Raw genomic sequence first — 101,753 nt, 5'->3', positions numbered from 1 at the left:
GCCGTGGAAAGATGAGCTGATGACGAGGGCATAAAAATGAACGTGGGGATGGGAACACTCAGACTGCTTCACTGAACATAGTTGGACACGCAGTGGAAATCAAGCTGGAGAAGGAGAGAGAATTTTAGTTATCAGTGAGCAGGAGCGTGGTTGCTTTTGTTGTCAGGTGAAGTTGTGATAGAAGCCAGCCAGGGCACTGCCATCACTAATAAGATCAATCCATTCTCGGTCGCGATAAAGAAGCTTTCTTCTCTGCTCCAGCTGAGAGGCCCTGCTGTATAACCTACTCCTCTGTCCCTGAACCATCAAGCCCCAGGCTCAGTGCCTCTGCACCCTCTCAGGAACTGTCAAGCGCCAGCACAGCTTTGCCCTATGCTCTCCAGGCCAGCATATTTCTGAGACATTAGGGAACGGTTTTCTGGGCTGCAATTCAGAGCACTCGCTGCCGTTGCAGAGGATCTGAACTTGGTTTCCAGCTCATGTGTTGTGGCACTCACAAGTTCCTGTGACTTCTAGAGGAGCCAATGCCTCCTTCTGGACTCCGCAGGCACCTGTAACTTCCCCCTTCTGTCTGTCTGTCTGTCTGTCTGTCTGTCTGTCTCTCTCTCTCTCTCTCTCTCTCTTTTTCTCTCTCACACACACTAAATAAATAAACTCACAAATATTTTATAAAAATAAAGCCAAGGTCTTGACCTAGCTGCTCTCCCTAGGTCCTTCTCTATCCTTCCCCCTCACGTGTAAAACCCTTCAAGTGAGTGGTTTATATCTGCTCCTCTGTATTGGCTGGCCTTGCCAATCAGGCTTCTCTGTTCTCTTCAAAGAAGACTTGGCCCATTCCTCTCTTCCAGCTATTGTCACTGCCTAGTTAACTGTTCTCATTGGTCCCCTTACCCTTGGCTGTGTTCTTAGCCTGGCCACTAGTCCACAGTCCTTCTCTCCTGACTAGTGTCTTTATTTTAAGTGATGGCCTTCTGGCCATATATATTAATGTCACTGATCTTAGGACAGAATCATTTTCATCTATGGATACAGGAAATTGAACCCAGGACTTTGAGCTTGCTCAGCAAATCACCCACCCCTGAGCTATGCACCTAGCATGAGACAGAACTTATAATTCCTCAAGCTTGCTTTTGAATGGTTCTTGTCTTCTCATAGTTGTTTGCCACATCATCACTTGTTGTGGTTCGAGGGACTGAATGAATGAATGAGTGGATGAATGAATGGATGAACGAACAAATATTTTATGCCTACTCGATCATTGAGCTACATTGACAAACTGTAGGCATTTATGCTTGCTAGGTCACTAGGCCACTGTATATAATTAGATATATCAAGTTACTGGAATTTGAGTCAGAAATCTGGATTCGAAGTGTGAAGTGTATGGTTATTACTGATAGAATTGCAAGGAACACTGACTCATGGATTCTAATAAAGACTACGTGGGTACACGTTTCTGCTGTCTTTTCTTACTTTAATTTTCTTTATTGCTAATGCGCTGTGAATATGAAAAGCATTAATATAAGCCTATACATTAAGCAAAATCCAGAAGAAGCAAAATGCGCACTTAAATAAAGCTGACAGATTACAAAAATGCAGGTGTCAGGACTGGGTCTTCACTCCCCTCTAGCCCCACCTATGATAAATTCAGTGTGGTTTGCCCCTGGGTTGCCTGAAACATGAAGTGTTTCAGTGTTGAAGTTGTTGGGTTAACTAGCTTGTAGAACTCTGCTTCTTCCTAACACTGACATTGGCTGTATTCTTACTGTGACTGCTTGGCAACCAATGGTGGTGGAGATGAACTCCAGGTCACGAGCAAGGTGACCGTGTGGCGCGTGTGCTCTCCTGACACGCGGCTGACCTCCGGGGAGAGCTTGACCGGCCCGAGGGTCCCACTCTCCTCGCCACGCCACATCCCTAGGGTTTCATTTGCTGGTTTCCTACCAGGCAGAGGCAGATCAGCTTCCCTCTTTCCTCCTGCCGCCTGTTCTTGTGCTTTCCGTTTATTGAATGGGAAAACAACTGGCCAGTCTTCTCTTCAGGTTAAAGGCCCTAATCAGGCAGTTTGGGCAACGAGATCAATCATTTCACAATAGGGATTCGTCCATATAACAACAAAGTGAATCAGCATAATACACGACACAGCATTATCACATAATTACACAATATTTCATGTCGCCCACATTGTTCTTCACTTTCCAAACTCCCTTCTGTTCAGGAAAGCTGTCCCTAGTTATAATCCCAAACTCTTTTAATCCACCTTGCTTCTGAACCCTTCTAGAAGTTGACATTTTTCTTCTTAGTGACCTATGTAGTGCGTTTGCATTTTGTTATTGCTGCTTACCACGTTGTCTTCTCTGGACTAGGGAACGCATTCCTGAGTTTAGCTTTCTACCATCTTGCACATGGCAAATACTATGCATCTATTCACTAATTAATATCCAAGAAGTTGGAGTGAGCATGGAGTGTGTGTGACAAGAAGGACCAAAGAGTAACAGAATTTCCTGGGAATTTCCATATTCCAAATGGCCCAGATTGAAGCCATCCTTACTTTGTTTCTTCTTTTATTCATCGTCCATCTCTGAGCCCACTTGGTGTACAGACTTACCTCTTGAAAGAGTGCAAGACTACCATAGCTCAGGAGCTTGCACTAAAATGGCGTGAAATGGATAACACACGCATAATAAAAATATTCATTATAACATATAACCAAAAACTGTGATAGGGAAAAACAAAATAGAACAGGATAAGGTATTGGAGGGCTGCTGATGGGAGCTGTGAGGTCAGAGGACACCTTACTATTAAGGTGAGAGTTTTGTAAAGAGTTGAAATAGAAGAGAGGCAACCATGCTGAAGTGGCAAAGTTCGGGACTCAGAAATTCAGTTCAAAGCACCACAATATAAGCACTGTTGTAGAATATTATTTTAAGATGTGTTATATTTGTTTATGCTGTGGAACATTTGTTTAACGATAAAAAAATGTGTTACATTCTTTTATGTTACATTTATTTAACTCTGTGAAGCTGTGATTTTGCCTACCGAAAACACCTGGCTGGTCTAATAAAGAGCTGAACATCCAATCACAAGGTAGGAGAAAGGACAGGTGGGGCTGGCAGGCAGAGAGAATAGATAGGAGGAGAAAAGAAAAGGTTCAAGGAATTAGAAAAGGAGCAGTGGCCATCAGGGGCCAGCTATCCAACCACGCAATCAGACATTGGTGGAATAAGGAAAGAACAGATATACAGAAACAGAGAAAGGTAAAAGCCCAGAGGCAAAAGATAGAATAGTTGAAGTTAAGAAAAACTGTCTAGAAACACACCAAGCTAAGGCTGGGCATTCATACATTAATAACAAGCCTTCGTGTGCTTATCTGGGATCTGAGTGGTAGGCCCCCCAAAAGAGCAAAAGCATAAAGAGTAACAAAAATCAACAACAGATGACCATGACCGGACAACAAGTTCAGACAGAGTGAAAGAGAGGGAGAATAGTACGGGAAGGAGTGAGAGAGGTCACAAGGTGTATGTATCGGGGACAGAGGAATGGTATAGCTTTCATCTTAAAATATTTACTCTAGATTGATGCTATGACAATGTCGAGGAAGGAAGACTAATTAAGAGATGATTGTAGTAGCGTTGATGAGAGACAGGAGTAGCAGGAACCAGCGTAACATGATTTCGTTCTAGTGAGTGGTTTGTATTCAAGATAAGTTTGCAAAGTATGGACAAGAGAATTTCCTGGTCAGACATGGGTGTCTCGTGGAGCAAATTGTGCCCTTTCTTCAGATGTTGAAGCCCCAGCCTCTAATATGATGACGTATGGACACAGGGACTTTGAGAGGGAGTGTAAATGGGAGGAGCAAAGATGGCGACAGAATGCATTTGTCAGAAATTGCTGAATTGTGAACGACATTGATCCAAGCCACACTTAATCTATTGTTTCTTTCATTCACCAAATCCTGATTGAGCCTCTTTGGGAGAGAAATCAGATTGGATGAAGTGATGCCCTCGTAACAGAATGAGTACTCCGGAGAACAGACACCAGAGACATTTTCGTCTTTGCCTGGTGATCACACAGGTCATGTGACCATGACCACAGCCTGAGCATGGGGGCCCTCACCGGAAATGAACTAAACTGACACCCTTATCCTACACTTATAGGTCCCAGGACTGTAAGAAAACACAGTCCTTTATTGATGCTGTCTAAATCTGGCTGCTTTCATCCTCAGCTGAGCTGACTAACACAGGCTAAGAGAAAACAGAGGAGACAAAGATGCCAAGGACTTCAGCGACGCCAAGGCTGCCCTTGCATTCAGCTGAGATGGAAATGATAGTGAGAGAAAATCCCGGAAGGAAAACCCCGTAGCTCAGTTCTGCACGTGGTAACTCAAAAATTGTCATTGAAATTAGAGGAGACGTGGAGTAAATAACAAGATTAAAAAGTTTCCAGTGTAGGTACAAGGTCATCGCCGGAGCAGAGCTGTGGCTTTTAAAGGCACAGAGGCAGTCCATTGGCTCCTGCAAAGTAGTTATCTCTTTCTCAGAGCTTACCGAACAGACTAGGTTGAGCAGAGCATCTTGGCTACTCTGGTGGGACCTCCTCCTCCTCTGGTGGGTCCTCTGGTGGGACCACATACTCCTCGTGTGTATCAAACATCTACCACACAGGAATATCTGTTTCTTAACATTGACTTCCGATCCTTAACCTGGATTTTTTCCTGCAAGTCAGTGGCAATCAATGAAGCGTGATAGAAAGTCCCCTGAGGGTGAGAAGTTGACTTCCTTTGATTTTGATCACAGCTACCACCTCATCATTGTCGGTGTTTCTGAGTGATAGAACATTGGACGTGTTTGTATACTAATATCTTAAATCTACAGATATTTTAATTTTCTGTATATGATAAATGCTTTGGAGAAAAGGCTTTAGGGACTAAGTTATGATACCCAAAGCATCACTGTCACTCACAGTTTGGGGAATAAAACTCTATAATTTGGCCAACGGTGATTTCTCCAAAATGTACCTGTTCTAGATACTAACTCAAAGAGGGTGCGAAGACTTAGTCTAGTAGAATCTCATTAATGTTGGGTACCTAGAGCTTAACAGAATAAAACAAGTCAAGAGACACTGACTTGACGCTCTCGTTGTCGACTTCTTACGTTGTATTTCTACAGAACAGGAAATGTGGAATTGAATAATTAGAAATAAAAAGCTTATAAACAACATACAACAGAGCCATAAACATTTTCTGGGAAAGAAATGTTAGGGGGCGGGAATAGCACGTTATGATGACCTAATGCCAGAGGATGAATGCCGGATCTGGAGATATGCAGCTCACGAGCCTTGAAATAAAGCTTGGCCCTTAAGAGGGCACTTTGACACCACCAGGGTGTGTTCAGCTTGAGAGCCACACTTTTTTCTCCACCTTTTATTTCTTTTTCAGAAAAACAGAAATGCTAACAATACCTTGGAAGGTGAAAGAGTGAAGAAAAGAGATTATGCTAAGAATTGTATTAAAAAGAATTCTTCCTTCGCTTCACAGCTAATATCAACTTGTGAGTGAGTACATGCAATGTTTGTCTTTCTGGATCTGGGTTACCTCACTCAGGATGACTTTTCTGATGTCATTGTTTTTAAATGTACTACATTTCCTTTATCCATTCTTCAGGAGGGACATTTAAGTTGTTTCCAGGTTCTGGTTATTATGAAAAAAAACTGCTATGAACATAGGTGAGCAAGTGGTATGATTGAGCATTTTTTTGGGTATATGCCCAAGGTTAGTATAGCTTGGTTTTGAGGTAGATTGATTCCCAATTTTCTGAGAAACCACCATATTGATTTCCAAAGTAGCTGTACAATTTGTACTCCCACCAGCAATGGAGGAGTGTTCCCCAGGCTACAATCCACAGCCCCAGAGTTGTTAGGTAACAAGAAGGCCCAAAGAGGGACACATGGATTTCCCTGGGGAGGGGAAATAGAAGAGATATCCTATGTAAGCTGGGAGTGGGGGGGTGGAGAAATGGGGTTATGGGAACTTGAGAGGTTGGGTAGGGCTGGTTGGGGGTAGGACAGAGGGGAAGAGTAAGGAAAGAGATGTCTTAATGGCGGACATTTCAGGGTCAAGTAAAACCTGGTGCCAGGGAAATGTCCAAGAATCCACAAGCATGACCCTAGCTAAGACTCCTATCAATAGTGGAAAGAATGCCTGAACTGGCCATTTCCTGCAATCTGATTGGTGACTACTTTGTCATTAGGGAGTCTTTATCTAGTAACTGATGGAAACAGATGCAGAGATCCACAGCCAAGCTCCGGGAATCCTGTTGAAAAGATGGAGGAATGATTGGATTAGCCAAGGTGGTCAAGGTCATCTCAAAAGAACCCACAGAAGCAACTAAGCTGGGCTCATAGGAACTCACAGACTCTGGACTAGGGAGCCTGCATGGGACCAATCAAGATCCTCTACATATGTGTGACAGTTGTGTAGCTTTGTCTATTTGTTGGACTCCTAGCAATAGAATCAAGGCCAGTCCTTAGCGCTTGGGCTGGTTTTTGGAAACCTATCCTCCATACTGGGTTGCCTCATCCAGCCTTAATACAAAAGAAGGAGCTTAGTCCTATCTCAACTTGATATGTTGTGTTTTGTTGACAGCCATAGAGACCTTCCCCTTTCTGAACAGAAACAGAGGAGTGGATGGGGGGGAGGAGAGGTAGGAGGAAAGGAATGGGCGGATAAGAGGGAGGGGAAGCTGCAGGAGTGATGTAAAATAAATGAAAACAATTAATAAAAAGAGAAAAGAAACACTTTCTGGGACAGGAGTAATAACTTATTGCCTAGGAGTACCTGCTTTGTAAATACAAGCATGAAGGCCTGAGTTAAGAACCCTGGCATCCACATTAAAAGTCAGGCTTAGCCATAGTACCTGCAAGAAGTCTTTGCGGGTGGAGACAGGAGGTTCCTTGGGAGTTGCAGGGCACCAACCAAACTACAAGTTCACTAAGAGACCATGTCTGAAGAAAATGAGGCAGAGCACAACATCTGATGTCCTCTTCTGGCCTTTGTGTGCCCATGGCCACATGCACCACTACATACATGTGCACGTGCACTGCACACAGATGCTGCACTCATATGCATACAAAATAAAAATAAGATCAAATAAAAGCACATTTGCTAAAATGCTATGCAGCTGCAAGATAAGAATTATTTTATTTCTGATAAATAACTTATTTATTAGTTATTTATTGTCTTACAAATATGAATTATGACTTGCAATAGAAACTTTCAATTTCTGTATCAGGATACCTAACAAAGGCCTTCTCAGTAATTCTGCTGATAAAAACCTTGATACTTACACACAGGGGCATCATAGCTATTCATTTTGGTGGTGTGAAAGCTGCTCTATGCCCAGTTCACTGACCTTCAGGCACATAATTTTGCAAAACATGTATTTGTTAAGGCACAGAAGTCATTCAAAATATACACTTTACTTCACTCATGGATACTAACATGAAAACCTTTGATTACAATCATCACAGTGTTGACAAGAGTTGGCCCACTCCCTCCCCATATGAGGTCAAAAGCTGCTTCTAGACAGGCAAAAATGTCTCACTGAACACTAGGCGACACAGCTCATGAAAAATTCATCGTATTGCCTTTCTCTTCTTGTGATAAGACAGATGTAAAACCAGGCCCGTCCTCCCATGAGATCTTTCTCATGGTATTTAGGAAATGAACTTGGAAGTACCCGAGCACACACTCGCAAGCTCACAGTGTCCTGGGCTTGACTAGAGCGCTATAGGTGAAGCATGTCTCGCGCCTCAGATCAAAGGTGCCGCGCATTTTAGTGACAGTATCTTTAAATGCGGAAGACCACCTGGCAGTGTGTGTTAGGCGCTCACACTGCTGACGGGGTTGCGGGAGATGCCGGGGGAATGTCGACTGTGTAGAAACCAGGCTCGTAATTATTCGTGAAACTTCAGGAAATAAACATTCACTTTCGAGAAATTGTTTTCAGCTGCTTTGAAGGCAAGTGGCAGCTAAATTACAGTTCGGGGAAGGGGAAGTTTCCATTTTCTAATTTGATGCATTCTGATGCATTAGGCGACATTATCCAGACTCCGGGCTGCCACATGCGGTCCTGCTTCAGATCCCCAGGCTGAGCACAGCTCACAGGGCTGGGTGTCCAGCCCCACTGTGCGCCGAGTGCTCTGTGAAGATAGCGCCTCAGAACATGGGGCCATTCTTGGCTCTCATGCTTGGGGTTCCCACAAGTGCTTTTGGCTGTACATACTGTGGTTGCTTCCCCCATCCCCCGCCTTACATCTTCTTCATGCCAAGTAGTGATCTGTATGGAAAGTGCTGGCCCTGCTGAGGGACAACCTCAAACTCATTTTCCCATGGCTTTGCAGGGAAGTCAAGGCTAGCTGGAGGGGTGGAAGGAAGAAATGACGTGGGTTAAAAAAGCACGTCTTAGGTGCTTGCATGTTGGCAGAGGCTGTCAATACAATAAGGGACTGATCTCTGACGGTCTAAGAAAGAAGAAAGGAAATTAAGTTTTATTAAAAGAGATAACAGACCTGCTATCCGGCAGGCGGTTTCCTATTGCCTGCTGGGTCTCATAATGAGGATTCCCAGCCCGCAAATGATAAAATGTCAAAAAGTGGCGGCGAATGCTCAAGGAATGTCATAGAAGACTCATTTTAAATGACGTGTGTGTGTGTGTGTGTGTGTGTGTGTGTGTGTGTGTGTGTGTGTGCGCACTCGTGCATGTAGAGGACACAGGTCAGTATCAGGAGTCTTCCTCAATGACTTCTACATCCTTTTGAGACAAGGCCTTTCACTGAACTTGGAGCTTAACTGTTCATCCAGAGAGGCTGATCACCGGGCCCCAGGGATTGTCCTGTCTCTACTCTCTTTTGGCCCCAGTGCTGGGGTCAGCTGTGCAGCCCTCCTCCCAGCTGGAGATCCGAACTCGGGTCCTCATGCTTGAAGGACTAGCCCTTAACTGACTGAGCTATCGCCTCAGTGTCAGATATTGCATATTTGTGGAACATTTCTTTAAGACACTCCAAGAAATGCATCCGGTTTGACACAGAAATGGAAACTCTACGGTGGACCAGTGAGTAAGTAAAGGCACTTGCTACCAACCCCGAGGACCTGAGTTCAATCCCTGGAAGAGCAACCCCTGCAAATTGTTCTGTGATCTCCACAAATTCCTGGAGACACACACACACACACACACACACACACACACACACATACACACACACACACACATACACACACACACACACACATACACACACACACATGCACACATACACAGACACACACATACACACACACACATAAACACACCCACACACACACATACACACACACACATACACACATACACACACACACACACACACACACACACACTTCGTTTTCTTTTTGTTTTTTGGCCTTAACCCAGCCTGATTTGACTTACCATGAATAAGAGATATGCATTCAAAATGAAAAATGTTTCATACAGTAATTTTATACATAATTAAGTCAACATTTCTGGCTGAGGTTACTGTTCATTACAAGAAGTTTAAAATAATATTTTCTAATTCTTTCTCATTAGGAGCTTATATTACTATCTATTATGTTGCCAAGTAACTGAAAAAAATTAAAAAAAGATATTAAAAGTTATCCTGAAGGCAAATTTTTATTTTATTAAAACATTTATTTGTTTTTATCTTATGAGTGGTGTTTTTGCCTGCTATGCACCATATGCATTCCTGGTGCCCAAGGAGTCCAGAAGGGGGTGTTAGATTACCTAGAACTGGAGGTATAGGCGTGAGCTGCTGTATGGACGCTGGGTATCGACCCGGGTCCTCCAGCAGAGCAGCAGCCTGGGCTCCTAATACTGGGTCATCTCTCTAGCCTCACCCTTGAGAATGGACAAGGTCCCCTTCAGACAAATCTTCCTTTGCCTCCCAGAGTTTACAGTAAAACGAACTGACTGAATTAGACCCTCTTCAAAACTCTAAATGATTCTTTTGGCTTGAGTGATTTCATTTTTTTTTAAAGTATGAATGGTCCAAATAATTGAGAATGGAGCAAAATAGGAGATGGAGGGGAGGCCTGGCCAGAGTGGTCAGGCCTCCCCGTTCCTGCACGGATGGAAGATACAGATGCACCTGTGTGCTCCAGGACTCGGACTTGGGAACAGCCAGAAACTCCTGACGGAATCTCTATCTCTTTATATTTCTTAAGCTTAGTGTGAAATGTTCCTGGGTTGCATTGAAAATTGATTTTTTTTTCTAAGTAGATTTGCAAATTCAGATATTTTGAACCATGGTTGGCTGATTGCACGGTTCTCAGTGGCGAATCCCCGAATCCTGGGGAAGTGAGAGACTGGCAGGCATGGGAACAGCCAGGGTCTGTGCACACACACTCCAATTTCCAGTGTAATAGGTTATCTGGTGTGGAAAGGGCTGCGGCTCGGGTGAGAAATTGGAGAACATTATTATTTGAGGGGCGAGAGATGAGGACAGCTGCTTTGGAACGTGAAGTTATTTTTGTGGAACCAAAGACCACATTGCGTAGTCTGCCGAAAATTGTGACTGATTCTGAATTTATTTTGAAAGTTCTCAGCGAGGAAGGCAACAAGTATTATATTTACATTGTCTTTAAAACTGGTAGGGAATAATGGATATAAATTGACAAATTTGGTTACTACATCTATCTTTTACTGTGATAAAATGCTTTTTAAAAAAATCAAGATTGTCCCAGTGTATTGGCATAACATTTTACCTATTCAACAGGAAAGCTTTGACCAGAAGTTATCAACATCTCTAAGTTATAGAAATACAAGACATTTAAATGTCTCAAGTAGGATTCTGGCTCTCTGAATTTATATTTAACCACCCTAGCCTTTTGGCGTGAGGATTACGGATGGCGCCACCTGGCTTGCATGCACAGCTAGGCTGATTGAATGGTTTTAGGCAGCTGCTCAGCTGCTCCAGGGGACTATGGGAAGGTTAGACTTCAAGACAGCTTTGTACAGGAGAAGACTGAGTGGGGAACAGGAATATGGAATGGGCTGGGTTTTTGCTCTAAACTTTAGAGTCTAAAACAGTGGTTCTCCGCCTGTGGGTCATGATCCCTTTGGGACTGAACAACCCTGTCACGGGGGGCGCCTAAGACCATTGGAAAACACAGATATTTACATTACCATTCATAACAGTAGCAAAGTTACAGATATGAAGTAGCAAAGAATTTCATGGTTGGGAGTCACAACAGGATGAGGAACTGTATTAAAGGGCCGCAATGTGAGGAAGGTTGAGAATCGCTGCTCTAAAGCGAAGCAGTGTGTGTGGTGGGGGTTCTTGTCTGCATCCCAATTCGTACTCGAGGTCTGTAAGAACTCTCTAATAACAACTTCAGAAGACGGTGGGATTTGTGGGACTTTCTGAGCTTCCTGTTTCCACTTGCTCCACCCAGTGAAGAAGTCCTCAGCTCAGGGTAGATCCCAATTAGGGTGTTAGGATAATAGGAACTTCATGCCTGGTTCTGTTCTTTCTAAGGCCCTCGTAAGTCTCCGTATTCTTGAATGTCTCTGTTTAGCCTTGTAATGTCTCACCGCTCTGCTCCAAACACTCGGAGGGAACAGTTGTTGCTTTCCTTTGCTTTAGTCCTCTGTTTTGTTGAAGAAAGCACACTTGGTAGCTTTACTTAGTTGCTCACTGAATCATTCTTTCTATTTCTTGATACTTTCTTTTATAATATCCTTTCTCTGCCCCCTTTCACCATGCTTGCTAATGGATTAGCCCAAGACTTCATGAAAGCTAGTCAATAGTACTACCGCTGAACTGTGATCCTAGGTTAGCTATTCCTAACCTTTCAACAGGTCAAAGACTGGGACATAAAGCATTAGTTGGACTAGATTACAGGAAATGACCAGGGAATGAGCTTATAAACCCATGCCTAGTCTATCATTAAATAGGCCAAGTGCTCTGGGAAGGAAGAGGAAGGTGTTTGGGCACAATAGAGTCAAGGTAATAAAAACTTCTTCAAAATCCCAGAAGAAGGAATGTTGGTAAGTATATGCACTAGTCTCAGATTCAAACACCACAGAATGATAAAGTGACATCCTTGGTTTGACCTTCAGTGGCCCAGTTCTGTACTCTAGACAGTCAAATATTCATTGGGTAATTTTGGGACCCAGCATGCAAATTGAGATGAAAGTTGAAGCATCATATATTAAAGCTAGCTATGACATTGCCTTCCTTTTTCATATTTTTAGATGTCTCTGTTTGTTTTTCCTACTCAACTTCTGAAAACTTTTATTGGACAGATCATCCTTTTGGAAGTTTTTGTATTAACTGTTATGGTTTGAAACTAAAACATCCTCCACAGTTTTGTGTTCAGACTATTTGTGCCCTGGATAGTAGAACTGCTTTGGGATGGGGTAGAACCTTTAGAAAGGAGAGCTAACTGGTAGAAGTAGTTTACTAGATGTGTATTTTATCATGTATGTATGTAAATATGTATCATCTACCTGTCTATTTATGTATTATCCATATATGTATGTAGTATGTATGTATGTATGTATGTATGTGTCTATCTATCTATCTATCTATCTATCTACTTATCTCTTGTTTTGTTTTAGCTAAGAGTATGTGGGGGCAGAGATCAATGTTGGAGGTCCTCTTCAATTGCTGTCTGCTTTATTTTCTGAACCGGAAACTCATAAATATGACGAGACTGGTTTGCCTTCAAGCTTTGATGGTCTCCGTGTCTCTGCCTCCACGGCACTGAGATTATAGCTGTGCACTGCAGTCTTGGCTTCTAATTTTATACAGATGCTGGAGATTTCCACTCAGTTCTTAATGCTTGGAGGGCAAGCATTTTTCTGCCAGGAGCAGGTCTTCGACAATTGAAGCTCAGCCCCTTGTCTCAGCCTCTCTTTCTTCCTGATCCATCGCAATGTGAACAGCCTGTGCCATATAATACTTCTGTATTGGTGGACCAGATGGTTTTACCATCCTTTCTCCACCATGAGAGACTGAAATCTGCTGAACCAGCAATAAAATAGATCGTTCCTTCCTTAATTTGTTTCTGTCAGGGACTTTAGTTACCACGATGAAAGTAGCTACCACGATGGCATTTCTTTTTGACTCCCTCAGATAAAAAGTTATTACTATAAGTGCCTGGTGCCAAGTGACCTTGAAAAGAAGCTTGCATCGTGCATAAGATTAATAATAACTTCGGTGACCTCTTGTTTTTCTAAGCCAAATTGTCACCTTCATGAAATCAGCTGTGCCTGTTTTTAGAAGTCCAGTTACCTGGCTTGGGGACTGTTGATGTCCCAAGGAGGGGCCACAGTGGGTCATTAGACCTTCAACTGCATATTCAGCCGCATTTCATCCATTTGTATGGGATTTCACCCTAATTTGGCCTCCAGGTCTAGGGAAGGGGCTATAATATGTGGACTACAGAAAACTTTGAAAAATAGGCTCCACTTGTGTGGCTCCGGGGAAGCCATTATTCATTCTGGATGAAGATGCTTTGGGATCCCCTTGCTCCTGTCAGTAACCACATACCCATGCTCTGTAGGCAAGCCCAATAAACTCATTGGTGCTCCAGGGTGCATTTTGGTGGAATTGCCCTTTGCTTTTCTATTGGAGTCTTTGTCTTGAATTGTAGATATTCACATCTCCTGCAGGGAAGGGATTTCAGCAACAACTCTGTAGGGGCAAGGTTTAATACTTCCTTTATGAAAACCTAGGAGTAGAACAAATTAGCATGACTTCTAACTAGTACATTCATTTGTACTCTCAAGCAATTACATTTTAATTTAACTTTCTTATACTAGGACCTGTTAGTCTTTCAGAATGGCGTCATGAGAACACAGCCAGTCAGAGGCATGTAGTAAGTGCACACTCTACACAGAAGACAGAAATTGCTGTCTATCATGCATTAGCACATTCTTCTTTGTTCATCGAGCCGGAGTTGCATATCAAATCATTGACCTTAATTTTGTTTCAGGATGGCAATGGATGCGCTCTGTAGCTTATTGGTTAGAGAAATTGGCCTACAGATACTGGTTCCCTCTCAAAAATGGTTGAGAATATAAAGACAGACAAAAGTAGAGTGTACCAACAGCGATCCAGGAGACCAGCAGTTGTTCACTACTGCTGAAGAATAAAATAATAACCCGATGAAGTCAATTCTGCATTTATCCACCCAAGATTCATTTATAAGGCAATTTATTGTCTTCATTTATTTTCTGAGAACAAAACCAATAAGTAGTACACTTAAAATTGTCCGTATCCTAGAAGTTTTACCTATATCTCACTTGAGGGTAATAACTTTGATGGGGGGTAAGCTGGAGGGTCCTTTGTTCCTAGTGAAAAAGAACATTAGGACACAGGATGTCAGAGGACTGTGATCTGCCATCTGTCCAGGTGACCTCTGGGTTGCCTGCTCTCCGCCCCAGTTATGAAATCTCTTGCATGCCTGTTAAGGGGACGAACCGCACCATCTCAACTTTCTCCTCCGTGTGGTGTTCTTTACATTTCCACCACTTCATCATGTTATTGACTTGATTTCCTTAGCATGTATCAATGTGAGCACACATCTAGGCCTTGTGGCAATCTGTCAAGACCTTTTAACACAACACTGGAGAGAATCTCAAATTTCCATGTCCAAACATGTAGCTGGTCTCCACAGAAAAATTAGATGTAGGTCAATAGTTTTGGAAATAGACTGTATCAGAATCATTATACTACTTACCAGCCAAATACCATACGTTCCCAGTATCATTGTCTACTGCCTGCTTTGTGGGAATACTTAAGCAAATAATACTAAGATCAGTATAATATTCCTAGTGATTTTGGTTTTCATTCCTTTGCAGCTAAAATTAAAAAGAAAGTTGAAATTACAAAAGGATTTCATCTACAAAGATGAGTAGCCAGAAAAATTTGGCTCAAGAATAATCTTGTTCTTAGTTCAAAATACTTTGTTTAATGAATATTGCCCTCCCTGTTCAAAGGTATTATTAATTAACTGACTGAATGGATACCTAATGAGTCCTTGTTTTATTACAAGATTTCTGGATGCTCAAATGATAAGAACACCCTCAAGAAGTTCTAGAACATGTCCAGTGGGTAAAAGCTTTTGTCAGGCATGCATAAAGACCTGCATTGGGATCCCCACCAGTCAGGTGTCGGCTGGGTGTGACCATGTGTTCTTGTAATCCTAGTGCTGGGGAGAGGGAGATGGGCTGATCCAGGAATTTCAGTGACCAGCTGGTCTAGCCTAAACAGTGAGTTCCAGGTTTAGTGAGAGACCATATCTTAAGGGAATAATGTTTAGAGTGACCGTTATGGCCATCCATCAACCCTGTTTGCCTCTGTACATGTTACATCTCTGTACACACAAGTACATAAACACAGATAACACACACACAAATACACAAATAGACTTTTTATTTATAAAGAATTATAATGTAAATTTAGCCCTGTCTTCAGGACTTTTCCATTTGTCAAAAGTCAGTTTGATTTCCTGGTAATCAATCAAAAACCAAATCATAACATTAAAATTGGAACAGCATTCATGAGCAGCATCTGAAACAAACTGTGTCCATTTGAATCAGCCAAATGCTGCCCTCAGCTAAGGATAAAAATGAATACGTTTTCCCAAGATAGACAAATTAATTCATAGTTTATGACTGTAACCTTTCAGACAGATGAGTCACTATCCATCCTTGTTATATGTATTGTACCCATCTATTCTATTTCCCACTATAGTTTCTAGTAAAACAGAGAATTCATATAGCCGTGATAGGGTTAGTAACAGGTCATCATAGTTCAGGCCATAGAGTGAAGAGCCAACAGCATGGCCATTTCCTTTGGTCTTCAGTAGAAATGCTCTCTACAATTACTGCCAGATTCGTCCTCCCCCCTCCTCCTCCTCTCAGAAGAAAGAGATGTGTTGTCGGCATTCATTTGCTAAATGTGTTCTCATGGCACACCCATAGTAGACCTGCCGCTGGTAGCTAGCTATTCCTGAAGTTCCTATGATGTGCTGAGCACATGGTGTTGGTGAAAAACCCCCTGTGTGCTGGGTTCCCCATCAATACCAACAATGGGGGTCACATCCTAGAAACAAATTCAGATCTATAGCCTTCCCCACCCGTCGAGCTACCCAGAGTATCGTGATTTCTGCTTAGGAGAATCTGCACAAGCCTGCTCCAAGAGTTTCCCGAATTTCCAAAGTGGGAAACGCTTCCCATTGAGAAAATTAGTTTTCACAGAAACAAACTAGTTCCTTTGCTTCAGAAGCTGCTGTTAATGAAACACAGGAAGACCTAGGCCCTAGGCTCACCCCGAAAGTAAAGGTGTTCTAACAGGACACTTAGAAGACATCTCACAGCAACCATGTCTTTGATCACCCTTCCTTACTTGTGGTGTTGAAAACATGTAAAAACCAAAGATCTATTTAGAGGGAAAAGCTGTAAATGGGTTATTTCACCTAAATGAAATGCAATTTTATCTGAAAAGACCCTTTTTTCTTTCTGTGCGAGGCAACAGTAATTTAATTTAGGAGACTGTTAACCTCCAATGTAACAAATATATAAATCATATTAAGACCACCTTGAAGTTTGTAGTGTGTGATGCGATAGATCCCAAGACCATTTGCAAAGCCCAGCTAAGTGACTTATGCAAAATGTACACCAGATAGCAAAGAAGGGAATCAAGGTTAATTAAAAGCAAACACTGTCCATGATCCTCTTTCTTTCTTTCTGTAGTTGTCGCCTCATACAGAACGCTTCAGAGCAATTTTCTTGACCATTCTATCAAGATTTTAGTTTCTTCCTTGTGTCTCTCGTTGTCAGACACACTCTTCACGAGTTTAGAAGCCACCAAAGAGACCTTAAGTTTGTTTTAAAATTTCAGGCAACTCTGAAATATTTAATGAAAAATTTTGCCAATGTTAAGTTCATAAACTTCTAATTTGGTAAGATTATAACAAACCAATGATATCACCCCACATTAGAAAAATTGAAATGATTTGGATCAACCATTATCACATTTCATACATGAAACAAGCACTAGGTTTAGGCCTCAGAAAACTTCAGCAGTGTTTGAAACAATTCATATGAGGAATTCTTTTATTCTTTGTGGATTTTTTTAAAAAAATTAAAACAATTTAAACATTTGGGAATACTGTAAGAAGCACACATTTCATGTCTATGGAACAATGAGATATCCCATAACTCTTGTAACGCATCTCCTTATTGATTTCTTTCCTATTGAATACAGTAATGATCTCTGCCAATGATGACAACCTGCTTTTTTCAGTGGTATCTCTAAGTCAAAACAGCTGCTAGATGTGTGTTTCCCCAAAGCTTGGTGTCTTGCACCATTGAGTTATTGCGGCCTGCCACACATGAAAGCCGGAACTCCTGTCTGTGTGACTAAGAAGATTGTGGAGGCTGTAAACAGAGCATCTAACTGTTTCTGTTATCCGCATTCCAAGAGCCACAAGGTGCTTTGGGAGTCTGCTCCTTCAGATGTGTAGATATTTGGGCTCAGTATGCACTGACCCATGGGTCCCCTTCTTAATTTGGGTCTCTTCTATCTGCAGACATTGAAAATTGTAGAAAAGTAGCAAAGCCACTGTGATAAACAGCCATTGCATCTACACAGAAATCTTTGAACTTAAGTTTATTATTATTACTAGTATTATTATTTTAGTGTTTCAAGATAGAGTTTCTCTGTGTGGTCCTGGCTGTCCTGGAACTCACTCTGTAGACCAGGCTGGCCTCAAATTAACAGAGATCCTCCTACCTCTGCCTCCTGAGTGTTGGGATTAAAGATTCCACCACCTCCTGATTTATAAATCTTTAAGAAACTTCTTTATCTTGTCTTGATGTTTCTAGGGAATAGAGCACAACTTGCGAGTCACAGCTAGTCCCTGACCCCAGTGAAAGCAAAACGAATAACATACAAAAATAAACTTAAAAATGCATTCAGTCCAAAGTTTTAAAGGGCAATTTAGGGGGAAATAGGCACTAAGGGACACTTGAAGGTGAACAAAATTAGTTTGCTTTGGAAGAGAATAGAAGATAAGATTTGCATAACTAGATATAATAATGTGGTAGATAAGATATATATTGAGGACTACTATAATCCCAGAAAAGAAGAGCAGAAGAAAGAGAAGTGAGCCAGGAGAAAAGAAAAAACAGCGTGAAGAGAGAGCTATCTCCAACTGGCCACCTGGACAAGAGCTCGTCCTGTGAGCAGGGTTGAGCTGTTTGAAAACATAGCAACTCTCATGCCTCAAGACTGCCTTTAGGAAAGGAGAGTAAAGGACACATCTGCTGTCTCCTCACTTAGCTAGTGTCAATGTTCCAGGTCCTACCCAGAGAGTGTCACTATCCCTACACTGAGCTACGAGGAACCACTGGAGCATCTAAGGCACCACGGCTTTAGTTGGCAGATGGTGTGACTGAGCCTACATGGTCTATTCCTGGATCTGTATATGGGAAGTTACACAAGTCACTGTTTGGGCTGTGCCAGCAAGTCGAACGCGAGCAAAAACTGACCTTGTGTGAAGAGTAAATCCAGAAGGAAAGTTAGATTACCCAGACAAAATAATCAGTTGCTTCCTTCTTGGTGTTTCTATAGGTTTTTTACCTGCCAGTTTTATTTCCTAACTCATTGTACCCAAATTATTTATGTGTGTGTCTGACTCTTGTGAAAATATTTTGAAATCTTTAGGTAATGTAGCCTTTCTTCTATTTCTTGGGAGTAATTAATCGAGTTTAGACCAGTCCACACTGAATAAATAGTTTGATTCTCTTTGCTCTCAAAAAATCCTAATTTAGATAGGGAATTATAGAATCATGGTCAAGACAGAAAGTATGTTGGTACCTTATTTAATATCTGGGCCATGGTATGTAATTAATAAGAGGTTTACTGGTTGTTATAAAACAAAATCGTAAAAGTTAAAGAGGAAAGACATATTAGCAATACTTTCTAAATTAGAAAATAATTACTTCAGTAGTTCCACAGGAAGAAAATAACAACTGCACAATTTAAAGGTTTCTAATTCACGATTTCAAGTTTTGGTTACTGAGAGAATTGCAAGAAGGAGATAATATTAGTTGATAAATAAGCAATAAATACAACTTAACCAGTGGTCATTTGTGTCAGAGGCTGAGCCCTTTGCATGTGGAATCCCATTTCTAACATGTACCACTGGTGCCTACACACAACATGGCTTGTTCTTTTCTAACAAAGTAGTCATCTTGTTGGGGATAGAAATATGCCCAATCTCAAATCTCCACAGCAGCCTATCCTCTCCTGCAGCAAGGGGTGGCCATGAGACACAGAAATAGCCTTTGGGGTTTCTCTGGCTCTGCCAGCTGCCCATCAGGGTAAGTACGGCAGTAAAGGCACTTGCTTCCAAAGCAACAGATCCCCTTATTCCCTTATTCAAGATATTTGCATGCCTTTATCACCGTTCTCTGTTTGAAAGCTTCAATCAACTCGTTTTTGTTTTTGTTTTTGTTTTTTTTCACTCTGATCTTCTACCCAGTACACACTTGGAATTACAAGCTCGAATATCACACGACATTCTGGACAAGACTTTATGATTGGGTTTTCAAACTGCCTGGCGCAACTCCATTGGCAGATGCAGGACAGGCAGTAGGTGTGGCTGCAGCTGGAGAGAATGGCAAACCTCCCCCAGAAGCTGATGCCTTCTTCAAGATCACCTCCGTTCAGATGCTGCACACTGTGTCCTGGTTCTCCTGGAAGACACAAGCCTTTTCCATCTCGTGTTCAAATGTTGACATACACATCTCATGAGCTTTCTTTTGTTCTGGGTCAAAGGGGTGCAGAACTTGTAACCTGTAGAGCTCACACATGCAGGAAGACTCAGGCATCTCCAAACAGGCATTCCCCAGCCGCAGCACAGAGGCACAACTGCTGCTCACTGCTATAGGAGTTGCTGACATCCAAGCCATCCAAGCCACTTCTGATGGCATCTGGATAGGAATGGGGCTTTGTCTCTGGGCTGTTCTGAGGGTCACTGCAGTCACCTGGATTATTCCCTGTGCTCGGGTGAGTCTTATCCTCAGCCAGGCCAGTGAGATTGCATTCTCTGAGCACCAGAGTCTTTTCCTGCTTCTCTGGTTCATGCAAATATGTTCTCATTACAGTGGTGGCGTTGTCAGGAGGAGGGTGAGGATGGGGTAATTTCTCTGGCTGGCAGAGCCAGAGAAACGTCGGAAGCGGCTGTCAAGGCACTTTGAGGTTCTTTAACTCGGTGCAGCTTGGGGATTTTAGCGAGAACTGAGAAACTCCGCAGGTTCCCAGCACAGATTTCGTCTACGTGGCAGAGCTTGGAGACCTCTTCATGCACCTTTCTGGAGTAGAACCATCAGAACCCTAGACTTTGTGCTGACACTTTCATTTTGGACTCTGTGGTCACAGCTTCCCAAGGCAGGCTGAGAAAGCCTGTCACAGACCCAAGGTGGCTGGCGTGGTACTCGGATGTGAGTGTGGTCACGAATCCCCTTGGTCTCTTGATGCTCCACTTTCACAGCCCTGGTGAAGGGAAGGACGTAAGACAACCAGGTCCATGGATTCACTACGTTTAGAGTTAGCTCTTAGTTATGCCTCCAGCCCCTGTCCTGTGGACCAGCTATGTGGTCCAGTTGGTTTAACTGATTGCTTTGAAATGAAACCCAACTGCCGTCTCTCTTTTGTGACTTTCTTAAGCAACAGTAAACTCGGAGCTGCTCATAAAACAGCAGATCTGTTTTTCTTACCAAGACGTACAGCGAGCATCTCTAATGCAGTGTGTTGCGAGCTTGGGATTTGTGCAGCTCTGTAGAGCACACGGTCAACATGGTCATATTGGTGCTGCACCATAGCATAGACTGCTATTGTCTAAGGATGGTCAGGGTTGATTTAATCCCCTTCAGAGTCCCAAGTCAGCGGGAATGTGCAGTTGACAGTTAAAGAGTGGGTCTTGTAGTCCAAGGAGCCCTATCTGTAAAGATCTCCTGGGAAACTCCATCACCATCCTAACCTTGGAATGAGAGCGTAAGACCCTGAGGTGCCACACTCAAACCGCACATTTTCGCCTATAAAGTAGGCTCTACTCTATGCTGTTTTCGTGGTCCTGACCCAATAGTCACTTGTATCTGAGGAGACGTGAGACCAAGACAGTTTGGAAATGTAGTGTGTAGAATCTTGTAATTCAGACCAAGTTTGTTCTAAAACTGAATTTAGTCTTGTAAAAAGTTCTGTAGACAACAAATATTTTATAAATGTACTCCTTTTAGTGTGTGTGGGGGGTGTATGCTTTTTGCTTGGCTGTTCATATAAATGCAGAGAAGGTTCACACAGCACACACCCTCAAAACAAGAAACCAAACAAGTAGGGTGTTCGTGTTGCGAGCTCAGTATTACTTTTGAAGGAGTCAGTAATCATTAAACCTAAATTTAATTTATTTTATTAAAATAACATAATTGAGGAACCATCAGATAACTGTATCTTATCAGGCACAATAAAACCAAAATTAAAACCCCCAAAAGAATAGTCTTTGGATCACAGTAGAAGCTTACTAAAAGAATTTCTGAAAAAGAGGTGCCTTCTAGATGCGAGGGGATCAAGCTTACATCTTCTTTATCCTTCTTCAATGGGATGTCGATGCTACACTTTTAAAAGCAAAATCTCATAACCACAGCTATGAAAATCACACTTGTAGGCTCTGTCGGCATTGACTGCCAAATACCAGACCATGAGAGATAAATCCCTAACTCTCTAAATCACTGTTAATTTCTGCTGATAGCCTGATTTGCACCTTCACAACTTCCGTGGAACATTAGGTTCAATCTTACATCTTTTTGCCGGTGCAAACAGCAGTTTCATCCATCAGTTCACACTGGAGAATTCATTTGAGGATATTTATTGGTCAGCTACCTAGGTACCAAGAACTAGTCCATGATGACACACGAGGAAAACAATACCTTTCATTTTTCGATGCACTTCCAAAGTGTTACTGCTTGCTCACAAATTCATAGAGCTATGCAATTGTAGTTAATCAAACTAAACTAGAAGGATAATCATGTAAACATGAGTCAGACATAATCGGATGAAAATTCTCTAGATACATTAGTTGAGACTAAATGCATAATTTCCCTTTAATTCAATAAAGGAGCAATTTGAAATCCGTATCCTGTGCAGAGAATGTTACCAAAAAAAAAAAATGGGAAAATGTAAGCGCAACCCCTCTAACAGACTGTAGGTTATATTTTAATTAAAACTTTAATTAAAAAAAAAGATTAACAATTGTTGTGACCCAGCAATCCTACCACTGGGCGGATATCCAAAGGAAAAAAATAAATTGTTGGAGAGACATCGGCACTTCCATATCCACGGTAACTTTCTCCATCTTCACAACTATATAAAGTGAAAATGACCTAAGAATTCATTGACTGATGAGACGGTATGGGAAAAGGGGTGCATGTGTACAATGGGATGCTATTTGGTGATTAAAAGAGATTGAATCATGTCAGTTACAACAATGCAAGCCCAGAGAGACAGTTCCTTTACTTTCCTCTACAGTTTCTCTTTAGCATGTAGATCAGGGGCTTTGGACAGTACTGTCAATCTGAGTTCATATCCAAGTGACTTTTCTATCTTGCCAAGAACAGCAAGACTTGGCAAGAAGTGAGGATAAGAAGGCATTGCTTTTCTGGCAGCAGCAAGTGTGTCTTCTAAGAACTGTGGTCAGAGGCTGTAATGAGGCCTTTATACTGAAAAGAAGCTTCTGATTGAAGTCTGAAAAACAAAAGTCAAAACCAGTTACTTTTCTTGATTTTCACAGTTCTTTTTAGTTGGAGAAATTTTTTCTGTTTTCTTTGTTTTTTAAAAATGATAATGCTACCATGAAAAAATAAAGTACATTTTCCAACCATCTAAACAGGTGAACCTGGTGGTTCAAGTAGTCAAATAACGATTTTGAGAGTTAAAGACCACAATACTTACCTTGATCATTCGATAAAAAACACAGATTTGCTTTGCAAGATTTTATGAGGATTTCCTGATAAAGTATGTTATTTTGTCTTCAGATTGTGAATGGCTGAAACACTAATTTGTCAGTGAGAACATTGAAGACTTTTTGGCAAATAATATTAAAAGTAATTAAAATGATGGATTCACACCATGACTTGACTTATGATTCAGACACAACAGCTTGTTCCTTCCAGGAGTTGGCACACTGTAATGTCCATGGATACACAAAATAGGTGTTGAAATGCCTCCTGTCCTGAAGAATGCTGTGGGATAATGTTCTTGTGTACTGTAAAGATTTGTCACTTGTATTGGTTTAATAAAATGCTGATTGGCCAGTAGCCAGGCAGGAAATATAGGCGGGGTGACCAGAGTAGGAGAGTTCTGGGAAGAGGAAAGGCAGAGATGCTGCTGCAAGCCAGAAGTAAATGAAGCAAGATGAGAATGTTTTGCTGAGAAAAAAAATACAAAGTCAAGTGGCTAAACATAGATAAGAATTATGGTTTAATTTAAGTTGTAAGAGTTACTTAGATATAAGCCTGAGCTAATGCGCCAAACAGTTTATAATTAATATAGGTATTTATTTGGTACTGAATAGCTATAGGAACTGGTGGGACAGAAACTTCCATCTACAGAAGAATATGCCTATATGGATGTTGTATGGTTTTGTTGGAATTATTAACTCATCAAAAAACTAATGAGCTTTCCTGAAAGAAATTAAATGTGTTTTGGAGTTCTGAACTACCTGACACCATTTTGCCCCACAGCAGAACTTGTGTTCCACGTGAAAGGACCCAAGGAGCTTCTGATTCTGTCTTTTGTCAGACAGCCTGGCTGGTATAAGGTTGGAGCTTTCATGGGCTAAATAGGTAACCCTAACTGCAAACAGCTCTTCCTCTACATGTAGATATATGTGTATGTATCTTACTTCTCTGTGGATGTTTATAAATGTATCTGAAATTGTAACTGTGTCACAAGTTGAATGCCTTGGTAATGGTTTTAGTCAATTTGCAACATGAGTTTTAGTACTTACTCTACATATGACAGTTCTCTATAGAAATCATAATCTCACCAAGAAGTTCACTCTAAAAATCATAACCACAGAAAATGATAGTGCCTGTAATGACTGCTATTGATACATTTTGTATGAAATAAAACTTATAGGCAAATATGTAGACAATTAAGTATTCAAAGAGAAGAAATGTAAGCAACAAATCCCAGAAAGTAAAGGTTATGACAGTGGCTGATGTGGCTGTAGGCAAATAGTTAGCAGACTTTCCAAATACTCAGTGTTTGATCACTGAGGAAGATAGTGCTCTGTTTGGTAAAGCATGCTCTGCCTTTTGATTCTCCAAAGCATTAGTAACCTTCTGATCCAGTTTTCTAGAAAGAGTTCTCTTATAGCAGACATGAAAAATACAGGGTTCCATGAAACATACTCTCAAAACTGCAAGATGCAGCTGGCCAGGTTAAAGCTTTTCCAATAGAAGCAAGTCAGTGCCTAATCCTCTTAAATATTCTTTAATTTTAGCAGAGATCTAGCATTGTGTAACTTCTAGGTCAACATCCTTACCATTTTACATATTAAGGTTGCATTGTCAGAGCAATTACATCATCTACTTGTGCAACTACAAGTATGGGATACAACATTTATGGGAGAGCTTTTCTCTGAAGTTGTATTTCACCTGGACACATCAAATACTCGTTCTCCCTACAAAATGGAGTTTTTGCAAGGTCTATTATATGAGATAAGGAAAAGCATGAGACATCCAAGGGTGTGACTTGGGAGAGCCTATCCTTTTCACACAGTGGGAGAAAGGGGACTCAGGAATAATGTACAAGTGGGCTTGGCACATTGTACACAAACTGAATAAGTAGAAGGGACAGAAAGCAAGGCAGGAAGCAAAACTGGCTAAAAGAAGCCTCGTGGGGGAGTCAGACCCAGTCCTGAACCAAGAAAAGCAATTGTGTGGGTGGCTGGTGCACTCAGTCCAGGGCCTCATAATTATTCTGCCCCTGCTCCTTCGGTCCTTTATTCTTTAATAGTAAAACATTTCTTTCCCGTTGGCATATCTAGATAGGTATTGGGGAGATGGCTCAATTGATAATGTTGTCCCAGGTAAAACCTCACAGACATTATGGCCACCTGTAATCCTAATACTCAGGAGGCAACGATGAAGGATTTAATGGGGGCAAGTCAACTAGCAATACCTGTTGTAGTCAGAGAGCTCAGAATTCACCATGCAATCCTACCTTAGTAATGAAGTAGAGAACTTCAAGGAAGACACTCGATGTCTTGCATGTGCACCTGAACACACACACACACACACACACACACACACACACACACACACACACACCTACACATTCCCACACATGTGAACAGGCATACACACATACATACAAAAATTAAAAATTAATTGCCTATACTCTCATGTTGTATTAGTTACTTTTTGATTGTGATAAAATACCATGACCAAAGGCTATTCATGAAAGAATTAAAATTGGCTAACAATTCCAGAGGGCTAGATGTCCATAATGGCAGGAAAGGAATGGCTGTGGAGGCAGGAAGTTGAGAGATCACATCTCAACTGCACACAGGAAGCAAAGACAGTAAACTGGAAGTAAGGAAATACTATATATTCTGAAAGCCTCCCCAACAGCATCTGTGACATACTTTCTCCTGCAAGGCTTCTATCCCAAAAGTTCCTTAACCTCCCCAGGAAGAGCCACCCAGTGGGGATCAAGAATTTGATTATGTGAGCCTATGGGGGACGTTTCTTATCCAAATCACTACACTTGTCATGTATTCTAATTACAGACACTTGCATTTATTATAGATCAGCTATTCAAAAATGTCTATTCTTGGAGTGATAGGGTCTTTTCGTTTTGCCGTCTCTGAAGAGAGGTTTGTGCATCTTCAGCCTGTAGTGTCAGAGACAAAACAGCATTATACATTGTTCAGTTAGGAAAGTAAAGCCACCTGTCAATACTGCACAGAATGAGTGGTTGCTGATAGATAGACTCTGGTCAAGGACTTAGGGAATCCGTTTCGGTGACAGTGAAGAAACAGAGAGATATAGGCACAGGAGGCCTCTTCCTAAGTAGGACCCCAGTAGCACAGACAATAAGAGAAACAATGAAAAAATGGGATCTACTGAAACTGAGAACCTTCTGTAAAGCAAAGGACACTGTCAGTAAGACAAAAAGGCTGCCTTCTGACTGGGAGAAGATCTTCACGAACCCCTCATCAGACAAAGGTCTGATCTCCAAAATATACAAAGAACTCAAGAAACTAGACACTAAAACTCTAATTAACCCAATTAAAAAATGGGGGTACTGATGTGAACAGAGAATTCACAACAGATGAACTTCGAATGGCCAGAAGACACTTAAGGTCATGCTCAACCTCCTTAGCGATCAGGGAAATGCAAATCAAAACCACTTTCAGATACCATCTTACACCTGTCAGAATAGCTAAAGTCAAAAACACCAATGATAGCCTATGCTGGAGAGGATGTGGAATGAGGGGAACACTCATCCATTGTTGGTGGGAATGCAAACTTGTGCAGCCACTGTGGAAATCCGTGTGGTGGTTTCTCAGGAAACTGGGAGTCAACCTCCCTCAGGACCCAGCAATTCCACTCTTGGGAATATACCCTAGAGATTCCCTAACATACTACAAAAGCATTTGTTCTACTATGTTCATAGCAGCACTATTTGTAATAGCCAGAACCTGGAAACAGCCTAGGTGCCCCTCAATAGAAGAATGGTTAAAAAAGGTGTGGAACATATACACATTAGAGTTTTACTCAGCGGTAAAAAACAATGACATCTTGAATTTTGCATGCAAATGGATGGAAATAGAAAACGCTTTACTGAGTGAGGTAAGCCAGACCCAAAAAGAGGAACACGGTATGTATTCACTTGTAAGTGGATTCTAACCATAATTAAAGGTCTTTGAGCCTATTATTCGTGATCCTAGAGAAGCTAAATAAGAAGATGAACCTGATGAAGATTATTTAGCTATCCGCCAGGAGGTAGGAAATAGACAAGAGTCCCAGGTAACCTCGGGTGCATGGGGGGTGGGGTGGGTGGGAGGGTTGTTGAAAGGGGAGAGGGTTAGAGAGAAGGGAGTAGGGGAGGAATGGGGAAAGCTTGGTGGCCTGGGATGGGGGGGAGGGAGGAAGGATGAATATGGGATCAGGGCAGAATATATTTCAACTAAAGGAGTCATTTTAGGATTTACAGGAGACTTGATTATATATGGGATCCCAGGTCCAAGGAGAGATCCCCAGATTGTTCTCTGGACAGAGGAGAGGGTGCCTGAACTGTCCTTGGCCCATAACCATACTGATGAATATTTTGCTTATCACCATAGATCCTTCATCTGGCGAAGGACGGTGATACAGACGGAGACCCACATTGGAGCACCAGACTGAGCCCCCCAAGGTCCAAATGAGGAGCAGAAGCAGGAAGAACATGAAAAAGGAAATAAGGACTGCGAGGGATGCTATCACCCACTGATACAAGGGGACGGATCTAATGAGAGTTTACCAAGGCCAGTTGGACTGGGACTGAATGAGGACGTGATCTAACCAGATTCTCAGAATTTGGCCGGATTCTCTGAATGTGGCTGGCCCGAAGTCTTTCTGAAAAGCCATTGACTATGACACTGGGACTTGTTTCCTCTGCATATAATCCAGTCTGTTTGGATACTCACCTTCCTGGACCTGGAGGGAGGGAGGAGGAACTTGAACTTCCCACAGGGCAGGAAACCCTGACTGCCCTAAGAGACGAAGAGGGAGGAGGAGAGGGAGTGGGGGGAGTGGGAGGGTGTTGGGAAGAGGGGCGGAAAAGGAAACTTTTATAATTTAATAAAATTACTTTCAAAAAAAAAAAGAGGGGCATTATAAGAACTTGAAAAAAAAGTGATAAGAAACTGATTTATGTATATTGCCTAACATCTACAACATTAAAGTAAAAACAAATAAACAGGGCTGGAGAACACCATAATAATTTTCCTATACAGAAATTTCTACGTAGAATTACTATGTAGTAGAGGATCCCTGGCTTCTTGGATGTGTTACAGCATTTACCAGGGGCTCCTTAAGACCTATTTACTACTCAGCTCAGTTTAACAGTTCCTGTCCTACTGGATATTTTTATTATATATTTGTAATTTTTGGTACAAAATACCATCCTGAGAATTATGTTGTATCTGTGTTAGATGTGTTAGATGGGTTACCATGGATTTTAGGGAAAAAGTTAAGTTTCCTAACATTTTTTAAATAAACTGTAAGTGGCCCTTGGGTACCAAAAAAAAAAAAAAAAGTCTCAATGATACAAGCAGTTCAGTTATTTAGACTTTCCTGATTGCTTTGCCAAATTTAAATACATGGCAAACCTTTCTGTAGTAGTACTTTCTCGTTGGTACCACCAGTCTGCAAATCACTACATGGAGACCTACTATTAATTATGAAAGCTTGGCGTTAGCTTAGGCTTTTTGCTAACTAGTTCTTTTAACTTAAATGAATCTGTTTCTACTAATCTACGTTTTATCCTGTGGCTCAGGTTCCTTGCCTCTGTTCTGTATGCCCCACTTATTTTGTACCCCACTGGCATCACCCTGCCTCTCCCCTCCTCAGAGTTTTCTGTCTCCCTTCCTAGAAGTCCTGCCTACACTCTTCCTGCCTAGCTATTGGCCATTTAGCTCTTTATTAAACCAATCAGAAGACGCCTTGGTAAAGATCCATCTTCACAGTGTAAACAAATATTCCACCATACCTTTCTCAATCAGGCACAAGCCTGAGTTTTGCAAATTTGTAGAAAAATTCAGAAAGAAATTTGGCATTTAGATGTTTGGAGCCTCTGGCTAATTTAACTTTGAGTAAAAAAAAAAAAGAACAGTACATTAATTCTGCTGTCTGTTTGCCTGTTTGTTTTATAGAGGGCGAAAATCAATCCAAAACAATAGGTAAGTAGGTGGCTTAAATTAATTCAAGCCTTAAGTATTAAGATTCACATCCACACAAATGAAAAGCAAACTATTTTTAATTGGTATTAAAAATATAAAGAACAAGTAAAATTGCTGGGGAGATTTTGACAGAAATTCGAAGATATCTCTCAGCATCTACAAAAGTCTAAGACCTGTATTTAAGGAAATTCAGGAATATTCTATATGTCCTTTCAGATTCTATTTAAGAATATGAAAATTATAATGCATTATTTGAAAAATCAGGTCAAAGCCAACATTTTAAGAAGAATATTTTTTAGGGAAAAAAACAAGGATTTTGCTATATTTCTAGATTTTCTGCACTAGACATGAAAAACTAAGATTAAAACAAAAAGATATTTAAAGAAAATGGTCTCTTGTCCTTAAAACAGTTCTGTGCAGTAAGTAGGTGCTTGTCTTTCCATGTATCTTTGTAACATGGATCATGCACTGTACATGTTTCTACTTGAATTGCCACAGGTCCATCAGTTGGCAATAATCCCTTTATGGTCTCAGGTTAAAGATTTATTTTCTTCAAATGTATTGCTTTACATTTTTGGAATTCAAATTCTCATAAGGTGAGAATATACCTAAATTTCCTTAAATACAGGTCTTAGGCTTTTGTAGATGCTGAGATATTTTTGAATTTCCATCAAAATCCCCCCAGCAATTTCACTTGTTCTTTACGCTTTAAACCCAATTTAAAAAACTTTGCTTTTTATTTATGTGGCTGTGTAGACACGCCATGCATGAGTAGGTGCCTATGTGTCTATGACAGCCCGAAGAGGACATTAGTCCTGCAGCAGCCGGAGTTATAGGCAGTTGTGAGCCTCCGGGAACTGAACTTGGATTTTCTAGAAAAGCAGTGAGCATCATCAGTGCTGAGCCATCTGGCCAGGTCCCCAGTATCGTTTTTGTTTGCTGTCTATATTTTCTATATCAGATGATCTACCTTTGTATTTGGTTTTTAAGACTTAAAAAATATTTTGTTGGGTTAGAGGTTTGTTCACTTCTTTTGTAGTTACAAATGTATATGCTTATAAAAAACTTAAAATCCCAGTGTTCAGCTGTATTTCAATAGCATTTGATTAGCTCCCTTTCTCGATTCTCATGTGATAGCACATAGCTGAAATCCCCATACTTTTGAGGCAGAGGCAGGAGGATCACGAGTTCTAGGCCAGCTTAGGCTCTATAACAAGGTTCTATTTTAAGACAAAACAAAGGCAAGCATACAACTTTATTTCCCAAATTTGTTTTCTATTAAAATCAAGATTTCAGTTAATATTCTTATCTTTCTTCAGACTTCATCGGGAGACTTTACTCGATGTTAATAAAAATTAACAGCTCTATTTATTTTCCAGGTTTTTAATCCCATGTGATGTTTCATATTCTTTAATTTTTTTCATGTCTTTCAATCAGAGTGCTATCTTCTGGTCTCTTTCTCATAGACCATTATAGATACGTTGCCTTGCATCCCACCAGTCTTTTCTGTATGGGACAAGGCTTAAATGAAAGAATAATACATTTTTAAAACGGCAAAAATGTCATGTGGGTTTGTCCATCTGTAAACAATTGAGAAGCTCCTGAATCCTTACAGATGTTCTGCATTTACTGCCATTTGACTTCCATAACCTTGAGAGAGAGAGATGTGTCCTAGTTCCCACTTAGTGATGCGGTGACCTCTGACCTGTATCTTAATCGTGTAAGAGAAAAACACTCATCACAGAGGGGCAAAAGCACTTTAAAGCAGTAGTTTGATTAGCAGAATACTTTGAAATATTTGATAGGCGAAGTGAAGACTGTGCTTTATAGGCTCATAGACGTCAAGGCAAATTTATTTTTTAATTTATTCCCAAATTTATTTTTATCTGATAAATGAAAGGATGGAGATTTATACATTAATGGAGTGCCGTGTAAGGTTTCAACACCTTCACTGGATAGAAGGAAGACAGTTTTAGGGTGATAAAATAGTTTTCACTTAGTGAAAAAAAAAACACTGAGAAAAGGAAGTTCTACGTTCAGTGTGTTTTCTTGGGTCATAGTGACTTAAGATGGGGTTGAGCTTCATGATGAACAGAAGCTCATTTTCCGTGCACCTAAAGATTAGCTGTGGCTAAACATTGTGTTTGTGGACGTTCAGAACAAAAATAGTACTTGTAAACAGGCCTGAAATCTACTTGAGATAGCCATGGTTTAGGTCTTAAAGGGTCAAGAAGTCATGTAAAGGAGAGATGTCTCTGCGGGGCTCGTCTGTTTAGTATCGCTTGTTATTGTTGATAATTAAGAAGTGACCTAAAACACAGCTAAATTTAGCCCCATGACTCATATTCCTTTCTCAAATACTGTCCTCTCCTCCAAGGAGAGTCAATCCCCTAAAATATGTGTCCCATGAGGCAGATGTCTAGTAGGTGTTTCTGGACTGACATGAACAGTTTTAAGAACGATGTGTTGGAAATACTCTAAACTCTTGGGAGAGACAGAAACGCAGTGGAAATCATTAGAGGCCTAGATCAAGATGGCAGCCATTATCCCCACCCAATCTGCTTTAGAAGGAAAGAGTCTGATTGAGTTTTTAGTTCAGTGAGTGTGGGATGAAAACAGTATACACACACACTTCAGTGTATGAAGGGATGTGTAACAATCTGAGAGTCATTAATGGAGACAAGAGGACCTGATATCTCACCCCAGGGACAAGTGGTTAGTAAGATGTGGCTGAAACACACTACAATACTTCTCCTACAACAGAAGGTGAAAAAAATTCTTAAGAAAAATGTTTGAAAACCTTCATTTCTAGAATATTGTCATTGTAATCATGATGACCCTGTCCGATATAGAATAAAAAAATGAGTTGGAAGAGTGTGACATAACATTTTGGAAACATTAATCCCTGTCTTCAATGATGGAGAATTTATAGTGTCAGAAACTATAACTGGGCCTAGAGAATGGATTGTAGCAAATGTTGATTGACTTTGGCAAAGACAGTGGAGGCAGCTCACGGCCTCCTGTAGGAGGGATGGTTCCTTAGCAACTGAGGAGGCTCTGGAGGAAATGATTCCCTAACATAGGAGGGTCAGCATCCGTGGTTGTTTCCTGTGGCAAACAGTGAGCTCAAACCTTGATCAAGTCAGAGACGCCACAAGTGACAGGCTCCTACCTCCCACACAGAATCTGTTCCTCTGAGGGAGGACAGGAGGCTGCCCAGGAAGAGAGTCCACGCCCCATTAAGTACCTTCCACACCCACCAGATCCAGCCACTAAATCCACGGCCAAGGCTGAGCCTGTTGGGGGTGGGCATGAGCCAGGTGAGATGGGGAGGGGAAGGAGACAGATCTGTGTGTAATTGAGTTGGAAATGCATTTTATAGGATGAAAATGATGGCGCTGTCAAAAGCAGCTGAGAATACGTTAAACCCTAAATGACTAGAAGTTAAGACTAAGATTTCAATTTCCAAGAGGTTTGTCAATACAGCGTAAATGGAATGAGCTGTAATGGAAACACTCCATAAGCAGGTTGGCAGGGTATCAGGGTGAATTAGAAAAAGCCCTTCAGTTGCTGACGCCACGGCTTAGGAAAGGCGTGAAGTGGGTTCTTGTTTCAGCTCCACAACAGGGCCTAGCTGTGTCAATTTGCTTAAAAAATAAAATATTAGTCCAAATCTACACTTAAGTCCAGCACAAGTGGTTCAGAACCGCATTGGGATGACTTTCCATTGGCAGGCGGATCCCTTTTATCTACTGACACCTCTGTGCCCTCCTCCAGTAAAGTGGATATAGTTCTACTTTGTTCAGACATAAATAACAATCCGATTAATCTATTCTAAAGAACTATTGTAATCTTTAGCAAATACTACCAGTGTCGATATAGATGGAACATTCTTTGCCTTTCTATGGATTTGAGATGATAGTTTTGGTCACGGGAAAAATCAGTTCACACTTACGCCTCTGTTTTGCTCCAGTGAGAGGTTCCAGGACCAAGATGGCTTATGTTTAGTGTGATACCATGTAACTGTACCCATGGCCAAGATCCTGCTGAGACACCTAGAGAAATACACAATATTAGCGGGGGAGGGTCTTGGTCCTGCCGCAACATGGTCATGTGACAGAACTCCTTGACTCCCCATGGGAGGCCTCACCCTCTCTGAGGAGCAGATGAGGGGCAGGTGGAGTGAGGGAAAGGTGTGGGGAACCGGAGAAGAGGGAAAAAGGACTGGGATTAGTATGCCAAAAAATAAAATAAAGGTATATTTAAATTTTTTTTGCTAGCAAAGTGACATTTCTAAGGAGAGACCATTATTTAAATTAAGCATTGTTTGCTTATAATTCTAGATGAAGATGAGAAAGCCAAAGTGGCTCTTCATTTAAATAGCTTTTCTTACTTTCTCTCGTTTGACGCATGTTCCATTTTGTGTTAGTTGGTTTTCACTTTGTGCCTAGTTTTGTGTGTGGTGGGGAAGGTGCCAGTGGAAACCGGAAGAGAACTCTGTCTCTAGCACCTTCCACTTCATAGTTTGAAATAGGGTCTGCGGTTGCCTGAACGAAAATAGATTCACATATATGAATTCATGCTCCCTGGTCGGTGGTACAGCTTGGGAAGAATTAGGAGGTGTGACCCTGCTGGAGGAATTATGTAATGGGAGGGGGGCATGTTTGAGTTTGCACAAGTTATGTTCTGTGCCCATTGTACTCTCTGCTTCCTGCCTGCTGTCCGAGATGTGATTTCTCAGCTGCTGTCCCGGCTGTCTGCCATCTACTCCGTCTCCTTTTCTGTCACAGGCTCTAAACCCTCTGGAACCATAAGCTCCCAATAAATTCACCTCCTATCTTTAGTTACCTTGGTCATGGCGTTTTAAGCACAGCAATGGAAAAGTAAGGAATACATGATTTCACACTGAATCTGGGGTTTGTCAAGGGGGTCTGGCCAACAAGTTTCTGTGCTCTTCCTTCTTAGCCCCCGTGCTGGGTTATAGGCACACATGAGAATGCCCATCTTTCTTGAGATGCTGGGGATTTGAACTCAAACCCTCTGGCTTGTAGACAAGCCCTTTTCATTCTCAGCCATCTCCTGAGCCTAAAAGTCTATTTTAATCTAGTTCTGGGTACATGGAATTCTGCCAAGTCTGCGAAGACTGAAACTTATTTAAGCTCTAAATATTTCTTCCCAAAGCTCTTGTTTTCCTCCAAGTCAGTATTGCAGTGATTTTTTTTTTTTTTTGTCTCCTCTTCCGTTTGGATGAGCAACTCAGAAGCCAGGAGTCGCTCCAGCTCAGCTTCTTTATTCTCTCCTAAAGTCAACTGGATATAGTGTAAAAATGGGCATTCTCCATTTTCCATCAACAATAAAACAACCTCCCAAGGTTCCAGTCTAATCAGAGTCTAAGGTCTGACTAGGTGTACCACAGTGGGGCAGTGCAAAATAGTGAGAATTAGGAATATTCTTCACCGTGACATTCTCAAAAGATTTATGCTAATAGAGTAGCTTGTGTCCTGAATGTCTGACTCTATTGTCTCCAGGGTTCTCTCATCGCCGTCAACAATAATAACAACAATACATACACATGTACAGACATGCACATGCCTGCACACACATTATTATGCCTTGAAGAAAACTTCTTTAGTAAATATGTACAGGCATTGTATATAAAACAAAAAAATCATTGGGAATGAAATGTAAATAAATGTTCTGACAAAGAGTTCGAAGTAGGAGAAGGCAAAAGAATGAGTATTTTTTACTAAAAGCCTGAAACAAAGAGCTGAAGGAAGTGGGCGTTGAGTTGACGCTCACCCTAGAAGCCAATCTCTTCCATTAATTGCTTTTAATTCCTTTTTGTACCACATAAGCTGATTATGCAATCTCTCAGGATCCCCATTATGCTCATTTCTGCTTGGAAGTCTCTTCATTTCAATTTCAAGCAAAAACTGTACTTTGCTATAACTCTAAAAGGCTGAAATTTCGTTTCCAATCAGTTCTATTCATTTCCTTTATGGAAGGTTGATTCCACAAAATTGATATACTAAGAGGATGTTGGTCATCTTTGGACAAGCCTATCCATAGCCAACTTGTATGTGAAATAGCCCAAAGTCCGCAATACTCTTTCCTGTCTAATACAGTGAGCTCCAATGGCTGAGAAAACCAATCACCTACCTTCGAAGATCAGAGTGGGACCAGCAAGTAGACTCAGTGGGCGAAAGTGCCTGCCATGCATCTCTGATGATGTGAGTTTGATCCTCAGAACCTGCAGTAAGTTGGGTGGCTTTCAACTATAATCCCAGTACTTCTATAGCAGGATAGGAGCTTGAGCCAGGCCAATCATCAGGAAGCTAACAGACTAGCTAGCCTGGAATAAGCCCTGAGTAAGAAACAAGAGAGACCCTGCCTCACCAAGGTGCCAGGAGAAAGCCAGAGTTTTGGACTTGCCCAGCGTCATTGAGGAAGTGGCAGTCATGGATTTTGTTCAAGTTTCTCTCACTCAGAATACCATATTCTTTCAAGGACAATAAAAGGCGTGAAGTCAGTGGGTTCCTTTTGACAGTTGTGACAGGCAGTGGTAATTGTCACTTTGACTTGAATGCTGTGTCTGATGACTTGATCTAACTAGTCAAGATGTTGCTATGAAGGCCTTTGTGGATATAATTATCATATACACTTACAATCAATTCATGTCAGGTAATTATCTCTATATTGTGTGTGATCCTCATCTCATTGGCTGAAGGTTGTCTTAAAAGCAAAGAGTAGGATTTTCTCAGAAAGGACAGAATATTCCTGAAGACCTTGACAGAGAAATCTTGAAGTTTCCAGTAGCATGCCCTTCACTTTCTAGACTTCTCAGTCTGAAGCAGGTGAACCGGTTCCTTCAAGTTTCCATTTCCCCAATGGTAGTGTTTACTTCTCCATCTGTCCCCACATCCAAGGCCTCAGCCTTCACCTTGCATGTAATAAGTATATTTTATACAGCAAATATTAATACACAAATATTAATATACATATTTGGTTTGACATAAACATAAAATATCAGCCTGTTTATTCTTTCTCTCATTATGTTTATAAGCAATACTGCAATCTGAGTGAGACAAAGAGCCAGAGGCCATAGAGAATGTGGGAAAAGCCCAAATGGGATCTTGTTCTTTCCCCCCTCAGAAGAACGTTTCCTAGGAAGTAACACAAAGTTTGTGATGAACCCCAGAAAGATGCTTTTTTTCTGTCAAAAGCTTCCTGAGAAGTTCTGCTTGCTTCACTTTTATTCAAGTGAAAGGAGTTAATGAATCCTTCAAAGGAGTTCATGTCAAAATGCCCTGTGCTGGAAGTTTTAAATGCAAATGGACTTTGATAACAGAGGACAATGAAAGAACATTTGTTTGGAAAGGCGTGAGACATTTTTTATTTTCTTCCCGTGGCATCTGATTATGATTCAGTGCAGGGGTCACGTCTGGAAAGAGGACTGGCCTGCTCAAATTTGACTCACACTTGCCATCTCCTGTCATTCTTTCCTGAATTCACAGAAGCCACTCCGACGACGGAGCATTGTTCAGCGCCGTGTGGAGAATAGCTGAATGATCAGTTTGGATTCCCACTGCAACCATGCTGACATTTGCTAAAATGCCCAAACCCGATGGGATAACTACTTCACAGTTGGCTGAACTCTGAGGGAAGGAGTTTGACAGGCTGATAAGGGGGGGAGGCTGGTCTACTCCTCGGCTTTCAAGGCCGTAAGAACTTGTCAACTCTATCTTCGTTCCCAAACAAACCTGAATTCCCACCCCCGCCAGCAGAGTCTCGTTTTCCGCCACAGCTCTACTTAACTTCCACGGCACTGATATTACAGGCATGAAGAGATAAGTCAGATGATTTGCAGCTACAACTATAACAGATTTTTCAGAGAGACAATGGGGGATGGAGGCTTGGTGGGTTTGAGAAGTCTTTTTCTTTCAGCGAGCTATAAAATCTGAAGTGAAGGCACAATGGCTTAATGAGTTTCTGTCTCTGTACTGTGACAAATCTACAATTTGGCCATTGTGAAAGCAATGATATGTTTCGTTAATTTCATATGTTCGTTTAATAGAGTATTTGGAAGGCAGGCATTTTTGCTTTAGAAATTAGAGCAAGAGAAAGCTGATAAAAAGCTTCAAGTTGGTGCTCAGCCCTTCGTGAAATACATTAATAACATTCACGTGCCTTTTCAGACATGAAGACAAATCTCAAAGCCATGTTTTATCCTTCCAGTCATAATCTTAGTAATAGAAGAGGAGAAATCTTCACTCCTCTGTCTCTCCAGAATCTATACTCTCCCCCCCTACACACACTCACATTGTACTTGCTTTTTTAATGTTTTTAAAGCTATTTTTATTTGTATTATTGTATGTGTATGGCTATTTTGTTTGCATGTATGTCTATAAACTATGAGCACGCAGAGCCCACTGATGGCCAAAGGATGACATTGAATCCCCTGGAACTAAAGGTATAGACAACTATAAGTTGTCATGTGGGTGCTGGGAATTGAACCTTGGACCTCTGGAAGAACAGCAAGTGCTCTTAACCATTGAGCCATCTGTCCAGCTCTTGCACTATACTTTTTTGTTAGTACAGTTGCTTGTGAAAATGGGTGTCCCATCGTGGCATGTTCCTTATGCTGTGATACCCTCTGTGCTATTCCCAAATCCCCTGTGAGAATAATTCTTCAAAGTCAAGCCACAGAATCCCTGTGCTCTTACCTGCTCTTCCAACCATCCTCAATTTGGACTTCCTTAGATTGGTAGAAGCTGACCCCAGACAAGGACTTAAAAAGCACAAGTCCTGTACTAGTAACAGGATCAAGGAAGCATGGGATGTCAGCACTTTCAACACTCACTGCTTGTGAATCAACCGAAGCTTCTAGAGAAAGACTTCAGTATCAAAAGAATATGAATGAGACTAGGGGGAGCTGCAATGGTGTGGGTCATGCAAATGTGGCTGCAGTGGTGCCACAGCGCACTTGTCCCCACAGTTACTCCTTCAACAAAGTGTTTGCCTCAGGTGTAAAGTGACACTGTCTGCAATTCACACGGCAGATTCGTCAAACCACTCATTGAACTTATCCATCCACCATATTCCTCCTTCGTGTGTTGAAGCTTCACGGTGAGAGTCTTACTCTGTAGAAGACATCCTGGGCTGGTCCCAGAGGAATCTACAAAGCCAGTTTGAAAGTTGATGGGAATAGATGTGTTTACTAAAGAAGGAAAAAAGTCTTACTTTCCTTAATGAAGTTTCTATCTCAGTGTTGTCAACAAGAAAAAAAAAGTGAGGTGAGGAGTATGGAGAGGGGCGTCACAAGGGAGCTTTGTACTGCAAAGTCTGTGAGCCAGATGTGGTGGCACACACCTAGAGTCCCAGAACTTGAGCAGCTGAGGCAAGAAGATCTCACGCTTGTGCTGCATAGGGAGATCATGTCTCAATAAAGGGAGAAAAACAACAAAGGAGGGAGGGAGGAAGGGAGGGAAAGAACAAGGGAGGGAGGGAAGAAATGAGGGAGGGGGAGAGGAAGGGAAGAAATGAGGGAGGGAGCGGGAGAGAGGGTTGTGCATAAGCAAACAACAGCTGTAAGATAAATATCAAGAGCCTCTGTAGTTTCCTGGGGTGAGGAGGTTGGACTTAGTCGGCCACCTGTTGTTTTGGCAGACTCCCTCACACGAGTCTGAGGAAGAGGGGATGCTTTAGCTGCCCTGTCTCGACCAGCTGCTTTGCCTGGGATAAAGCTGGGGACTTAGACATCTGTGGCAGCATTTGCAGTTAGTGGGGAATGTTCTGTGACATCCACTCTCTGTGGGAATCTCCGTTTGTTTATTCCCCTGAAACCACTAGCCCGGCCCTGAGGGAATGTGGGTTGTGTGACCACATTTCCCATTTACCTCATCACCAAGGAGTGAGGTTGTTGACATGAGGGAGACTGAACCATGAAGAACTGAGATGTCTGGAAAGATACTGTAATAACAAATGACTACACAAAAGAACCTCATTCTTTAGCTAGGTTTTCTTCAAGGTCTTACCCTGCAGTTACGAATGGACTGTGTGAAACATTCTTGCCCCTTGTGATCATAGGCATAAAGTGTTTGTAGTTATTTCTCACCAAATACCTGCATTTTTAGGTATGAGTTTCTTGTTCAGAGAGCGATACATTTTTCCACTCTTGAGACACAATGAATGGCCCAACTAGACCACTAAAGAACTCCTCCCGGTAGACTAGTAGGCTAGTCTGAGACACAGTGGCCCCACTGGACCACTATGGAACTCTTCCTGGTAGACCAGTAGGCTAGCCTAGACCTCAAGGAAGCCAAAATCCTTGTAGATAATGAAAGAATCACTTAAATGGGGCCTATGTGGTTCAATGTCTGTGTCCATGTGTGTACCTTAAGTGTAAGCTCATGAATACATATGTGCATGAATGAAAGAGTAAATACAGTTTCCCAGAATGCCACAAATGGGGGAACAGCTGCTTGTCTCAGACATGAGGTGAATGTAGATTGATTGGAAGTTTCTTCTGGCACAAGAATTAGAAAAACTTCAGTTTCTCACTTACATTTAACTAACTTTTGGTTTTGTTCTCTATCATTCCTCAGGTTTCTGGAGCTTGACCCAGAGCTGACCTTTAGATAGACGTGAAGGTAAACAGAGACCTGAAACTCTATCTGTAGGTTCTTTTGTCTTGGGGACTGTAAATCGGGGCATTAGGTGAATAACACAGCTTGGCTTTGTGTCATGAAAAGCAATTTGGGCTGCGGTAAGGGCAGGATTTATGAAGCTGTCTGGCCAGGCTTGGGCAGGATGCCAGCTTCCACCTGCTTTGCAGTTGGGGCCGTGCGCAGTTGTCACACTGCTGAAGGAGCTAAATTCCTTTGGCTGGATAGAGGCACCTCTGGATGCTCCAAACCCAAAACAGTAGGAGTAGAAGGGGCGGCAGCGGGGTGATGTGTGTTTCTGTGTGTGTGTGTGCACGGGCGTGTGTGTGCATGCATGTGTGTGTGTAAGCGTATGTGTTTGTATGTCTGTGCATGTGCATGTATGTATGTGTGTTTGTGTGTGGGAATGGGTGTGCATGTGTGTGTTTGTGTGTGTTGTCACAAAGAAAAGCATTCAGTCTTTAGGAAACAAATTCAGTGCTGACTTCTTGTTAAATCTTGAACAAAACTCACGTTAAAAAAAATGTCCTAAGACGCCTCGGTGAGCGAAGGCTCCTGCCTCCATTCAAGACGACCTGAATTTAATCCCTTGGACCCACATGGTGGAAGGAAAGAACCAATTCCTATAAATTGCCCTCTGACCTTCACACATGTGCCATGGCATATAGTCTCCCCTACAAATGAATCAATAAAATGTGATACGTTTTTTGAGCGTAGCTGTATGTATAAAACATGGTAACTAAGTTTTTTTTCTTTTTCATGGTAATTCATGAACTTTGTTTTTATCCAGAAAGGATGGACTATGTCATACATAGCAAGCTAGAGATAGAGAATTTGTTATCCAAGGACCCCTGTCAAACTGGAAGGGGTAGGCTGGGACAACTTGCAATGTTGACGGTAACTCTAATCGTGGGCAATTTACAGAGGCACACAATGTGCCAACTAAATGACTGTCGTGTTACAGGGCTGCTTTCCTAAGAAATGACAGAAAGGATACTGTCTTTTTGATCATGCTGGGTAACCTCCATGAAGCAGATGACCCAACTGTCACCACGCCAGAGCACAATGCGCAGTGTCCACAGTAAAATCACTCTGCCGCCTTTATTCACGGTCCTGTCTCCACCTGAGAAAAAGGGCCATAACCCAGCAAACCTTGCTTTCCTCGGGAACAGTTCTTGGATAGCACACAGAGTGTCGTCAGCAATAGCACAGCGGCTGACCCACAAGGACTGAAGACAAGGCAGACTGCAGGTGGTAAACAACCATTTTAATCTTAATGCTAACAAACTCTGGTATAGGCACGTCCTTCTGTAGCAAGTCCACGGCATTTTTCCGCTTTCTTGCCTCTTTCCTGTACTGATTATGCTACAGTGCTGCCCGCCCCCTTCCTGTAGATACAGCTGTAGCAGGTTACCAAATCATGACAGCTAAAAACTATAGAATTTTTTCTTTCTAATAGGACGAGGAGCCAGAAATCCTAAATCAAGGTGTCAACAAGGTTCTGCTTTCTCTAAAAACTATAAGGGCAAAGCCTTTCTTTTCCTTGCCTCTGACAATTTACTGTACCTCCAAACATACTTTGAATAGCGGCAGCATAACTTGCTACCCATGGTATCTTTGTTTCTTTCTGTCTGTCTGTCTTTCTTCCCTTTTTTTCTTTTCTTTTCTTTCTTCTTTTTGGTTTGTTTTTCAAGACAGGGTTTCTCTGTGTAGTAGACCTGGCTGTCCTGGAACTCACTCTGTAGACCAGGCTGGCCTTGAACTCACATAGATCCACCTGCCTCTGCCTCTTGAGTGCTGGGATTAAAGGTGTGCACCACCACTGCCTAGATCCGTGGTCTTTTTTCTAGGTCTTAACATCATCTTTTTTATAAGGATGCCAGTCATAGGCCTTGACGCTGACCCTAAAATCTAGGATGCTCGCGTTTTGTGATTATTGACTGAGCATATTTTCAAAGATCTTCCAAATAAAATCTAGGTGAATTTTTTTGAATTTGAATTCTGAGGGGACAATGGTCATCTCTCAACAGCTGGGAAACTATGACAACTATATTTTTTTAAAATGGCCATTTTACTCCTGCTGTTTATACTCACACCCAGGTGATGGCTACCATGGGCTGTGCCATCCTATTTCTTTCTTCAGCACTGTGGCGGTCTGTTCCTTCCTGCCTCTCAGCAAATAAACCCACTAAACCTTGATGCATGGACTTGTGGATAATTTTCAGTCTCTCTATTTAGCTTGTCTTCCTGTGTTTCTGGATTTGTACACACATACAAATTAATAGATCCAGATACCAAGTGTGGAAACACCAAGATTCCGTGGACCTAGCCTTATTAGAGGCTTACCCACTAGCTGGATGAGTCGGGAATAGAGAGGACATTTGAGTCAGAATTTTAATCTTTAGCTATATTAATAGCCAAAGTATCTTCCATGCCTAGAAGACCAGACCCAACGAAAGAAGACTTTAAAATAAAAGACTGAATCATTGGCTATAATAATTAAAAAGTTTAGGCCTAGTCATGTGTGGTTTAATTTGCTTCTTAAAAGTGCTACCAGAAATAGAAATTCCTGGGGCTGGAGATGTGGCTCATCAAGTGCTTGCTGGTCCTGCAGAGGACCGAAGTTCAGGAAGCTCACAACTGCCTACAACTTCAGCACTAGGGCGCCCAGAGCTTTCTTTTGGCCTCTGAAGGAACCCACACTCATGTGCACATAGCGCACATATACATGTAAATAAAAATAAAATAACATCTTTTAAAAAAATATGACTCTGTTCTCTTGCCGTGAGCTTCCCTATTTGTGACTTAACTCTCTGAGAATGGTCATGGGCTATTCCAAACTTTCCTCTTTCCCCTTAGTTAAGGCCCACAGCAAGTGTGCCCCTTTCTCTCAGCAGATCCAGGAGTATGGACGCTAGTGTTAAGCTTCTGTGATTCCGGCAGGGTATACAATCCTCTCAAAGCATAGGCCTTTGTCTTTTACACAATCCCCAACCATGAGGCGGGATCAGCAATATCCACCAAATTATGTAGCCTGAGAGTAAAAGAGAGGGTTTTCCTTGTTGGAAATCCTTGGTGATACTAGATGAAAAGGAAGAATAAACGTATAGCAAACATTCATTCCTCTTTCTGGATATAAGCAGGAGCCTTTCTAGACAGCGGATAGAGCCAAGTCCACTTCCAAGACTTTACAGAAATACAAAATGTCTGCTTTGGGTCCACATACACTATAATCATGTCTTTCATTTAGTCATACCACAGTATTCTTATTTTTTCACAACTGGACAGTCAGCTAAGGATGCCATAGCAAACTACCACAGGCTGGAAGCTTAAACAACATTGGCAATTGGAAGTCTGAGATCAAAGTGCTGGCCATTCTTGTTTCTGGTGAGTTTCTTCCTCCTTCTAAGGGGTCACCTTCTTACTTCCAATTCAGCATTCGCTCTGTGATGGTAGAAAAAAAGAGAGAGAGATGGAAAAGAAAAGAAAAAAAACAGAGTGAAGAAAGAGAGAGACAGGGACAGATAAGGAAGAGACCTGCTTCTCTTTCACATCTCACAAGGACACCAATCACACTGGATTGGGCCTTGCCCTCTGACCGTGATCGCCTGCTTAGAATCTCTGTCTACAGCTCAGTCCCATTGGTGAATGAAACTTCGGTATATTAATTTGCTCAGTACACGATTCTGCTCATAGCAAAGGGGCCACGGTTCCCTCTTCCTTTTCCTGCGCATGTTGCCTATTTTCCACAGTCGGGGAGAGGTGCGGCCTGACACTGATTAACTCTGGCATGCTGCGCCGCTTCAGATATTTTTTCCAGCACAAGATCTAAAATGTTTTCCCGTTTCCAATCCGTGAGCTCTCAGAGGTCAGATCCTGATCCCAAACAAAGCCAGAATCCTATTAGTCTTCCCCTATCAATTAACCCTACGATTTTTTGCCATTTAATTGCCAGGTGTTTTTTCCTTAGGTCAGCAGGCCAGCATCTAGACTGCTGCCCCCAAAGAATATTTCCAGCCGCGAATGACATGCACACACATACACTCATGCAAATATTTTATGGTGCTCTGCATAATTATATCCTTAAGCACATACTGATGTGAGCGCTAAGCACGATTTATGGATACAGTCTCTATCACCGTACTTTGTTATTGGAATTCCTTTCTCCCATAAGCCAACATCAATATAGAAAAGACCAACTAAACACATGTGATTCCTATTAAGTGTAACACGAAATATGACCCTTAAAAGCAAATTGGTTACTAATTCCCAGAGCTGAGTTTGTTCAAATCCCATTTAAACTAAGTTACTCGTTCAAAGGAAATGCTTAGAAGTCAAAATTTAAGGTTAAGGAAAAAGAAAAGCTTAGTTTTGTGTGCCGAGCAAAACCCTTCTGACTCTTCCTCTGGCTCCAGTGTCAACCTCTTCCAATATTGTGATGTCACCATTAGTTGAATTCCACACGTACCACCATGCCAGTACTGCAAAGTGCTGGACCCGCCATTTTGCCAACTTGACTTTCAAATCATACTGTAGAATTTATTTGGTGGGTATCAAAGTGCCTCATTGTTCCTATGGTACAATTAGAAAAGAGTTTTCGAGGAAGAATGAATAGCCTGGATGTCACAGTCACATCTAGAAGGTTTCCATTTAGCAGAAGGGAAATCGCCGGCTTACCAGTTTCTTCTGACGAGTTGAGTTCTCGGTGGTGCTGGTAGAACCTGATGTATCACTCTTGGCCTTATCTTCTCACTAGATCCTTGCCTACATCAACGCCTCCATCACTGTGAAGACTGAAGCTTGGGTACAGTGTGCCTTGCTATTTGTACTGAAAACTTAGTCTCACAGGCATTTTTTTGGAAGGAATACAAACAAGAAATGCACTTGGTGAAGCACAAAATGAAGCTCCTGAAGACTGTGTTCATCACTGTCTTCTGTGAAATGCACATTGAGATGGTGTCTAAGGAAAGCACATTTAAAAGTTGAGATTGATTAACCTAGTTTCCCAACAAGTTTGGAAGTATATTTTTGCTTAACACAGCAGAAAGCAACATGAGTTTAGAAGAACCACCAGCTCTGGGATTGGACTCCTGTATTATTCAGGAGCATTAAGAGTAGGAAAGCAGAGCTGAGGAGTAATTATTGCATCCTTGCTTCATAGGGACACTTTCTTATTTGTTTCCTCCCCCAACCCAAAGTGAAGAAGATAGCGTTTTGAATGGAACACTTGACAGCTTTTATTATGGTTTCTGTCACCTTTTCCTATATTTCCTAACTGTGCAGACTCCAGAAAAGGGCAAGGAATTAATCAGGTTGCCAAAAGAGTTGGGTTACACAGCATGCAGAAAGCACTTCAACTACGCTATTTGCTCAGTTTCTGTGGGGAGTTGTGTGATAGCAGCCTAGAATTTAATATGCCTGGCCCTCTTCCACCTGGACGCAGTACAAATTCATTGCCTGCAGCTCCCTGCATCCAGAGTGGGAAATCAGTCATTATATTAAGAACGGATGGCAAATGATTCTGATCCACATTTTTTCAGATGGTATGTTTTTTAACCTGGAGCCATACCAAATTGGAAAATTCTGCAACTCTGCAAGCTGGGCATTAGAACTCTACTGCCGTCTAAATCCATTTCTGGTTTGAGGAAGTTGACAAGATGATTTTTTTTCCTTAGAATTTTCTTGGCTACTGTGCCTCTGACAGACATCTCTGAGTCGACCACATCATCACCTCCCTTTGGATGCTTTTTCTGTTTCACAGGGTGTGGGAAGATGATGTCAGTTCAGTAGAACTGTCAGGATCTATGTAAATATTGACCTGAATTCTTGCTATGGACATATGTAAATGGAAAGACTACATTTGGGAAAAATGAGAGAAAAATCTCTTGGAGATTGCAATGAAGAACGGGGAAATGAGAAGCAACTGCTAGGAGCAAAGGATGCCAGCTCGCTTGACTGTGTAAGAACACTGTCAATCAGGACAGCAGCAGGAGAGTCACGAGGAGTTCTAAATGAGAACACACTTTCTATGTATGACATCAACCACTAACATCCAGGGCTAGTGAGGATCTGGGCTCGGGCTTTGCTGAGAGAATGAAGAATTGCTAATTTAGAAAAGGAGTCTGTGGGTAGAAATTAAAATGAAGAGAGGGCTCATATTCTGTGGACTCAAGATTCAATTTCATGACACATTTTTTAAAAGCACAAGGATACGGAAAATTAAGTGTGTAAGCATCCTTATCATTTGAACTATCTTAAATTACTTTAAAACCTGTAAATGTCCATCCGTAGAAAAATGCTTGCTAGTTATGGTAAATAGAGCACCTAGTATGCAAAGAATTTGCAATGGGCCCTATTTATCTAGTATTAGTATTGTATAACCTTCTCTAACATTTACTTAAAAAAGCTAACATAATGATTAATAATAATAACAATCATAATAACACTAATAAACAAATGCAAGGATTATGTGCAACGTAACTGCTTTTAAAAATAAATTCTCGCTGGGTGGTGATGGTGCACATTTTTAATCCCAGCACTTGGGAAACAGAGGCAGGTGAATCTCAGTAGTTCGAGGCCAATCTGGTTTACAAGGTGAGTTTTGGGACAGCCCGTACTGATACACAGAGAAATCCTGTCTCAAAAACCCGAAATAAATGAACAAGCAAATAAATAAAAAATTCTAGGCATATGGATATGTATTCTTTGTGTGTTGACTTGTGCTTTATGAAAACATATATGTGCAGTTGTAAATATCAAAGGGTCAGTATAAGAAGGACATGGGGTGAGTAGCAATGATATTTACATCTACAGCTCTGCACTTGAACTTCTTTAGACAGGCATGCATCAAGGTTGTAACAAAAAGAACAATGAAAATAGAAGGAGGTAGAAGAGGATGGAACTTTGAATCTGTAGTTTACAGCTAACTACCGTTTATGATTCTTCAATTTACTTATAGAATATATACAGGTATATATGTATTTTTCAAATATATAGATATTCTATATAGTTATAATTCATATAATTTCTAATATGTGCAAATCTAATAGAAATATATGGATTAATAAATATAGATAGATACACTGATTGATTATGCGAGATAATCTGAGTACAGGAGTCCCAGAATGTAACATTTTTAGTTTAGATCGGCAGACAACCTCAGACAAAACATTATTAACTGTCTTCTTTATTTTTAAAAATGCATATACAACAAAATATGATCATATACAACCCATGTTTCTCTCTTTCCAACTACCCCCTTGACTCCCAACATGTTCCCCTCATAAATTCATGTCTTTTTGTTAGCTGATAACTCTTTAAGTTCTATTAATCCTACTTATATATGTACGAGTATGGAGTCATTCACTGGAGCATTGGAAACCTACCAATGAGCTCATCCTCAAAAAAAAAAAAAAAGAATGATTCTCCTTTCCCTAGCTCCCAACTGCCAACAGCTCTTCCGTATGGGATAGGAGACACTTATCTACCCCACCTACACTGTTATTTTGACTGGCTTTATCTTATACAGTTGTTGAGCATTGGTGAGCGTGTCTCCATGGCTTGCCCCGCACAGCTAACTAGTATGGCTAGCTCCAAACGCAGATCTCCAGGCAAGCTTTATTTATGAAAGCACAAGCAAAATGTCACCACACATTACCACTTTTGAAAACAAAGGCATGATGGCCTTTTCTTGGAAAAGGCAGTATAGAGCCATTTGTAGTTAAGATTACAGTTGGGGAAGAGACCAATCCTAGAGAAACTGATTTAATCAGAAAAATAAATGAATCTAGTTTGTCTCTACGATAAGATGACTGTGTTAGTTAGGGTTTAATTGCTGTGAAGAGACTACATGACCATGGGAATTTATAAATGAAAACACTTAATTGGGGTGGTTCACTCATAGTTCTGAGGTTCCGTCCATTATCATCATGGAGAAACATGGTGGCATACAGGCGGACATGCTTCTGGAGAAGTAACTGAGAGTCCTACATCTTGGAGGCACCAGGAAGTGGTCTGAGCTAAGATATTGGGCAATATCTTTAGCATAGCTGAGACCTCAAAGCCCACTTCCACAGGGACACACTTCCTCCAACAACACCTACTCCAACATGGTCACACCTCCTAATAGTGCCATTTTATTCCAAACTACTACAGTAGCTTTGAAGCTTAAGGAGGTAAGCTGACTCACCACTAATGGACGCCATAAGCTATATTTTATACAACCACAGCTTTGCTTAACCTATCTACTGCCCTCTGTACTACCCTACCGTTATCTCCATCTCTACTTAGTCCTTCAACCCCTGGAAATTTCTACTCTTTTTTTTTCATTCCATGTGTATTCTGCTATCCTTCTAATTAATGTTTTAAATTAAGTTGTGAGATAGTAGATTTCTATATGAGTTTTCATGGAAACTTTCATTAGACTAGCCTTACTCTTCACCCTTCACCCCTCCCAAAGGCAGAACATTTGAGGCCCACTGCATTCCGTACATTCTCTTCCTTTCCCTCATTATATATTTATCAACCCTATTTCCCTTTGTTTATTAGGTGAAATGCTTTAGCCATTGTATGTTATCAGATCTACTTAAAGTGTTTGCATTCAGAGGTATGAGAACCTCAAAATGGTCTGTGGCAATTCTTAATGTTCAGTTCAGTGAAACCATTTGTCTGCCCTCTAGAATTTCTTCCTTTGTAAATAAGACTTGTAGCTCATTAAACACAAGGTTGAAGAGAAGGGAAAGAAATCTATGGTGTAGGAACGTCTTCTTTCTATGTGTTACTTTCATTGGTCAAATAGAGAAACTGCCTTGGCCTTTTGATAGGACAGCAGCTTAGCTAGGCAGAGTAGACCAAACAGAATGCTGGGAGAAAGAAAGTAGAGTCAGGGAGACACCATGGCTCTCCTCTCCAAGATGGACACTGCTTAGACTCATGCTGGTAAGCCACCGTCAAGTGGCGATACAGATTATTAGAAATGGGTTAAAAGAATATATAAGAATTAGCTAATAAGAGGCTAGAACTAATGGGCCAGGTAGTATTTAAATGAATACAGTTTCTGTGTAATTATTTCGAGTGTAAGCTACCCGGGTGGGATGGAACAAAGGGCCTAAACTCCTCTCAGGCAGAAGGAAGAGGCCTGCCACTCCTTTTACTACAAGTCTATGAGTGGGTGATGGATAGATATGTTCATGTTAACTATGTCTATAAATTATAGTCCAACATCACGTGGAGTTGGGCTATAATTTGCGATAGTAGTCTAACCATCATGATAGGTTCCATCAGTAACTTTCATCAGACTTCAGTCTTAACTGTAGCATGAGAAAATTGTTTTCATCTAATTCTGCTAGATTTATCAAGGGACCATCTCAACTTGATTGTCCATAAAATGTTAAAACATAAAGCACATGAAGAGGTAAGTGACTACCCAGGCATGTGGGTCACTTAGGTAGCTGATGGGCAAAATCATGCTTTTGAGTTCAGCAGCATGCCCTCACTACTTAGTAGCACATACAAAATCTCTTGGTCACCAGACCTGAGCTCAGGACAAACAATTTCAATTTCTACCCTCACCATCTTCCTTTGGCAGGTTACTTCATTTCTGTGACCCTCATGGGAAACATCTCACAGTGGATACTAATCTTTGCATTTCCATTACTTGAATTCATGACATTTTAACAACTTCTAAAAAAATTGAGATATCATATATGTATCCAGCTGCTATAAATTCTTGCTTTATGTCCAAAGAGCTTGAGGAGTTTACTTCTTTCCAGACAACATGTTTTTCAAAACATGAGCAGCAAAAGAGGATTTATGCTCCCAGTGGGAGAGGGTAAGTGAGATTTCCCTGCAGCAGCAGCATTTTGCATTCTGAATCACAGGCATCTTAACAGGGCCTCTGCTCCTTTTTGCTGAGGCAGATGACCATACCATTTGGCATAGAAATGACTGCTTTTGCTAAGTGAAAATAAAACTAGTGAACCCATTGTTTGTAGAGATCATATACCAAGTTTTGTTCCCAGGAGTACACAATCTCTGCTATCTTTTTGCTTCTCCCAGTAATATACAAAAGGAATGTTTAAGTTGCCTGCTGAATGAAAATAGTTGTGGTGGCACACAAGGTTTTGGTGCAAAGCAAAACAAATCCATTAAAGCTGTACATGCTCTTTTTCTCTCAGATGTTCTAAAGGCCTTACTGTGAAAACATCAGAGAACTTGCCGTACAGTAGGAGACAATCATACTGACTACAAAATAGTTCACTCTTTTAATTACTACCGTTCTACACCTTATCTATTTATACATTAAAGAAACAACACTAAAATATAAAATAAAATGGTGTTGTGGAGCCCACAGCATTTTCTAGCTCTGTGACTTTAGGCTTTAAATGTCATCTTGAGTCCCAAGTGTCTAGTGTAACGATGATAATGATAATTTACACCTCTAAGTATTACTGAGATGATCTTCTAATGATGTATATTGGTGAGACTGGGAAACCTCACAGTATTAAGATTATTAAAACTTCTGTGTGGTGAATGCATGAGTCTAAAAAGACAGAGAAAGTTACAAGAGAGGTAGATGTCATTTGAAAGAGCTGAACTACAATCACAACATAAAACAGAATTTCTTAGAAACAGACTTGTAAATGCCATGTCTTTATCTCTACAACCAGTGAAATGGGAAAAGATTGTGCATCCTCTGTGAAAAGAATGTCTGATTTTAAGACAAGACTTGCACTGAAATGTGGGTTCTCATATCTAATCCTAATCCCACATCTAATGGTAGAAGAAGTGCAGGGTTGGCACGGGGGAGATAATAGATGGCGTGGAAAGTTTGGGGACAGTTTTGATGGGAGGAGAAGCTACAGGTAGGAGCACTGTAGACCTTCAGATGTAGAACATCCTGTCAAGTCTCATCACAGAATCCTCTGAGCACGCATACGATCTGCTGCTCCAGACATTAAGAAAGTGGTGTGGCGGCAGGAAAGGACCAGTTTAGGCAAGATTAGATTCCATTCTCTGAGCCATAGATCAACAGGAATTTTCTGAATGTCATTTTTATTCAAAACCCAGAGAAGAATGTAGTAGAGAGGATGTTTCTCTGAAGTTTCAGCTTTCTTGGCCTAGTCTATCTACCTTGCCCCTTAAGGATGGTTCTGCTCTAAAAACTCAGTTTCCATAATGAAGAGTAAGAGCTTGGTTTAATACACGCTGTCTTCCATGACATCGTTTTATACTCAGTTGTTGTGTGATTTTTTTTTCCTTAGAAGGTTTAAAGAAATGTCTGCTCCCCCTTGGTGGGGCAGGAATGACAGACTGAAGAAACAGTTCTGCCCGAGTCCAGCTTAATGAGCCAATGAATTTACTGCGGTGTTGATGACGCAAAGGCAGCTGGAACACTGAAGGCCCCGCTCCCAACATGAGTGATGATTCACGAACAACACTGCATGTCCACCTGGATCTTGCTGTATACCTTGCAGACAGCTCTGCAGAAGAGGCTCTCCTTTCCTGGAATTTTCTGTTGCTTTTAAATCTTGAGGAGGATTTCTGTGAATCTTGTAACTTTTTTGTTCCAGAACCTTTCAATTTCCTTAACTTCTTGAATCTATTAGCCTTTCTCCTATCTCTAGGAGACAATGTTTTATTTCAGAGGAAATAACTACACAACACCAGTACATAGCAGAGGGCCTGAAATAAATTTTTTTAATGGAAAGCAAGTAAAGTACAAATACACTATTATAACAATTATCCATTCATCTACAACAGTAAAAGTATTCTAACTATTGTTACAATTGATAGATTCCCCTAAAAGGAATAAGGTTTTACAATTTGAAAGAGTAACAGTAGAAAGTGTTGAATTTGTTTAATTCTGTCTCTGAGAAGAATTCCGTCAAATTCACTCTATAGGAAGAGTGTCACTAGGGGTGGGGTGATCTGAGTTCTCAGAAGCTCAAACCAATTCTAGTGGTTCACAGTCCTTCCTGCTGCCTGGTGGTCCAGATGTAGAACTCTCAACTACCTCTCCAGCACCCTATCTGCCTGTGTGCTGACATGCTTCCTCCATAGCAATAATGGACTAAACCTCTGAACCATAGGCTAGCCCCAATTAAATGAATTTTTTTAGTTAGCTGAACAACTAACAGCTACTAACAGACTGTAGGCTGTTTCTTTTTAAATCAGATGTCTAACATTTGGCAGAGAGTTGTGGTGTAGGAGTTCCTTTTTTCTATGTGTTGTTTTCATTGGTTAATGAATGAAAAAACTGCCTTGGCCTTTTGATAGGGCAGAACTTAGGTAGGCAGGGAGGGGGGAACAGAATTGAACACTGGGAGAAAGAAAGCAGAGTAGGGAGAAGCCATGGTTCCTCTGCCTCAGACGGACCCCTGTTAGAATCTTGCCGGTAAGCCACTGCCATGTGGCGATACATAGATTAATAGAAATTGGCTAAATCAAGATGAAAGAGTGAGCCAATAAGAAGTAAGAGCTAATGGGCCAGACAGTGTTTAAATTAATATAGTTTCTGTGTGGTTATTTTGGGTATAAGCTAGAAGGGTGGCTGGGACAAACAAGGGGCCCTCTCTGTACAACAGAGTTGTTCAGAAATACTTGTTGAATGATTTTTGTATTTTCACTGGTGTTGAGCTGGTGAAATTTAAAACACTGAGTACTGTGTCTTATGTTTTCAAAACCACACACAGTTCTCATTAATCTGTTCAATTTTCATGCTTTATAAATTGCAGGGCAAAACATTAAAGCAATGGGAAATACCCAGGCCCCTGTAAAGCAAATCATGATAAATGAAACCCCAGATATAATGAATTTTCTCCTGTGTACACACTTTTATCCATCTCTCCTTGGTATAGGCTATGATATTGTTGAAGCATCCTCTCAGCTCCCAGCAGGTGAGACTGCACAGTGAGAGGAAAGACTCAGAATCCAGAACGCCTGTCATTGTACCTTTGTTAGGTCGTTATTCACTTTCCATTTGGATGATGATAGCATTGACTTCAATGAGTTGTTGGGAGATGGTGTATTAATCACTGAGGTGATTTGAATAAAAATGGTCCTTATAGGTTCCACAGGGTGTGGCACTATTAGGAGATGGAGTAGGGATGGCTCTGTTGGAGGAAGTGTGTCACTAAGAGATGGGCATTGAGGTCTCAGTAGCTCAGACCAGTTCTAGTGGTTCACAGTCATTTCCTGCTGCCTGTCTGTCCCAGGTAGAACTCTCAGCTACCTCTCCAGCACTCTGTCGGCCTGTGTGCTACTAGGCTTTCTGCTAGGACAATAATGGATTAAGCCTCTGAACTGTAAGCCAGTCCCAATTAAATGTTCTCCTTTCTAAGAGTTGGTGCCTCTTCACAGCAATAGTACACCTAACTAAGACAATCACTTCCCTGTTGCTGTACAAGAACACCATGATGGGAGATAACTTAATGAAGGGTTGAATTTGGCCTATGAATTCAGAGGGAGAGTCTATAATGGTAGGGGAAGCATTGCACCATGTGGCTGGTGCAGGAAGCTGAATGATCCCATCTTCAATTATAAACAAGAAGCAGATAAAGTAAAGTGGAGGTGGGGTCAGGCTATAAACTCTAGTGGCTTGCTCCAGGCTCCACATCCTATATGTTCCATAACATCCCCCCAAAGTGCAAACCACGGTACACAATAATTTAAGTATCTTAGCCTATGAGAGACACTCTCTTCCAAACCACCACAGATGGCATTAATGTTAGATATTTATACTATACAGGATATCAGTAAGACGGATGAGAGAGATAGACAAGGATTTCCAATGCCAAGTGATGCTGAGAATGTTTTGAAAATAGACAGATCCAGAACACAGGAGGAGGAATGGTGAGAAGGCATTTTGAAAGCTAAGTGTTGGAAGCCACATGTAAACTCCGAACTTCATGGTAGAGGCAAAGAAAGTGATCTGGGAATGGACTCAGCAGGTTCTGTGCAAGACCTGTCCACCATCTGCTGATGGCAACACTCTAATCCTCTAGTGCTTTTCCTCACGCTTCTCCTAGACTCCCTGCTTTGGGTAGAATCCTTTTCCTCTGGCTCTACAGGCCACTCTGAGCCATGACTTCAAGCCCAAAGAATTATTCTTCCTGTTCACCGAGATTGGTTGAAAACTTTCCTGTGATCCCAACTGAAGAAGAAAGAGAGCAGGATCATGGCTGACCCCATCAGCAGGCATACATTCTCTCCTGCCAAATCTGAACTATGGAGACACAGTCCAAGATTTGCTAACAGGCATCATTTCCCATGGTGTCTAGAAAGAAGGCAAAGTGGAGAACAGGGTCATGGTGAAGTTGTTTTAGTGGCACCCAGCCCTTGAAACTGACATATACTTATTTAAGAATGTTCCTTCTGTTAGTGAGGTTTTCAGCCACTTGCATCAGAAAGAATCCTGATTGATAATGCAGTGCCAGAGATGTGTGTTAGAACAATGGTTACAGACTATGAAGCAACTGTGTGTGTATGTATGCTTGTGTGTGTGTGTGTAGTGTCTCTGACACATATATATGTGTGTGTATGTATGTGTATATATGTATGTGTGCGTGTATTTAACATATCTAAAACAACCACTTGAGAGGATCACAGATCACCTTTTGGTTGCTGCGAATGTTTGTCTTACAGTCAGCATCATTTCGAACAAGAAAAGGAGAATAAATTTCCCCTCAATTACTCGTACTTAGAACTTTAACTAATAAAGAACATTAAATGCCAAGACAAGTTTTTATTTGATTATGAATTTCCATCTCGGCCCCTCTCCCTTCCAGAAGTTATGATGCAGTATAACAATAATGAAGACAGGTTCACTTATTAGTTTAAAATATCAAGCAGTTAGAGTGCAGGAAACTGGCACTCTCATCACTGAGAGGAGACCTACAGTGACTCATAAAGCCTCATAATTTTTATTTGTCAAATATTGTTAGTAGTAAATCATCAATTTTTGTTAATGAACAATAGAAGCTAGTGCTTGAGAACCTTATGCTGTAAACCCCTGACATGTGCTAACTAATTTAGCCATACCTGCACCTCATTCAGATATACAATCTTATTTCTGACTTAATACTGGGGAAACTGAGTCACTTCTAGAGTAAATTATTTGCTTTGTCTCTTACTAGTGCCAGGACAGAAGACAAGTTTAGCCAAACCACCACATTCAGAGAAAGGGGATAAATGAATAAACAAGTAGGCTCGTCTTTCTTATTCCCATTGCTGGGAACACATGACAATTGGACAGTCTTTGTGCCACTTCAACAGAGCAGCCATATTCTTTTAATTTCTTGGTTACTGTCTAATTATCAACTGGATGCGTTGTAGACATTCTGTTCACAATTTCCAATCTCTCAGGCCCAATTCAGTTCAGTAAAAAGACAATTTGCTGAAATGAAAACCTTGCTAAATGTTATCACGGTAAACTGGAGCGGCTGAGTGTTTCCTGCATTGTCTGCTGGTACTAAGGGAGTACTCGAGGCGCTGGAAGAATCTGCCTCATTACAAACACTGATGTCTAGCACTTGTAACATTCGCTGCTCGTGGACTGCCAGGCATCGACCTGCGTGTTTCAGGTGAAGATCTGAGCTGCCAGTAACAGTTCACCCAGCCTGGATTTATAATCTTTAGTATTAGTTGGGATGGGTGGCAGTGCAATCACTAATCTGACGTGAATGAACACTTAGCGGTAATGGCACAGCATTTTCCAGTCGAATTTGCACCTAAATTTGTGACTCTCAGTTAGCACAGCAATGCTAATCATGTCTTAGAGAGACAGCAATTTAAAAATCAATTTTCTGTGTGCATGGAAATATGACATTTAATTCTTGACTGATGTCACTGGTGTGGGAGGGGTTGGATCAACTTCTATCTAAAAATCGAGTGATTCCTGTCTCTAGCAGTCAAGTATCTTTCTGCCACGGAAGGCCTTCCCTCCCTTGAGAGCTGTCCCCCTCTGAGATCAAGCATTTTTTTTTTTGCATCCTTATACATGGACAGGCAGCTACCACTTCAGATATATTGTCCTGGGTTGGACATGGTGGTGAACATCTGTAATCCCAGCACTCGGGGGAAAGAAGCATTCTAATGCCAGGTTTGAAGCGAACCTCAGCTGCATAGCAATGTCCTATATCAAAGAAGAAGAAGAGGAGGAGGAAGGGGAGGGAGGGAAGGAGGAATAAAACCAATACCCTGTCACAGACGCTCTCTCTAGAAGCAACAGAAGTGATTCTAGGTTTGCTCATTTTCTTAGATAGACTTGCTCCATCTTGGAGACTGAAGAAGGGGGTCCCTGCTTTGTGCTTCTGCTTCTGCTACTCTTCCTGCTTCAGCTGCATCCATGATGCTGGCACTGGGAGTGATGCTAGCAGAACTGAAAAGCGCTGCTTGGACATTTCTCTTCTGCCTGCCCAAGTTTGAAAAGCATTTCCCATGACTCCTATGGGTGTGAGCGCCAAATCATCTCAGGACACTCTGTAGCTGTCTTTGCTGGAGGGTAAAGAGCTATGCTGCACACCTCCTTTCCAATACCATGTTCTCAATGACCTCTTTTAAAGAAGTTTGGATTTTTTAATTTCCCCAGGTGAGATCTGAGTGGGAGGTCACTCTTACCAGGCCGTATGCTAAACATCTGTTACCAAATTCTGTAGTCTTTAAACTTGGATTTCTGAAACCCACATATTATTCTGGAAAAAGTCAGTTTTTAATATTTAGCATTTCTTCTCCCCTCTCTGATAATGTACCCATTTGTATGAGCATTGAGAACCTAAAAGCCTATTTCTATGCAAATGTGGTCATGCACTTCCACCTACTTCTGATGGTCTCCTTAGTTCACTGGGCAGGAGGTGCTTCAACTTCCACTGAATCCATTCAGCACTCTTCGTGCCATAGTAGCTCTGAGAGCTTGTTCCTGGGGATGTTAACCACTGGGAAAGGTTGATGGGAGTGTATTCTCCTGGTGTTTTTCTCCTAAGAACACCTGGAATCTGGGTGTGCGCAATTTGTATAGCTCTCCTATCACTTTGATGAGTCCTCCTGGTTACTTAGATTTTCACATGTGCTCACCTAGACAAATTTCCTTTACTTATATTGTTATTTTCTTCTGCATTACTTGCCACATTCATCCAGTTGCAGGCTGCTTTTTTAAGCTTCCCTTTATGGTCTTAGCCAAACTTCAGCTGTCTTGATCACTTGGTAGCTTCTTTTCTAGTTCTTTTTGTCTGGTGGAAAATGCTTCTTGGTTTTAAGGCAATGCCATGCACTTGTTTGATCTACCTAGAGTGTTGCTGGTCCTGTATGTTTTTACTTTTATGAATATATTGAGCCCGAGTGTTCCCAGTCATTACTATAACCTCTTCTGATTAAAATGAGGGCTATCTCAAAATAGTATACAGCAAAAGTTTGGATTGTATGTAGAGATCAATTGACCATGGGGTAAACATTGCCAGTTGATACATTTACAACACAATTCCCATTCTTAGGATTCAGGGAACATCAAGAAAGAAGAGGTTGAAAGGTTCTAAGAACCAGAGGTTAGAGACACCTGCTGTGAGAAGAGTCTTCTAAAAAAAAGCAGGGTCCTAACGAGTTAAGGAGGATGTGGTCAAGATGCTCCCCCCACCCCGCCACAGACTATCTAACAAAAATTCCAGTAAGGGGCATGAGAACCCCTCTTTTGAGTTGTTGGTCAGGATTATCTTAAAAAATCCCTAAACAATACAGGTTATTGCTGTTGTCCTTGGCTGTGTCCCAGGGGTTGAAGGTAAGTTCCTATTGTTGCAGACGCCACTTCCTTCAGATGCAGGACCTGGAGAATGTGAGCTGGATCTGACCTGAAAGCCTCCTCCCTGAGGACTAGCTGCCACAGTACCAGAAGGGGATATACAAGCTACCAAGAGAAGGAAGAAGGCAATCATCCTACTCAGCTGTGAAGCCTGTAAACCACAAAATGCTCAGTATGGCAAGTGCAATAGTGGTGTTCACATCTTGGCAGTAACCAAAGCCGTCTAATTGGACGTAAGGATCATTCATCAGGAGAAAACTCATGTCTGATACTGGAAATCTAGGTAACTACTGGCCTAGTGAGGTCACAAAACTTAAAAGAGAATTTACTAAACTGGGAAGCCGTGGTGTCTTTAATCCCAGCACTCAGGAGGCAGAGGCAGGTGGATCTTTGTGAGTTCGAGGTCAGACTGGTCTACAAGAGCTAGTTCCAGGACAGGCTCCAAAATTACAGAGAAACCCTGTCTCAAAAAACCGAGAGAGAGAGAGAGAGAGAGAGAGAGAGAGAGAGAGAGAACACACTTATTAACACCACTTACTATACCAGCATATTTTCAAACTGAATTCTAAATACTTATTCTTAAACTTACAGATAAGTACTGCCCCCCCACCCCCAATTCTCACCAGAGAAGCTTCTATTTGCAGCAGAGAACATTACAGAAAAGCACAATTACCAAAATGTAGAGAACAACTGCTCAGGAGGTGCCGGCCCCCCAATGGGTACATCTACAACAAAACTCTTGTACATCAGGGAACATCTCGGAAGAGGAGGCAATAAGAGTGTAAGAGTCAGAGAACCAAAAAAGCTTCTATGAGATTGTAGCTCTGAGAAATGACAGGGAAACTTTACCCATGATGCCTCAACAATGTGTTTCTAAACAAAATCTGAAACATGATAACATCAATAGGCATGCTAACTTGAAGTGGGGAAATCTTATGGGGTCCACTTGTAGAAAAAGAACTACAGGCAGTCAAGGGATGCCGAGAGAAGGAAAAGTGGCCTTCCCCCAGGGTGGAGACCCTTAATTTCTACCTAATACATAAAATCATATATGTGTAACACTGGGTGGACTCAACAGAATACATGCATATGTACATATGTTTATGAACACACACACCATATATATGTGTGTGTATATATATATATGTGTGTGTATGTGTGTGTGTGTGTGTGTGTGTGTGTGTGTGTGTGTGCAGAAATAACAATTGAGTAAGAAGTTAGGAATTTGGAACAGAGTGAGGAGGGGTGGTGGCAGGAATTTGAGGAAGGAGAGAGTATGGAGGGAAACTATGTAATTATATTTTAGCTTAAAATGTTAATAAAAATAAAGAAAATGAAATCTTACCTGAATATAAAAAAAAGAGTACAGATTCAAAAGACTCTATCTTAAGATTCCTATTATTGTGGTAAAACACCTTGGCCAAAAGCAAGTTGGGAAGGGAAGAGTTACACTTTGGCTTACACATCTATGTTTAAGTCCATCATTGAAGGAAGTCAGGACAGGAACTCAAATGGTAGAAATCTCCAGGTAGGAGCTAATACAGGGAGGCCACGGAGGATTGCTTCTTACTGACTTGCTCCTCATGGCTTATCCAGCCTATTGTTGTTGTTGTTTGGAGCCTGCGGCCATCAGACCAGGAATGGAAATACCCACAATGGCTTGGGCCTTCCCATATCAGTCACTAAGTAAGAAAATGTCATACAGTAGGATCTTAGGGAGACACTTTCTCAATTGAGATTCCCTTCTTAAGGATGACTCTAGCGTATGTCAAGTTGATTTAAAACTAGTCATTACAGACTCCACTCCTGCTTGGAATGCTGAAGCAAATAAAAATACAGAGACCAAGAGCAGAGACACCATATCTATTGGGGTTATTGTCTTCTGTAAGCCTTTGTCAATCTCCTTCCTCTTTCTGAACCCCTTTTCCTCAGAGTATCAAAGAACCATGCTCCTCTGAGTCTTCCTCAGTCATGACTGTCTTTTCACTGAAACCGACCAGTTGTAATCCTGGCATGCTTGCTATCTATCCGCCATTTTCTTGCCATTGTCAATCTGTTTCTGTCTCCCACTTCACCAGCTACAGGACCCATAAATTGAAAGATAAATCACTTAATTTGTGTAATAGTTTAGTTCTCTGTGTTCATACCTGAAAGCTTCTTAGGCTAGCAAGTCTGACGAGCAAGAGGATCAGCACAATTTCAGAAGTCCAGTTTGATCCGTATAGGTTGATATTTAAAGTAACAGAGTTGAGCCAGGCTGTGGGCTGACTAGGAGAGAGAGTCTCTGCCTCCTTTCTACTTATAGGAATATCTATTTTAGACTGCTGGCTTTTAAAGCAGCCCTTTAAAAGGTATTACTATACGTTTTAGATTGATATTTGAATATTTTTCCTTTAAAGCCCCGTGTTTCACTCTATCCAAACATAAATGTTTTATAACCCCTTGCAGCAGTGAATCTTCATTAGAAGAAAATTGAAGATATTTTCCAATACCTACATTTTATATGCACTTTTACCAAGATTCGTTTTTACAGTATGTTCATTATAAAGTACAAAAGTTAAAATTTTAAGAAGAGAGATTCAAAGATTCTTGAAGAAAACTGCGTTTCTCCTATACTCCATATTCAACTCTGCCACATACACATTCTGCAATAAGAGAACTGCCTTCACCCAGTTTTCCTTCACATAGAAAGTCGGAGTGATGACTCACTCCTGCCCATCTCATAGACACTTACCCCACCTTGTCAACACGTGATGGTTAGTCCTGCTGGCCAGGTTGCTTTGGTTGAGAAACATGTGGGACGTGTGTAAGGTCCTTCTCTTTCCTCTCGTCGGTCTATGTGAGCATTCCAAAAGACTAACTTTGGAGTGAGGACCTGTCCTCACTGCGGGTATCGGCATTGCACAGACTGGGGATCTCGACACAATGAAAAGGAGTAAAAGAGAAAGGGGAAAGTCACGGGCTAGGCCTTGTCTCCCTGCTTCTGCACAGCCACATTGTGAATGGCACGTCCCACACAATGACCTGCCTGCCACGATGGATTGAAGCTTCTGATACTGTGCATCAAAACGTACCTTTGTTCCCTGAGTTGGGTTATGTTGGGTTCGTTTTGTGCTCTGCATCACAGTGATGTACAGCCTAACTCACACACTTCTCTGTTTCCATCACTCACTCTTGACGTGGATTAAAAGCTCACCAAGTCTGCCTTGGACTCTTCCTGTCCTCCTCGCTTTCTTGGAGTTCTTCTTTGCAGGAAGGGCTTTATCCAGTGGACTGAGTGTTCTTGCTAAAACTCTGTCCTCTTCTCTTTGCTGCTGCTGCATGGTTTACAGGACAGAGCCGAAGCTCTGGAGTTCAGCACAGCCCGGCCTTTGCCCTCCTTCCCGCTTTACCATCCTTCGTTCCCCAACACTAGGACCATCTGGATGCAGCTTCTGAAGTCACCAAGACCTTTCTTCCTTCTCTCTTTACTTTCCTGTGTGATATTTTATCTACCAAGCACACACCATAAATGTAGGTGATACGAATAATACCTTACAAATTGGAATAAACATAAAGATGTAAATGTAAAATACTAAGTATGTATCTACCAGTATTTTCTCCATCTTTCCTTCTTCTTGACTTGGCAGACCTCAATATTTGGGTCACATCTTAATGGCGAATCAATCCCACACCAGTTATGTTTTAAGGGGTTATTTATTTTGGGGGGTAAAACTTACATACACCATAAACCGTCAGGAAGGGAGCCTAGTCGCTGGAGCCAGAGCCGGGAGCAGGAGCCGGAACCAAGTGCCAGAACCAAGAGGGCCGAGCCAAGACTTGTGGCTCTTTTTAAAAGAGAAATATACCACGCCCCAGTGGGCTGGTATTTCAGTGGCTATTGGCTGATGGAGCGGAAGGTACTCACGCAGCAACATCTTCCTTCATTCGAGGATTTTCTTTAGTACTCATTTTAGTATTAAGTGTTTCTTTTTCCGTGTTCCAAACAATGTTTGTATCAAATAAGAGAATCTGTCCTATTATTCAGATAATTTCTTTCCATGACTCTGAGCAGGCAATGTATAAAAGCATCATCTCTATTACATATTTTACTTCTATCTCTCATAAGAAGATTGGGAAAACTCCAATAGAGCAACAGAAGGAACTGGTGGGTCAGGACTCGTGAGCACAAGAGAGCCTGCCCTGTTGTTTGAGAGGCATGCTTCATCTCCCTTAACAGAGACAGTGGAAGGCAAACGCTCACAGAACACACGTCTGAATCTGGCGGCAATGAAGGAAATGATTAAGAGGGCAAACTGCAGTATACAAAGCAAACACACACTCTCCTCCTTTTTCTTCATCTTTTTCTTCTTCTCTGTTGTCTATGTTCTTCTATTTTAGCTTATCCGCTTTAACATCATTTTTGAAGTTTGCCTCTTATATTGCCCAGTTGACCCCGTTAATGGCAACAATAAATGATAAATAGCATTTATGAATGTTTACTATGTGGTACTAGACATTTACTACCAACTATTTTAACCATCCCACAGCCTTACGAGGTAATTACTGGCATTCATTTCATCTTGCGCGTGGCAGAGCCAATGAAGCTCTGAAGGGCGCAGGCTGACTCTTTCTAGTGAGCTGAAGACAGTGAGATTTAAGCCAGCATTGTCAGGCTTTTCAACCTGACACCCCACTTTCTTCGAACTGCAGACCTCCAAATCTTTCTTCCAGAATCTCTACTCTGACCTGTAGTCCCTTACTGTCCTGGAGGAATGGTCCCTGTGTTCTTATACACATGCTGTTTTTACTGCCTGTTCCATTAGGTCCCTGAGACACAGGAGCTCCTTGGACGTCTGGCTGCACCGTTTGCCTGTAATGCAAGTAGCTGGTCTCACTGAGGGTTTGGCTTTACCAAACCTCCCACCAGCACCATCACTTGCTACATCTGGCACGCATGCCCCTGCCCACAAAGATTCCACTTCTTTGAATTTGCATTGCTAATTGTTACTATATCGATGAACACAGTTGGAACCAACACTGAGCTCTGTCCTGCTTGACCATTTTGATGGAGGCCAGAGCTGGGCTGGCCTTGTAAGCAAGGAGGTGGTGAGGAGATCGCTTTAAAAATGCTGTTTGTTCTGTCCTTCCTCAAAATGGTTTTTTTTGTCGACTTTTAATTAGAAAATTCCAATTGATATGATGTTCATTAGGAAGAGGTAAAGAAATGTGCGCCATAGAGAGAGGGGGGCTGCAGAAGAGGGAAGAGTGAACGATAGCTAATACAGTTAAAATTGAAAATGAAACTATCAATCTCTGCAGCTGCATGGGATGCGCAGGTGCCTGCACAATTCTTTTCCTTGATGCTGGTTCGGCTCAGTCATTACTTAATAAAACAGATAAGTGACGGCGTTAGTAAGTAACCTAGAGAAAGTCTGCTCTGCTCAATGCGGGAGTGAAAAACACTGCTTTTACTTTACACAATTTTAATGGAATCTATCAACAACCCAAAGTAAAAGCGTACTGAAAATAAATTGGACTTCATGTTGGATAAAAGAACTATTTTGACGGTCTCTTTGGAGACATAAGCCATTTATTTCGGATTCATTTGTCATTGTCTATATTAAAAGTATTTATTGTACTTCCTCACACATATGAGACTGTATCAGTCTACATAAAGCAAAGAAAATGGGCTTTTGTCTCCTAGGATCCCACAGTGGAACAAACACTCTTGAAAATATTCCCAGAAGGAGTGTGCTTAAACACTCAATGAGAAAATTCTAAGATGTGTCACATGGATAGCTGCTGCTGCTATATTCTATTTTATGGAGAGATGATGAGTGAATAGCTTGTCATAAAGACCTGGACCAGTGAGGTGCTCAACAGGTAAAGGCACTTGCTGGCAAGACTGAAGACCTGAGTTCAAATCCTGAGGCCCATGTTACCTTGGCAAGTTATATGCTGTGATATGTGTATTCTCTCTCTCTCTCTCTCTCTCTCTCTCTCTCTCTCTCTCTCTCACACACACACACACACACACACACGCATGCACACGCGCGCACACACACACACACACACAATACATTTTAAGAATAAGAATAAAAAATAAAATGAATTTTTTAATGATGGAAGCAGGGAGGGGAGATAACTTGGCAAGGAAGAACACTTGCTGTGTAAGTATAAAGCCCTGAGTTCAAATCCCCAGCACTCACATAAAAAGCCAGACATGGCATAACCATGCATACACCTACAGCTGCAATGCTGTGGGGACAGAGAGAAGAGAAATTCTGGGGCTTGCTGGCTGTCAGCCTAACTCCAGATTCAGTGAGAGACCCTATCTTGTCGGAATAAGGTGGAGAGGGATAGAGCAGGGCACCAATGTCCTCCTGTGGTCTCCACACATGCTTGCATGGGCAGATGCATGCCTGCACATGCACATAAACTACATGCAACACACACAAATATATAATCAGAAGTTATCACATATATGTGATAACTTATATGTAATATACACTTTTCTCCCATTTCCTTTTGCTAGGATAAGCTTGATTATCAAAAGGTACTTTCCAGGGGAACCTACTTACGTGTTCCAGAGGAACCTGGACACTCATGAAAGGAGCTGAGCATAGAGTGTGTGAAGAGCTGACCTACTGGTCATAAATGTATTTATTATGGAAAGATTTTATTTTCCTTTAATCGTAGTAGACAGTTTTGTTGCATAATCACCTGGGTTGATAGCTGTCATCTTTCATACCTTGGGGTTCATTTTTTTTTCAGGCCCTTCTGGCTTCAAAGGTTTCTGTCAAATAATCAGCTGTTATTCATTTAGGGGTCCTGCCTTTATAAGTAACTCGAGCTTTCTCTATTGTGGTTTTCAATACTTCCTTTGTTCTGTGTTTTTAATGTTTTCTTTTAGATTTTATTTATTTTCATTTCATGTATGTTTCCTGAAGGTATGTCTGTGCACCATGTGTGTGAAGTGCCCACAAAGGGCATCAAATCCCTTGAGATTGGAGTTACAGATGATTGTGAACCATCATGTGGGTGACAGGACTTGAACCCTGGTCGTCCAGAAGAACAGCCAGTGCTATTGACGACTGAGCATCTATTCAATCCTAATGCTACAATATACTACGGAGGATTTCTTTTTTTGTCTTTGTCTATTTAATGTTTCGTAGCCTCTTATAACTGAATAGGAATATATCTCTTTCTTTTGATTTAGGAATTTTTCTACTATGACTTTTACTGAAGATAATTCTCTATGCCTTGGTGATAGTATGCTTTTCCTTCTTCTATGTCCATAATTCAAATGGTAGGTCTTTTATGGTATTCCCAAACTCTTCCAGGTTCAGTTTGTGTGTGTGTGTATGTGTGTGTGTGTGTGTGTGTGTGTGTGTGTGTGTGTATGAGAGAGAGAGAGAGAGAGAGAGAGAGAGAGAGAGAGAGAGAGAGGATGCTCATTTTCATTTACCTTCACTGACTAATTCAATTTTTTTTCACTGTCTTCAGTCCCTAACCCTCTCTTATGATCCCTTCTGTTGTTTTGGCTTTCCTCTGTGGTTTTTGTTTGGCATACTGAGTTCTTCATTTTCAGCATCATTTCTGGTTTGGTTTTCCTTAGCAATTTGAACTTGATTTTCATGTCTTGGATTGGCTTTCTATTTCACTCATCCCTTTGTCCCTGTCACCTCTGAGCTGTTTGAGAACAACTCTAATCGTTCTTTAAAAACTCTATCTGGACGTTCTTCCAGGATGTTTTCATTAGGGGATCATTCCTACAGGGTTTGGACATTTTTGGAGCCGACATGTTATTTTGATTTTTCATGTTTTTATTTCTGTGCTGGGATCTGAACATCTGGAGTCAATTTGTAAGTTGAGTTTTTCTACCTTTCCTTTTTGTTCAAGTCACTTTTTTCTTTCAGCAGCGGAGTTCACGCTGTTCGAGAGGAGGATAAGGTACAGCAGGGTTGGGACGACAATTTCCTCTGTCTGGCATCTGGGGTTCCAGCCTCTGTCCCAGTAGTCTGTCTGTCAGCTACAGTTTAAGTCTGCAGTGGCCTGGTAAAGGAGGCTGGAACCTGTTTCACCTGGCAGTGTGAACTGCTCTTTGGTCTCAGGGCTGATGGGGCAACTGGAGCATCCCAGCAAGCTGCTGGTGAGGCTCTGGTAAGTCTCAAAGGGAGATAGAGGGGCTGGGGGGGACGTGTCAATCACTGGCAAGCACAGGAATTAGGGTGATGGAGGGGTGCAGGTAACTCAACTAAGTCTGAAGGTCATGTGGATCAGTCATTCCCGGACTTCTGTCTGTGGCTTGGGCTTACATAGAGGCAATTTTTTTCCCCCAAATATTAGCTTATTTGGCATTTGTACTTAAATGTCCCCCAACCTATTCCTGCTCTGTTGTTCTTCGTCTCAGCGAATCACTTAGGACGGGGTTCATCCTAAAGCACATCCACACCCATTCATTGTCTCTGATCCTAAAATGCAACAACCATGCTCATTCACCGTCTCTATCTGTGCCACCATCTCAACCCCCATCACTCCTTACCCTAACACCTTCACCAACCAGCTTGCTTGAACAACTTCACAGAAGTCAGCCCTACATTTTCCAACTTAACTGCCTCCGCGGCACAGACCTACCCAAAACCCTGCAGGAACTACTTCCGATTTCTGTCCCAGAGAACCCAGACCTCTTGATAGGACCTCAAAGACCCATCCTGGGGGGTCGTTCTCCACTTCCTTCACCTTCTCTTCTGTGACTCTCCTATGATCCTACCTCAAGATCCTGAATCCTTGCCCCCCTCAAACTCCACTTTTCTTTGCTGGAAACATTTTCTATGATTTTTTTTTTCCCTTTTCTTCTCTTGGCCAACTCCTTCCGGCTGAGTTTGCCTCCTCTGTGTGACTTTCTCTGACTATGCAAGTGCTCCTTGCCTTCCACCCCTCCCCCCTCCCCCATTGTGCGACCTTCACAACACTTAAGCCACCACAGTCTCCGTATTTACTTGTAATTCCGATGCACCATGTGCATCGCCCACTCGACTGCGGGTCACCTTAGAGCAAGGTTCTCGGCTTGTCTCGGTATGGATCGTAGGCCCTACTTCATAGAATAGAGGGGCTGTCCAGCAAACAGAAGCAACTCGTAGAATCTTGGTTTTCTTGGAGTTCCAAGTAGAAAGTGAGCTTGGCAAAAGCAGTTCCAAGGCTATGCAGTCAGAAAATGTGGGAAGACGTTGGAGACCATCTATACTCCAGTAGAAGTCAGCATCACTGCTTCCCTGGACAGCATACAGGCCTCACGGCAAAGGTTGCAAAGCAGTTTATCCTCCTAGTTGTGATTCTCCGTGATTTTCTTCCTGTTGCCATTGTGGGTAAGTAAGTTTAACTTCTGGGTTGGTGTCAAAGTAGAAGGAACAATAATACATTACATACATGCATGCATATATACATACATACACAAACATACATAGTGTATCTCAGGGTGGAATTAATATCCTAAGTGAAGGTCCACTCACTCAGAATGACCATGCTAATTGTATGGAAGCTCACTGAGATGTGTAGAGTTTGGGAATGGGCAGATCTGTCCGTGGATTCCTTAAACCAGCTGAGTGATGATGTTATCTTTGAATTAATTAGAGGAAGATGTTTTTTTTTAAGTAATTCACATTGGGAAGTATAATGTACACAGCAGTAATAAATATTAATTCATCAGCAACACTACAGAGCAAGGCACCATTTTTCCTTGGATCCTGCAAGGAATGGGGTTGCCCAAGGTTTCCTGCTTTCTTCTGCGGTTTATAAAAACAGACGAAGCGGCAGAGCGAGTGACCTGATACTGAGCCAAGGGACCAACATCATTATTACTCACTTAAGCGGGGTCTCAAGTCCCGTTGTCTTTGCAATTACTTCAGAAATGAGAGATGAGAACATGAAACCAAACTGCTACAGTGAGCCAGCTACAGCTGGAGCCCATTAGCAGCGAGACTGGGTATGCAGAAGAGAGCAGTGGGCGGCTGCTGTTATCTCCCCTAAAGAGTCAAGGGGAGGTCAAAGCGTTGGGCTGAATCCTGGTCCTTAAGCGCGGTCAGCAACACTTTCTGATGTTGTACTTCAGGATCCAAGAATCACAGAGCACTCCGTTGATTATGTTGCTTTCAAGTCCATGTGTCTCTATAAGTCGGAAAATATAAGTCAAAATGCTGAGTGACCTTAGAATTGCGGATAAGATTACAAAACAAGTCTAAAATTGACTCTAATACGCATTAAAGTGCAGCAAGGAAGGCACGGCTTAGGTAGAAGTCACGGGAAACAATTTGTAAATGCGTCATGGCTAGGACTGAGGTTTCTCCTAAATTTTATAATCACCAGATGACTTAATGGTTACCTTTGAGGAAGTATTAAGGTAAAATATGGCTAATGTAATGTAAGATATAACCAAAGCCAGGACCCATGACTGCCAAGAGGATATTTTTTTGGCAGAAAGTCTCTGCATGCGGTGGCAGGTATGGGTGGGAGGCAAGTAGGGGCTGTGTGTAATAGTGCCAGGTCCCATCTTAAACGATGCCCGTCAAGTTACCATGGGCATTTTCTCCAACAAGTCTGACAAATGTCCAGGATCTCATGGAGAACCACAACACCTTTTTGCAAGCCAAGGAGTCAGGGGCTGAAGTCTTGTTCTTGTAAAAACACACTCATATATATACACACACACAACACACACACACACAAACTATCCTGGTCACTGCCTCAGGGGATCCTCACTTCAGACAACTTCAGTGGTAAAATAATAAGAAAAGCAAACAGTAAGAGTTTTCTCTTGGGATTTTAATATTTATTTATTTATATTTATTCATGTGCTCTTTTAATTGGCCATTAAAGCCTTGAAACAAACAATCCATGCAGTCTGCATTCCCATGAGATGCGCCAATATCCCTCCTTCTTGGTCAGCTGTAACCACAAAAACCGACCTACAAACACGTAGAGTTTTAGAGATAGTTGTCAAGTCTTTGGCTCTCTTTTCCTGCTGAGGAAGCCTAGCGTTCCCATTGCCAGTCAAAGGTGGCAACTGGAAACTGTGCAGTCTGGTTAAAAAGAAGAAAAATCAGAGGGAGTGGGGGAAATGGAAGTGGGAGGGTGTTGGGAGGAGGGGCGGAAATGGAAACTTTTATAATTTAATAAACTTTAAAAAAAATGAAAAAAAAGAAGAAAAATCCAACCTTCACCAAAGGAACTGTGCTTAAAAATCAAAATACGTTGGGCTCTTCCCAAAGCATCATGCTGGAACGCCATTGCATAGCTGAAATGATGCCTATGCTGGCTTGCTTCTGTACACAAGAGAGTAAAGCTTTTGACAGAATCCACTTCAGCAAAACAGCTTTTAATTGGCATTTTGGAGGGAATCTTACCAAGTCATTTCTGGCCAACCTCTTCCATCCACCACTCCCCTCTACCATGTTATTGTTATATGTAAATTCAATTCCAGTAACCTCTATAAGGAGACATCCACCTACTAGTTATTAGATTGTAATAACATAACAGCAGAGGGACACGGGTGTGGAAAGACACTTTAGCTCGGCAGAACACGGGGAGGCAATTGCCGTGCTTCTGTAGCTGGAGAATCGAATCAGGCTTCCAGTGTAATAACCGACAACATGTTTCTCTCAGTCTCGTACAGGCAAGCAGGAAGACAAAAGGTCCTCAAAGCTTTGGCATTGGGCCCATCTGAAAGTATATGTGCATGCATTTCAATGGTGTGGGTGGGTGGGTGGGTGTGCACGTGTGTATGTGTACGTGTGTGCACACATGTGTGCTTATGAATAAGTGCTTCCAGCTTGGGAAATTCCCACTGTGAGTGTGGAGGGCCGCAACCACATTCTCCATTACAAGATGGCGCTGGCATCCGGCCTCACCGCCTGGTGAACAAGATAATGCGCATGTGCTTGGTAACTTTCCACTGCTGCGTCCCTGCCTACTCCCGAGGCATCATCTGGGTTGATGGGCAGTGGACCAATCCAAGAGTGACATGTCCGAAGCGAGGACTGTTTCCTATATAAGGGATGGGTTCCCCTCATTCTGGGTCTCCGCTTTGTAAGCTTATGCTCTCTCTCTCAAGACGCATTAAAGCTTTTCTGCAGAAGGATCCTAAGTGTGCCGCGTAGTTCTTGCTGGCGAGACGGTAGCGCGGGACATGTGAGCCCTGACACCTAACTATGCATGAATGTGAATGTGAATGTGAATGTGAATGTGAATGTGAATAGCATCCATATCAGAAAGTAAAAGGCTTATCTTTTAGCTGCCCAGAGATACCACTTAAGCATTTGTCATTTCCTTTACAATGTCATAGAAAGAAGAGGAGCCTAAAAATAATAATCTGTCAATGACGTTGCCATTAGATTCCAGGGATCTGACTGTTCAAATATCATGTGTCCTTTACAAATAATGAAGATTTCCTTTCTGTTTACTGTTTACGTTGTTCCTTCCAACACACTTGAGATGTTTTATTTGAAGGGAATCAGTTTTTCTTCTTCTTCTTCTCCCTCCTCCTCTTCTTCCTCATCTTGCTCTTCCTCTCTGAGGAGCATCACTTGGGAACATGTGCCTATCACGATGGAAGGCTGGTTATCTCTAAGGTTAGGGTGAAAACAGAATGGAAAGGAAGCAGTGATGATGTGGAGTCTAATCTTCTCCAGAATAAAAAAGCTCCAACGCTATAAGGGCAAAGCCAGCTCATGCTTCTTTAGGTGAAGGTGATGGCAGAGGGGCTGTTATTTTGACCTAGTGGGAACCTCAGAGAGAAAAATGAGGTTGCCTGACCCACATACTAGTTTGTAAATGATCACTTTCTTACAGCAGAGTTCCACTTTCTACTGCTACCTACCAACCGCAATCCTCACTAATCACAGTTCCACACACAGAAGAGAGGTCACTCCTTAATGGAGGTTGCTTCCATTCTAAATCTCCAGATTCTTTATTTCTACTTTACATGCTACTTCAGTAGGCTAATTCAAGATTATCTTACGGTATTCATTGGGAAGTGTCGCCATGAAGTGTCAGTCATATTTGTGCAAGCTCCTTGCTAAGCATATTTCATGCAGAAATTTGTCTTGGCTGCTTTATGCAGATTTTAAAAAGACACTTGGATGCAGAGAACTTAAACCACCATTGTGTCTCTTTAGGGACCCACTCAGCAAGAGATAGAAATTGTTCAGCCATCACAAACACCAGTCAAGGCAGTTGTTACCCATACAGATCTGTCAGGGATTCCTCCTGCTTCTAGAAAACGCACAGCTTCCTGCCTCGCCTGTCCATTTGATGGACTATGTCTTCATGATGCCGCAACAACCTTAGGAAAACAGCAGCAGCAGCAACAGCAACAACAGAGGAAATCCACAAACGGTGAACACTCTTGACAAATCTGCACCTCCAAGTGAGCCTGGAAGGTCCAGGGAGTGGGATGCAGAACAATGAGATGGGAATGAAACGCAAGGCAGAAAACCAAGTGGATATCCCACATACACGGCATGGAAGCCTTGATTAACTATACTGATTCCTCCTCTATCCTTACCCCTAAGTTCCAAATAGACAATTCTAAACTTGAGAGAGAGAGAGAGAGAGAGAGAGAGAGAGAGAGAGAGAGAGAGAGAGACTACTGCTCGTAAGGGAAGCAGCCATTGCTGCCCATTTTTTAAAAGCACTTAAGGGTCATTAGTCTCACACTGCAGCAAATGCATTATTCATTTTGCCTTAGCCCAATTTCTCGGGTAAGAATTTTGTAAGAAACCCATACTCAGTACAGTAGAGAGGTGATTGATCAAGCCAGAAGAAACAGAATTTGGACATCTTGCTAAAAATTTTTCTCAGTCTTCCCAGTTAGAATAAATCAATTTTATTTATGTAGTAACACTTGAATACTAACTACCCAATGCCATCCGTCAGGACAAAATTGATGACTATACCTTTAGGTTAATATTACTTGAACATTTCATTCTGAATAATTTATACACATTTCTGTCAGCATGTCAGTTTGCAATTGTTTATTTGGTCTGAGCAAGTGTACCTGAACCATAGCTTTTATTAAGGGAAAGATTTCCACGTCTTTATTTTGTGCATTCAAGTAGCCTGCCCTGGCCGGGGGCCTTAATGTTATTCCACATAAAATCAAACATGGACAATTTTATACCTTGCCTTGGAATGCTTATATATTTTTTTTCTAAAAAAGTCTTTTGCTGAATGCTTTGTAATTTTCAGAGGAAAAGAAAGCTAGGGCTAAAAGGCTTGCAAAATAAAGATGAGTAGATATTTAATAACAACGTGTACATGTTTTCCAGAAGACTGTATGTACACCACATTAGGAGTCTCAATAGCTATTCTCACTCCGGCAAATAATCTAATCTGTCCACCCCGGCTAATGCTAACAGTGCCCTCTCTTTTGGGAAGACTTCAAGGTGTTATTATTCATCTTGTAAAGTGCCTGGTGCATTTTAGAATCACTCCATTTACTGCTGCTGCTTTGATTTTATGGTAATCACCTTCCCATCGGACAGATAGCACGGAGCATGCTTAGACTCAGACTCCGACTGCAGGGAATGCTGGATGGGCAAGTGTTAGGTTATGCTATACAACAAAAGACGAAATCACAAATAAAGCCGAAAGATTGGGAATCTTGATATCAATTGACCTGATTGTGTGATCTTACTTCAGTGTGTTTATACTGAATTTTCCATTTAACTCAAGATATTTTACCTGTGGTGTACGTGTTTATATCCATATATGCACATATATGTATGTATGTACATATGTGTGCACATATATGTATATATATGCACACGCATTTATATATATATATACTTCTTCCTTTCCTCACCTTGCCCAGCTGTCTCTCTCACACACATTTTTTTCACTTTTGAACACTTTTCTCTCAATCAGTTACCGCACAGCTGGGTCTCAAGAGATGATCTGACAACCACTGGGCAGAAACAGCGTCTTCTATGAAGACATAAGAGGAAAGGGATCAAAATGAGATATGAGTTCCAAAGAAATCACCATGCAGCTCGACTTCTGAAATTCCTCTTCTTCAGTGCTTGAAGACCTCATTAGCAGAAGCCGAAAGAGCTGCTCAGTTTTATAGACATGCATAACACACGTACAGAGAAAGAGAGAGAGAGAGAGAGAGAGAGAGAGAGAGAGAGAGAGAGAGAAGGTTGGATCATAGCTCCGTTAGGAAGAATATCTTAGGAATTGTCCCAGATGTAATTAAAATGTGCCCATGAAAGATGTATGTGTACAGGTACTTATTTAAAAGTAGCCTGTGATTAGCTCTGCTGTGATGATCACCTATGCATCTTGGTCTTTCAAGTCCTGTGAATAATCTATTTAGAAGATCTGTGTTGAATGTCAATTATCAGAAGACATTTTTCCAGAAACCACACGGTGGCCGTGCTAAATTTGAATTTCCAAATAACTTTATAATTTAAAATAGGTTGAAAATACACTTATTACTATGCATATGTAAATATACATATAAAATATGTATAAACTTAAATTTATACATATTTAATACTCATTTATTATATGTGTATTAAAATATGTATAAATTTTAAAAAATACCAAATTTCATGGTTCAAGCATAACATCCTTGGGGATTACCACGTGTCTTAATTTGGTTTCTTTCACTGTGATGATACACTGATGGAAACCAACTTGGGGGAGCAAAGGGTTTTTATTTCAGCTTCCAACTCCCAGTCACAGTTCATCATTGAGGGAAGTCAAGGCAGGAACTCAAACAGGAACCTGTAGGCAGGAACTGAAGCAGAGGCTGCTTGCTGGCTTATTTCTCATGGCTTGTTCAACTTGCTTTCTTATGCAGCCCAGGGCAACTTACTCTGGGGTGGCACCAGCCACAGTTGGCCAAGACCTCCCACAGTCATTATTCAAAAGATATCACAAAAACTTGTTGACAGGCCAATCCTTTTTTTTTTCCCAGCATAATATTTTTTATTGATTATCTGGTAATTTAATATAATGCACCCCAATCACATTCACTTCCCATTCCTCCTAAGTCCTCTCACCCTTGTGCCTTTTTTCAGTGCCCCCCAACTAATACACTATGTAAAATTTGTGTTGCCCATGTATTCATTGGAGCATGGTCAAATTCCCAGTGACCCGCCCCTTAAAGATAACCGAGTACTTTCCTGTCCCCACTTCAGAAGCCATCAGCTGTGAAGAGCTACACTTCCGCATCCTTATCAGAATTTTTAAGGACTCTCTTCATTGGCCTCCTGCCTAAACATTTTTGGGGGGCAGAGGAGTTGTTGCAGACGCTTTCAATGTCTCCTATTCTCACTTCTGAGTCTGGAGTCGTTGGTACCACTGCCAACAGTCGCCTCCTTGCCTAAAACAGGGAGCAGCAGCATGGACCATGGACTTCCACATGGTTTCCATGGTTTCCAGTGGCTGCTTGGACCATGGACCTCATCATGGTCCTCAGTGGCAGCAAAGACCACAAACATTCAATCTTATAGAAGTAGTTTTTTTAATTGAGTCCCTCTTCCTTGATCCATCTAGGTTTGTGTTAAGTTGACAAAATCTAATCAGGCCATTATACATGATGGTAGTGAGGAGCTGTGGGCAGGCCTGCTTTTCATCCCGCCCGACTCCCGCACAGCTAGCTTAGCCCCAGAAATAATAACACACAAGTTGTATTCATTTAAACACTGCCTGGCCCATTATCTCTAGAGAGTTAGTTACTGACTAACTCTCACATCTTGATTAACCCATTTCTAATAATCTGTGTAGCACCACGAGGTGGTGGCTTACTGGAAAAGATTCAGCATGTCTGACCTGGTGGCTGGCTCCATGGCATCTGCCTCACTGCCCTCTTCCCAGCATTCTGTTCTGTTTACTCCGCCTACCTAATTTTCTGTCCTATCAAAGGGTCAAGGCAGTCTCTTTATTAACTAATGAAAATAACACATAGACAGAAGGTCCACCTACATCACATGATAATTTGGGAGGCAGTATTTTTGGGGATTATGTTGTATCCATTAAACATAATGCTGAGGTTAATTAAACTTTATACGACAACATTTTAGGAAATAAGTTTTAAAATTCTTTGTAAGTGCTATACTGTTAGGTAAAGATTAGCAGTTATTGGAATTACACCAACTTACTCAACTCAGAAAGAAAACGGTAAGTATTTATGCTTTTGGGTTCAGACTGGGGAATAGGTTTCTATTATATTGTGTTAAAAGTAGCTCAACGGTAGTCAACATCCAGTTGGTATAATCACACTGGTATCATGAACTGCTAAAAAGATGAGCTTTGCTACTATGTAACAAATTTCAATCTATATGATTATAACACGTGTACTCCAAATCTTAATATTATGACATCTCAGGAAACGTGTATTTATTATCAATAATATGTATCACCCTATGAAATTAATTTGTCTCTATCTTGTTAAATGCAATATGGCCAAAATCATTCAGTAGTATAAATTAATATTAATGTAATTATGCATAAATTTCTTGCCTAATCTTAAGAAGTCACCTACATATAATGCTTATTAAAGTTCAATAAATATTCTTAATCAATACTGTTGAAATAACAATTAGAACATTGACCATTTTCATTGTTATTTCTTAAGTAAACACCTATTTGGGAATTTCAATTTTTTATGGTACCGATTGATCTACACGATATACGCAATAACCCTAACTAAAGACTGTGCCTTCCTTACTGTTAAATTTCAACATGATATATGTGTGTTTACGTATATGTATGTATATGTGTGTGTGTGTGTGTGTGTGTGTGTGTGTGCTAGTTCTTACATCTTAAATTAACCCATTTCTATCCATCTCTGTTTCACTACGTGGCTGTGGCCTACTGGTAAGTTTCCATCTGGCATTTGTCTCCTGCTGCAACTACACAGCATCTCTCTGAATCCTCCTACTCTCTCTATCTATCTTTTCCATCCTGGCTATATTCTGTTAAGCCACTAGCCAAAAGCAGTTTCTTTATTAACCAATGACAATAAAACATATTAACAACATACAGAGGGACTCCCACATCATGTGTGTGTGTGTGTGTGTGTGTGTTTGTTTGTATGTATTTATCAAGTTGAAGATACATAATATATTCTATCCAGATGGACAAAGGAACATGATGGATATTTTTAAGAGTGAAATAAAAAGACAAAATGCAAAGACCAACACAAGAAAATTTCTAGATTCTTATACTTGGCTAAAACTCTAAATCTCTACTTTTTTGTTTCTGAGCTACAGTTTATTCACTGACTTATTAGAAACAAAACCTATTGGCAGTGTGATGTTAGTGTTTTCAGATGAATTTTAATACTATATGGAAAACTGGGTTGACTTGGAATGATGGCAGTCAACATGAAGTAACCCAAATATTTCATACTGACTCCTTCTGTGTTTCTCATGTATGCAGGGTTTGTAGTGGGTGTGGTTTTAGGCTGTTCGATCATTGGGTGCTCTTAGAGCTCCAGAAGTGTGGAAAATAAGCATATTAATCATAACATTCATATTTCCAGCACAGGAATTTTTAGGGCTTCTTGGGGGTGATGATAAGCTTGTAAATATCCAAAATAAGCCAGTGAGCCAAGTAGCTACATCTTCGTATAAAGATTAGAAAGTAAAGACTCAGAAACCATTCAGCATACAAATAACAAACCTTGAGCAAGAGTCTGGATCCTTGAGTTTGTCTGCCTGCTAAAGACAATCTTGTGTTCAGTGGGGAAGTCAGTCCAGGGCTTTCCGATTGGAGCCTAAATAGACACCCATCTCCATATTAGACCACTATTAGATGTAAGACACTGTTTGAATGATACCTTGTTGACAAACACACACAACTGAAGGCAACTTGATACATAGAATATAGTAAATGCCAGCTCATTAATTAATTAAAGTAGATAATAGGACACAGAGACTTGAACCCATGAGAGATTTAATATGTATCCAGACTTACCCTTCGCTCAGAGTGAGTCACACAACTGTCCAGAAATAAATCAGGGAGAAGTCAATACATTTTTCATTTCTTTCCCATTGTCAGAGTTGATTTATGAAAAGAAAATTGACTTATTAAAATTGTTCAAATGAACAAGAGAACAAAAAGAATTTGTGGTACATTACATTCATAAAGTTAAAATGGAAAATCTACCAAAGTTCCATTTCTGCCATCTGAGGTGCTTTAGAAGTGTGGTAGTCCATTCAGGCCACCATAATAAAGCTCTGCTGCCTGGGTGGCTGATGGACAATAGGAGTTTATTCCTCTCAGCTGTTGCTGCTGGGAAGTCAAGATCGTGTGCTGGCAAGATGGGAGTCTAGTGGAGACATTTTCCCCACACCATTATCCTCGTGAGATGAGGCACCAAGAAGAATGAGCTTTCTCTTGAGAGTCTTCTTCAAAGGCACTAATCTCAGCCATCAGTGGTCTGTCTGCATGAACAAGTCACCTCCTGTTGTGGTTTGCCTTCCATCACTGTGATAAAGTACTCTGAAAAGAACAACTTTGAGGGGAAAAGATTGGCCCTGTTTACAATTCCAGGTTATAATCTTATCATTGTAGGGAGCCAAAGTAGTAACTTAAAGAAGCATGTCACATTCATAGTCAAGAACAGAGTGAATGCATTCGTGGTTCCTGGTGTTCAATATCCTCTACACTTACATAGTTCAGGACCACTACCACCATCGCCACCACAACCATCACCACCACCGATACCACCACAACCACCAACCACTACCACCATGACAACCACCACCACCACCACTGCCACCATCATCACCACCACCTCCACCATCACCACCACCTCCTCCACCATCACATCCACCATCACCTCTACCACCATCGCCACCACCACCATGGCCACCACCACCATGACCACCATGACCACCGCCACCATCGCCACCACCATCACGACCACCATCACCACAACCACCACTAGAACCATTACCACCACGAACACTACCATGACCACCACCACACCCTTCCGAAGAAATGGCACCACTCGCTGTGTGCTAGGTCAGTGTAATCAATACAATCCCACAGAGACAGGACCACAGCCAACCTGGTCTAGACATTTTCTAATAAGGACTCTTTTCCAAGGTGATTCTAAACTGCGTCAAGTTGAAGTTAGAAGTAACTGTCACTTTTCATGCAGCCTCATCTGCTAATGGTGTCACCTTGTGAGTCAGACTTCAGTGAATGAGTTGTTGCTGGCACCTAATAACCATTGTGGTAAGGTGCGGCTCCTGACAGCAAGGAATGCTGCACTGGGTTCTACCCTGTGGCATGAAAACTTATCTTTCAATCATCATTTTGATGGATCTGAATACTGTCGTTAACAACGACTGAGGATCTTTAGGTCTTTTTATGGATCTAGCGCAGGCTCTGTCTTTAACAATGCCTGAGGGTATTGTACTGTGTGTTTCTCTTTTGAGTTTTTCTTTATTTTTATTTTATGTATATCAGTGCTTTTTCCTGCATGCATGGCTATATTTCACACGCATGCTGTGCCCACAGGGGACAAAAGAGAGCCTTGGGTCCCAAGACTAAAGTTACAGATAATTTTGAGCTACCATGTGGATGCTAGGAAATTGAACCCAGATCTTCTGGAAGAGCAGCCAGTGCTCTCATGTGCTGAGCCATCTCTCCAGCCAGACATGTGTTTTCTTTAAAGACAGAAAACATAGAATAAATTCACCCAACATAGTAAACTAATATTCATATGGTTATTTATAGCTACTATATTTACATAATTACATGCAAGAAGTAAATTTGTTTAAAGTTCTGTTATCTATCTGTCCTCATTCACCATTTTTCATCTGCTTTATATATAGTCAATAAATACTTTAGAGCAACTATGAACTTAGTAGCAGATTTGATCTGTACTTACTATAATGTATGTTATAGAAAATCTTAGAATAATCAGACCACTGTGTAAAAATTAGACAGCTAGAGCAGAGATTGAAAAGTAGAATGTGATAGTTTTTTTGGTAAAACAAACATTTAATTATTACTCTTGCTAAGAGATACTTTGTGCTTCTGCACTAGGGAAGATCTCAAAACACCTAAATAATTCTTGTCTAAAGTTTCCTCAGGTAGTAGATCCTAACAGGCCTTCAGCTGGAAAAAAAATGTCACTTTATAGCCAACAAAGCAAAAGAAAGTTATTAGTGGGGGCCCTTGAGATGGCTTGAGCTGGGATTGGGGTTCTTGCTGTGCAATCCTGATTACCTGAGCTTGATCCCTGGGACCCACAGCAAACTGGATGAGGCCCAAGCCTGCTTTCTACGCAGTGATTTGGGTAGAGATTCCTTAGACTGGTTTCCTTCCCTCCCTCCCTCCTCACTTCCAGTCAGCCCACCAACCACTGGGCCCTGGGATCAAGACTCTGTGGAGCCTGACTCCAAGTCTTAATTAAAAGATGCCTAGAGTCAGTTCCCTTCCCCCACCTGCTTACTGGCTACCCATCCCTCATTACTCTCTAGTCTGCTTCTATAGCCTAGCCTAAGTTCCAGTCAGAACTTTACCCTCCCTGACTACCATGCCCATCTTGGATAAGTTAGAGTCCGAATCCTAAAATCCGAGAGTGTCCCCAAATCTAAAATTCAAGAATTATTCAGATGGTCCACAACCTGACAGACTGGGGTAACAGTACACAAAGGCCTGAGCATCTACACTACAAAGACCAGATATGCACACCAAGATACACCATAAATATTATAACTCCAGATACCTAGATCCCTGTGCAAAAACACAAACAAGAACAACAAAGACAATTTCATTACACCAGAAGCCAGCACCCTACTGTAAAATTCCCTGAAAGGGACAATTTAGCTGAAGCATAAGACACAGACTTTACAACAGCCATTATGAATATGTTCAAGAACTTTAAAGAGGATATGAAATATGCCTGGATGAAGTTCATGAAAACATTGACATTTAAGTGTAATAATAAGAAAATTTTAAATATGGAAATCAAATTGAACAAAGAAATAGACTCACTGATAAAAAGTCAAACTGAGATGAAAAGCTTGGGAAGTCAACAAAAAGGCACCTACTGACCAAATGAAGTAGAAGATAGAGTTTCAAGTCTTGAAGACAAGAAAAAGAAATGGATCACTCAGCCTAAGAAAACATCAAATCATTAAAAATCCAAACACAATGGGCTGGAGTGATGGCCCCATCGATAAAGGCAAGAGTCTTAACTAAAACATCAAAAATCCAGGCACGAAGCACCCAAGAAATCCAAGATATATGAAAAGACTACACTCATGAATTATAGGTATTGAGGAAGGTGAGGAAACACAGGCCAAAGGCACCGAGAATATAAAAATGAAACAAATCAAAAAACAAATGAAGAAAATTTCCCAAATGTAAAGAATTTTACCAGATTCCCCTGACTGGCCTAGAACTCCTGCTATGTAGACCAGACTTCTGCTAAACTCACAGAAATCCCCCTGTCTCTGTCCTCTGAGAGCTGGGATTAAAGACCTGTTGTACCACGTGCAGTTTCCTAAGGACTGCTTCCTCAAGTGACTGCCTGTTGCCAGCAAGGGTGTTGTAACTCTTCTGACTGAGTCTAGTCACTCTTCCTCAGGTTCCAGCCCAATGGCCAGGGCTCATCAGCCTTTTGTGACTTCAGCTGCACTGCGGAGATTACTCATGGTTGGAGCCTGTCTACAGGTGTGGAGTTCTTCTCCCGGGGTATTTCAAGGTATTCGGCCTTTCTTTTTGATCATTTTGGAATCCTGTAAATACCAATAGTTTAATATGGTGTTGAATGTTTGGGCATTATTTCTCTTTCAGAGTTTCGTCTTCAAAGTCTGCGATGTCTTAGTTGTACGTAAACTGAAAACTTTTATCAGGATAAATTGTGTGTGTGTGTGTGGTGCGTATGTGTGTGGTGTGTATTGTGTGTGTTTCTAGATGCTGAACCTAGGCAAAATGCACACTAGACAAGTACTCTAGTACTGAGCTATAATTCTAGCCTAGATTTTCTGGGTTATTTTTAATTATTTTAGGCTTTAAATATCAAAGACATTCTTCTAGTTTTATCTTTTATCATAATTTATTCTCCTAGTCATCAGACCTTTGTAGAAATGTTAAGTAAAAGTCTGATTTTGTTATCCATTTGTTAGAAGTCTTTATTTGAATCCTTTTTCATGTTTCTGTCATTTGAAATGCCACATTTATCATAAAATTGTTCCCATACACAGCCTGCACCCAGGCTGTCCATTATGACGATGAGCTGGGTGTTTACACATGCCCAAGATAATACTTTTGTGATTACTAGAATATTGAGGTCTTTTTTGGTAGTTAAAAGGTTAATTGGTTAAGTTTTCTTTTTTGGTTTGCATCTTAAAATGTCTTTGGACTAATAACATTTATTTTTGATGTACAAACTTATTCATTTATTAATATATCTAAAACTTTTAGAAATTTGGTTAGAATTACATTAAATATATAGTTTCTGTAGAAATGAATATTTAAAAGGATAAACACTTCAATGTGTTAGATTTACCAATCATTTTTTCAGTATGTTTGACATTTATTGAAGATTTATTCATATGTATTTCATAAATGTTGTTTTTGCAGACTCCTTTTTCATCAGATTATAATTGATTGCTTTGGGAAAGCAGTCATTTTCATATATGCATTTTTCTCCTTTTCCTTTCTTCTGTTTATCTGTCTCTGTGTCTTTCTCTGTCTCTGTCTCTCTCTGTGTTTCTCTGTGTGAGAGAGACAGAGACAGAGATATAATGTCTCACTATGTAGTATAATCTGGCCTCAAACTTCTTGTGCTCACACTGCCTTATCCTGCAGGCTAGGGTTGCAAGCATATATCTGGCTCCTATGTCCAGCTCCAGTACAGATGACAACTCACAAAAGCTAGAAACTTGGAGCACACAGCACAGCTGCAGATGACTTGACATCTCAGTGTCCTTTCCCAGAGACTCAGATGGTCTGAACCTCTTCCAGGCAGCTCAGTTAGTTTTTGTTTCTTCTAGACAATTTGGCTGGTCTCTGCTTCTTCTAGGCAGTTTTTACTATTTACATACTCTTAGGATGTTTGAGATGAAGGTCCAGCAAATCTCATCAATTTTAGGGACTTCCTGAAGCTACGTTGAGTTGTTTTTAATAGGCTTTCCTTTAGTATTTCAACTCCCCTTAGGAAATCCTATGGTTTTGTCTCCTTGCAAACATAATGTCTTAACTGAAACTTTCACTAGGAGATGAAAAGTTTAAATCTTGGAGGAAACACATGCTACACTTGGGAATTTATTAGTTTCTCTTCTTACTACAAATATAGTTTTTTGCCACCAACATTTTGTAAGCCTATAGTTGATTGTCTGAAAAGTCCAAGTTTATGCTCTTCCTTTCCAATAGCATTAAGTCTGCATTCTTTTCTTATTTCCCTGGGTAGGTCCTTAAATACATTGATGAAAACTAGTGGTGACTATATATAGATATAGTTTTGTATGCATTTTTTAAGATGAAAACTCAGTAGATCTGGTTGCAACAGTATATGCAAACAGGTTAAAAAACAAAACAAACAAACAAAACAAAAACCACCATCATCACCACCACCACCAACAAAACAGGAAATTGAGAATGGGCAAATAGGTGCTGTGCAGATCTGACAAGCCAAGTTCCACCCCTGGAGCCCATAGTGGAAGGGCAGATTAAACTCCTGAAAGCTACAATTTCCACATGAGCAACACAGTATACTTGTGTCAACAATGCTGCTTTTGCTGCTGCTGCCGCTGTGGATGATGATGGTGTTGTTGTTGTTGATGATGATGATGATAAAATAAAATTTCAGATACAGGCAGCTACCTCCAAAATGAAGGAAAAACTCACTGTGAGCTTTATACCTTCTTTGCAATACATCAGTATAGCAAGCTCTCAGTACAGGAGACCAATGACTATGTATGTGTGTAGGTCCATTTTGAATTGGTACATATGGCCCATACATAGTGTAAGTCTCCTCACTTTGGGAGAAAATACTTGACTATTCAAACCCTTTAGTGTAAATACCTATGCAGAAAGGTTACTTTCTTGCTTTTAATCACAGTTCACTTTTCCATCCGAACGTAACAGCTGAGGGCTGTGGGCAGCATGTGGTTGTCCTTTCCTGTGGTCTCAGTCTCTTGAAGAGCCTTGGTTCTAACGGAGAAAGTGAGGATCTTCCATTTCTCCACCAGATACCTTCAGATCTGCATGGTACTTTCTTATCTGTGCATGTGCGCTACAGATGCCCTTCCGTTTGTTACAAATATGTCTCAGGAACCCCTAAAGTTTGTTCTGTCCCCCACCCCCAGACAGACCCGTCTGGGCAGCTCTTGCAGATATTAGACTATTTTCTGCTACAGTGGCCAGGATAAAATGCGTTCTTATTTTTTTTCTAGAAATTTGTAAGAGGATATACAGTATGACCTGTTACAGCAAGCTGGGATAGTTTGAATTTAACATGTGAATCACTATTTCTAGTATTCAGTAGCACATATGTTAGCCTCTCGAGCTTGAATTGGTTTGAAAGCTATCTTGTAAAATCTAGAAAAACTGAGCCCTGTTCAGTAAGGTATTTCCTCTTACTTCATGTTTCTACCACAGTTCTTTAGCTCAAACTAGACTTTTTCTAGTAGAACACTGTAGATGTCTATAGGAGAGGTGGCCCCATGATGGGTAGTGACTTGCTTCTTTGGGAGAGCCCCCACAGTCTGAGTTGGCTGCTTTCCTTTCTGTGGTGGGAATTCCATTTCAAAAAGCAGACTTTTTTGTTTTTGTTTTGTCTTGTTTTTTTTCAAATTTATTTATTTATTTGTTTATAAAAATTTCCACTTCCTCCCCATACCCTCCCATTCCCTCCCCTCTCTCGCCTCCCCCCCCAACTCCCTCTCCCCCTCCCTCTCCAGTCCTAAGAGCAGCCAGGGTTTCCTGTCCTGTGGGAAGTTCAAGTTCCTCCCCTCTCCCTCCAGGTCTAGGAAGGTGAGCATCCAAACAGACTAGGATCCCAAAAACCCAGTACATGCAGACAAAACAAGACCCAGTACCATTGTCGATGGCTTCTCAGTCAGCCCCCATGTCAGCCACATTCAGAGACTCCAGTTTGATCACATGCTTGTTCAGTCCCAGTCTAGCTGGCCTTGGTGAGCTCTCATTCGATCAGTCCCGTTGTATCAGAGGGTAAACGCACCCCTCGCGGTCCTAATTTCCTTTTTCATGGTCTGCCTCCTTCTGCTCCTCATTTGGACCTTGGGGGCTCAGTCCATTGCTCCAATGTGGGTCTCCATCTCTATCTCCATCTATCGTCAGATGAAGGTTCCCTCTGGTCCTGCCTTTCTTGCTCACGTTCTCCCTCCCTCTGCTTCTCATTTGGACCTAGGGAGTTAAGTCCAGTGTTCCAATATGTGTCTCTGTCTCTATCTCCATCCATCGCCAGATGAAGGTTCTATGGTGATATACAAAATATTCATCAGTATGGTTAAGGGCCAAGGCCAGTTCAGGCACCTTCTTCTCTGCTGCCCAGGGAACAATCTGGGGACCTCTCCTTGGGCCTGGAACCCCTCCAGAATCAAGTCTCTTGCAAACCCTAAAATAGCTCCCTTAGTTGAGATAGATACTTCCCTGCTCCCATAACCATCCTTCCTCACTCCCCGCATTCCATTTCCCCAAGCCATCCCCAATCCTCCCCTTTCCCTTCTCTCTAACCATCTCCCCTTACTTCCACCTCCCACCCCCCGTGCACCCAAGTTTGCCTGACAATCTTGTCTACTTCCAATATCCAAGAGGATAACCATATGATTTTCTTCAGGTTCACCTTCTTATTTAGCTTTTCTAGGATCACGAATTATAGGATCAAAGACCTTTAACTATGGCTAGAATCCACTTATGAGTGAGTATATACCATATTCCTCTTTTTGGGTCTTGGTTACCTCACTCAGTAAAGCGTTTTCTATTTTCCATTCATTTGCATGCAAAATTCAAGATGTCATTGTTTTTTACCGCTGAGTAAAACTCTAATGTGTTCCACACCTTTTTTAACCATTCTTCTATTGAGGGGCAACTAGGTTGTTTCCAGGTTCTGGCTATTACAAATAGTGCTGCTATGAATATAGTGGAACAAATGCTTTTGTAGTATGTTAGGGAATCTCTTGGGTATATTCCCAAGAGTGGAATTGCTGGGTCCTGAGGGAGGTTGACTCCCAGTTTCCTGAGAAACCACCACACTGATTTCCACAGTGGCTGCACAAGTTTGCATTCCCACCAACAATGGATGAGTGTTCCCCTCTCTCCACATCCTCTCCAGCATAGGCTATCATTGATGTTTTTGACTTTAGCTATTCTGACAGGTGTAAGATGGTATCTCAAAGTTGTTTTGATTTGCATTTCCCTGATCGCTAAGGAGGTTGAGCATGACCTTAAGTGTTTTGTGGCCATTCGAAGTTCATCTGTTGTGAATTCTCTGTTCAGTTCAGTACCCCATTTTTTAATTGGGTTAATTAGAGTTTTAGTGTCTAGTTTCTTGAGTTCTTTGTATATTTTGGAGATCAGACCTTTGTCTGATGAGGGGTTGGTGAAGATCTTCTCCCAGTCGGAAGGTAGACTTTTTGTCTTACTAACAATGTCCTTTGCTTTACAGAAGCTTCTCAGTTTCAGGAGGTCCTGAAATTGTCTTGTTTTTTATTTTGCTTTTTGTTTTGTTTTGTTTTGTTTTTTGGAGGAGGAGGGAAGAAGCGCAAGGTTTATTCAAAACCAGCTCTGTCCCATGCTATTGTCTCGCCAGCAAGAACCATGTGGGACACTAGGATTCTTTTGCAGAAAAGTTTTAATGTGTCTTGAGAGAGAGAGCATCAGCTAACATGGCCGGGGACCCCTAAATGAAGGAACCCATCCTTTATATAGGAAACAGTCCTTGCTTCGGACGTGTCACCCTTGGATTGGCCCGCTGCCCATTAGCCCAGGTGAAGCCTCGGGAGTAGGCGGGGACAGCAGTGGAAAGTTACCGAGCACATGTGCGTTCACCTGGCGGTGAAACCGGATGCCAGCGCCATCTTGTAATGGAGAATGTGGAGGCCCTTCACATCTCCCCCTTTTTTTTACTTCTTTGCAGAAAGGCAACTCCCTCAGAAGGCAAAGATAGAGGTCACATTTCCCAAAGTGGAAACATTAAAATGGGCTTACACGGAATCTGCCCCTCGGTTTATGACATCTGGAACTTATCCGGCCTGCCCTCTGCCATTTTTTTTGGGAAAGGGAATATGTGGCAGGAAAGCCTTATGCAGGGCAACATATCTCTCAGAGAGGGCCATTCTCTGTGCGATGCTCTTCAGCTCGACAACCTTTAGGGCTAGCTAAGCCAAACATTCCACCCTGTGCCATGGACCACTCTCCTAGGGGTGCAGGAGCTGGTTGGCATAAACCTTACTGCTTCAACATAGATAACCACATATCAGTAGAGGTTCCCTGTTCTAGGGCAGCCAGCGCTTGTGTAAATAACCATTTTGTCCCTACGACTTTGGGATTTGAGTCAGCAGACCATCCAGAGGAGAAACATTATTCCATAGCATAGGACTGCTCCAAACATTTCCACCCCCACCCATTCTTTGAAGTAGGAGATGAAGGACATGACCCAGGACTGGAATCCTACGATCAAGCTTATAAATCATCTCTAGGAAGGTAGAGGAGCCCCAGAGTTTATTGGTTGTAAAAAACCGAGGAAACACCGCCACTCTATGGCTGACTGGTGTCGGCTTTGGGAAGGCTGAGAGTATCCCCCATTGGTGCTTCATCACAACCGCTGTCATCCATCGCAAAATGGCAGGAGGAACAGCAGCCAAATCCTCAGGCGAGTCCACGTGTTGTGGGTCATTCTTTACCATTTGGATCAGTCTCTCCGGCACCCAGAATGGGCTTTCTTGATCCTGTGGGAAGACGCAAACAGCTCCCCTGGATCTCAATAGAATGGGATCCGGGCCTTTCCATTCATTAGAAAGCACAATTTTCCATTTAAAAAATTTATAGTGAACAGAGCCATGGCAATAGCCACTCTTGGCGTCGGGGGCAATTTCTTTATTATTCCCCCTTTTTTCGTTTTTAACAAGAACTGGTATCGATATAGGCCATGCCCTTGTCATTGTTTAGAGGGTCATCCTTGTCATTGTTTATAGGGTCAACGAGGACGTAAACCTCGTTGGACATTGCCCCTTTAGGGAAGCCTCGCCGCCCGCCCCAGGCTCCGTGTATGGGGACGCGGCTTGCCAGCCTCCGTTGAAACCGTCCCCAGGTACGGTGGCCTCGGGCTCCAGAGCCCGCCCCACCACCCGAGGGCTGTGCACGGCCCTGGGCCTGTTCGTTGCGCGGCTCTAGTTCCATGTGTCCCGGGCCAGGAAGTGGCGGCTCCATCCCCAGGCGCCCCCGCCTTCCCCGTGGCGGGGCTAGCCTAGTTCTCTGCGGCTGTGTCGGTGAGGAGTGTGGTGGGAGCCGACATCCGGACCAGTAACCGAGGCGGCACAGGCCGACAACATCTCAAGGTCCACGCCGGAGTCACTACAGCTCATGGGGCAGATGGGAAAATTAGCAGACTCTCTACATCTGTGCCATAGTCACAGATTTAGTCAATGACCCTATCACCTTAAAAATTTAAGGGCTTTTTGTATTTACCTCCCTGTGGATCCTGAAACATTAGATTTAAAACCAAATAGTTGATTAAAACATTAGATTTAAAACCCATGTGGTCGCTGGGGAATTGAACTCATGACCCTTGGAAGAGCAGGCAGCATTCTTAACCCCTAAGCTATCTCTTCAGCTCCTTATTCAGATGGAAAATCTCTCGGGCTAGTAGCCGGGATTGTTTGCCCCCCCCATTGCCCCAGGCTATTGGTCTGCCTTTGTTATCTAGGATAACGACCAGTCCTCAGCACAGCTCAGCTCAGTCAAGTGGAGCAGAAGCCGCTCCAGCCTCAGCTGCATTCATTCCGAGTCCAAACTGGTGCACGGAGTAAAGCAGAACTCAGAGAAGCAGGCTTGCTGCTCTGCAACCATTGAAAGGACCTCATTTAATCTTTTAGGGAATTTGGGCGTCGTTAGTCTCTTTGGCTACTTCCTGCTGAATTGGGACGTTATATTTTAGGGGTAAACATTACAACATTTTAGGAGGTCTCGGTGATTCAAACCATATAAATCCCAAGTACACCTTTAGGCTCTCATTTTCTGTGGAGATGAAAACGGAACCTCTTTTCCAAAACATCATATCCTTAGCAGTTCCTAAATTTAAATGTCTTTCTCCTGTCCAGTACACAAGAGACAACATAAATAACATAACATACATCTGTCCTTTTTTCTTATTTTTCCCCATTTTTATAGAACCATTGGGGGGTCCTTTTGCTTATTTTCTTTTCTTGTGCGTGCGCCTAACCTCTCATTGCATTTAGTTTTTGATATGTTATCCTGGACTTCCTCTGCTTTTGCAACAACCGCCTGGCAGGATTCATCTTCTAAGCACTTTCAAAGTGATAAGAGACTTGCTAAGAAATACCAAGGCCTCTACGAAACCTTCCCAATGCGGAAACAAGTCAAGCCCAAAACCGAAAAATCCAGGAATATTCATACCTCTCTGAGCTTGCAGACCTGCAGTTCTGAATCCTCCCTGAATCCAAGGGGTCCCCGTTGGTGCGAAGCGGTCAGGGTCTCCCAGCGTATCGGGTTTCGGCACCAGATGTCCCACGCTATTGTCTCGCCAGCAAGAACCACGCGGGACACTAGGATTCTTTTGCAGAAAAGCTTTAATGCGTCTTGAGAGAGAGAGCATCAGCTAACATGGCCGGGGATCCCTAAATGAGGGAACCCATCCTTTATATAGGAAACAGTCCTTGCTTCGGACGTGTCACCCTTGGATTGGCCCGCTGCCCATTAGCCCAGGTGAAGCCTCGGGAGTAGGCGGGGACAGCAGTGGAAAGTTACCGAGCACATGTGCGTTCACCTGGCGGTGAAACCGGATGCCAGTGCCATCTTGTAATGGAGAATGTGGATGCGGCCCTTCACACAGCTCTACTAAATTCTACAAGGTATCCTAGATTGGATCTAGGGAGAGGAAAAAATGGCATTAGTTTAAATGAACCAGGATAAAGCATATAGATAAATCAGTGACATGGTATCAGTGTTAACTTCTGTGATCAATGTGCCATGCTTATACGAATTCTAACCAAAGAACACCTAGGAGAAATACATGGGAGACATCTTTGCATTATCTTTGCTGCTCTTCCATCAATCTAAAATAAACCTTAAAGAAAAAGAATTTTGACCATTTTAGGTCTAGATTTGGATAAAAGCATCTCTTAGCTTTAAGAAAGCTAAGATTCCAGTGCTTTGCAGTCACCAGAACTCTGTTGGCCACTGCTGTAGTCTCATCAAAACCCTAGGTTTTATATGCAATAGGCTATGATCATTTTTCCTTTAGAGAGAAAGGGTCAGTGTGCATGTATGTGTATGTGTATGTTTATGTGTATGTGAGTGAGTGTGTGTAAATGTATGCAAGTGCACATTTGTCTGTGTATCTGTGTGTGTGCATATGTGCACATGTGAGTCATGTTGAAGGTTACTGTTAAGTGTTGAAGCTGTAGAAATAACACTCATGAGTGAGGACTGCTCTATACTCACCAGGGTTTGCATGCCAAGCTCTACGATGAAAGCGTTATAAACATGACAATATTCCATGCTTACTCCAGTCTTACGAAGTGGGTGCTGTCAGTAGCCCTGTTTAAAAATGAGGGAGCAGGTTCAGAAAAGCAGACCACTTGCCCAAGTTCACGTAGCTTTGAAGTACAAACACAGGCCTGTCAGCCCTCAGAAACCACGTGCGAAAGTGCTGCTCAATTCTATTTACTTGTGATGATAACAATGTGACTGAAATCATTTATAAATAATGATATGGATGCTTAATTCAATTGTCTGCTTGTTAGGATCATAAAATTCTAATGACACCATTTAGTGAGTGCATGACCTCAGAGAAATCAGCATACCTATGTAGCTTCCATTTCTACCTGTGCAATGGAAATTCAGCTTTACAGGTTAGTAATGGCGATTATACAGCCCCATGTGCTGTGAATGACCTATTATGATGTTTTCTAAGCCACAACTGCATGGGCTAGTGTTGTTCAGGAGGGTCTCATTTTGTAATCAAATTTCTCATGGAGTTCTGACTCATGGTCCTCCTATCTCAGCCTCTGAAGTACTGGGATTACAGTTATGTGCAACCAAGTTGAGCTGGGAAATTATTAATGAATAAAAGGGTCTTTTCTTGGCCCTATATTATTGCTTTCTTCGTATATCTTGAACAGGTGGCCTTTCTTTACTAGTGTGTTTCTGATTCTGTTTATACTTTGAATGTTAATGGGAAGCGAACATTTAATAATGTTAAAGACATTTGTTTACAGAGCATCAGAACCTACTACAAAATGAAAATATAGATACACGCATGCAGGTTCAGATACATGTCCATGTAGAGAGACCAGTCTGTACTCATGTAATTCTCATACCACTCTGATGAGGTGGCTGTACCTCTGTGTTACGCATCTTTACAGAGGCGGGATCCAGGAAGACAATAAAACAATAGGTCCCAGAGAAAAGCCGGTAATCAGGAGGTGGAGGTGTGACCTTGTTCAAACTGACTATAGACTCCTTGCTCATTTCCATGATTCACTATTAAGTTTTTAAAACTTTTGCTTTAATGAGGACCTTTGCAATTTACTTTAAAAGCCAAGTGACATTTGCCGTATAGGACACGAACCTACATCCAGTAACTGATGAAAGCAGATGCAGTGACCCACAGCCAAGCCCTGGACTGAGCTCCTTGAAGAGAGGGAGGATGGATCGTATGAGCAAGGGGGTTCAAGGTCATGATTGAGAAAACCACAGAGACAGCTGACCCAAGCTAGTGGGAGCTCACTGACTATGAACTGACAGCTGCGGAACCTGAATTGGACCGAACTAGACCCTCTGAATGTGGATGACAGTTATGTGAATTGATCTATTGTGGGGGGTGGGGAGGGCTGTCAGTGGCACCAGGGACCCATCCCTGGTGCATAAACTGGCCTTTGGGAGTCTATTCCCTATGGTGTGATACCTTGCTCAGTCTTGGTCCTGCCTCAAGTCGGTGTGCCAAACCTTGTTGACTCCCTAAGGAAGGCCTTACCCTCTCTGAGGGGTGGTATACGGGGTATTGTTAGAGGGGAGACATGGGGGTGGAAGAAGGGGAGAGAGATGGAACTGGGGTTGGTATGCAAAATGAAAAGTATTTTTTTAATATAAAAAAGAAAAAAAGATACTAATGTGCCATGTGATGTAAAGTAAAACACAAAATGTAACATGAAGGGCCGGCTTGTTGGGGTATCTGTTCCTGCCCAGTACCCCACAACCGGCAAGTCCCAGAGAAAATCAATCACACAGAGATCTCTATAAGTTATAAAGCTGATTGGCCCATTAGGTCAGGCTACTTATTAGTTTTTATGACACATATTACCCCATTATCCTTATCTACGTTAGCCATATGGCTTGGTACCTTTTTCAGCTGGGCAAGTTACATGCTGCCTCTTCGGTGGTCTGCACAGGAGTGCTGAGGGAGCTTCCTGCTTTCCAGAATACTCCCAGTCTCTTTGCTCCACCTCTACTTCCTGTCTGGCTTTCCTGCCTATACTGCCTGCCTGGCCAATCAGCGTTTTATTAAAATACATGATTGACAGAATACAGACAATTCTCCCGCACCAACAAAATACTACCATAAGCAAGCATCAAAAATTTCCAATAAGGGAATGCTGTTAAATTATCCACCCAACTCAAATTGAGGACATTTAAAATATATTTTACTTAAAAATAGAAGTAGCTTTGCTGCTTAATTCAATTAATATAAAAAGCATTTGTGGATATCTCTCCAGTTAAATTGGTTTTTTATGGAGGAACTGCCAATATCAGACACTATTTGTCAATAGTGTCATCTCTCAGTGACAGTCACCAAACCGTATGATGTGCTCTAGACTTGCACTTGATTGAGATGACAGATCTTAGACTGACATTTTGAATGTTCCCCTTGATCTATGATCCCCCATCTGAAAAAGACTGGGAATTTGAGAAAATTTTCCATAGGCCATCATTAAGTTAGGTTCTTAGGGATGATTTTTAATTCACAAGAATTAACAGGGCTTTGTGTGAATTCCCTGAGCTTAAAATCATATCCTTGCTCTTTACATTCTCTTATATTTTACAAAAGGTGGGACAGAAAATTGAGGGGTAACAGAAAGGCTGTTAAAATACAGCTATAAGATAGATGCTCCATAGTTTGGAGTGTTCTTCAGCTGGGAAGTGTGCTTGCTGCTCTTTGGGGAGCAAGGCTAGCAATATGGGATGTGCCAGCAATTTCTAGTTTTAAGTTTTAATTCTACCGCCCTCAACAGATATCAACGTTCTTATCAATTTTAACTTATTTGATATAGTTGTCTAATCTTTAAGTTTCAATTAGCAACACGCTCTAGGTTTCTAGTCTTGCAGTTGAAGGTGCTTGCCTATTTAGTTAATTCAAGAAATACCCATCTCTATTCTTACTATTCTAATCAAAAGCTAAAATCTTGACAATAACCTGATAACTCACCATGATGACTCCTGCTGTCTTCTGTGGTCATTGAAATGGAAGTAAATGTCACTTTGAATGCCTTCATAAGCATCCCTTACTTTTCCTTTGCGGGTTTATTTAATCTTTATTTCTTAAAAACTGTTGTTTATCAAGCTGTGTAATGTGTTGTCGATGCATCTCCTCTTTTTCTTCATGATACTTCATTTTACCTGGATTGAAAGCCACATAATTCTACATAATGGTTTTCATTTACCCTCCCAGTTGAGTTATTGAGCTAGCTTTCCCCTAATTGTGAACATCGGTGCCACACGTCTTCCGTCATCCCACAGAGGCAAGGGTTTTCTTTAGTGTGTGTAAGCAGGTGTGCGATGGCCAGGTCGTAACTGATGCGCGTACAACTGCTAAGGAAACATATCACCCAAAGTGAGCACAGCAGTTTATAAAACACTCATAACGCACAAGGGACCAAGTTACTCTAACCCTTTCCCTCATTTGAAATAGTCCAATTCAATGCCTTTCCTTTTAAAGTAGAGTTCCCCCTCCTGAATATCAGCAATGATCACCTGTTCACAAAAGATACCATCACTTCTATGGGATAGGTGTATCTCTTGTAAGAATTTTAATCTTATCATGTTTATAATTCATAACTTCTCTTGCTGCAGGAGTGCCTTCTGCTCCTTCAGCCAATAGTAGCTGAAATGCCAGCCCACCAAGGAGTGGTATATTTCTCTTTAAAATAGAACGACAAGCTTCGGCTCGCTCTCTTGGTTCCGGCTTCTGCTCCAGCGACTTGGCTCCTTTCCTGACAGTTTGTGTTTTGTAAGTTTTACCCCCCAAAATAAATACCCCTTTAAAACCTAACTGGTGTGGGATTGTTTCGCACATTATCTGGCACCCAACATGAGGCAAAAGAGATATTTCTATATGCTTTATTAATTTGGATCAAAGACCAAAAGTCTTTCCTATTATTTGTGTGTGTGTTTCCTATGGCAGGCAGTGGCTATTGTAACTCCTTTGCTCTTTTTACTAAAAAGGTAGCTGTAGATGATACAGACATGAATAACTATGGTTGTATTTCAATAACACTCTATTTACAAAAGTAGACACAAGAATAGATATGGTGTTTGGGTTACAGTTTCCTGTCTCCTGGCTTTGATAAGGAGAGCTATTGATAGGAGCATTGCTAATCTTTCCATTGGCAGAATGGCTAATTCTTCTTTAAGAGACTCACAAGGTATCCTGTACACACTTTCTGCTACAGGCCATTAGACTATGTAACTGCAGATCGAAGAACATCTATTCTTTGTGGATATCAAGAAAATTAGCATAAACTTTTCCAGCACAATTTTGAGTCTGATTTAAAAAAAAAATCAAACCTAAGACCAGGAAGATGACTCAGGGGCCACAGTACTTGCTGTACAGGCATGAAGATCACATATAAAGGTCAGGTGAGCATAGTGATTTGCCTATAATCCCAACACTCAGGAGCCAGAGACCGGAGATCCCTACGGCAAGCTAACCAGTCAGACTCACCTAACTGCACTAACTTCAGTAAGAGACCCTGCCTAAGAAAGTGGAGAGCAAATAAGAAAGAGATCTAGCATGTCAGCTTCTGGCCTCCACATGAACACACATGCATATTCCCAAACACGCAAGCATACACATATGCATGCAAATCACATACATAATATATAAATGCCACCAAAATGAGTCAAACCTTTATATTGCTAATTTCGGCAGAAAGTCAATAAAAATAAATATAACTCTACCTCATTTGCATATGATAAAATATTAAGGATTTTTTATATTCATACAGCAAAGAAATGGTATTTGAGGTTGGGTTTGTGACCCTGAAACTTGTTTTTTAATGGAAGCAGTTTTCCAGGCTATCCATATGGGATAGGAATTGGCACAGTCTTTAGGGCTGGATACTAATTGTCACCATTGCTAATTTATTGGGGTTTTTTTTCTTCTTTTAAAAACATGACCAACACAATGTTAGTCTTCTGCATTCGATATCACATTTGGTTCTGACTACATCCTTTAGTATTGACTTCACACTATTTGATGCACACACAGAGAAACTGAGCCTGGGAGAGATGATGAACCATGTTCAGAGGCAGAAAACTCATAATTTCCTGAAAGAAAAAAACCAACAACAGAAGCACCAAGATGGTGACTTTGGTGACCCTCACTCACTGCCTCCCATCTGACCACATAACCATAAAGTAGGTGTGTAACTGTTCCGAGAAAAGAGAAAATGTGGTCTGGGAACTGCTGGCTCTGAGCTGTCTGGCTTCGACTTATCAGTGTGCGCTTGCTGCCATTCATGCTTTCCTGCGCTGTGTGCATCTCCTCCAGAGCCACAAAGCACCTCCCGCTCTGCTCCTCTTATTTCCATAATCTGGGCTCCCTTTTAGAAACACTGTCACTATCTCCTTAATGGGCAGAAAAGAGCATTCAAAGAGATATCATTCTGGCATGCTTGTCAAATATTGCTGAAACGTCGCCAAAATTTGCCTTTTGATAAGGTGCATTTATTCATCTGAGTTGCGGATTGAGAGATAATCACAATAACGTCTTCATTCTTCCCTCTCATCCTTTCTGCCTCCTTCCTTTCCTTCTTTTTCTCGTTCCTTCCTTCCTTGGCTTGCTCAATTGTTCATGAAGCATTTTCTCATCTGTGCAGCAATTAGCTAGCAGCTGATGATTGTGTGTCAAGTATTGAGCTCAGATAAAAGCTATGTCTATAAGACAAGTGGTTATTGGTTCCAGTGTATATACAGTAAGGGGAAAGGGGTAGGTGTTGTGGCAGCTAACCTTGATTACTCAGAAAGGGAGACTTGAGAAGGGTGAACCTCAACTGAAGAACTGCCTCCCTCAGAGGTAGTGGACTTGTCTGTGGGGTATTTTCTGGATTGCTAATTGACATAGGAGAGCCCAGCCCACTGTGGGGAGTGCCCTTCCTAGGCTTGTAGCACAAATAATAAAAGCCCAGAGTCAGAAATCAGGGTTCAATCCGAAAACAGAAAAAGTAAAGCAGCCAAACCACTAAAAGAAGTCTTACCTCTACTGAGGCTGGGCAACCGCAGACTAAACCAACTAAGTCTCTCTCCTCCCATTTTATAATCCCTTTAGTGCTGGGATCAAAGGCATGTGACTCCCTAGGACTAGAATTAAAGGTGTGAGCCACCAATACCTGGATTTGTTTCTACATTGTTCTTCTGTACCCCAGGGTGGCCTTGAACTCACAGAGATCCATCTGACTCTGTCTCCCAAATTTTGGGATTAAAGATGTGTATCACCATTGCCTGACCTCTAGTGGCTTTTAGCTTTGCCTCTGGCCTTCAGGCAAGATTTATTTATCAAAATACAAATAATTTACCACTACACAGGCAGGTGGACCTGGGTTTTATAAGCAAGGTAGTTGAACCTGAGTAAGCAAGTAATCTCATAAGCGGGTTTCCTCTGTGGTTTCTTCTTCAAGATTCTGTCTTGGCTCCCCTCGAGGACGGGCTGAAACCTGGAAGAGGAAGTAAACTCTTTCCTCCCTAAATTGCTTTTGTTCTTGGTGTTTCACATCAATAGAAATCAATCTAGAACAGATGGAGGAACAAGTAAAGGTCTCTTGACCATTGTGTGGTTCATCTAGGAGCTTGCAAAACTGCACGGCTAATCCTGCTAGCTTAGCTACACCAGCTAATCACAATTCTCACTTAACGACGTGCATTGTGTGGACATGAAAGTCTGAGAAGGCTGCAATATTGTGCTGTCATGGGTGTGCGCCTTCTGTGGGGAACCAAGGAATTGTATGTGCTCTTTGGCAGTGGATATGGACACTTTAGGACATGTTACATTGGCCATCTTTCCTGAGCTGGGCTTTAAGGAATGAACATATATGTGTTGCCAGGAGAATGAGAGCCAAAGCAGTCAGGGAGAAGGGAAAGACAGCACAATCAGCAGCATTCGTAAAGACTTCAAACCTCCATGTTTGAGAGGGTTCACAGAGAAGTCAGTGGGGGTGGGGGGATGACCTGACTGAAACCAGAGCACACACAGAGGCACGAGTCTGGCTTCACCAGACTTAGGCCAGCATGACATTTTCCTGTCCCCGTGACAAGATGACTGGAACAGACAGGTTAGAAGTTTGAAACATTTCTTTTTGACTCTTAAATGTAGAGCTTTCAGGCCATGGCCAACGGGTTCCATTGTTTGGAGGCCTCCAGTGACACTTGGGGTTGTGGCTCAGTGCAGTTGCTATCAAAACCTGCTCACTTCAAAATGACTGAGAAGCAGAGAGAAGAGGTATGTAGGGTCTCATTACCCCTTCCAAAGAACAACTCCAATATGCTAACTTATTTCCACCGCTGCACCTTCTGAAGGTTCCATGGATTCCAGTAATACCAGATGCTTGTCTCAAATCATTTAGTGTATGGGGTTTTGAGGAATCGTGTAAACTCTGACTGTCGTCATTTGGAACTGTAACTTACTAGCAGTTTAGACTCATCTCTGTGAGTCAGTGGTTTAGCGCTGGCTGGAAATTAGAATGACTTCGAAACGTTTTAAAGGATAGAGCCTTTGGCTCTGCACTTGAAATTTGGATTGAAGTGGTATGGAGTGATGGCTTCTAAACTGCCCGGATAATCCAGGTGTGCACAATGGATCACTGAAACCATCTGCGTGGAACAATAGGAGGCCTTTGATGGCTTCGATCGGAGCAAACGCAATCATTCTGTTGGCGAGCACAGGTCGTCCCCTGCACTCCTCTAAAATAGAGTAGGTGGACACGAGATAGGGGAATTCTGCAGGAAGCAGATGACGTCACATTGAGGAGTGGTCCATGACTCTGCTGGGAAGAGAATGCCGGCAGCAAGTTGGACCCCTAATGCCCACCCGAACACATTCACCTCCCAGTTTAAACTAGCCTATCTAGAAGTTGGGTGTAGCCAAAAATTGCCAATTACAGCCATTGGCAAAATGAAAATTCTGTAAAGAATGTGATGAAGAGATAGGAAGGATCAAGGGGCCTTAAAATGATTTGGTACAGCATATGAGAGAAGGGAAGTACATTCAGGCTCTATACCCCCTGAGTCATAACCCCCAGGCAAAGATTCTCCATATTTAATGCCCGTCTTGTGCTTTGCTGTCTACCCAGGTTTAGCATGTAAACTAGAGAATTGCTCCCATACTGGGTTTGCCTGAAGCCTGAAGAAGGACAGAGGATGTCTTGGAGGAACAGGCTCGCTCAAGCCTGGAGATGAGATGAACAGTCAACAGGCTTGATGTCCGGTGGAGAGCTGAGATGAAGGGAGGCCCAGGGAGGCCCAGGGAGGCGAGCTTCTGCAGGGGCTTTTTCCTGGGTGACTTCTCGGGGTTGCTCTTAGTAGTAATAAGAAATAGAAGAGACTAATTAACCATGAACCTTTCTGATCCATCGCCACACTGCCCCTAATAAAGGGAGCGAGGCTTGATTTTGCGCTAATGGTAAAGAGATATTGAGACTTTACAAGCTGGCTCTTTCTTACCTGATTCGAAAGCCAGGATATCATAAGAATGTCCTAGTTATTAAATAATAGCTTTCGGGATTGCCCTACACTTCATGAATAATAAGTCCTATTTGTTTCACCATTTCTCAGAAACTCTCATGCTAGGCACTGGGGATAGAGAGGGGAATAAACCTTGGATCCTTAGGAAATATGTCATGGTGGAGACTGGTGTTATCCCTACTCGCCTTCAACATAATGTAGTGAGCTCAGCCAACAGCATGCACCTGTGTCGGTAGCTGCCTGACTCACATCTCCAAATGTGGTTCGGTGAGAGGTAAATGGGAAGAGTCTTCTAAAAGACAGTCCATCTTGTCACAGTGATGGAGGGAAAGAAACGTGAGGCAAAAAACAGGCACACGATCTCTCAGGTCCTTGGGATGAGAATGACAGAACTGAATATGGGTTGACAGGAAGTCAGGGGTGACAGGGGTACGTATCTTTGGCCACCTAGCTAGAGACTGGAACCCTTCCTCTGGAACCATGTGCTATGCCAGCCTAAGAAGCTGGGTGATCAAGCCTCCATCCCAGAAATATTTATTTACACTTACACTTACACACATACACACACACACACACACACACACACACCCCTCACAATTCCACCACCACCTGGCGAGAAAACCATTAAGTAAAATAACCCCCCCAAGAGGCTGGCACCATTTCCTTGGAGACCAACAGGAAGGTTTTTATTATAACGGAGGTGACGTGTGAGCCAGGCCTGATGGCCCTGTTGTTCAAAGGTATGTGCGGGAAAACAAGAATTTGTGGTCGGGTGGATACAGGAATTGAAGAACAAGAGTAATATAACAGAGCTCAAAGATTTGATTCAGCTGAAGAAAAGGGCTCTAAAATCTTGCCACAGTTCTTGGCCCCGAGAAACCTCTAAGTCAGCCAGGTGAATGTGTTTAGTAAGCGTGCACCAAGGAAGAAGGCTGACACAGTGAGCCAGAGGATTGTTATTCCCCATGAACAAAATTGAAATGCTCGTCCAATGGTGGTTGGTGCCTGCGTTAAACAAAACAACCCCCCCTCCCCCGAACAGAGTTCTGTGGCTTCATCTTACAACTAAGCATTTGCCACACTCTGCGCTCTAATGAAGTGGCTGAAATAGGTTCACAGACTCAGGCTGTTGGCTTGAAGCTGTCATAGGGGGGAAAAAAACCTTCATTTTGATTAATATAATTGAAGTGTTAAGTATGTATCTGCTAAATTGCAATCAAATCAGTGAAATGTTATTCATTTTTTAAATGAATCTGTCAGAAGTTTTTATGAGTATTCTGCCAACAGTGAATCAGATTTGCACAACTTAAGTGCAGCTATTACTATTTTATAAATGGGTAAACTGAGAAATTGAAAATGCAACCTCTTCCTGAGAAAGTCAATAGTTTGACTTGCAAATAGACCACCATGGTCCCCCGTAAGCCAATGCATGTTGTCTCTCGTGACTCCTTTGCGAAGTGGAGCCGATTTAATTAAGGTTCTAAATCAACATCTTGAGAGGCACCCAGGTAGGTAATGAAAAATTCACTGGCTTCATTGTGTCCTAAGTCACTACAAGCATAAGGACCAACTGAAAACATCTCGCAACCCTCCGTGGGGTTCATTCTGAAGAGATAAAACATGGTTCCCAGTACAGTCAACTAATAAAGAACACATGTCTGGTCTCCATTGTTCCAGGGCCAGACACTCCAGGTTTAATGGCCTTCACCTCCTCCCATGGTTTCTGCTAACACTGTTCTTTCTCCTTCCCGCCGGCACCCTCATTCCTACCATCCCGTCTTTGAAAGTCTTTACATTAGAACATTTGAAGACTGGGAGAAAATTCTTTGAGCCATTTGCAAAACATGTACACTACAGTAAGCATTTTCCCATATGGCAGGAAGAGAGCAGGGTGGGGGGGGCAGGCATGGGGGTGCACACCAATAAAACCAGTGATCAAGAGGCAGAGACAGGAGGATTGTCATAAGTTGGATGTTGAGTCTACAGTAAGTCCCAGGCCACCTGCAGCTATATAATGAGATCTTGTCTTTAAGAAAAGACAGTGAGGAAATACATAGTCATGCCCTGCCTTCCTCATTATATGAGTGCAGTAGAAGGACAAAGCCTACAGTAAGCACAGTATGTGCTGTGAAAGCCAGGTTGTAGGGTCCTGGGAAGCAAAGAGTGGGTACCCAAGCCAGTCCGACTGAGAGGAATGTGGGTGTCAGAAGACTTCTGAGGGGCTATTTTTCCTTCCGTTATCAGAAGGAGAAAAGACAGTAATTAAACATAAATGCTTTCAAATGAAGTCCTGACCCCAGGTACACATGGGAATGCACACACGTGAAGAATGCCAGTGTAGATATCCGAAGCCTAAAGCACTGTCTAAGAGCTATCGGTGATGGACGCAGGCACCAGTGTTCTGTGCAAGGTCCCTATGGGATCCTGTGTGCAGGCTGGTTAGATCTACCACACACTAAAGCAGTCCTAAGTGTTCTCAGTGGAGTGGAGGCAAATCGTCGCTCTGGACAATACCTTTCTTCTTAAGAATGTTGCTAGAATCCTCAGAACCTCTGCAGTCATTCAGTTGCTTAAACTATAAACAAAACCAGTAGAGGGGAGGGAGGGAGGGAGGGAGGGAGGGAGGGAGGGGGAGAGAGAGAGAGAGAGAGAGAGAGAGAGAAGGGGAGAGGGGAAGAAAAGGAACAAGAAGGCAGGGGAAGTGGGACCAAGCACTGCTCAGGATGACAAGCAGCCGATTTAAAGACCACAAATAGTTGAATATCATCACTGTTTTCATTTCAGCTGTGCCTTTTTCTTCATTCCTCATGCAAATGCCTTATTCTATCGAGGTAAACTCACTTTACATTTTTAATGGAAGGCCTAGATTATGGTATCAAGCACAGATGTGATGACTTCACTTAGAGGGGAGGTTTGGAATTTTGTTTGGCAACCCTGTGTTTTGTTATGTTTTTTGACACTGAAGTCACGCTGCAATAAAAGACCACACTGTTGAGTACGGTGAAGCTACTGTAGAGTTTGGTTTTCACTGAACGACAAGAAAAGGGGAACCGGAGGCTCCACGCTATGCCCACGAGTTACTGTGGGGTTCCTTTAAAATACACTGTTTATCCGGCCCTCACAGCTCTCAGCAGATGGGCAAAGAGGCCTCAGCTCTAAGAGCAGAGTGCTCTGTGTTTCACACAGGAACATGCCTGTCACCAATATCCATGCGCTCTCCTGGTGTAGTCCTTCTCCCGAAGCAGGGGAGTCGGGCAGTTCCTCCTGTTAATGGATGAGACAATGGTGTGAGCTTCTAGACAGAAAACATTGCTACAGTTTCAGCCTGAATATAGAGGTTAGCTTTGGCTAAATGCCAACTTTCTGGGGGAAAAAATAAATAACCTCTGCTTCTTAGTTGTCAAGTGAGTTTTAATGAATAGCTCTTGAAACTTGATCATTGAAATGTTCACGATTTACAAACACATTGCAAGATTCAGAGCGGGAAAATACTTGTCAATTGGGTGCACAAAAGTCCCAAAGAAATATAACCCACAGGGGCAGATAACAAGTCCTGTAAAAAGACATCGAAGTAATAAACCTAGTTCTGGGGTGTCAGAGCTATTGCTAGGGACCACTAATAATCCTGAAACAGTTTCAATAATGAAAGATCACAGGATGAGGGGATATGGAGGTGGTTCCAGGGGTCATAATGTTTGCTCTATAAGCATGGAGACCTGAGTCCCAATCCCTAGCAACCAGGTAATAGAAAGGCGTAGCTGTATATGCCTAGAGCCATGCACTAAGGAATGGACCGAGGCAGGGAGACAGGGGAAGCCTGAGAGTAAGTGGGGCAGCCAGCCCAGAGTAACTGCACGTTTTCAGATTATTAAGACCTTGTCTCAAACCAATAAGGCTGAGAAAAATGGAGAAAAAAGACCTGCATCCACTCTGTCCTCCATATGGGTGTGTACCTGCATACACATGAGCATACACCTTGCACATACACACACACACACACACACACACACACACACACACACACACATTTATAGGGCAGTGCTTATGCCAACAATATTGAGCAGTGCTAGTTACTGGGTACCTCACAAAGGAA

General features: G+C 41.8%; 1 protein-coding gene across 1 annotated transcript; it reads right to left on the bottom strand.

The window, feature by feature from the left end:
- Positions 1 to 19,325: 19,325 nt before the first annotated feature.
- On the bottom strand, positions 19,326 to 77,456 carry LOC125390253 (E3 ubiquitin-protein ligase makorin-2). Its single transcript, XM_048419175.3, is given in 7 exon segments — positions 19,326 to 19,547; positions 19,549 to 19,721; positions 19,724 to 19,899; positions 19,901 to 20,241; positions 20,505 to 20,583; positions 20,808 to 20,866; positions 77,289 to 77,456. Coding segments are annotated over 7 exon segments (1,218 nt in total).
- Positions 77,457 to 101,753: the final 24,297 nt, after the last annotated feature.

The sequence above is a fragment of the Myodes glareolus genome, chromosome 13, assembly GCF_982192425.1.
Source record: "Myodes glareolus chromosome 13, mMyoGla1.1, whole genome shotgun sequence".
Lineage (NCBI taxonomy): Eukaryota > Metazoa > Chordata > Mammalia > Rodentia > Cricetidae > Myodes > Myodes glareolus.
This window is presented reverse-complemented; position numbering and strand designations above follow the sequence as displayed.